The sequence below is a fragment of the Pipistrellus kuhlii genome, unplaced genomic scaffold (assembly GCF_014108245.1).
Source record: "Pipistrellus kuhlii isolate mPipKuh1 unplaced genomic scaffold, mPipKuh1.p scaffold_m20_p_3, whole genome shotgun sequence".
NCBI lineage: Eukaryota > Metazoa > Chordata > Mammalia > Chiroptera > Vespertilionidae > Pipistrellus > Pipistrellus kuhlii.
The window spans coordinates 89088924-89233102 of NW_023425529.1; the positions used below are offsets into that span (position 1 = coordinate 89088924).

The window sequence follows — 144179 nt, forward strand, 5'->3', positions numbered from 1 at the left end:
AGGGTGCTAGAAGGAGAAGAGAGAAAGAAAGATTGAAAATCTATTAATGACAGAAAACTTTTCTAACCTGGTGAAGGAAATAGACTTACAAGTCCAGGAAGCACAGAGAGTTGCAAACAAGATGAATCCAAAGAGACCCACATAAACACAACATCATAATTAAAATGTCAAAGGATCAAGATAAAGAGAGAAACTTAAAAGCAGCAAGAGAAAAACAGTTAGTTACCTACAAGGGAACTCCCTTAAGACTGTCAACTGATTTATCAACAGAAACATTTTAAGCCAAAAGGGAGTGGTAAGAAATATTCAAAGTGATAATCTTGTACCCATCTGAGAAGCAAGAATCTACAACCAAGAACACTCTACCCAGCAAAGCTGTCAATTAGAATTGAAGGACATAGAAAGAGCTTCCTTAGAAAAAGCTAAAGAAGTTCACCACCATCAAACCAGTATTACATTAAATTTTAAAGGGTTTGAAGAAGGAGAAAAAGAAAAAAAGACCAGAAATGTGAACAATAAAATGGCAAGAAATACTTATCAACAACCAAATCTAAAAAACAAAATAAACAAACAAGCAGAACAGAAAGAGACTCATAGATACAGAAAATAATCTGATGGTCACAAAATGGGAAGGGGATTAAGTGATAGGTGAAAATGATGAAGGGATTAAGAAATACAGATTGGTAATTACAGAATAGTTATGTACAACATAGGGAATACAATCAATAATATTCTAATTACTATGTATGGTGTCTGATGGATACAAGATTTATCAGGATGATCACTTAGTAAGTCATATAATGTCTAATCACTGGGGTATACACATGAAACTAATATAATATTGCATGTCAACTATAATTGTAAAATAAGAATGGTTTAAAAATAAAAAATGGGCAGGAAAAAATGAATAAAAGGAAACTTCTCTCATCTCAATTTTTAAGATGAATGAATTCAACTAAAATAAAATCATGATTTTAAAATCTTAGAATCTTAATAAATTATTTTAACTCCTATAATCTGTGCCTCAGAGAAAAGGGGGGTAACTTACAGCATTATATGAATACTGGAGTTCAGTGTCAGACTTAACTCAAAATTAAATAGTTCTTAGTAGGAAAAAAAATTCAAGATACTTAGGTTTTTTTAAAAGTGTCTAATGAGTTATATTATTTTTAATTTTAAATCAGCAGGTGCTCTCCAAAATTGAGAACTCGGAATATTAACAAATACGAATTTTAAAAGCTTGATCATCAAAGCATAGATTGCCCAATCAAAACAGGATAAATGCAATTTTTAAAAATTTTAATTTTGAACCAGGAAACTCAATCCACTGATGATTAGATATATGCATCTACTTTTTCTGGCCTCCTTCTGTCTAATTCCTGCTAAGCTGAATGAGCATGACAAAGTTTCCATCTTAATCTTCTTATCATGTGTTCTCAACCTTGACAAAGAACAATTTAAAATTTTTCAAATAAACACCCTTCATTATGTATGAAGTTATTTTATTAAGCTCTCTGTAAAACTATAGATTTTGTTTTGTTTGTTTTGTATTAGCTCAAGATAGTGGTCTTGTTCAGAATACAAAAGTCAAATTCAACAAAAATCAAACAGTGTAGGACCTGAAAAAAATAATGAGTTTACCTGTTTGACTACATTGAAAGAAAAGTGAAAACGGAAAAGTCTAGAATGAAGAAGTACATTGTATCATAATATTCTCCCCATCCTTTCAATATGAAATCTGAGAAGCATCAGCAAAAAATACTAAAGACCAGAGAAACAACCTGGTAAAATGGTTCAAAAACCACAAAGCATTAGGATATCCTTGCATGGAGCTCAACAAATGACTAAATAGCTAATAGGAAAAACAAAAATGGTGGGGGAAGGAAGGGTAAAAGTTCAAACCATATGATAGACTCCAACAGTGAGTACCTGAATTCTAGAGGTTTAACTAACAAATTCATTATTTAATCCAAAACTATCATTCTTAACAACAAATAATGAATCTGATACAAAGTCAGTTTTAATGTTAAAAGTCAACATATGTAGGTCCTTCATGTTTAGAGAAAAGAATAGAAACACACACACACAAAGAAAAAAGACAACTGCCCAGCTAGTGTGGCTCAATGGTTGAGTATCGACCCACAAACTAATAGGTCACAGTTCTATTCCTGGTCAGGGCACATGCCCAGGTTGTGGACTTGATCCCCAGTAGGGGGTGTGCAGATGGCAGCCAATCAATAATGTTTTTCTCTCATCAATGTTTCTGTCTCTCTATCCCTCTCCCTTTCTTTCTCTCTAAAAATTGATTAAAATGTTTTGTTTTTGTTTTTTGAAAAGACAACGAATTCAAGTGAGAAACAGAGGTCCTTCTAAATATTTTGTAAACAAGTTTCCACAATAGCACGCTGATCCCTCTCTTCTGCCGCCCTGATACCCTGCTTGACGGGTGCAATATTAATGCATCAGGCTCTTTACGTAAGCTTTTCTCAATTTTCAGCTACATTTATACTCTGTGGTTTTAGATTATTTGCCTTTAAGTGAAAATCTCTCCAATGAAAAATTCCAAACCTATTCTTTTTAAATGAAGAAATTTCTTCACATTTTATAAACAAAAATACCAGAAATGGAAGAGCCGACAGAAATTCAAGCAGATCCAAATTCAACCATCCATTTTTCATACTTCTCCAAGTCTGCAGCAGAGACAGACTTGGCAATTTTTTTAAGAGCCAACTCAAAGTCTCCTTTGGTAACAGGCATCTGAAGCTCCTCCTTAGAAAGTGCACGGATCTCTTCTGGACTTAAGCCATTGATGCGCCGTCTCATTGCCATTAAGGATGCATCCCTAAAAATGTACCAAAGTCAGTGAATATTTATTAGTGCAAATGCAACAAACAATTCCATTTGTAACAAAGTTAAGGGAAAACATTCAAAAGATCATGTCATATGATTTTATGATGCTGTGTAGAATTTTCTACCTCAGAGACATCTTGATAGTTCAGGAAAGGTTAAAAAAGAATGGAAAGGACTTAAACATAAAATATATTGTTAATGAACCCTAAAAGTCCATACTGGACTCAGATAATCTATACTAATAAAATGGTAACATGCAAATTGGTCAGAATACCCTCATAGTAACAACCCAACAGCAGGCTGCATAGGGCGATGAGGCCAGCAGGGGAGTTAGTGAGGGATGACCAAATGACTGAACAGCAGGCTACATGGGCAACCAGGCAGGTAGGAAGGGCAGTGAGGGGCAACCAGGCTGGCAGAGAGGGGCAGTGAGGGAAAAGCAGGCTGGCAGGGGAGAAGTTGGCAACAACCAGGCCAGCAGGGTGGGGCAGTGAGGGGTGACCAGGCCAGTAGGGTGGGCAGTTGGGAGCAACTAGGTTAACAGGGGGCAGCTGGGGGCGACCAGGCCAGCAGGGAGTCAGTTAGGGGCAACCAGGCCAACAGTGGGGGCAGTAAGGGGTGACTAGGCTGGCAGGAAGGGGAAGTTAGGGGCAACCAGGCCAACAGGGGGCTCAGTTGGGGGTGACCAGGCTGGCAGGGAGGAGCAATAAAGGGCGACCAGGTTGGTGGGGGCTGGGGGCAGTTAGGGGTGACCAGGCCAGCAGAGGGGATCAGTTGGGGCAACCAGGATGGCAGAGGGGTCAGTTAAGGGCTACCGGCTTGGGGGGGGGGCAGTTAGGAGTAACCAGGCTGGCAGGAATGGGGATGTTGGGGACAACCAGGCTGGTAAGGGTGGGGGGCAATTGGGGGGTAACCAAGCCAGTGGGGGGAAAGTTAGGGATGATCAGGCCAGCAGGCAGAGGCAGTTAGGGGTGAGCAGGCTGGCAGTGGGGGAGTTAGGGGCAATCAGGCAGGCAGACAGGTAAGCAGTTAGGAGCCAGTGGTCCCAGATTGTGAGAGGGATGTCCAACTGCGGGTTTAGGCCTGATCCCTGGGATCGAGCCTAAACCATCAGTTGGACATCCCCAGATTCTCCTGGATTGGAGAGGGTGCAGGCTAAGCTGAGGAGACCACCCCCACCCCCACCCCGTGCACAAATTTCATGCACTGGGCCTCTAGTATTAGAGGGAATAATTCAAATCTATACAAGTTTGTTTACAATCTAATTAATGGATGTAAAGCCAGGAACCTCTCTTTAGAACATGAATTTATTTGCAAATCTGACTTCTCCAGATCCTATTTTCAGTGCCACTTTGAAGACTTGTAAATCACTATGAAGGTTTAGAAAAAAAATGGACAATTAGTGCTCATGAGAAAGCTATTAGGTTGCCAAGCCAACCAAAACTTCAGATTCTTACATACTTTACTATAGTGATAATAGAAACTACTATGAGTTTACCATGTGCCACTAAACTTAGATGCACACAGGAAAAATACTGGTAGAAAAAGTCAGAAACATGGATGTTGTAGTTTTAAAGAAAGGCCACTGATGCTGAAACTGGTTTGGCTCAGTGGTAGAGCATCGGTCTGCGGACTGAAAGGTCCCAGGTTCGATTCCAGTCAAGGGCATGTACATTGGTTGTGGGCACATCCCCGGTAGGGGGTGTGCAGGAGGCAGCTGGCCAATGTTTCTCTCTCATCGACGTTTCTAGCTCTCTCTCTCTTTCCCTTCCTCTCTGTAAAAAATCAATAAAACATATATATTTTAAAAAAAGAAAAAAGAAAAAAAAGAAAGGCCACTGAAGTCAAATTAAGTACCATTAGAAAAATAAGAAAAGAACAAAAATCCTCTTCATTGAGTGAGGTAGATTATCTAAAAATTATAATATCACTAAATTAAAAGGAAATTTTAATATATATGTATCTTTCACAGCTTTAATTGGTCAACTTTAATCATCTGCAAATGTCAAAATAATGCCAACCAAAATTAAGGGATGTGATTTTACACGTTGATGCAATTAGGCTCCAATTTAGGGCTAAATTAACCTTAGGTTGTGGAAGTCATAATTAGGTCATCAATGTCATTATAAAGATAGAGACAACAATTTCTTAAAAATCACAGGATAGAAAAGGTGACCATAGTGTTATGTAATTATTCATCTAACAATGAACAATGAAATTATGTAGAGAGGAAAAAACAAACAAACAAACAAAAACAAGAAAAAAAACAAGAAAAATTGAGAGATCATTTCAAGGAAATGGGTGGCTGTTTTCATGCCAAGGACTAATAACTACACTATCTCTGAGACCAGTCCTCCTGCCAAATATATAACTAATCTCTAAGGTCACAGATCATTTAAAAAATACCTGCAAACATTAGTTATGTCAGCACCAGAATAGCCCTCTATCTTCTCTGCTATATCTTCCAGTTGAATATCAGGATCCAATTCAACCTCACGAAGATTGATCTTTAGAAGCTCGGTTCTTCCTCTGGCTGTTAGAAGATTTTTGTTATTGTTAGATGTTTTTCTATGTTGTTTTAATGAGAAATCACATATTAATGTTCAGGAGAAGAAACAGAGTCAGTAACTGTGAGTCTACTAAGTATTATAAATTCATTGCATGACTCCTGGAATTTAACTTCCTATGTGCTTGGTTAAAATAACTAAAATTTGAAAAAAATGACACCTGCTATGAGAACAATGGGTCTTATATCCTTTTATGTGAAATAAAAACATTAGTATCCAAGCACCAGAAATGCTTTCAATAAAAAAACAAAAAATAAAAACATTTGGCCTAAGTTTTATGAAACTAGATTACATGGAGTATAACTTCTATAAATTACTTTGCTCACCTTTTTAATATGATATAGAAAAAGAGTTCTGCAAATCTAATCAATAGTTTTGTAAAAATCCAATTTTATTTTCCTAGAACGCAACAATTAGCACAAAATTATTATTAATGTATGTTTCACTTGGAGAGCCAACCCACAGACATTTGCTATACCAGTATGATTAAAATGTCTAAACTCAAACAAATCAGTTTAAACAATATTTTAAAAAACAATCATGGTTACAGTTTTATCATCTGTTTTAGTAGCAACTCTGCTTAATACAGCACAGTGGGATAATGCATAAAGAGTTGGATCTAACTCTTTGCTATTTCCTGACATAGAAAAATGAAATTTAATTTTTCCCAACTTCTATTTTGAAAGAAATTTAAATCTACAAGTAAAACACTCAATGAACACTTACTTACCTTTCATCTAGATTCACCAATTGTCAACACACTGACATTATCATTCCCTTCTCTTCTCCTCCCCACCCATTTTAGAATTGAGTGTTAGCTGTAGGCATCACAACACTTCATTTTAAATTCTTCACTACTTATCTCCTAAGAACAGAGTTATCTCTGCAATTATCACACTTACCAGGAAATTTTTTTTAACCCTAGCCCACGGATATGTTTAGAAAGAAGAACAAGAGAGGAAGGGAGAAAGGGAAGGAGAAAAAGAGATAAACATCAATTAACTGCCTTCTGTACACGCCCCAACCAGGGATGGAACCCACAACCTAATTAAGTGCCCTGACCAGGAATCGAACCTGCCACCTTTTGGCTTACATGACGACACTCCACTCCAACCAAATGAGCCACCTGGCCATGATAACTGAGTATTTTAATCTATATTTCTGTGTCTGTGTAATAGTTTACACACACACACACACACACACACACACACACACACACGTGCACACACAGAACAAAGCAAAGCAAAGTGTAACAACGGTGGGAAAAGAAGCAAACAGGTATTATCTGGTATTGGGGGGGGTGGTGGTAAGATGTGACTAGAAAACCTTTATTTTATTTCTAGAATTCCTTAACCTTGGGAGCTCCCAATCCTTGGCCATCCCTAGCCAGTAAGCCTACCTTGCAGTTCACCAGGGTACACTGCATGTGGTGTAGGGCCAAAGAACTCCTCCACTCAGGTGGTCAGCAGGGATGTGGGAAGAAAGAGGGAAGGCAAGGAAGCTCTTGGGTCCCTGGCTTCAGAATGTGGCTGTGCTCCTGAGGGCCCCATAAGGAACTCTGAATTTAACAGAGAAACTCATTTCACAGTGCCCCACATGAAGCCGATGAGTGTCAGTAAACAAATATCACTTTGCTCCTTTAGTCCAAGTAGCAAACCACCACTGTATTTCTAAAGCAAATATTTTACTGTGACTGCCCTAAGAACTTAAACACCAAATTGAATGAAATGTATTCTCCTCCAGAAAGGAAGTTCTACACAGTCAACTTAAATGAACCTGTTCATAAATGAGAGCCTGGTGGTCTGAAGCTTAGTTGGAAGTGTGCTTTTTCCCTGATAACTATGATTTAGGGAATATTAACTTTTAATACTGGTTGTATCAGTGATTTGCTAGAAAGTTCTAAGTGGGATTTATCAGCTCCATAAAACTGAATCAATGACCTTTTAAAAGGATTTAACGAGGGGTTAATGTGTTAATAGCATAAAGACCTGCCATAGCGACACAGCCAAGTTAACACATATTCTAAATATAAATAAATATGTGATAACAATTCTCTTTAAGCACACTAGGCAACTCAGTGAAGTGAGTAACTAGTTTGTGTGCTGGGGCTAGACTGTGCTCATATCCCTGCTCTGCTACCCTGAGCAAGATATTTAACCTCTCAGTGACTCAGCTTCCTCATCCTATCTAATAAAGAGGGGATATGCAAATTGATCATTATGCCATAACAAAAATGGCTGTGCCCACAACTGAAGCAGAGATTCCGTAACAAGATGGCTGCACCACAGCGGAGGTCACGCTCTTGTAAAAAGCCTTAAGAAGCAATCAGCAGGACCTGAGGCTGTGTGGCACTGGGCTGGAGCAGGGACCTGAGGCTGCACCCCACTCTGCCCGGTGGGGCTTGACAGGGAATCTCAGGCCACTCTCCCCACCCCAGCGGGGCTGGATGACCTCAGGTCATGCCCTTACCCCCCCACCCCGGCGCCAGGCTGGAAGACCTGAGGCTGTGCCCTGCCCCGGCCAGTGTTGGGCCAGGGGACCTCAGACTGCTCCCACCACCCTGGCCAGGGGAACCCCCCACCCCAGCATCAGGGAACCTCAGGCCGCACCCAGCACCAGGCCAGGAAACCACAGGCTGTGCCCCTCGCCCAGCAGGGCTTGAAGGGGGAACTCAGGCCGTGCCACCCATCTGGTGAGGCTTGACAGGGGACATCAGGCCACATCCCTGCCCTGGGACCAGGCTGGGGGACCTCAGGATGCTCCCCCCACCCCAGGCTGGGGAACCTGAGGCTGTGGCCCCCCTGCCCGGTGCCAGGCTGGGGGATCTAGGCTATGCCCCTGACCCAGTGGGGATTGAAAAGGGTGGGGCCAGCTGGGTCTGGATCTCACCCAGAGAGGATGGGGCGGGTTGGGTCTGGGTTGTGAACAATTTTGAGGCACTGCAAGTGGGTGGAGACTTGACTCCAGGTCCCACGGCATGCCCCAGACTCTGACAGGAGGAATATTTTCATATACATTTTACTAATTTTCTTTCATCTCTGATACTTCTATTATAGAGAAAGGGTAAATAGCAATATTAAAATGTTTCCTTTAATTAATCACCTTTTAATGTGCACAAATTTCAGGCACCAGGCCACTAAAAAGTAAAATAAAGAACAAAAATCTACCTCATAAGATTGTTGAGAGAGTTAAATAAGCTACTACATTGAAAGCCTGGCCCACAGTTAGCACTCAGTAAGTGTTTGTTGTTCTATCACCAGCAAATAGGAGTAGAGAGAAATGGAAAAAACCCAGATCCCTTTTATGAAGGATAATCTGTGAGACAGATAATGTAGATGAAACACCCAGGGAAGTAGAGTTCACATTGAGAGATAGTCCAGGGCAAAGAAGATTTCAGAATTAAAAGTTTTAATGTTGACTTTGAGAAATAATAAAATTTAAATGGAAGGGAAGAACATGAACTATCTAGGAAATGGGAGCATCATAAATAATGACGTGGAAATAAAAAGCAGCACACATGTACCAGAGTGAAAAAAGGTCAGGAGGAAAAGGACAACAGATCACTTAACGAAAGCCAAGTGACACACACACACAGGAGAAAATGTGAGAGAAAATGGCTGCAGACTGGAAGGCAGACTGCAAGATTCTGTATGAGTGAGAGAACAAGGAGAGTGTGTGGACGTACAGGGACTGTCTATTTGTGAGTGAGGGATAGCGATATTCCAAGGGACTCTTGGGGACTGCCGGACCAGGCTCCCCTGACTGGGCAGTCTCCATGGCTGCTGAAATCTCTCCCAGCAGCTAGCTCTACTGCAGAGATGGTGCCATCTTGAAGGGGAGAGAGGCTGTGATTGAAAGTCTAGCCCTATCTTCAACCAGGAAGAACTCGGATATCTCCCAGGACTCTGCAACCATAATACCCAGGGACCAGCTGAGAATCCATGAATACCAGGTCTTAAACAGCACAAATTGGCAGACTCAGATGAGCCCTGCATCTTTTCACGGAAGTCAGGTAACACCTAAAGAAAGGTGAGGTCTGCGATCCAGGCTGGAGGGAGAAATGCAGGCAGCAGGATCTAGAGTTTCAGAAGTCTGCACCACACAAAATCCACGTTGGGGTCAGCATAGCTCATGAATGTGGAAGGAGGTCTACAGGGCTGCTGACAGGAAAGAACTCTAGAAACCAAACGATGGCTGGGCTGGGCACAGAAAGGCAGCCTGGAGTTCTACCAGTATACAGGCTGTGCAGTGCCAGGAGGAAAAGATGTGCACAGAAATGTGCGCATAGTCATGCACAGTGCCGGAGGAAAAAGTAATGAGTTCGTGCCCTTGCTTTTGATGCATAAGTCCAGTACAAAGAATCTCCCAATTAAAAACACTCTCTGAGACTGCAGGGAAAAGTTGATTTTGTGGAGCCTGGGGATCAGAGTGGGGAGAAAAGATCTGAAATCAGCTCTGGGGAAGTCAATTTCCCCAACCCAGTATTAAGGGTGGCAGGAAAAACAACATCTAAATACTGGGTAGAGATACCAGATGTCAATACAGAAACACTGCCACCCAGGGGTTGAATCACAAATTGTCTCTTGTGTAAATACCACTAGAGGCAGGCTGAGAAACAAAGAAATATCGCCGGCTTGAAAACAGGATTGTGGCTTAAGAAACAGAGGAGTGGTGGAACGCAGGGAACTTTAAAACTGTCTTGATCACCTGACAAGAAACAGGCCTGCAGAGCAGAACAGTAGAGGAAGTGAGTGACCTTCACTACTGCACATTTTTATTTTTTATCTTTTACTTAAGAAACTAAATTTTTTCTTTTTATCTCACTTGATTTTACTTTTTAATTATTATATTATTTTTTAATTAGTATTATTACTAGTATTATTTTACATTTTTTAAAAGTTTCATTTTATTTTTTCTTTATTTTATTTTGGGATTAGTGTTCTACATTCTATTTTCATTTTTCCTTTAGCATCATTTTACTCTATCTCAACTTTACTTTTATGCAGACACTCTCTTCCTCACTTTTCCCATTTGTTGTTCTGTGTCTCTTACCCTATTACTGCTTTAGATTTTCCCTATCTTTCTTTTTATCCTGTTAAAAGTTTATCCTACTTTCATATCTAATTTCTGCTTCCCTGCTCCAAGTCCATACAAACTTCTCTCTTCTCTTTCTTCACTAACCAAATTTTTTTCTCTCTTCACTTTTTTCTTTAAGTTTTTTGTTTTATTTTGCCCTTATTTCTCTCTGTCCTATTGTTGTTGATTATTTGATTGTTGATTAATTTGTTTTGTTGTTTGTGTGATTGTTTCTTTTTTTTTTTTTTTTTTTTTTTTTGCTTCTGTTTTCCTTTCCTTGCTTGTTATCAGTTATTTATAGTTTGCTTTCATCTCTAGGTGTTGGTTGTTTGCATTTTTTTTGGATTAGTTGTTAATCTATTGGGGTTTTCTCCCCGTATATTTTTATTCCCCTTCTTTTTTTTTCCTCTCTCTCTTTTCTCTCTTACCTTTTTTCCCTTTTCTCAATATTATATCATTTTTGCACTCTTTCTATATCTCCTAATTCTCTTTTCTCTGGTGATCACTTTCATTTGGGGTTATTAGCATCATGAATACATTTGTGTTCAGTACCTTGTGCATTGTGCTTTGTTGTGTTGTATTTCATGCCTTTAGGTCAATGCAGGAGAGCGAGAGCTACATAACCACACACCAGGAAAGAAGCGATCATGAAGAGACAAAGAAACAGCCCACATACGAAAGAAAAGGAGGCAACACCAGAAAAGGAAGTGAGTGAAACAGACATGAGCAATATGTCGGAGAAAGAATTCAGAGAAAGGCTCATAAGGTCGCTGAAAGGTTGGAAGACATATTCAACAATATGTATGTAAGAACCAAGAAAAAAATGAAAAATGACATTGCTGCAATAAAGAACTCAATAGAAAGCACCAACTGTAGACTAGAAGAAGCAGAGGACCACATCTGTGAACTAGAAGACAAGGTAGGAAAAAATACCCAAGCAGAGCAGCATCTAGGAAAAAAAAAAAAGAACTTAAAATACAGGAGGAGAGCCTAAGGGAACTTTAGAACAGCAGGAAACAAAACAAGATTAACATAATAGGGGTGCCAAAAGGAGAAGAAACTGAGCAAGGAATAGAAAACCAGTTTGAAGAAATGACAGAAAACTTCCCTAATATGAAGAAGAAAAAACCCACACAAATCCAAGAAGCTCACAGAGTTCCAAACAAAATGAACCCCAAAAGACCAATGCAAAGGCACATTATAATTAAGTTGGCAAACAACAATGACAAAGTAAGAATCTTAAAAGAAGCCAGAGAGAGAAAGTAAGTTACCTACAAAGGATCCCCCATCAGACTAGCAACTAATTTCTCAACAGAAACACATAAGGCCAGAAAGGAATGGAATATACAAAGTCATGCAAAGCCAGGGTCTGAAACCAAGAATATTGTACACAGCAAGGTTATAAATCAAAATTGAGGGTGAAATCAGGGAGGTACACAGACAAAAAAGAACTATGGGAGTTTACTATGACCAAACCAGCAATATAAGAAATGCTAAAGGGTCTGCTGTAAAAAGAAGAAATAGAAAGCAAAGAAGGAACACAGGCATAAAGAATAAAAATGGTGACAAACAAGTACCTATCAATAATAACTTTAAATGTAAATGGATTAAATGCCCCAATCAAAAGACATAGGGGCCGAAACTGGTTTGGCTCAGTGGATAGAGCATCGGCCTGCGGACTGAAAGGTCCCTGGTTCAATTCCAGTCAACGGCATGTACCTTGGTTGCGGGCACATCCCCGGTAGGGGGTGTGCAGGAGGCAGCTGATCGATGTTTCTCTCTAATCGATGTTTCTAGTTTTTTATCCCTCTCTCTTCCTCTCTGTAAAAAAATCAATAAAAATATATTAAAAAAAAAAAAAGACATAGGGTAGCTGAGTGGATGAGAAAATATGACCCCTATATCTGCTTTTATAGGAAACCCACTTCAGAACAAAGGACTCACACAGACTGACGGTGAAGGGATGAAAAAAGGTTTTTCAGGGTAATGGAAATGAAAAAAAAAAAAAAAAAAGTGGGGTAGCAATACTTATATCTGACAAAGTAAAGGTCATAATAAGAGATAAGAAAGGCTACTTCTTAATACTAAAGGGAGAAATTCAACAAGAAGATAAAATTCTGGTAAACATACTGTATATACACCCAATACAGGAGTATCCAAATACATAAAAAAAAATTCTTGAAGATATTAAGGGAGAGATATACAGTAATAGAGTCATAGTAGGGGACTTTCATACCCAACTAACACCAATGGACAAATCCAAAAATAAAAAATCAGCAAAGAAACATCAATCCTAAATGACTCAATAGATCAAATGGAATTAATTGACATCTTCAGAACATTTCAACCCAAAGCCACATAATATACATTCTTCTCAAGTGCAGAGAAAAGAATGTATATTCTCAAGTGCATGGGTCATTTTCAAAGATAGACCAATATTAGGACATAGGCAGTCTCCCCAAATTCAAGAAGACAGAAACCATACCAAGCATCTTCTCAGATCACAATGGCATAAAACTTGAAATCAACCATAATAAAAACAATACCAAAAAAACCCCAAACACCTGGAGGCAAAAATAGCATGCTATTGAACAATGACTGGGTTACCAAAGAGATCAATGAAGAACTAAAAAGCATCATGGCAACAAACAACAATGAGAACACAACAAATCAAAATCGATGGGACACAGTGAAAGCAGTTTTGAGAGGGTAGTTCATAGCTCTACAGGCCTACCTCAAAAAAACAAGAAACAATGGTAATAAAGTATATAACCCTACGACTCAAAGAGTTAGAAAGAGAGCAACAAGAAAAGCCCAGGGTAAGCTGAAGGAAGGAAATAATAAAGAGCAGAGCAGAGATAAATGACACAGAGACAAAAACAAAAAACAAAAAAACAAAAACAAAAACAAAACAAAACAAAAAAAAACCCACAAACCAAAATATCAACAAAACCAAGAGCTGGTTCTTTAAAAGGATAAACAAAATAAGCAAAATCAGAAATGAAAGAGGTGAAGTAACAACCGATCCCACAGAAATACAAACAAGTATGAAAATATACTATGAACAACTCTATTCCAACAAAATGGACAACCTAGATGAAATATTCTTAGAAAAATACAAGCTCCCAAAATTCAACCAAGAAGAATAAAAAACCTGAATAGGCCTATAACTTTCCAAAGAAATTGAAACAGCGATAAAAATCTTCTAGCAAACTAAAGCCCTGGTCCAGAAGGCTTTACATGAAAGTTCTCCCAAGCATTCAAAGAACTAAAACCTATCCTCCTCACACTATTCCAAAAAATTCAAGAGGAAGGCACACTTCCAAACTCTTCCTATGAAGTCAATATTACCCTAATCCAAAAACCAGATAAAGACAACACAAAACAGAGAACTAAAGGTCAATATCCTTTTTGAACATAGATGCTAAAATCCTCAACAAAATTCTAAAAAATCGGACTCATACACCATGACCAAGTGGGATTTATTCTGGGGATGCAAAGATGGTACAATATTCACAAATCAATAAATGTGATACATCACATAAACAAACTGAGAGACAAAAATCACATAATCATATCAATTTCTGCAGAAAAAGCATTAGACAAAATCCAACAACCTTTCTTGATAAAAACTCTCAGCAAAGTGGGAATAGAGGGATAATAACTCAACATAATAAAAGCCCTATATGAGAAACCTACAGCCAACATCATACTCAGTGGGGAAAAAACTAAACTCATTTCCCCTAAGAACAGGAACAAGACAAGGATGTCCACTTTCACCACTCCTGTTCGACACAGTACTAGATGGACTAGCCATAGTGACCAGTCAAGAAGAAATAAAAGGCATCCAAATTGGAAAAGAAGTAAAACTGTCCTTATTCACAGATGACATAATACTATACATAGAAAACCCTAAAGACTCCATAAAAAAACTACTAGACCTAATAAATGAATTTGGCAATGTAGCAGGATACAAAATTAACATCCAGAAATATATGGCCTTTTTATATGCCAATAATGAACTCACAGAAAGAGAAATGAAAAAAAAAATCCCATTTATCATTGCACCAAAAAAATTAAGATATCTAGGAATAAACTTAACTAAGAACATAAAAGACCTGTACTCAGAAAACTACAGGACATTGGAAAAGGACAGAGAGGAAGACATAAACAAATGGAAGAACATACCATGTTCATGGTTTGGTAAAATCAACATCATTAAAATGTCCATACTACTTAATGCAATCTATAGATTCAATGCAATACCTATTAAAATGCCAATGGCATATTTCAAAGATATAGAACAAACTCTCCAAAAATTCATCTGGAATAAAAAAAAAAAAAGACCCCAAATAGTCACTGCTATCCTGAGAAAGAAGAACAAAATTGGAGGGATCACAATACCAGATATAAAGCTATATTACCAAACCACAGTTCTCAAAACTGCCTGATACTGGCACAAGAACAGAAATATACAACAATGTAACAGAATAGAGAACCCAGAAATTGACCCAAGCCATTATACTCAATTAATATTTGGCAAAGGAGGCAAGATCATACAATGGGGTCAAAACAGTCTCTTCAATAAATGGTGCTGGGAAATTTGGTCAGATACATGCAAAAAAAAAAAAAATGAAACTAGATCACCAACTTACACCATACACAAAAACAAACTCAAAATTACTAAAGGACTTGAATGTAAGATGGGAAACCATAAAAATCCTACAAGACTCCAAAGGCAGCAAAATTGCAGGCAAATGTTGTAGCAATATCTTTACAGAAAGAGATCCTAAGGCAAGAGAGACTAAGGGAAAATAAACAAATGGACTGCATCAAAATAAAAAGTTTCTGCAAGGCAAAAGAAACCATCAACAAAACAACAAGAAAGCCCACTGCATTGGAGAACATATTTGCCAATGTTATCTCTGATAAGGGTTTAATCTCCAACATTTACAGGAAACTCATACAACTTAACAAGGGAAGATAAACAATCCAATAAAAAAAAAAAATGGGCAAAGCACCTAAAGACATTTTCGAAGGAGGACTTTCAGAAAGCCAAGAGACATATGAAAACATGCTCAAAATCACTAATTATCTGAGAGATGCAAATCAAAGCAATTATGAGGTACCACCTCACACCTGTCAGAATGGCTATCATCAACACAATAACAAACAATAAGTGCTGAAGAGGATACTGAGAAAAAGGAACCCTCCTTCACTGCTGGTGGGAATGCAGACTGGTGCAGCCACTGTGGAGAACAGTATGGCACTTCCTCAAAAATTTAAAAATGGAACTCCCATTTGACCCAGTAATCCCACTTCTAAGAATATATCCCAAGAAAACAGAAACACCAATCAGAAAGGATATATGTACCACTATATTCATAGTAGCACAGTTTACAATAACTAATATTTGCCAACAGTCTAAATGCTCATCAGCAGATGAGTAGATTAAAAAACTATAGAACATCTACCCAATGGAACACTACGCTGCTATAAAAAAGAAAGAATTCTTACCATTTGCATCAGCATGGATGCAACTGGAGAGCATTATGCTAAGTGAAATAAGCCAGTCAGTAAAAGAAAAATACTACATGACCTCACACATTTATGGATAAAAAAGAACATTATAACCTGATGAACCAAAAGATAAATACAGAGGCAGAGAAGCATCAAATAGACTGTTAAATTACAGTGGGAAGGCTGGGGAGGGTTAGAGGGGCAGGAGGTAAGAAATCAACCAAAGGATTGTATGCATATATATAAGCATAACCAATGGACGCAAAACACTAGCATGGTGGAGTGATGGCATGTTTCAGGGGTAAAGGAAGCTGGGGGAAGGTCAATCGGGGGGGAAAAGGAGACATATGTGCTACTATTTGTGATACTTTAAATAAAATAAAAATTTAAAAACTAAATGTATGGCACAAAAACAAAACATAGAATAGTGCCTAGTACATGGTAAGTACTCAGAAAAAGAAAGAAAGAAACTTGCAGTAAAAACAAGCAAACACACACACACACACACACACACACACACACACACTCTTAGCAAAACAAAACCAAAACCTTAAAAAAAAAAATAAATAAATAAAGGAGATGAGAGTTACTGAGAGTGCAGGGGAAATGATACCTTGATGATTAAGGAGGTCTAAAGAAAATAGAATTAGAGGGGCCTGGAGAAAGGAGTCCACTAGGCTGGGACACTGCCATTTTTATTTTACTTTATTTTATTTTATTTTATTTTATTTTATTTTATTTTATTTTATTTTATTTTATTTTATTTTATTTTATTTTATTTTATATTTTATTGATTTTCCACAGAAGGAAGGAAGAGGGATAGAAAGTCAGAAACATCGATGAGAGAGAAACATCGATCAGCTGCCTCTTGCACACCCCCTACTGGGGATGTGCCCGCAACCAACGTACATGCCCTTGACCAGAATCGAACCGGGGACCCTTCAGTCCGCAGGCCGACGCTCTATCCACTGAGCCAAACCGGTTTTGGCAACACTGCCATTTTTAGATGCAAGAACTAAGAGGAGATTTATTATAAGACCAAGCTCCACCCATCCTGTTACTTGACTTCTTTCCTTTCCTGATCATGGAAAATTGAATTTAACAAGATGAGCGCAGAGTTTCTTTCATCTCACACATGATCCAACAATGGGGCCTTGCCTCTCTCTCACCCAAAGGCAGTCTAATTCCCTTCCTCCTGAAAATAGCTGGGCTTGTAAATACTTCCACCAGAATAAGGCAGAAATAGCAATCATGACCTCAAGTCTAGGTCCTAATAATTCACCTTGCAACTTTTCCACTGTAATAATCACACCTGGAGCTCTGAGCTACCATGTATGAAATCTGACTGTCCACAGGTAACATGGAGGTACTCAAGCTGAGGCCCTAGGCCTCAACCACCAGGCATGTGGGTAACAGCATTCCAGATGATGCCAGGCTCCAGATGAGGGGTCACCTCAGCCACTAAATGTTCTCATTCCTGACCTTAGACATCATGAAGAAGAAAACCTTTGACCCTTAGGTAAGCAAAGACTCTTAAGACACAAAAAGCACTATGGAAAAAGAAAAACTTGCCAAAACCGGTTTGGCTCAGTGGATAGAGCATTGGTCTGCGGATTGAAAGGTCCCAGGTTCAATTCCGGTCAAGAGCATGTACACTGGTTGCAGGCACATCCCCAGTATGGGGTGTGCAGGAGGCAGCTGATTGATGTTTCTCTCTCATCAACGTTTCTAGCTCTCTATCCCTCTCCCTTCCTCTCTGTGGAAAATCAATAAAATATATTTTAAAAATAAAAATAAAAACTTGACAAGAAGACTTAATAAAAATTAAAGTTTCTGCTTATCAAAGACACCATAGGAAAACTAAAAGGGAAACCACAAAGTAGAAGAAAATATTATCTATGCATGTCTATGATTAGAACTATACTTCGTTAATAAGACAAATAAACCAATTAAAAACTGCACAAAAATACTTGAAAAGACACTATACAAAATATATACCAATGATCGACAGGAACATAGAAAGGTAACATCATTAGTCACCAGAGAAATGCAAATTTAAAACCATAATAAAATGACATTTCACACTTAACTAAAATGACTAAAATTAAAATACCAGCAATACTAAATGTTGACAAGGATGTGAAAGTATTGGAATCTCATTTATTGATGATTAAAGTATAAAATGGTACAACCACTGAGGAAAATAGTCTGGGTGTTACAAAATCAAGCACATACCTACACTCTGATCCACCTATTCCATTCTTATCTACGTTGCCAAACGAAATAAAAACATTCATACATTAAAATGTTTGTATGAGAATATTTATAGATTCATTCATAATAGTCAAAATAATTCAAGTGTCCATCAAAAAGAAAATAAACAAATTTTAGTATAATAATATCATAGATAAACTACTGATACATATAACCACATGGATAAATTTCAAAAACATTATATTGAGTAGTAATCACATATGCAAGTACATATGTCATGATTCCATTTATGCTGAGTGACCAGATTATTATGATCTCTGAATGCATAATTATCTGGCCACTCAATGAGTGTGTGTGTGTGTGTGTGTGTGTGTGTGTGTGTGTGTGTGTATTAGAGGCCCAGTGCATGAGTTCGTGGATGGGTGGGGTCCAGCCAGCCTGGCCAGGGGGAGGGGACATGGGAGGTTGGCCAGTCTGCCTGCTGGTCGAACTCCTGGTTGAGGGGACAATTTGCATATTAGCCTTTTATTATATAGGATATACACTGAGTGGCCAGATTATTATGCATTTAGAGATCATAATAATCTGGCCTCTCAGTGCATATGGAGATTAATAATAGGTAAAACTAATATATGGTGATAAAAATTAGGAAATTAAAAGGGTTTTTATTAATTAGTAGGAGGTACAAAGAAACTTTCTGGGATAAAAGAAATGTCCTACATCTTGAGTAGGATAATAATTAAACAGGTATATTCACTTGGCAAAACTCATCAAACTTACACTAAAGATTTATACATTTCACTGAATATATAAATCTAAAAGAAAAAAAATCACTTAAGAAAATTTCAGTATTCATCAATAGGATAAAATGCAATTTTTCTAAAGCAGAATATTTTTTAAATTTTTAAAAATATATATATTTTATTGATTTTTTTACAGAGAGGAAGGGAGAGGGATAGAGAGTTAAAAACATCAAAGAGAGAGAAATATCTATCAGCTGCATTCTGCACACCTTCTGTTGGGGATGTGTCTGCAAGCAACGTACATGCCCTTGACCAGAATTGAACCTTTCAGTCTGCAGGCCGATGCTCTATTCACTGAGCCAAACCAACTAAGACTAAAGCAGAATATTTTAAAAACTATCTCAAGGAAACTTTATTTTTAAACACTTAAAGTTTAATGAAGACTCTTAAAGTTTAAAAGTAAAAACTAAGATGTCCTACCCAATTTATTAATATGAATACTGCTCTAAGTGTAAGAGCTGCTCTGAAATGTACTACAAATAGGTTTTGTAATGCTATAAACTTCTTTTAGTAAAATGTCAATGGAATAAAGACAAGAGGAAAAAAGATAACAGGAAGCAAAACAAAAAAATGAAACATTGTAAAGGGAATACATTGTACCTGTTGGGAGAGGTATATAAATCCTCTTCTCTAATCTTCTTCGCAAAGCTTCATCAATATCCCATGGGAAATTAGTAGCAGCCAATACCATAACCATTTTGGAAGGATCATCATTCTCTAAAGCTCCTCCAACACCTACATACAGTAAGAGGAAAAAGTCCATTATTTCTTCATTCAATTAACACTCTAAGCATCAGTCCCAGGCTGGTGATAGGCTCAATGATAAAAATAACACATCCTGACTTCTGGATTGTGGCAGACCACGCACTTCAACAGACAACTATAAAAAAGGAAACTGAAGAGTTCACATAATCTATTATAGGATTCTAATCCAATAAGAAAAACCTTTTTTTCCTGTAAGAAAATATATACACATTCCTCTGAAAAGGCATGAAAGATTATGCTGTTTTATTCCTCTCTGATTTTTTTAAATCACGAAGTTTCTCAAAAATTCTAATTTACTTAAATGTTATTTTTCAATTAGTTTACATTCAATATAATTTTATATTAGCTTAAAGTGTACAGCATAGTGGTTAGTTAATCATTTACTTTACAAAGTGATTTCCCCAATATTTCAAGTACCTACCTGGCACTGTATATAGAGTTATTGCAATACTAGAGGCCTGGAAAACAGATTCGTGCACTGGTGGGGTCCCTCAGTCTGGCCTGTAGAGTTGGGCTGGAACCGGCTTTCCAACATCCCTCACAGAGTTCTGGATTGTGAGAGGGCGCTTCTCGGGTGACGTACCCCAGAATAGGGCTCCCTCCTCTCTGGTTCCAAGTGTGTTACCTGGAACATGGTCAGTGTGCATCATAGCTACCAGTTGGAGCATCTGCCCCCTAGTGGTCATTGTGCGTCATAGATACTGGTAGGACAGTCCCTTAGCCATATATTAATATATATACACCCTGTTTCCCCAAAAATAAGACAGTGTCTTATATTAATTTTTTCTCCCAAAGTTGTGCTAGGTCTTATTTTCAGGGGATGTTTTATCTTTCCATGCACTAGGTCTTATTTTCGGAGGATGTCTTATTTTCGGGGAAACACAGTGTGTGTGTGTGTGTGTGTGTGTGTGTGTGTGTGTATATATATATATATATATATATATATATATATATATATATATATATAAAGTTATTGACTATAGTCCCTATGCTGTGGACTATTTTGTGAATACCAATATGCACATTTTTCACCCAGCACCCCCAACCTCCCAATCCTCTGACAACCATCAGTCTGATCTCTGTATCTATGAGGCTGTTTCTACTTTTGTTCATTTATTTTGGTCTTTAATTTCCACCTATAAGTAAAATAATCTAATATTTATCTTCCTCTGTCTGACATTTCATTTAGCATAAGACCCTCTAGGTCCATTTATATTGTTGCAAACAGTAAAATTAGATTCTTTTTATGACCATGTAATATGTCATTGTATACATGTATATATGAATATGTGTGAATACACATTCTATATAATAAAAGGCTAATATGCAAATCAACCGAACGGCAGAACAACCAGTTGCTATGATGTATACTGACCACTAGCGGGCAGACGCTCAATGCAGGAGCTGCACCCTGGTGGTAAGTGCATGATTTCATGCAACGGGCCTCTAGTATATACATATTTATACCACCACTTTGTATCTCCTCCTGCCCCCTCCCCCCCCACTTCATAGCTTGATGCCCTGTTCCCTCTTGTAGCTCTCTGCCTCCCACCTGCTTGCTATCCTGCCCAGCCTATAGCTCTCTGCCACCCATTTGTAGTTCGCTGCCCCATCCTCCTATAAATCCATGATCCGGTTATTATGTGGTTGGTCGTTACACCTCAGGGCATAATGGATAATTAGCATATTCCTCTCATTATATAGGATACCCTTGCTGGGTAGAGTTTTCTTGGTTGTAGGTCCTTGCCTTTCATTATTCCTGACAGTCTTATTGCAGCTCCCTTGTAGATAACTGTCTTTCTCTTTTTGCTTTAAGATTTTTTGTCTTTAACATTTGCCATTTTAATTATGATGTGTCTTGGTGGGGGTCCCTTTGTTTCATCTTGTTTTCCAAATTGCTGATTTGATACTCTGATTCATCTAGTCTGCTGTTGATTCCTTCTAGTGTATTCTTCATTTTTGACTGCTTCTTTTTTATGGTTTCTGTGTCCTTTTTCATATTTGCTATCTCTTTGTTGAAGAGCATCCTTATAACCATAACTTTAAACTTTATATCTGGTATAATACATTGCCTGCCTCCATTTAATTTAGCTCTTTTTCTTGGGATTTCTATTGTTCATTCGTCTCCCCATTTTAAATATATATTTTATTGATTTTTTTACAGATAGGAAGGGAGAGAGATAGAGTTAGAAACATAAATGAGAGAGAAACATTGATCAGCTGCCTCTTGCACATCCCCCACTGGGGATGTGCCTGCAACCAATATACATGCCCTTGACTGGAATCAAACCCAGGACCCTTCCATCCGCAGGCTGATGCTCTATCCACTGAGCCAAATCAGTTTCGGCTGTCTCCCCATTTTAAATGACTCTCTGTATTTGTTTCTGGGTACTAGGTAGATTGCTATTTCTCAGTCTTGGTAAGGTGGCCTTATGTAGTAGATGCCTAGTGGTACAATCTCCCCAATAAACTAAGCTAGGTGCTCCAAGAATGTCCCTTGTGTGGGATATGTAAGCTCATCTGATGTAGTTTAGTTGTGATTGCAGTTGGCCATCCACTGGCCCAGAGGTTCACTGATTGTGAAGACTGCCCCGACAACAGTGTATAAGCTGCTGTGTAGAGGCTGACTCACAAAGGGGAATTGTCTCAGCATGTCTTCTGCCTGCCAAGATCTCCCTTTGGGTGTGCCACTTATGGAACTAATCAGATCATTCTCTGGTTTGGTCCAAAGTCAGCCACCGTGTGTGTTGATTCTGGGACCTCTTGGATGGGCTCTGGTGCAGGTCAATGTGAGACACTGTGACCAGGCTGGGCTACTTCCTTAATAACCTTTCAAAAAAAGAGTGCAATGCAGGTGCAAGCTAGTCACAGCCAGCAGAATTTCCCTGCTTGGTGCAGGCTTCACAGGGTGTAACCAAACTGACTTGGGAGAATAGAGCTAGTGCTTCTATTCAGGCTGATGCCAGCAGGGGGAGGGGAGTAGGAGGAAGGGAATAAGGGGTGTTGCCAGCCAAACACATGGAAAAATTGGCCCTTGCTCTGAAGCCACTACACTCAAGACTCTCCCTATGCAAAATGTCTATGACAGCCCAAGTCTACCTAAATCTCCGCAAGAGCCTCCCAAGAAAGTCTGCAACTCAAGCCCACGCTGGGTGCAGCTAGCTGATTCTTCCAGAGAGTGGGAGCTTGGCAGGGTTGGACAACAGGGAGTCACGAGTGTGTAGCTAGTGCATTCACCCAGGCTGAAGCATTATGCAGGGAAGTACTCAACTCAGGAATGATGACATCTGAAAGCAGCATGGGAGAAGGATTCAATAAAGGAATGCTGGCAGATGTCCCTCCAGCCTTCTCCCAAAACCACAGAACCCAATCTCTCCCTGTATGACTTCAGTCTACTCTGAGCTGCCATTCCTCTGCTGGTGCCCAGGATAAGTGCCTGAGGATGAGGTCACCTGGGTTTCTAGCAGCCTACCACCTCACTCTGCTGGACAGAATCCCCATTAATTTTCACAGCCAGATGTTATGTAGGTTCTTCTTCCCAGCACTTGTGCTCTAGGCTGGGAAGCCAGCCACAGGGTTGAGAGCTCTCACTCCTCAAGAGGAACTTATGCAGCTAAGATAGCCCTCCATATTCTCACCTGCATATGGGTTCAGGGTCAGCCCATTTTGAGTCTATACATTTCCTAAAAGTCTCAGTATATTTTCTTATATAGAACTGTAGTTATAAGACTTCTATTCAGTTAGTCTTCAGTCTGTTATTCAGGTTTATTGGTCTATAGTTTAGTTATAATTTTGATTTGGTCCTGGGAGGAGGTGAGTATAACTTCTATCTACTTTGTTGACATCTTGGATTTTTCACTTCAAATACTTTATTTTAGTTGTTAATCTAATTTATTTAATATTTTTCAAGAAAGGAGAACAGCCGAGACTGGTTTGGCTCAGTGGATAGAGCGTTGACCTGCGGACTGAAGGCTCCCGGGTTCAATTCCGGTCAGGGGCATGTGCCTTGATTGCGGGCACATCCCCGATGGTGGGTGTGTAGGAGGCAGCTAATCGATGATTCTCTCCCATCGATGTTTCTAACTCTCTATCCCTCTCTCTTCCTCTCTGTAAAAAAATCAACAAAATATATGAAAGAAAGAAAGAAAGAAAGAAGAACAGAATAGGATTCATATTTACTTAATATACTATAATAATTTTGAAAGGCAGATTATATTAGAATAGTTTTGTCCTTCAAACTTCTAAGTAACTCAGAAAAAAATAAACAATAAATTTAAGAATCAACTAATAATTAGTCACTACTGAAAATACCGTTTCTTTTTTATGGCAAACTAAACATATGAGAGAGTCTACTTTTTCTAGAATTAAAATCACAGCTAGTAGTTGAACAGCCTTAGCATATCATTAGCATATTATGCTTTGATTGGTTGTTCATTTGTTCTGCTGTTTGGTCTATTTGCATATTCCCCTTTTATTTTATAGGATTATAATATAGGACTAGAGGCCCGGTGCATGAAATTTGTCCCTCAGCCCAGCCAGTACCCTCTCCAATCTGAGACCCCTTGGGGGATGTCCAACTGTGGGTTTAGGCCCAATCCCTGCCTAAACCGGCAGTCAGACATCTCTCACAATCCAGGACTGCTGGCTAACCATTTGCCTGCCTGCCTGCCTGCCTGCCTGCCTGATTGCCCTTAACTGCTTCTGCCTGCCGGCCTGATCGCCCCCTAATTACTCCCCTGCTGGTCTGATTGATACCTAACTGCTCCCCTGCCAGCCCGATTGCCCCCAACTGCCCTCCCCTGCCAGCCATCTTGTGACAATGTGGGGGTGGCCATCTTGTGGTGGCCATCTTGTGACGATGTAGGGATGGACATATTGTGGTGGCCATATATATATATATTTTTTTTAATGTATTTTATCAATGAGAGAGAATCATTGACCAGTTGCCTCCTGCACACTCCCTACTGGGGATGTGCCCGCAACCAAGGCACATGCCCTTGACCGGAATTGAACCCAGGATCCTTCAGTCCACAGGCCAACGCTCCATCCACTGAGCCAAACCATTTTCAGCTATGGTGGCCATCTTGTGATGGTGTGAGGACAACCATCTTGTGATGACGTGGGGTGATCATCTTGTGATGACATTGGGCGGCCATCTTGTGATGACATGGGGATAGCCATCTTGTGACATAATGGGGCCAGCCATCTTGTGACAATATAGGGGTGGCCATATTGTGACATGAGGGCTTGAGGGTCCATTTGCATATTACCTCTTTATTATATAGGACTAGAGGCCTGCACCCTCTCACAATACGGAACCACTGGCTCAGAAAGGAAATATAACAGTTTTGAGACAGTAATTAAACATCAGTTACCATCCATCTGAATGAGTAGCTCAGACTTGACTCTGCGACTTGCTTCGTGCTCATCAGAGGTCCCTCTTCGACTGCAGATAGAATCTATCTCATCAATGAAGATAGTAGTGGGGGCATAAAATCTAGCCTTTGTGAAAATATTTTAAAGAAATCATTTGATTATCTCATAAAACAATCTGAATTTTTAAAAATGCCATTTCCTCCTAAAATCCTAGTTAAAAAAGAGAAGTTTCTCACTGCTTTAATGCCACCATTTCATTATTGACAGGGTTAAATCAATCATTCATATTAAAAAAAGGTAAATTTCTAAAAATAAAAGGTAATATATAATATATGGTTGGTGAATTTCAGTGACCAATATATGGGGATTTATAGCACTATTCTTCCTACTATTCTGTTTGAAACTTTCCATAATATAAAACACTTTTAAAAGACAAATCATCAATCTCTTTCCTCAAATATACATTTTTAAGTAACTATTGCAAACACCTTATGAAAAGAAACTAACTTTAATGCTAAATCAATATCTAACTCATTTTTAAAATATATATTAAAATACACTTCTGCTCAACCAGCTCATTAGAGATCCAGAAATGTCAGTCACACCACACACACTTCCAAAATCTCTTCTACTCGCACTGGACAGGATGCCAAAGGGCCTTCTTTTATCTCAGGGAGGAAGCTACATCAAAGACACATTGACAATGCCAGAAACCCCACCACACCATATCTTATTAGTCTGCCAAGAACTATTTATTAAACTATAATGACACCTGCCCTAAATGAGTGGATCTAATCTAGATTTATAGGGATACCATTGCTTATACCAAAAATACTTTGAAATCCAAATACATCATCACTCACCATTTCAAACAACAGACGGACTAATTTCTCAGATTCACCTCTATATTTGGATGTCAATGTAGAGGAGGAAACGTTGAAGAACGTTGTGCCACATTCAGTGGCAACAGCTTTAGCTAGCATGGTCTTACCAGTTCCTGGGGGTCCAACCATCAGTACACCCTGAAATTTCAAAAGATCTAAATGATTTATCAGATTAAAAACTTTCTTATAAAATATCAGCTATTAAGTACAAGGAAATTTTTCCAAATGATTTTACAGATAGAAAAAAATGAAGAGGATTTCACAAAATGTCTCAAATCAGAGATAATCAGAGATGGATTAACAAAGGGCCTAGAGAACAAGTAATCTTCTTATAAATTCAGAAAGAACCTACCCAATTTCCCTAAGCCTGGCAGAAGATAAATATGCATAGTCTTAAATACCACTCAAGAGTAACTGCTCTGTGTAAGCAAAATAAAAATAAGACAGGAAGCCTATCTTCCACAGCACATTATAATATACAGCTTTTAATCAAAAAGAAGAATCCATTCTCAATTAATTTAGTAGTGATTCAAACATAATCAAATCAGCTAACACTTTATCAGTTTAATGTGCTAGATAATAGTTTACAAATACTGTTACTAATAAAAAGAGCTACTAAGTATGGACCAAAAGCGAAACTGTAGTTATTCCTCACTTTGGAAAATAAATAAGCAGAAAGGTATTTTATAAAAATAAATCAATGAGGAGTAAAGATTATTTGAGAGCACTATTTTCTAGTCTTGAAGACTAATAGATTAACACTTCACTACCCACTTCTAATGGAAGCTCAGATCATAGTTAACACCACGTTTCTTTTGCATAATAATTGGTGATCTCAAAAGGAATTCTGATCCATTTGTTAATTTAGTTTAATAAGCTAGGGATTTCAACTTTGAAGGCTATATGTACATTAAAGTTTTATAACTACATTCAGAAACCAGCTGTAGAATCTTGATACCCAGAGCAACCAGGGATCACCAGGATTTAAAACACTAGTTTTATTGAAAACTTTGTGCTTCGCAAGGAGCCTTTAACTGCGCATGAGATTGCTATTTTGAAAACTACCAAAACAACTAAAGGTACAGGAACAGCTATAACCAAGTTCATATTTCTCTTTCTAATGGCCCCTCCCTTTTCTAACATTAGCTGTGGTACAATATTTATATTTCTGAACTCATCATGATATTTCTCTTTTGATTACTCCATCTATTTCCTGTATTTCCTCCTCTATTGGCTCTTTCCCCTGACTATATAAACATATTTAAATCTGACCCATTTTTTAAATAATCATTTGCTTAATATTCAAATCCTCTAGCTACTGTGTACCTCTCCTTCCCTCTCAGCTAGCCTTCTTAAAGAAATGGCTTAAGCATACTACTGCTTCTTCATGAGCTACAATCTGGCTTTTGCCTCCACTACTTCACTAAAAATACCTAATTTACTAACCCACCAGTCACTTTTCAACTCACGTGTTCTTTCTCTCTGACCTCAATGTTGCAGATACTTGGTATTCATTCCCCCCTTCCTGAAACCCATCTTTTCTGGGTTGGTTCTAGGACCCTGCTCTTTCCTAATACTTCTCCATCAAGACTGTCTTCAGTGTCTTCAGATCTCCTCTTCATGTTCACATTCCCAAAGCAATCCCATATCTTTTGTGTTCTTTTATAAACTCCTACAACAATTTCATCCACATGCATATTATAAACCACCGCTTATATCTTACAATTTTAACTCACTCTATTCTAAGCTCCAGACCTCTATTTCCAATTACCTGATGAGTAATTACCTAAACATATTTTGTTCCTATTTAAATCTGTTCCTTTTCTCAATTTCCAACATCATTTCATTGTACCCTATATAATAAATAATTTAACTGGCCTTTTACCCCAATTCCTGGGAGGAAGACTCTAAATTCTTGGAATTTCCCAACTGACAGGAGTGTCTTTGTTATCCACGTTGAGCCCTGAAATTTTATGCTTCTGTATTTTCCGGCGTATAAGACAACTTTTGAAACAAAAAAAAGTCAACTGAAAATCGGGGGTCGTCTTATACGCCGAGTATATCCTGAAAAACGTCTCGATAAGCCACTAAACGAATTTTCCAACTCGATCCTGCACCAATCACTGCAAGGCTGCTCAGACCGCCTCTCTAACTCAGCCAATCCAAGCAGGCTTTTTATGCATGTAAATTATACATGTTCTGTACCCGAAGCTACACTGTGTTCTAGTAAAAAGCCTGCTCAGATTGGCCAGAGTCAGAGAGGCGGTATATTATAACCTTTGAACCTTTGCTTTTTGTGATTGGCTCACTGTGGTACATACAGTTGCAGCACAGGAATGTTCTGTGTAGCCAAAGCTGCAGTATCAGGACACATACAGTGAGTTAAAAAGTACTGTAATAAACATTCTGTGTGTAACTGAAGCTACAGTACTGTATAACCTCGGCCTAAAAGATTAGTGGGTGTATAACAAATGGCGGGTAGAAAAGAACCCATCATGGCTCCAGCAAGAAGAAGGAAATTTGAAGCCAGTTTCAAACTGAAAGTTGTAAACTTTGCCAAGGAACACAATAACTGTGCTGCGGCAAGACAATAAGGAGTAACAGAAAAGATGGTCCGAGACTGGAAAGCAAATGAAGATGCTTTAAAGAGTATGCCAAGGAATAAGTGTGCATTAAGAATAGGCACCCCTTTTTGACCAGAACTCGAAAAGCATGTAGCAGACATGGTTCTTGAGCATCGTCAAAATGGTTATGTAGTGACACGAAACAAAATACATATGTTTGCACTTTAGTGGGCCAAATCTAACCCAGATAACAGCAAAGGATTTAAGGCCACTACATTCTGGAGTACTAGGTTCTTGGAAAGGCACAATCTGGTACTGAGGCAAAAGACCAAAATTGCACAAAAATTACCTGCAGATCTTGACAGCAAAGTAAGTCTTTTCCATCAATATGTAATACAACAGTGCAAGAAACATGGCTATGCATTAAGTCAGATCGGAAATATGGATGAAACTCCTATGAATTTCGATATGGTTGGAAATAAAACTGTTAATCCAAAAGGTGCAAAAACAGTGATAAATAAAACAACAGGACATGAGAAGTCCAGTTTTACTAGCATGTACAGCTGATGGTGCGAAACTAAAACCAATGATTATTTTTAAAAGAAAAACAATGCCGAAAATCAAGTTCCCTGTTGGAGTTTTTGTACATGTGAATGAAAAAGGATGGATGGATGAAGAGGTAAAGCTATGGCTTGATAATGTATGGAGTAGGCGACCAGGTGGACTTCGTCAAGAACGTAGCCTACTGGTGTGGGATATGTTCAGGGCTCATTTAACTACCAACACAAAGAACAGGCTGGCAAGAATAAACACAGATGTGGCAGTTATTCCTGGAGGATTGACATCATTGGTACAGCCACTGGATGTGTGCCTAAACAAGCCATTTAAAGATCGCATTAGAGAACAGTGGAATGAGTGGATGGTTAGCGGCGAAAAGTTATTCACAAAAGGAGGAAACATGTGTGAGCCACAATTGGATGTTTTGTGTAACTTTGTCATAAAAGCCTGGAATGATATTACTGAAGAAACAGTAATCGGGTCTTTCAAGAAGTGTGGCATATCAAATTCTTTGGATGGTATGGAGGATGACTTCTTGTGGCAAGATGAAGGGGAAGCCGAAGCTGAAGCGACACCATCTGATTCGGAATTTGATCCATATGATGACTGTCTTACAAATGTATCACAAGAGGTCATTGATGAACTTATGATATCAGAAGAAGAACATGATGAGGATTTTGAAGGATTTTAAGCTCACAATGCTCCTCTGCCTAAAAAACCTTATCATCCCAGTCAGTCACAAACAAGCATTTTCTGCAAGTTCTTCATGTAATTTTCTTTCCAGATGATGCCATCATTGTTAATGTTCTCTTTTGGATTTCTTGTTTCTCGGTCAAGTTCATGGCATTGCCATTTGTGAAGAGGCCTTCCATTTATGGTATCAATGTACAGTATATTACGGTATGTTCGAAAAATATCATTCATTAAAATTTAATTAAAAAAAGAACTGGTGTTGCCTCGGAAGTGGGGGGTAGTCTTATACAGCGACTATAGGCCTAAACCTATGTTTTAACTGTAAAATTAGGGGGTCGTCTTATACGCCGGAAAATACGGTAATGAGGTGGCTCATGGTGGGCCCCTATATAGTTTATGCTAATTACAATAGATGACTCAGGATGGGTTCTGGGCTAGCTAAAAAAACAACAACCATGTGATTTAGAGGGTTGGGGTACTGGATAGAGGAAGGTAGGCCTGGAGATGAGACATATGGACAATGATTTAATCTATCATGACCATGTAATGAAACCCCAATAAAAACTGGACACTGAATCCTGTGTGAGCTTCCCTGCTGGAAACACTCTATGCATTGTCACACATCCACATGCTATGAGGGTAAAGCATCCTAATTCCACAGGGAGAGAACATAGAAGCTTTACTTTCAGCAGAGTCCCAAATCTTGCCCTATGTATTTCTTCCCTTGGCTAACTCTGAATAACTTCCTTTTGCTATATTAAAGATGTAATCTTAAGTATAATGCTTTCCTAAATTCTGTGAGTCTTTCTAGAGAACTATTGAACCTGAAGAGGTAGTGAGAAGCCCAACATTTATAGCCAGCTTGTCAGAAGTGAGGGTGACCTGAGGACCCTCAAGTTTGCAGCAACATCCTAAGTAGGGCAGTCTTGTGGAAAACTGCCCTTAACTTGTTAAGTTTGGACCAATTTGGATAGTGGGTGTCAGAAGTAACTGCATGCTCCTTCAATTCAAGCCTGGAATTGGCAAGTCATAAAACGTGCCCCTCTCCCTTGGTCCTATAAACTATCAGCCATAATGTTATCACAGACCTCTTAAACATCTCGCATAAACCCACCCATTTGTTCACTAGCCAAATAACACATGCCTTAATGCAGGTCCTCATCATTTGGCTAGACTACTGCAATAGCCTACTGATCAGACTCCTCATCTATATGCAATCTATGCCATCTGCAATCTACAATCTATCTTCCATACTGCTGCCACAGTAATCTTTCACATTTGCAAATCACCCTTCTGCTGAAAACTTACAGGTCTCCTTATGAAGGTAGGTTGCAGTTACTTTAAAACTCTTTTAAATACCTGTTTTAAGACCTTGTTTTCTCTTTTAAATATTGTTTTAGGAATTATAATAAAGGGAAAATGTATGGTAATATGTTCCACAAATTAGGTAAATCTGTGTCTATAGAAGTATTTAAGTTGTGAGAAGCAATCAAAATGTCATAGTGCCCCAGCTACTTGTGTAAACAAACAGAAGAAAGGATTGAGAAAAGAAACAGACCTTCTCAGCTAATTCAGGAGGGCAAAGAAAGACAACTCTTTTACTGCACTCTACCAGTAAGAATAAAGAAAGGCTTTGCCTATGTTAAGACCTATGTTTCAGACTGCAGCTAATGGAAGGGTTTTTCAATATGTTAACAGGAAAACACTAGACTTAGGAGGAACTAGTTCTAGGCAGGCTTTAAATTCTAAAGCAGAGTGCAAGCTGAAAGGAAACACACAATCCTGGCTGGTTTGGCTCAGTGGTTAGAGGGTTGGCCTGTGGACCAAAGGGTCACGGGTTTGATCCTGGGTCAAGAGCACATATATCGATTGCAGGATCGGCCCTGGTTGGGGCACATCTAGGAGGCAACTAATCAATGTATCTTTCTCACATCGATATTTCTCTCCCCGCTCCCTTCTCTCTAAAAAGTCAATGGGGGGGGGGGGGGAATCCCTGAGTGAGGATTAAAAATAATAATAAAAGAAACACACATTCTGATAATATCTGAGATGAAGTGATCAAAATAATTAGTGAAAAATATGCCAACCTTTAGAAAGCTATTCAAACTACTTATAAAAGACTACTTGTATGTATGAGTACTGTTTACTTTGCTTGTTAACTTCTTATTTACATCTAGAAAATCCTTAAAACTAATCTCTAGCTGAGCAACCCTGAGTAAAGTGACATAACTAAAGACTATAGTTTCCACACTCCAAGCTCCTCTCCTGCCATGCAGAGGTTACACAACTACAGATTCAAATCCAGGAAATAGGGAAAAAATACAAACTTCTCCCATCCTTTACAAACTGAGTTAATAAACACTAGAAACTACAATGCTATCTTTCATTATCATGCAAGCAGCATTTTCACACCCATGTCATTTTAATAAATTCTCACCTTCCAGGGCCTTCTAATCCCTTTGAAGAAGTCAGGCATCCACATGGGAAGAACAACAGCTTCCCTCAGCAACTTCTTAGCTTCTTCCAAATCTGCTATGTCATCCCTTTGTAGGAACAGCAAAGTTTCATGTTTATTTAAAGATGATTTTGATTAATGATCAATTACTAATTCTTTTTTTTTTTTAACTTATGACATTGCTGGAGGTCAGTGCATGAATTCGTGTAAAGGTGGGGTCCCTCAGCCTGGTCATCACTCAGGGTTGATAGGGGCCTTGGGAGGTTGGCCAGCCAGCCAGGGTGAGGAACTGCGGGAGTTTGACTGGCAGACTCGATGGGGGCCATCGGGGCCAGCCAGCTGAGGGGAGGGGCTGTGTGAGATTGGCTGGGCATGGGAGGTTGGCTGAAGGAGCTCACTGACATTAAGCATCTGGCCCCTGGTGGTCAGTACATGTCATAGTGACTGGTCCGACTGGTTGCAAAGTCGTTTGGTCACTTAGTCTTTTATATATATATATAAATATATAAATATATAAATATATAAATATATAAATAAATAGATAGATAGATAGATAGATAGATAGATAGATAGATAGATAGATTCTTATATTAAGAACATTATTCTAGCAGAAACTGGTTTGGCTCAATGGATAGAGCATCGGCTTGGGGACTGAAGGGTCCCGGGTTTGATTCCGGTCAAGGGCACGTATCTTGGTTGCGGGCATATCCTCAGTAAGGGGTGTGCAAGAGGCAGCTGATCGATGACTCTTTCCCATCGATGTTTCTAACTCTCTATCTCTCTCCCTTCTTCTCTGTACAAAATCAATAAAAAATATATTTTAAAAAAAGAATATTATTCTAATTCTTACTGCATAAAATTTGGCCAGTGATCAGATAACATTCCAATTATTAATTAAAACATGTTATTCAATTAACAATCTCTCAGTTATATCATCAAATTAACATGTTAAAGTGTCTTGGTTATAGTCTGAAAAAAGGACTGTTCTGTCAATTCTATATAGTCATATTATGGATGACATCATAAACAGAAGATTAAAAGTTAAAAGAGAAGATTCACACCAAACCAACCCTATAACTTGTCTTCTCCACTACTTTAACTCAAGAACTGAAAACACTAACCAATGAATGCTAAGATTCCTGGACACAATATCTCTCTCAAGGGCTTCTACCAGATCTTTATCATATCCAGCAGCATCAAATTTTGGAATTTCACCATCACTCACACCATCTTGCATATTTTTTCTTCCCTGGAGACAGACATAAAAAAAAGTACTGGTCAATAACAACATAATTTTAACTGGCATCATTAAGCTATAAAAAGTATAACAACCATTTTAAAATAACTTTTGGTTATTTTAAGATAGTGTTTTCTTATTACCCATATGCCATCCTCTCCTTTTTAATTCATTAGAAACAGATGAACTGGCCTCCTTTACTACACATTTCTTTAAATTTATATTCTTGGGGGGAGAGCTATAGGTAAGACTAAAATGATCCTTTCAAAATACCCCTGAATTAGTGACTACAGGAGATATCCAGCAGAAAATGTTGAGAATACTAACACAGAGGAAGAAAGAAAATTCATTTACTGAAAACCTACTATATGCCAAGTTATCTCATATATATTACCTCATTTAATGCAACTACAAGGTAGGTATTACTATCCTTATTTTTACAGATGAACTAGGACTCAAAAAGATTAAGTAATTTAATCAGGTTCACAATTATTAAATGTCAGAGTAGAGATTTTAGCTCAGGTCTTCCTGACTCCTCAAACACGTGTCTTTTCCACAGCATCAGACCACTTCATGCCTGGCTGAGCTAGCTTAAAGCTTAAGAGAGGGTTGTGTATGGCCAAAAGAACTGGCCTGAATTTCATCTCACAAAGCCATTTTTCCCTGATGCTGTAAGTACTCCCTCAGGATTCAGTTTCTTCCTAGTAAAGTCCCTGGGCCACATCATAAAGTCACTGTAATGACAATGGTAAAAGAACCTTTTATAAATAGTACTATTAAGACCACTAAAGCAATATACCTACCCAAATTTTTTATCTAATAATATGGTGGCTTTTTAAAAGTATTATATTGTATGTTATAGTTTCTATGGGGTTCTGCCAAGATTGACTGAACTGTGAAGAACTTTAAGTGAAATATGCTCAGCCTAACTGGTGTGTTTCCATTGATTGGGCAACGTCCTTTGCACCAAAAGGTTGCCAGTTCAATTCCTGGCCAGGGCACATGCCTCTCATCTCTCTCTCTCTCTCTCTCTCTCTCTCTCTCTCTCTCTCTCTCTCTCTCTCTCTCTCTCTCTCCCTCTCTCTCAAGCAATAAAAATATTTTTAAAAGAAACTTTGCCAGAAACAGTTCAGCCCCTGGAACTGCTTCAGTATACAGACCAAGTACCTCCATAGAGCTTCAGCCTCACTGTTACTGTCTGATATAAAAATAAAAGGGGAAATGGTAAAACAAAAATAAGTCAATTTTCTAAACTTAATCTGAAGAGAGAGAATAGGATGAACATCTTCTACCATGTATACTTCATCAGAGATAAACCATAGTTGAGAGGGGACTAAATGGCTCCTTTTGGCAAATGCTCTAATTCTTTATGCAATCTGGTAAATCACTAAATATTGTAGTACTACAGTGACTTGACCAAAAAAATGAATAATTTACTGTTTCTGGGTAGAATCATGGCTATAGTATTAAACCAAATTTTCAGAAAGATTCTTCTATTTCAGTTGATAGACACCAATATTGATATCATTTAAAGTAATAACTTTCTGGCATACTTATACAACAAATAAAACATCAACAATTTCAAAAAATCTTAGCCTAGTATCATATTTTATAATACATATAGGCCAAGGCTAAAAGGTCATATTCAAACTAATCAGTGGGAACACTCTGTAATCACTTTCTAGAAATAAACTAAAGAATGCAACAGAAACTAATATACCTGGAACTTAACCAGCCTTCATATGGCACTATAATTTGAGACTAACCAAAAGTAAGTATTAAAAAAATGTTAGCACACAGCCATTTTGATATAAATATTCAAGTGGTAGGTAGGACTTGTAAACACTGCCATGGGAAGGAACTGCTGGACTCATACCTGAAAGTAGGAGGAATCATTGGATTTTAAGAACAATAAATACATGAGCATCTATCCCCAGCACGTTTTGTTGATCATTAAGTTTTAAATCAGTGAGTGAAAACACCTTATCTGCTTTCATCAAGCATCTATCTAATGGGAGAAACAAGTAATAAGTAAACAAAAGCAAACTACATAGGATTATAAGCTGAAGTGCTATTAAAGGCTGAGTGATCAGTGAGGCTAAAAGGAATAGGTTGGAAAGACAGGCAGAGGCAGCTCACCTGGGCCCCCATAGGCCACGGGACAGGGTGTGGATCTACTCTGAGTGCATGGGGAAATTTTTGAAACATGATGAGCAGGGGAATGATAGAATATGCTTTACATTTTTACATGACCCTCTGGCAGCTATGTAGAAAGATGGGTGGGAGGAAAAACAGAAGTACATAAATAAAAGCTGTTGTACCCCAGGCCGGCCACTCCATCCACAGAAGGAAGTGAAGGAATAAGCCAGTCCACAGACTGGCCCTAGAATCCAAAGTTTCTCAGAGGTAGAGATAAGACATTAATACAAATTAAGTCCAAAGAAGATTCAAAAGACTTTTTCAAATCAAAATGATGAGGTTATTTAAATAAACGAATTTAGGAAAACTGAAAATAAATAATTTGTTTACATTGGGAAATCAACAAAATGGGTAACAGTTATCCATCATAACAAATGGATAAACTGGAACAGGGATTTCTAATATAAGGAACCAAGGTTGCAATTACCCAGCTAGAGTAAACATAATTCCTAAAAGAAACATTTTTCAGGCCATAAAGCTAACCTCACTCAAGATATTATATTACCTGTACAGATTATACTAACAATACTAATCGCAATGTCACTGAAATGATCTTAGAATTATTTGTTTAGGTTTTCACATTAATTGAAAATAAAGTCAACATTGACAAGAATTTTATATTTAGCATGAAGACTAGTATACTTTTGTTCTCATTAAAGCAAAATATTTTATTTATTTTTATTTACTTATTTTTATTGTTTTCAGAGAGGAAGAAAGAGAAACATCAATGATGAGAGAGAATCACTGATTGGCTGCCTCCTCCACTCTCCACATTGGAGATCTAGCTCACAACTCAGGCATGTGCCCTGACCAGGAATCGAACCATGACACAACCACTAAGCAAAATACTTTAGATTCTTTTTAGTAATTTTATCTAAATTACTTGTGTCAAGAAAGATTTGTTAATGATCATCCTTTAGTATTTTAATCATTCCGTTTGAGAAAAATGACACTAAAGTTAATGAGAAACACAATATATTATAGATCAATGATACAGCTGGCCTAAAATGCAAGTAATTTTTGCATTTTATTGTATGCTTTTTATTGTGTGCTTTCATTGGCAGATGAAGTGCAATGTGGTCAGTTACTAGCTCAAATCTTGCAGTTTAATACCCAAAATTATACCCAGAGAAGGATGGAGAATGAGAAATACCCAAAATTATACCCAGAGAAGGATGGAGAATGAGAAAGGGTTCAAAGCCATGTCATATGCAGAAGGACCAGAGATACCAGAATCATTTAAGCTGAAGAAAATGCTGATGAAGCAAAACAACCAACTAATCTATTTTCCTCTATTTATTCTACCCTAGAGGCCTGGTGCATGAATTCTTGCATGGGTTGGGTCCTGCTGGCCCTTCCCCTGATAGGGGTGTGGGGTGCTGATCAGGGCGGGGCTGGCCAAGAGGGAGGTTGGCTAGCCAATCAGGGGGCAAAGGGAAGGCGGGGCCAATTGGGGCCGCAGTGCCCATCAAAGCAACCAGTCACTTCAATAGTTCCTGTATTCTGTTTGCTTGGCTTTTATATATATAGATTCATCTAAAGGAAATAACTAGGCCAATATAAAGCAATAGATGAAGTAAAATTCATATCAGCAAAAGAAAGAATTTTCTAACAATGAATTCTATTCAACAAAAGTCACCTCTTTTGATGCATAGTGAGCTACCCAACATCAGAATTTCAGGCTAGTTAGTAATAAAACTATGACCCACAGTGGTTTTTATTACTAACTAGAGGCCCAGTGCATGGGATTTGTACACAGGGGTGGGGGGATGTCCCTCAGCCCAACCTGCACCCTCTCTAATCTGGGACCCCTCAAGGGATATAAATATTCAAGTGGTAGGGAAGACTTGTAAACATCCCTCTCACAATCCAGGACTGCTGGCTCCCAACCGCTTGCCTGCCTTCCTGCTTGCATGAATGCCTCTAACTGCTTCTGCCTGCCAGCCTGATCACACTCTAATCACTCCCTTGCCAGCTTGATCCATGCCTAACTGCTCCCCTGCCAGCCCAATTCCCCCTAACTCCCCTCTGCTGCCGACTTGGTCACCCCTAACTGCCTTCTCCTGCTGGCCTGGTCGCCCCCAACTGCCCTCCCCTACAGTCTTGCCCCCCCCCACAACTGCCCTCCCCTGCAGGCCTGGTCATCCCTAACTGCCCTCCTCTGCTGGCCTGGTTGCTCCCAACTGCCCTCTTCTGCTGGCCCAGTCACCCCTAATTGACTTCCCCTGCAGGCCTGAGCATCCCCAACTGCTCTCCCTTGCAGGCCTGGTCCCTCCCAACTGCCTTCCCCTGCTGGACTGATCGCCCACAACTTCCCTCCCCTGCTGGCCATCTTGTGTCCACATGAGGGCAGCCATCTTGTGTGCTGGGGTGATCAATTTGCATATCACTCTTTTATTAGATAGGACTAGCGAAGTATAGCCATAATTATAGATGACCTTTAGTTCTTTCCATAAATCCACTGCCTTCACTTGCCCACTTACTCATCTGTTTTTTTAATTCAATAGCCCAAAGCACGTACAAAATTTTTTTTAATCTCATTAAAAAAAGAAAAATAAGTGGTGTGTATTCGTATCATGTCTGAGTTAGTTCCCCACATAGCTAATACTTGTACATTGCCTACTCTTTGCCAGACATTATTCTCAACAACTCACATAACTTTCTTAAAGGCGGGTACTCATCTCATAGCTGAGAAAACTTAGGTACAGAAAGGATAAGTAAATTGCTCTAGGACACACAGCTAGATCCTAGGCAGCCTGTCCCCAGAATCAGTGCATTTAACCACCTGGTACACAATGACATTCTGTTGCACACTGTGAGCTACTCCTACTCCAGCATGAGAAACACACACATGAAAAGTCAGGCAAAATCTCTAAACTGCATCCTACTCTAATACTTCATTATTTTACAAAAAAACAAACAAAAACACAATAGGTTGATAAATGCAGAATGGTGCTTCTTAATTTCAGTGTTGTGCCCTGCACTGAAGTGTTAATACAAAATACATTTATGCTGAAATAATTAATTCATAGCATTTTGCATACTTATCAATATATGTGGTCTTTCAGCAATATTTACAAATGCTTTCTATGTGCCAGGCACTATTCTAAGTACTGGGGAAGAACTATGACCCAGACAGACAAAAACCCCATAAGGCACACATTCATGTTAGGGAGCACAATACATAAATAAGTAAAATAATTAGGGACAAAACAGCAAGTAACTACTACTGTAATCTAATACAATAAGGTTAAAAACAAAAACAAAAACAAAAAAAAACAAGTAAAGCAAAAACCAACACTATAAATTAAGTGTCCTCAGAGAAAGAATTTTGTGGAGTAATTTAATATCCAAAGGACAGAACAAAGTATTTCTTAAAAATGAGTCACTGAAAATACAAATGGCCAATCCTATATAATAAGAACCTAACATGCAAATCAACCAAACAGCACAAGGACTGGTGGAATGACCAATCACTATGACATGCACTGACCATGAGGGGGCAGACGCTCAATACAGGAGCTGTCCCCAGCCCGCAGGCATCAGGCCCCCCAAGGTGGGTGCCGGCAGGGGCCCCCCAAAAGCTCCCACAGGTTGCCCCACAGAGGGAGGTGACCAGCAGCAGCAGCAGGGGTGAGGCTGGCCAGTAGGTGGCATCAGGCCAGTCAAGGCAGGTGCCAGCAGGGCATCCCCTCCCCAATCACCCACCAGTAACTCCACAAATCAACCTTGATCGCTGGCCAAGCCTAGGGACCCTACCCATGCATGAATTTCATGCACTGGGCCTCTAGTAGTCATATAAAAGAACTTTCAACTCATAAATTATCATTTAATATGCTGGTAAAATCACAATGAAATATGATTACACTCACAAGAAACAGACATTATCAAGTGTTGGTGAGAATGTAGAGCAACTAGGAATTTCATATTCTGCAAATAGGAGTATAAATTTTTAAGGACGTTTTGGAAAACTATCTGGTATTATCTACCAAAGTTTAACATATACATATCCTATGAGCCATCTATTGCACTTGTACATATATGCTCACTATAAATGTTCACACATGTATAAAACTACCCAAAACAACATCACTAATAATAGTTCTAAACTAAAAGCAATCCAAATATCTACTAACAGTAAGACAAATTTAACTGTGGCATAATACTGTATATTAATGAAAATAAACAAATTTCAAATACAACAATATGGAAGAATCTCATCAATATATGTTGAACAAAAGCCATACCAAAAAGTAATACTTAACTGAACTGTATACCAAGTTTCAAAATAGGAACAACTAACTTATGGTATCAGAAATCAGAACAGTGGTTTCCTTTGGAAAGAAGTGGCAGAATAGTGGTTTCTTTGGAGAGAAAAGTGGCAGGGATCCGAAAGATCATAAATATGGTTTCTGAGGAGCTAAGTGCTCTGTTCTTGACCTCTGAGGGACAGTTACATAGATTACACAATAGTTACAGGTGGTTACATGCACTGCTGTGCTCAAGCTGATTCTTACTGGTTTGTAAGAACTATCATTAAATTTTCAGGAATTTTGTGAGCCAGCTGTAAATTTAATAAAAATTAAATTACACCAACTTGGAATAAATTATATTAAAAACAAAGGTAATAGCCCTAGCCAGTTTGGCTCAGTGGATAAAGCGTAGGCCTATGGACTGAGGGTCCTAGGTTTGATTCTGCTCAAGGGCACATGCCCAGGTTACAGGGTTAATTCCCAGCAGGGGGCGTGCAGGAGGCAGCCAATCAATGATTCTCTCTCATCATTGATGTTTCTTTCCCTCCCTCTTCCTTCCTCTCTGAAATCAAATAAATAAATAAATAAATAAATAAATAAATAAAATAAAAACAATGGTAATAAATAGTCAAAACTCTCCACTTTTAATTATTTAACAATTACTTTGGTCTATTGCATCATTATGGTGTTTACACTACAGAATGGTAGGCTTCTGCCATCTCATCTCTATCAAGTTCAGTGACATCATGTGGCCAACCTGTAATGAGTCATAGCAGAAGTATTTATACTATAGAAAACAGAAAATGCTACAAATCAAGGTTTGATTCCTTGTTAACTGACTAGTCTCAAGAAAGCAACTGAGAAAAATGTTAACACAGATGAAAAAGTGTCTCATTTCTATAGTTGTTACACTGTAAATATCACAAAAAAATAAGGAATTATTTTTCCAGTATTTGAAAATTATCTGATTCATCAAAATTGTTAAAGTGATGAATGTATGAGTGAAGTTCCAAAATGTTTCTGTTTTACTTTCATCTTACTCATTAACAAAAACCAATTATCAACCAACATTCATGTCAAACTACATTCCTATTCATCTTTCCATTGTATCCACAAGCTGGCTAGATACAAGAGTTGAGCAAAGACACTCTCTGAGTCCACTGACTATATAGCACTTACAATAAAGAATATTCTACATTTTATTATTTGTAAATTACATACTGCACATCCTTGGTATCAGTCCAATTTATAATACAATTGTGTGTGAATATGTATTTTTGTGTGTATACACATACATATTTTATTTTTTTAAAGCTATTATTAAACACTAGAGGCCCAGTGCATGAATTCGTGCATGGGTGGGGTCCAACCTACCGACCCCAATTGGGGCTGATCAGGGCTGGGACTGTCAGGAGGAGGAGACCGCAGGAAGTTGGCTGGCTGACCTTCCCTGATTGGGACCTGATCAGAGCTGAGCCAGCTGGGGGAGGGGCCTTGGGCAATTGGCCAGTGGGCCCTGCCACAGATTAGGGTGAGCCAATTGGGGGTGGGGCCAACTATGGCGAGGGGCTGTGGGTGGTGGGCCTGCCAGTCCTACCCCCAAGTTGGGTAGAGGGCCAATTAAGGGCCTTCAGCTGGGGAGAGGGGCCATGGGTGGTTAGCTAATGGCCCTGCCCCTGATTGGAGTGGGGGAGAGGGGCTGATTGAGGGTGGAGCTGACTGGGGAGAAAGGCCATGGGCCAATTGGGGTGGTGGGGGCCCATTAGGGGCAGGGCCAACAGGGGGTAGGGGCTGCAGGGGGTTGACCCACTGGCCCCACCCCCTATTGGGGTGGGGGGGGAAAGGGAGCCAGCCAGGGGGAGGGGATGCAAGAGGTTGGCCAGCCAGCCCTATAGCCTATAGGGGTTGCGGAGCAATCAGGGGTGAGGCTGGCCAAGGGGGAGGAGCTGTGGGCTAATTGGGGTGGGGGGAAGGCGAGCCAATCAGGGATAGGACTGGCTGGGGTAAGGGCTGTGAGGGGCTTGGCCAGTCACTCCGCCCTCAATCAGGGTGGGAGAGGCCAATCAGAGGTGGGCCCAGCTTGGGGGAGGGGCCAAGGGAGGTTGGCCAACTGGCCCCACCCCCTCATCGGATGGTTCACTGGCCACAGAGGCCGTCATAGCGACCAATCGTTCTGGTCATTTCAGCATCCCAGTTACCGGATTTTTATATATATAGATTTCTCAGTATAGTGATGGTTGGATGATCATTCATCAAATAGTACCCTTATCATTTGTAAACTTTGCTTTAATAATAATAAAAAGTTTTAAAGTCACTATGTGTATAATTACCAAACAACTGCACTTAAAGAATACTTTAATAAGTCTACAACACCCTTCCATTTCACACATCCCTACCCTTAATCATGAGAAAAAAGTATTCAAAAATGGATGTTTGTTATATGTAATTCAATAAAATGAAGTCCTTTCATTTGATACTTTTAAATTAAATCTCTGAATACAATTTATCAAACTTTAATTTGAATTCCATTTAAAAATATATACAGCTTTAATCATAAGATCATAAAAGCATAGTTCATTTCATTTCACTAAGAGTTAATTAGCCATAAAGCCATAGTCTTAAAAATATTCAAGAATCAGAGTTGAATGAATTAAATTTATTTTTAGTAACAATACAAAAAAAACCACATTTTTTCTGACAGCTAATATCTCATAGACTATCCTTTTTAAATTAAAAAATGCATGTTAGAAAGAAGAGAAATGGCAGTACTTGCATCCTCCAAAGTCACATCAAAATTACAACTACAGTACAGAACCATCATTCAGAACCACCTGAAATTTGGCTGAATGTAAGTCCTATAAATAAAGAAGTAAAGAAGAAAGCACGTCGAGATTGGTAAAAGGGGTAGAGGCACAGAACAAACTGGTATGAAACCCATGTGTAGCATGTTTTTAATGAAGAGAAATATTGGCTGAAGAGGCCTCTGTGAAGAGCAAGGGGGTTCTATTCCACACCAAACCCATCAGTCCAAGATTTCAGGGCCAGGAAGATAATTCCCATAACTTAGGACTGTAACAACCAACAGGCAGTGTGGCTGAGTGACATGGAGGCTGATAGAGTATCAGACAGTCCCTTTTAAAGAGGCAGTGCATGGACTTACTCTCTCTGAGCTCCAGCACTGGGGCAGCAGCATGAAAGGATCCGGGGACATACCAGGAGAAATGGTTTTTGCCTGGGTGGAAGGCAGTTGCCCCACCCTATTGCTGCATCCTGTGATGTTTCTGAAGCCCATTAAGAGACTGAAAATAACAATCAACCTCCAGGAAGAAACAACTGACCCACCCTGTTAAAAAATCTCTGCCACCACATGGGGACATAGCCTGAGGCTACTCAAGGCTGAATACAATCAGTCTGCAGTCAGAGGACAGTCTCTGGAGCCATAGAGTCTCTGTATAATCTAATTAGTCAGAAACAGCATTAGACACTGTCTTGCACTAGAGATTGGGAGGCATAGCAGATCTACCTAATACAGGAAGCCAAAATGGGGAGACATAAAAACCAACCTCCAAATGAAAGAACAAGAGAATTCTCCAGAAGAGATAAATGAAATGGAGATAAGAAATTTATCAGACATTAAGTTCAGAATAATGATGGTAAATATGCTCAAAGGCAAGAAAAAAAGATATAATAACTATGAAAAATGACAGAGCCCTAATAAAGAACACAGTGGAAGGAATGCACAGAAGATTAGGAAAAGTTGAGGATCAGATAAGTGAATTAGGAAACAGAGGGGAGGGGGGAATCACTTAATCAGAGAACCAAAAAGAAAAAAGAAAAATTGAAAAAACAGGAAGACAGCTTAAAGGAGTTGTGGGACAACATAAAATGTAACAGTCCTATATAACACAAATTCAGTGACAGAATGGCAGAATGACCCATCGACCAGTCACTATGATGCACACTGACCACCAGAGGGAAGACACTCAACGCAAGAGCTGCCCCTTGGTGTTCAGTGCCCTACCACAGTGGGAGTGCTGCTCGGATAACCAGGATGAGTGGCTGCTCCTGCTACAAACCCCAGGCTGATGGGCAGGAACCTAAGCTGCCATCCTTGCCTCTTTACCCTGGGCTCCTCTTCCTCACTACCTGCCACCTCCTCCGAACCATGCAGTACCACCACTGGCTCACAGAGCTGATCCTGGAGGCTGGGAGATGGTTCATGGCCACCGCCCTCGGGACTGAGGTCTACTCCGCCGCCTCTCAGTGCTATTGTCCCTGGGCCTGCCCCGAACAGGTCCCTGGAGAGGAGAGTTCTCTAGCTCTGCAGAAGATGCAGGGCCAGGGAGTAGTCACTCAGAGGGCAGGTCTAGAGTTGCTTGGCAGAGCAGGATGAGTGGTGATCCCACAGCTGGCTGATCCATGCAGGCTATGCTCCCTACCAGTGCATTAATCCTGTGCACCGGACCCCTAGTATCCACAAAATAAGGGTGACTGAAGGAGAAGAAAGTGAGCAAGGGATTGAGAACGTGGTTAAAGAAATAATGGCATAAAACTTCCCTAACTAGGTGAAGGAAAAAGTCACACAAGTATAGGAGACAAGGAGAATCCCAAGCAAAAAGAAGGCAAACAGGTTTACCCATGCCAGAATATGTCACAATTAAAATGACAAAAATTAAAGAGAGAGACTCTTAAAGGCAGAAAAAAAAATTACCTTCAAAAGAACTCCCATAAGGCTGTCAACTGATCTCTCATTAGAAACTTTACAAGCCAGATGGAATGGCCTTAAGTATTCAAAGAAATGAGAAGCAGGAATCTGAAACCAAGATGACTATATCCAGCAAGGAAATCATTGAAAATAGATGGTAAACTAAAGAGCTTCCCAGAAACAAAAAAGGCTGAAGGAGTTTATAACCATATAACTAACACTGCAAGAAAAGCTAAAGGGATTGCTATCATGAGAAGAAGAGAGTGAGACAACGAGAGAGAGAGAGAGAGAGAGAGAGAGAGAGAGAGAGGGGGGGGGGGGAGAGAGAGAGAGAGAAACATAGGTAAACAGAATTAAAATGGCAATAAATAAATACTTACTCATAATAACCTCAAATGTAAAATGAATTAAATGTAAAATGGATTAAATGCGCCAGTCAAAAGACATAGTGTAGCTGAATGGATACAAAAACACAACCCAATTATATGCTACCTTCAAGAGACCCACCTCAGAACAAAAGACACACACAGGATGAGAGTGAAGGGATAGAAAAAAAAATCTTCTATGCAAATGAAAAAGAAATAAAAGCTGGAATAGCAATACTCATATCCAACAAAATAAACTTCAAAATGAAAGCCATCACAAGAGACAACAAAAGTCACTACGTAATACTAAAGGGATCAATACAAAAAGATATAACCCTGATAAGCATATATGCACCCAATATAGGAGCACTTAAATATATATATGTATATATATTTTAAACTTCTAGAGAGCTTTAAGGGAGGGATCAACAACAACGCAGTCAGAGTAGGGGATTTTAATACCCCACTGACTTCACTGGATAGATCTTCCAGACAAAAAATTGACAAGAAAATAGTGACTTTAAAGGATACACTAGATCAGATGGATTTAGTTGACATTTATAAAACATCATTCCAAAGCTCCAGGATATACATTCTTCTCAAATGCACACGGGTCATTCACAAAGAGAGACCACATGTTAGGACACAAAACAAGTCTCTACAAGTTCAAGATTAAAATCATATCAAGCATTTTCTCAGATCATGATGCCATGAAATTAGAAATCAACTACATTAAAACACTCAAAAACATTCAAACACATGGAAGCTAAATAGCATGTCATTAAACAATGAATGGGTAACCAAGAGATTAAGAAATAAATGGGTAACCAAGAGATCAAGAAATAAATAAGAAAACTTCCTGGAAACAAATGAAAATTGCTATTTCCCAAAATCTCTAGGAAATAGCAAAGGCAGTTTTAAGAGGAAAGTTCATAATACTACATGCATATCTAAAAAAAACAAAAAAAAACAAAACAAAGAAAAAACAAGAAAAGTTAATAATAAACTATTTACTCTATAACTTAAAGAATTAGAAAGAGAACAACAAGAAAATCCAAGAGTGAGTAGAAGGAAGGAAATAACAAAGATTAGAGAAGAAGTAAATAACATAGAGACAGAAAAAAAAAATCAATGAAACCAAGAGCTGGTTCTTTGAAAAGATAAGATCGATTCATCATTAGCCAGACTCATCAAGAAACAAAGAGAGATGACCCAAATATATAAAATCAAAAATGAAAGCAGAGAAGTAATAACTTATACCATAGAAATAAAAAGGATTATAAGAAAATACTATGAACAAACAACTATATGCCAACAAGTTGGACGACGTGGATGAAACTGACAAATTCCAACAAAAATACAATCTCCCAAAACTCAATCAGGAAGAATCAGAAAATCTGAATAGAACAACAACAGAGTATATACCAATAGTAATAAAAATTAAAAAAATCCTCCCAGAAAACAAAAGCCCGGGTCCAGACAGCTTCACAGAGGAGTTTTACATTCAAAGAAGAGCTAACACATATCCTCTTCAAATGACTCAAAATTATTCAAAGAGGAAGGAACACTTCCAATTTCTTTTTAAGAGGTCAGCATTATCCTAATTCCAAAACCAGATAAAGACACTACAAAGAAAGAGAATTTCAGGCCAATATCTCTGATAAACATAGATGCTAAAGTCCTCAACCAAACATTAACAAATTAAGGCCAAGAGATATATTAGGTCATCCTGGCTTGCTCCTTACCCCATAGGGTTATCTTCAGCCCATTTTTTTAAATATATATATTTTATTGATTTTTCAGAGAGAGGAAGGGAGAGGGATAGATAGCCAAAAACATCGATGAGAGAGAATCATCGACCAGCTGCCTCCTGCACACCCCCTTACCGGGGATGTGCCCACAACCAAGGTACATGCCCTTGACCAGAATCGAACCTGAGACCTTTCAGTCTGCAGACCAACGCTCTATCCACTGAGCCAAACCGGTTTCAGCTTCAGCCCATGTTCTGAAGTCCATTTTAAGGGCAATACAGAATTTCCACCCAATATTATGTTTATTCACTGATCAATTTTCCAGATAAAGTAAATGTATACAGTGAACCGTAATCAAGGGGAATTTTCTTCTTTAAAACAAATTTACAGTTATATTTTCTTTTAAGCTGTAGTAAATTATATCCATCATCTTATTCTGTGACTACAGGATGGAATAAAAGTAGTTTTACAGTTGTAAGTACAGAAAACAGTTTGTTTTTGTATTATTATTTATCAATATTGTATTATTTTCCATACGAGCAAATGTAAACCTACTTTTGCTACACCCTGTATGTACACTTTCTTCCTTATAAGTCTGTTCCCTACAATTGCTTTCATTTATTCTTCATTTTTAATTCAGAATAATTGTTTAAATATACTTTTGAAATTTTAAAACTTTATTTTCAATATTTCTACAAAAGACCCATTTTCCTTAATATTTGTGTGTGTGTTTTAAATATACCTCTGAGGTTATTGGCATTGCAGAACAGGGTTTTAATTTACACCTTTTTTAATCTCTTCTTATCAAAACCACGGTACTTTGAAAAACTAACAAAAATTATACTATGGACCAAAAGTCATGGGCTTCACGTGAATGAGTTCCAAAGAGAGAGCCTTGCCTTGTCCTCTCTCCCTCTTGCTCTGTAATCCTTGTCCCTACTTGCAGAAGGCTTCTCGCTCTTTGATATAGGATGTGCTCGGCCTACAGGTCCCCGGGCTCCGGCTCCTGGCATTTCTTTCCTCAGAGGTTTTACTTCTCGATTAGGACGCCTTATCTGAGGTGGAGCTCTGACAAAAAATAAATAAAATAAAAGTTAGTCAAAGGCAAAAGTATTTCAGTACTGCCTTAGTCAATAAAACTATTAAATCAAGAAGGCCAAGATCTCAAATTTTCTCCTGTTTGTCAAGTAGGTCATTTTCTAAAAGTGCTTTTCTTTAAAATGCACTGGTTGATACAATTATTAAATACATATAAATAAAATCTATAGCAGCAATTATTTTGCCAAAAATAAATATCAATCACCAACAGATGGCAATACAGACTAATCTCATCTAATAATCTTAATAGTGTAATGGAAAATCTATTACTTTATTCATTACTGTCCTAAACCAAGAATAAGTAACATAAAAAAAATTTTAAAAAAAGCTGAAAGGAAAAGAATTCAAAATGTGCTTATTTGCAGTTTACTAATTTATTTAATTTTTAAAAAATATACTTTTATTGATTTCAGAGAGAAAGGCAGTGAGACAGAAACATCAGATATGTGAGAGAATCACTGATTGGTTGCCACCTGCATGACCCCCACATCGAGCCCACAATCTGGGCATGTGCCCAGGCTGGGAATCAGTCCATGACCTCCTAGTTCATAAGTCAATGCTCAACCAAATGAGATACACTGGCTGGGCTACTAATTTAGTTATTACAACAAAATGATTTTCTCTGATTCTGTATTGGAAAATTCAACATTTCTTTCATAAATTACAAATGGCAGGACTCAAAAATTAAATCTCATAAAGTAATTTATATTTTTAAACATTATTCACATTTCTGGAGGGTCAAAAATCATAGGATCCTTCAGATTATACAAGTCCCCAAATATGAATCAAGAATTTTCATAACTATGAATGTGATGGATGTTAATGAAACTTACTATGATCATTTTGCAATATAAATACTGAATCATTATGTTGTACACCTGAAGCCAATATAAGTTAATGTTCATTTTTTAAGAACATAATTTTGATAGCTATAGAAATGTAACAATGCACACAAAGTGGCATATTTTGTTTCATGTAATGTGAAACATGTCTTCTTCAAATAGCAAAATGTTGACATTACTCAGAACAGTATTTACTGCTCTCTCTGGGTGTTGTGGGGGCTCTGTCATATGTGTGTAATCTCTTACTTCTTCTTTGTATTGTCTCTGCCTCTATTTCCCTACCTTTTCTACCTATAGTTCTGCCTGTACTGGTGTAGCCCTTCAGATTCTATATGTGTATTCCTTTTTCACCAATATACTATATATATCTACTATTATTCCCTTTCCAGCTTCATGCTTTTAATTCATCTAACTCATTGTGGAGCATCTCTTCCTGGATTCAGAAAAAGTGGCACATGTATGTGTATATAACTCAATGAACCCAGCAAAACAGGAAATTGGATGAAAAGCCAGGTAGGTGGCAAACTTCAAGGAAAAAAAAAAAGGTAAAAGAAATGGCAACATCTCATCTTGCAGATCTAACAGTATCTTCACCTTGTTGGAATTAGAGGACTACATGAACCTGTTAAGGATAGAGAGGATGGTGGAAACTGGCTATTAGGTTCCCACACAATGACAGCTGAAGCCCTTAAAGTTCAGTTAAATGATTGTGTATTGAACATCCATGAGGAGGCAAGTGGCCTTTGCTGTGCTAGACCCTTGGCAGAGACAAAGATGAATATACAATCATGTAAAAGAAATCCATAAAGAAGAAAACTGGGAAATGGTATACAGTAAACTGGTCATAAAACATTTTCAAATTTAAGTATTTTATATTATTTGTTCTAGTACATTATTAGTATTGTAAGCATTCTGCCAATAATAGAAAAATGTGTTGAGACTGGTAAAGAATAGAAAACTAAAAATGTTACATTGCTCTATATTTTACTTATTTCTTTACTTAAACCCTCACCTAGGGAAATATTTATTGCTTTTGGTGAGAGGAGGGGACAGGGAGAGAAGGGGGAGTCAGAGAGAGAGAAAGAGATTGAGAGAGAGAGAGAAAGAGAGAGAGAGAGAGAGAGAGAGAGAGAGAGAGAGAGAGAGAGAGAGAGAGAACTGAGAAACATTGATTGGTTGCCTCCCAAATGTCCCCCAACCGGAGCTCAAACCTGCAACCTAGATATATGCTTTGACCAGGAATCGAACCCACAACCTTTTTGGTGTATGGGAAAATGCTCTAACCAACTAAATCAACAGGCTGGGATGGTTGTTCTATTCTTAGTATTTCATTGTGACCACTGTTTCCTAACTGAAGTTTGTTTTTATGAGGGGCAGACTATCCTATATAGAAAAAGGCTAATATGCAAATTGTCCCCTTGGGAGTTTGACCAACTAGGATGACCACTCGCTATGATATGTGCTGGCCACCAGGAGGTGGCGCATAACAAAGGAAGGCCCTGGTCGGCAGCTGGCAGCCAGCAGCCAGGGTAAGGAAGGCCCCGGTCAGCCCTGATTGCTGGCCAGGCTTAGGGACCCTAGCCATGCATGAATTTCATGCAGTGGTCTTCTAGTCTATATTAAAAAAAAAAAAAAAAAAAAGTGGCCCTAATGCCCTAACGACCGGCCATCAGGAGGCTGCGCGAGCAGTGGGGCATTTGCGGATGGGTGGGCTGCATGCATGGTGAAGCACGTGCAGGTGCTTGACTCTGGGTCCTATGGTGGTGCGGCGGGGTCTGGGGTCCCGGGTCTCGCGCAATTTCCTGCTGGTCTGGATCTCACAATTTCACACACTGGGTCACTAGTTTATATATATTTGCAAATGTATAAATGCCTTTCCAGAACCCAATTCATGGGTCTGGTCAAGGACAATGAAGAAACCATCCCCTCCACACAGAACACATGGCTAATTTGCTCTATCAGCAACCAGACCCCTGTTAAACAGACTCATTGTTTAGGGTCCTGCTCTTCAGACACACAGCCAGTCTGAAGCCTAAACACTTGGCTGCATCCTCCCTCAGGGATGATGGTAGTGGATCCTGAAGTATGGCCACCCCCTCTCTAGACCATGTTCCCCTTGGCGTGCTCTATTAGGGTACACCCACTACTTGGGGCTGTGTTGTCCCAAGTTTTGTGCCCAGGCTGCATGCCCAGGGTTTGCAGCTGCTGACCTGCCCTGCCATTCAATACTCTCATGGGCTCATGCACAGTCTGAGTGAAACTGCTCAAGAAGACACATGTACCATGTGTGGCCAGTCCCCTGTCTCACAGAAAGTGGGCCTGTGTCTGGTGAGTCTTCAGTTCCATCTCACTGCAGCTGGGTGTTACACTTTTAACAGACTGTTGATTCTGTTTTGTACTTTCCCTCCAGGAACACACTACTGTACAATGTCATGCTTCAAATTGAGGACTCAGTGACAGCTTCCAGGCTGTGTAACACATAAGTCTCAAGGCCTCTTTTATACTGGTTTCTATTTAAAGAGACTTTAGTATGACTACAGAACATCATCTTTGCCTGAATGGTCAAACAAAGACTGACATTGTATAGCTTACACTATTTCAATATAGAGAATAACTCCTACTAGTAAATCTGCAGAAAAAAGACTAGGTTTGTTTACACTGTGCTTAGTTCTCCTACTTGAGGACATTTCCTTGTAAGAATAGGAAGAAATATGCCCTATCCTATCATAAGCATGATTTCCTCGAAAATCCAATACTCTTCTTAAGCTGTACAATTAAATGTCAATATTATAGGTAAATGTTCTTATCAGCATTGCTTGTATTAACAAGCACCTGGAAACAACCCAAATGTCCAGTATCAGAATAGATACATAAATTACTGCATATTCACATAATGGGATCCTATGTTCACACAAACATGGATTAGAGCTACATACAATAACAGAGCACTAATCTTAGGACCATCACATTGAGTGAACATGTTGGTTCAAAGAACACTCAGTGTATTTCCAAGTAAAACAGGACGCTGTTTGGGATATAAATGTACATATTAAAGTATAAAGAAAGGCAAGGGAATGATAAACCCCAAATTCACGGAAGTGTCCAATTGTGAAAAGGGAGGGAAGAAATATCATAGGATGCAGAGGAGCCATAGGGGGGCTTCAAAGGTATATCAGCAAAGTCCTTTACCTTAAACGCCATGGTGAGTGTATAGATGCTACTGTGTTGTGATTCCTTATACCTTACATACATTGTAATTGTTCATATTATCTATTGAGGAGTTAATAAAACTGAAGAATTATTATGCTACAACACGAATTAAGACATCAGAGCAGCATGTTGAAGTGATGTGGGGCTCAGAGGACCCAGCCTCAGTTGAACCTATTGCACCACCATCTGGCAAATCTCCAGAAACAGAACTATCTCACAGCACCGCCCACCACAATTCCTGAAGTCAAAGCTAAATGGATCTTTGTGAAGATGTCTTCATTCTACGCCATGTTAATAAATACGTCCTTGCTGGCCAGTTTAACTCATTGGGTAGAGCACTACCTTGGATCAAAGGCTTGAGGTTTTGATTCCTAGTCAAGGGCATATACCTTAGTTGCAGGTTCAATCCCAGGTCCCTGGTGAGCAAGTGGGAGGCAACCAATCGATGTTTTTTTTCTCTCTTTCTCTCACTCTTCCTCTCTTCTCTCTCTCTTTCTCTCCCTCCCCTTCCTTCCACTCTCTCTAAAAATCTATGGGGAAAATATATTCACTCCTCCTTCCCTCTCTCTCCCTTTATCTCTAAAAAACCAATTTTTAAAAAATGTTGTAAACACTATTCCTACTTTCACAGAGAAAGAGCATGGAGACCTGGAGTCAGCATTAGATTTATAAACCTTAGACCTGGGTGACTTTTTATTCTCAGGGCACCAATTACCTACTACACAAGCATATTATATATCATCTACAATTTACTAGGCTCAGATCCATAAGAAGAGTCACTATCAATGCCAGCTATAGCCTTATAAAATGCATCCTCTGTAAATGGAGATATTTCATAATATTAAAAACTTTTTTTCTTACATCATCTGTATATTGTATTGTGTGTTCACCACCCTAAGTCAAGCCTCCTTTCATCACCATTTATTCCCCCTTTACTCTCCTCTACCTTCCTCCACCCTCCTTTCCCTCTTGTAATCACTATACTGTTGCCTGTGTTGTTGTATTGTGTGGTTTTTTGGTTTTTTTTTTTGCTCAATCCCTTCACCTTTTTTTGCTCAATCCCTTCACCTTTTTTACTCAGCCCCAAACCTCCTTTCTTATTTTTCATTTAAATATAACATATATAGAGTAAAATGCACATATATTAAAGACACAACTTAATAAAAGTACATACCACATAACCACAAGTAGATCAAGATGGGATATTTCCCAAAATTCCAGAAGGCTTTTCATGGCCCCTCTTAGGCAATTATCAGCCCCTAAGATAATCACTGCATTGGCCGTGTTATCACAGATTAGGTTTTCCTGTTTAGTTTCATGTAAGTGTAATTCTATAGTACATTAACTCTATGTTTGCCTTCTTTCTTACAACATTTCCTGTGAAATTCATCCATGTGCCTGCAGATAGTATTAGATGATCTTTCTCCATTGCTGTGTATCATAGTATTCTATTGAATGAATAGTATACTACAACTTATCTAGTCTACTTTTAAAAGACACTTTGTTTTCTGTTTGAGGTTGTTATTAAAGTTTCTATGAATATTGGTAAACACAAACATTCTTTTTTTTTTTTTTTTTTTTGGGGGGGGGTATGTACCCAGGACTGGAATTGTTGAATCATAGGATATATGGAAGATTAGATTTCACATATACAGCCAGTTTTCCTAAGTGGTGATGCCAGTTTACACTTCCATCAACAATGTCTGACTGCCACCTGTTCCATCTTAGCCATTTTGTAGAGAGGGTAATGGTATTTCATTGTGGTGTTACTTTGCCTTTTCAGAATAACTATGAAGGTTGAGCACCTTTCCAACAATATGCTTATTGGCCATGTACATGTCTTCTTTTGTACAGGACCTATCCTAGTCTTTAGTCCATTCTTTTTCAATCAGGTTGTCTGATTTTTTATTAATTTATTGATTATCATTCCTTTAAGGCTCATCTCAGAGATATTGCCAGTTTGATTCCAGACCACTGCAGTAAAGTGAATACCACAATAAAGCAAGTCACAAGATTTTTTTTTATTTTCCAGTGCATATAAAAGTTATGTTTAGACTTATCGTAATCTATTAAGTATACATTATGTCTAAAAAACTATGTACATAACACATCTTACTTATGAAATACTTTATTACTAAAACATGCCAACCATCATCTGAGCCTTCAGTGAGTCATAATCTTTTTGCTGGTGGAAGCTCTTCCCTTGATACTGATGGCTGCTGATGGATTGAGGTAGTGGATGCTGAAGATTGCAGTAGGAGTGAAGATATCTTAAAATAAGACAATAAAGTTTACCACTTTGACTGACTCTTCCTTTCATGAATAATTTCCCTGTAGCATACAATGCTGTTTGATGGCGTTTTACCCACAGGCAATCCATTCAGGCCCTGCTGCTATTTCATCAACTAAATTTGTGTAATATTCCAAGTCTTTTGTTATAATTTCCACAATCCTCACAGCATCTTCACCAGTAGTTTCCATCTCAAGAAATCACTCTTTGCTCATCCTTAAGAAGCAACTCCCCATCCATTAAAGTTTTAGCATGAAATTGCAGCAATTTAGTCACATCTTAAGACATACTTCTAATTCTAGGTCTCTTGCTATTTCCACATCTGCAGTTACTTCCTCCACTGAAGTCTGGAACCCCTTGAAGTCATCCATGATGGTTGGAAACAAGTTCATCCGAACTCCTGCTAATGTTATCTTGGCCTGTTCTCATGAATCACAAATATTTGTAATGACATCAGCCCCATTCGGCTAAAATGGTGAATCCTTTCCACAAGGTTTTCAATTTACGAGGCTCAGATCCATAAGGAGAGTCATTATCAATGCTAGCTATAGCCTTACAAAATGTATTTTTTAAAGTAATAAGACTTTAAAGTCAAAACTATCCCTGATCATGGACAGAATGAATTCTGAGTTGGCAGGCTTTAAAGCTACATTACTCCCATGTACATCTCTATCAAAGCTTTAGAATGACCAGGTACATTGTCAATGAGCAGTAATGTTTTAAAAGGATTTTTTTTTTTTTTCTGAGCAGTAGGTCTCAATAGTGGGCTTAAAATATTCAGTAGACCATATTACAAACAGCTGTGTTATCATCGCCCATGCTCTGCTGTTCCATTTATAGAACACAAGCAGAATAAATTTAGCATAATTCTTAAGGACCCCAGGATTGTCAGGATGGAAAATGAGGATTGGCTTCAACTTAAAGTCACCAGATGCATTAGCTCCTAACTGAAGAGTCCGCATAGCCTTTGAAGCTTTGACCCGTCTTGCTTATGCTCAGATTGTTTTTAGTATGTATCTTTTTATTGTTGACAGTATTACATGCTTCATATTTTCCCAAAATCTCTCACACAAGCAGCATCTGGTCTCAGTGAGCCCTATATGACTCTCTAAATGGCCCCAGGCCTGGCACTAGCAGCAACCAGCCTTGGTTGATAGGTAGGAACCTCCAGGCCCGGCACAAGAGGTAGCCATCTGCAGATTGCTTTGTATCTTAGGCCAGGTGGCACTGGAGCAGAACACAGGTGGTAGCTGACCTTGGCTTGCATCTCCCTGGAGGCTCCAGAGCCAGTGCACCCAGTAGACAGCTTCAGATAACGTTGAAGTATCACCACCCAATCACCTCCAAAAGCTAAATACTCAAGGGGTGGACTCAGCAGGCACCAGAGCCCTAATAATATAAGACATGCTCTGGATGGTGAGCCTCTGCACAGGTGATCCTCCTTGGTGATCAAGATAAGTGGTCAGAGACCACAGCCAATCCTTGCAGCTGATAGGCCTGGGTAAACCCCTCCCATGATGTACCAACAGCTCAACTACAAAAGTGTACATAGCCCACACATGAAGAGGCAGCACGCCTTGAGTACCCAGCTTGGATAATAGAGGAGAATATGCCACTAGACCCTATAGGACTCCTACTATATTAGGCTACTCTACTAAGCCTGAGAGATGAGACAGCTATGCTTAATACAGAGAAACAAATACAGGAAGGCTGCCTAAATGAGGAGATAAAGAAACATATCCCAAATGAAAGAATAGGAAAAAACTCCAGAAAAAGACTAAGCAAAATGAAGACAAGCAATCTATTAGATGCAGAGTTCATAACACTGGTTATTAGGATGCTCAATGAACTTAGTGAGAACCTCAATAGCATATAAAAAGGACTAATCAATAATAAAAGATACACTAATTGAAATGCAGGATAATTTACAGGAAATCAATACAGAGTAGATGAAGCTGAGAATAAAGTCAGCAATTTGGAATAAAAGAAAGCAAAAAATACCTAATCAGAACAGCAAAAAGAAAAAGAAATTTTAAAAAATGTGTATAGTGTAGGTAGGGGGTGGGGCTGGTGTGCCAACCACCCATGGCCAGCCCTGCCCCTGATAGACCCCTTCCACCTCAACTGGGGGGCGGGGCCAGCCATCCAACCTCCCATGTCTCCTCTTGCTGACCAGCCTGATCTGCCCCAATTGGGATGGGCCAGCTGGACCCCACCTGTGCATGAATTCATGCACCAGGTGTCTAGTAAAACTATAAAAATAATGAGAGAGATTAAAGAAGTTATCTATAAACAAATAACTAGAAGACTAATAATGTAAGCCAGAGGCAAAATAATATTATTACTAATATTTTCACAGCACAGTGGATAAATAACTCCCAATCTAGTATTCTATATTCTAAACTATCATTTAAAAATGATAGGAAAATTAAGATATTTTGAGAACAAAACTGGGGTTCTACCACTAATAGAGACCTTTGTAGGAACAATTAAAGAATATGCCTTAGCAAAGAAGAAACTGAATTTAGAAAAAGTGAAATACAAGAAATGGTGAACAAAACAACTGGTAAATACACAGATAAATCTAAATAAGCATTTTATTTATTCATTCACTCAACAAACATTAATTGAGTGCCACACTGTGTTAGGCACTATTCTTGGTGCTGAAGAGACAGCAGTGAAAAATTCAAAGGCTCTAACCTTACAGAACTTACAGTATAGTGGGGGCAATAAACAATAAACACAATAGAATGTAAGGCAGCAATAAGGTAATCAGGGTAAAACTCTCCAGGTGACATGTGAACAAAGACCTAAATGAGGTGAGGGCATTAGCCATCTGAATATCAACTGGAATAGGGGTGAGGGGGCAGAGGAATTGATAATAAAAACTACAAGTATTTCTTGAGCACTTCTTATGTGCCAGACTGTTCTTTACATGTTTCTTGGTGTATTTAATCATTTTCTTCTCAAAATAACCCCATGAGGTAACTGTAGTACTGATCCCTAATTCATAAAAGAGGAAAAGAGGGAAAGGTTGAATGGGTAGTTCACAGACACTAAAGGGCAGAGTTAGGATGAAATCCTCAAAGCCTGTTTATTAACTTAGCTCTGGGCAAAGGAAACAGCCTTCCTAGAACCTGCACTCCTATAGGGCAGGAACCAGCTTCCTGTTCTTTGCATCCATTCTGCCTAGTAGATGCTGAATATGTTGAGCTGAACTGAATACAGGAAGAGCAGTAGGATGAGCATTAGGGAACAAGAAGAGGAGATAAGACAGAAGAGGCCACAGTCAGAGACAGAAAAACAGGAGAAAAACAAAAAAGTGTAATATCACAGAAGCCATAAGAGCAGCATTCCAAAGAAGAAAGATAGTAAATTTATCAAGTGATACAAAAGTTAAACACTTGTCTTGAGAAGAGGCATTCCACTATTATACTATGATGTTATCCTCAAGAATTCAGCCCGGTTTGGCTCATTGAATAGTGCTTCATCTTATAAAACATATAGGAATTTGTTTTGGTTTGGCTCAGTGAATAGGGTGTTGGCCTGTGGACTGAAAGGTCCCAGGTTCAATTCTGGTCAAGGGCATGTACCTTTGTTGTGGGCATGACCCCAGTGTGTGTGTGTGTGGGCGGGGGGGGGGGGGTGTTTGCAGGAGGCAGCTGGTCGATGTTTCTCTCTCAATGATGTTTCTATTGTAACTCTCTATCACTCTCTCTTCCTCTCTGTAAAAAATCAATAAAATATATGTATATATTAAAAAAAAAAGAATTAAGCCCCAAAACTGCAATGATCCAGGATTTTCTGTTGTTAAGGGAAAAGGGACAGTGGAAGGCAATAGATGTACAGTGTACAGTTTAGCAGACACCAAAAGAACAAAGAAAGAAACTGACAGTGGATAACATGCAACAAGGCAAAGGTTTTTTTGAATAAATATGTTTAAGTGATGTGTTATGATTTCATTCCGACATACCACTATCTTGTTCCATTTCTTACTTCACCTCTAATTAATTAAAATTTCTACCTTTCAGTTGTGCTTTCTGTAACATAAAAAATGACAGAAATACCAAGTACTTAGGCACTTACTGTAATAAATACTTAGAATTCCCAAAATGAAGATTTTATACGAGTACTGAATCCTATAAAATAAGGATTTCCCTAGAGAAAATATAAAAGAAATAAAACAGCCAAATGGAATGACTTCACACTCTTGGCATACTTCAGATCAGAATCTACACCATCAGAAACATCTATCTCCTGTCCTCACTCTCAGACAACCTGGCTTGCTTTATCTCCCTCACTGAAGTAATAAGAAGAGACCTTCCACAAGTGCTCATCTGCAAATGTATAATACCTACTTCTCTGCATCCACACTCATATAACTAACCGTCTTCCCTCCCGTTACTCTGAATCAGCTGTCTATGCCCCTCTCCACTGGACCACCAGGTTCCATCTCCTCTCATCTATTCAAGGACATTGCTCATAGTTGTCCATTGGCTCCCACACATTTTCCATGCTCTCCATCCTTCTGTAGCATTCTCATCAGCTTACAAGCATCCTTCCCTTCCAAAACAATAAATCTTGACTCATGTCTTCCCCAACTACCACTCAATTTCTCTGCTCCCCTTTTCAGCATGACTAATTGAGGAATTGCATATATTCATTGTTTTCAATCCGCCTGGTTCCACTCTCTGAACCCACTCTGTTTTTCTCCACCATGCCATTCAAAATACTCATCAAAGTCACCAATAAGCTCCGTATTGCTAAACCCATTTCCATTATCAATCCTACTTTATTTGACCTACACACAGAATTTGATAAAGTTGCTTAGAATCTTTAAACCTCAATGTCTTAAAAAAAAAAAAAAAAAAAAAAAAACAAAAAAAACAAAAAAAACAAAAACCAGGGATAAAAAAATGGTTCTTCTTTTAGAGTAGGGATGTCGAACTCAATCAGAGAAGGGGCCAAAATCTAAAATCCAGCCTAAATCGTGGGCCAAATGGTTTACTGAACAGTCATAAAAACTGTCATTGTGATGGAAACGCAGCGGAGTGCAGTGATGACAGCGCAGTGCGGGCCACATTGCAAGGCCTGGTGGGACGGATTTGGCCCTCGGGCCTTGTGTTTGACACGTGTTTTAGAGGGTGGTTGTGACAATTAAGAAATAAACCATGTAAAGAGCTTATTAGTACAGTACCTGGTTCACAGTCAAGAATACAATGTCAGTTATTGCAGTTCATTAGCACTGCTACCTACAGCTATCAAGAGTCTAAAAATAGAGTCCATTCCTTTCTCCATAAAAAGGATTTTGGGAGAGAATATTACTCCAGAATGTTAAGAAAATGAGTTTAATCTCAACCTGTGAATCATATTAAGCAAATAAAGTATTCCATCATACAAAGAATGACCTTAAATATTTTCTTTCTTAAAATTCATTCCCTTGTTGGTGATTTCTAAATAACCACCACTAATCTCAATCTCTCTTAAATTCTGGTTCTCATTTCCAATTCTTATTCAATAGCTTGATCTAGAAATTTCATTATCTGTTTCAATTTTGCTGTCATTCTCTATATCTCATTAATCACCAAATCTAGTACATTCTATCTCAGTACTGGCTCTCACACCTATTTTACTCTAAGACTGTATGCTTAAGAGGGCAGGGACAGAGTGTTTCTCCATCATAGCATAGTACTAGCACAATACTTGACATACAATAGGTTCCAGCATCCCACTCAGATTTCCCAGGATGTCTGGATTATTTTCTCTTATTGGTTTCTTAAGGCAAGGGGTATGTGTGTGTGTGTGTGTGTGTGTGTGTGTGTGTGTGTTAGGGAGAGGATTATTACCTTTATACTTTACACAGGGCTAGAGATAATGGCTAGCATATTATGAATGTTCATAAAATATGTTGGATAGATCAATAAGACATCAAAATAATTTTACAAAACAATTTCATCACAACATACATTTTACAGAGGAGAAAAATGAGATGCAGAAAAGCAAACTTAATTTGGAGGACCACTCAATTAGTGGTGGAACTGATAGAAAAATTTGCTCTCTTATCTCCTAAACCCCAGAAAATAACTGAGCCAGAGCTTAGGTGAAATACGTATAAGGATGAGATGGTAGTTTACTGTCTATTGATACTTGACCTTGGTCTTAACTGATCTTTTTCCACCACGAATTGGAATTTTAAATGCTAGCAGCTACTTAACCTATTTGGATACCCTAAGAACAGAAACCAATAGCTTTAATACTAAGTCAGTAAGAATTTCCCCTTGGCTAACATTCTACGGAATAACACAAATTTGATACAAAGCATTCTTCCTATCTATATGTGCACAGAAACACATTATGCTATTTCCCCTGATTCCAGATGAAATAACATTAGAAGGCATATCAGAGTTCTAGTTTACCTACATAGGATAAGCCAAAGATTAACTTCAGTCTTGTGTGTCCTATTTTTACTGTCATCTCTCCGAAAATATGCAACTTATTTATTTTTTAAGTTAAGTAAAGAATAGTTTATTGAATATATACTAGTATGTCAAATACTGCTCCAGTACAGAAAATCCTAGTTTTGTGGCTTCAGGTTTCAATGGGAAACACCATTTCAAAATGTTCTCATCCTCCTCTGGCAGGTCTGCTTTCTGGTTAGAGCATCAACCCTACATTGAAAGGTCTTAGGTTTGATTCTAAGTCAAGGGCACGTACCTGGGTGCAGGTTCAATCCCGCCGTGGTCAGGGTGCAAGCAGGAGGCAACCAATTGATGTATTTCATGCATATCAATGGTTCTCTCTAACTCTCTCCTTCCCTCCTCTCCACTCTCTCTAAAAATCAAAGGAAAAAATACCCTCAGGAATTTCGGAAGATCAATGAAAAAATAAAATAAAATGGTCTCATCTGAGCTGGGTAGATCAGTTGCTTAGAGCATCCTCCCAATAAACCAAGGTTGCAGGTTCAATCCTCAGTCAGGGCAGATATGAGAACCCAGCAATGAATGCATAAATAAGTGGAACAACAAATCGATGCCTCTCTCCCCTTTCCTCTCTTCCTCTAAAAACAAATTTTTTAATAAAAAATAAATAAATGGTCTCATTAAAGAGAATAAACTTATTATAACATAAAGTATAACATAATTTAATAATACAAGATAGATTTTAACTTAGGACACTAAGAATGACCTGTAGACTTCCTCTCTTAGGCATTTAATGCTAATATTGCCACTACCTCCCATCATAATCCTACTTTTGTAGTTCAATTTCCTCAGGTTTAAGACAACGAATCTAACTCATTTTAAAAAGTTGTTTTGCTTTATCCAAACAGCTGCTGGTGATTGAAAAGGATCATGACTGAGCTCAGCAGAAACATGACACATAAGATATAACTTCCAACACCACTGCTGGAACTCACAGTATACCAAGTACCATAGTGTCCAGTAACAAGGATAAGAGACAAGCTGTGAGTTAAAAGTCTATGAAGTGAAAAGGACAAAGGCATGAACCGGCTACCAAAATCATGCCTAATGCCAAACACATCAGATGCATCCAGGAAACATTTTGTGCAAAATAAGGTCAATTCTATTTTCCTGTGGACTTCCACTGTAATTTCTTAAGTTATACTTACAATATAAAAATTTATTAAATTTAACATTTTCAGCATCTTTATTTTCCTATCACCTCTAATAAGAATTTAATCAAGTGGATACTAGAATACAGAAATGATATAAGAACACTAGTAGCCCATCGCGCAATATCGCATGTAGTAGGCCACCCGGCATTTTCGCAGGAGCCGGCAGGAACCACAGCACTGCTTCCCGGGGGGCAGGAGGGACCCACGCTGCTTCCGCGGGAGGCGGGCCCACTATCTCTTCTCTGGGCCTGTGCTCAGCCACGGAGGCTGCGGGCTGGCCCCCCTGTCCCTGTCCATGTCCACTCCGGCTCTGGGGGACCGGCCTGAGCTGGGCACGGCGACAAAGCAAGCATTCCACCAGGCCACTCACGCTGCCCACTCTCAGCGGTCCCCCCCACAAGCCCTCCCAGGACTGGGAGACTCTGGTGGGGCTGAGAGGACTGGGCGCTTTACATCTTGTGGGTATGGGTGCCGCCATCTTTGTAATGGAGTGATGGTTAATTTGCATATTACCCTTTTATTAGATAGGATACCAACAGATATCACTGATGTGTATAATTAAGTATCACAACAGAATGGATATAAATAAGACTCCTGAACTTGAGGTGATCTGGGTTCAAATCCTAACTGTCCCCCTTTCTTGTTCAGATAACTGGGAAAATTACAAACCCTACAGCTTCAATTTCCTCAGTTATAACTGGGGTTTATAATAGTAAATTAGCAATAGTAATACTTATACACAATAACACTAGCCACTTCATAGGATCATTGGGGTTTTAAACAAGATAATAGTTGTAAAACATTCAGTAAATGACCAATAATTAGTTATCATTCTTTCCCTGAAAATGATCATCAACTTCATGACACTTGGATATATAAAAAACCGTATCTTCTCTGCCAAAGTTATTCAAAATGTTTCAGAGAACTAAAGATTTATGTAAATTATTCAGGAAGGAAAGTAATTTCCTTGAGGAATTTTGTGAATGATGCTATCATTTTTTTAATTGTTAGTTGCTTATTTATCTGAAAGAACATTGTGGTATTTTTTTTCAAAATTGGCCATTCTAATTACTTATTACTTGACAGATACTGTCTTAGATAGTAAATTCTCTTAATTAATCCATGAGGTAGAGATCCCAGTTTTACAGATAGAGAAGTTATAGACTAATATCCCTAATGAGCACAGAGACAAAAACTCTCAACAAAATATTAGCAAGCCAAATTCAACAACGTATTAAAAATGACCAAGTGAGATTTATCCCTGGCATGCCAGGGTGGTTCAACATATGCAAATAAATATGTGCATCCAAACATAATAATAGAATGAAAGATAACAAATTATATGATCATCCAACTAGATGCAGGGAAAGCAGTTGGCAAAATACAACATTCTTTCATGAGTAAAAACCCTCAACAAATTGGATACAGAAAGAATAAACCTCAACATAATAAAGACCATGTATAACAAGCCCACAACTAACACATTCAACAATGAAAAACTAAAAGCTTCTCCTCTAATATCAGGAACAGCACAAAGGTGCTCTCTTTCACCACTTTTATTCAACATTAGAGGCCCAGTGCACAAAATTTGTGCACTCAGTGGGGGTTCCCTCAGCTCCGACTGTGCCCTCTCACAGCCCAGAAGCCTTCTGGGGATGTCCAACTGACAGCTTAGGACATCAGTCCTAAGACAGCACCTGTGAGCCCAGCTTCTGGCTGAGCGGCACTCCCCCTGTGGGAGCACACTGACCACCAGGGGACAGCTCCTATATTGAGCATCTGCCCCCTGGTGGTCAGTGTGTGTCATAGCAACCAGTTGTTATGCTGTTTGGTCAATTTGCATATTAGCCTTTTATTATATAGAATATGATTTTTATCTTTCAATTTGTTTGCAATGTATTTATTGATTTATTGATTTCTGAATATTGTACCAGCCTTTCATCTCTGGAATAAATTCCATTTGTTCATGGTGTATGATCTTTTTGCTGGATCAGATTTGCTAATGTTTTTTGAGTTTTAGCATCTATGGTTATCAGGGATATTGGCCTGTAATTCTCTTTCTTTGAAGTATCTTTAACAAAAGGAATATAATCCAAATAAAAAATGGGCAAAGGATCTAAATAGATACTTCTCCAAAGTGGACATGCAGATGACCAAGAGATACATGAAAAAATGCTCAAAGTCACTGATTATCTGAGATGCAAATTAAAATGACAATGAGGTATCACCTCACACCTTCAGAATGGCTATCATCAACAAACCAATAAATGACAAGGGCGGGTGAGGATGTGAATGCAGACTGGTGCAGCCATTATGAAAAACAGTATGGATTTTCCTGAAAAAATTAAATATGGAACTGTCATTTGACCCAGTGACCCCACTTCTAGGAATATATCCTAAGATCCCAAAACATCAATTAAAAAGAATATATGCACCCCTATGTTCATAGCAACACTATTTACAACAGCTAAGATCTGGTAATAGCCCAAGTGCTCATCAGCAGATGAGTGGATAAAAAGCTGTGGTACATTTACACAATGGAATACTATGCAGCAGTTAAAAAAAAATAAGAAGAAAGAAAAAGGATCTCTTTTCATTTGAGACAGCATGGAGGGACCTGGAAGAGTATTATGTTAAGTGAAATATGATAGTCAGAGAAAGATAAGTACCTCATGATCTCACCCATTTGTGGAATCTAATGAACAAAATAAACTGACAAACAAACAAAATAGATCCAGAGACATAGAAGCATGGAACAAAGTGACAAATCTCAGAGGGAAAGTGGGGGTATGGAGTGGGAGTAGGGAGATATTAACTAAAGAACCTATATGCATATACACATAACCCACAGACACAGACAATAATGTGGTGAAGCCCTAGGGAGAGTGGGTGCAGTATGGAGGGGGCCAATGGGGGGAAAAGAAAGAGATCTGTATTACTTACAACAATAAAGATAAATTTGAAAGTAAATAAATAAATAAGCAGCCAAACTCATAAAAACAGATATTAGCTGTTCCCACCAGGAGAAATATTAAAATAATAATTATGTGATGTGATAAAGGTGTTTGCTATGATATAGAAGTAATCATAATGCAAAATACATTCTACACCTTAAATTTCCACATTTATATCAATTGTTGCCATCTTTTGGCTTTAAACAAAGCATATTTCTAAATTAATGACTTTCAGGAAAAAAAAAACAAGGTATTTTGTTATATATATTGTATATACACATAGACAAATTTTCAAACTTTGATAAATAAAAGTGAAATTATTTCTTTTTTTTCAGTATGTACTTTGGCACTTCCATAGTAACAATCCTATGGCTCTTGAAACATTGCCTTTTGAGGGATAATGGTTTACCTTAATCCAAAACACCTGGAGGTAGTTACGTCTGAGGAAAGCACTATATTGTTGTAGACCTTAAAAAGGGATCATCATTTAGTGTTTATATAGTGGAAATCATAAATCTATCCCTAACTCAGTGGGTAAAAACCTGAAGGAATAAATTAACCACTTTTCACAGTGTTTTTAAATACTTTTAGGAAACTTCAGCAAGTTGAACACAGGATTATAGCTACAGACCAAAGGGAAACTTATTTACAACACTCTGGCCACAATACCACTTTCACAATCTAGGGAAATGAAAGCTAGAAAGACCTAAACTCAAATCCTAATCTAGCCTAATTTACTGGTCAGAGTCCCTCAGGCCTCACTTTCTCATCTGTGGAATTAATAGAGTTATTCATTCAATGTTGGCTGAATGCCTAAGTACCAAATCCTCTGTTGACCATGGAAGTTTGATATTTTGTTTTGAGTAAATAAAAAGCATAGTCCTGACTTTGCAAAGCTTCTAATCTTGTGATGCAAAAAATGCAAACCTAACTCTATGACAAATACCAAAAAATGCAACCCAACTCTATGACAAGCCATCATGCCTGGACAAATTTTTTAAAAAGCTACAGAGCTAAAACCCATTTGGCTCAGTGGATAGAGCGTCAGTCTGCGGACTGAAAGGTCCCAGGTTCGATTCCGGTCAAGGGCATGTGCCTTGGTTGCGGGCACATCCCCAGTAGGGGGTGTGCAGGAGGCAGCTGATCAGTGTTTCTCTCTCATTGATGTTTCTAACTCTCTATCCCTCTCTCTTCCCCTCTGTAAAAAATCAATAAAATAGATTTTTTTTTAAAAAGGCTACAGAGAGGAGGAAATATACTTGAGCTGAGACTTAATGAATATAAGTTGCTTAGATTGGGACTATTAGTATTCCTTAAAGAACTGTTCAAAGACAAGATGACAGGAAAGAATGAGAAGAGAGAGGTTTATGTAGATGATGCACAGACTGAGCATCTGATGCCCAGTCTGTGCATCTCTTAAGGGCTTTATATGCCACATTAGGAAATCTGACCTTTAACCTTTAAGAAGTAGTAAACACTAGGATTCTGGAAATTGGCTGTAAACCCAACCAGATGAATCCAATTTGTCTATCATTTCATCTGAAGTTGTTAAATGTCTTTCAAAGCAAAAATGTTTTAAAGCAAAAATGCCATCCAAGTTTTGATGCTGATATTATGAAGTCTAAAATATTTCATTTAACTGAAAATTTTTAGGACTAGTAGATTTCTATTGTTATATAAGTACAGTAGCAAAACATTGTAAAAGCAAGATATAGGGCTTATGTTCTTTATCAAATACAAATTCTGTAAATCCCTAAGTGTAAAAAATATACACAGATATTATATTTATATGCCTCCCAAGAGACTTTTCATCCTTTGTTCAAATAAAGCTTCACTCTCTTTGCTGTGAATATTAATTAGCTACAAAAGTACCTAAAGAGAACATGAAGTCCCATTTACCTGTGCTCTGCAGGTACAGGGGGCGGCCAAACAGCAGGATCTCTAAATGGTTCATCTTGACAAGACACAGGGAAATCTGGGGGCTTGTCAATTTTAAAACTTTCCAAAGTGTTGACAATACTTTTAACTTGTTCATATTCTTCCAATAATTCCTGCCGAACCTTAAAAAAAATAATAATATGCCAGAAATTATTTCAAGTTTATATCAATTGCTATAGAATGCAAGTTTCCTTAAATGTTTTTCAAAGTACACAACATGAGTCATTAATATATATATATGTATATATCCAAAAACAAATAACTAAAGTGATATAGACAGAGGGGTAGGAATTAGTTTGAAAAACGACATAATTAAATACCTTTTCACAGGGGAACTACTAATACACCTTCATAATGAAACTTTATTTCTACCAAGGAATATAATGACCATAAACATAATTTAAAACAAGCAACTAATTCAGTAATAAGTTAGCCAGTCCAGAGAGCTATAATATTAATACTAAATCATTTTTATATACTTGGAAATAACTTTAAAAAAACAGTTTTTAAAAATTTTATTAGTAATCTTAGAGAAAGGAAGAGAGAGAGAATCATCAATTTGCTGTTCCATATATTTACGCATTCATTGGTTAATTCTTGTAGATGCCCTGACCAGGGATCAAACCCAGAACCTTGTATATTGGGACGATGCTCTAACCAACTGAGCTACTTGACAGAGCTAGCTTCCGAAAACTTATCAACCAAATTTTTGACCAGCATTTCCTGTCCCCAATCTCACTAAATATGAAATGCCTGCTTATCATGGGCATATGAACGCCTGAAGTGGTAAAATACTATACGAATAACACACTACTAATTTTTATTTAAATTCTCCTTCATCTAAAATCTGAATTCTTTGGGCCTTGTTAAATTCTTTCAAGTCCTGGGCAAAGTTTATTTTGGGCTCAAAGGCCAGACTTTTCCTATATTTAAAAAATCTCATTGAGCACCTAGTGTATGGAAATTCTTGTGTTTTGAAACTCTGAGCCAAAATTAATTTTCAAATGCAAATAACTAATAGATTGAAAATTAGAGTTATAAATTCAGTTTAACAATTCTAATTTTTTTTTTTTTTAATCAGAATGCACACTTTACTGTAAAAGCAGAGCATAAGAAATGTGCCTTAGCCAAAACCGGTTTGGCTCAGTGGATAGAGCACCAGTCTGCAGGCTGAAAGGTCAAGGGCATGTACCTTGGTTGTGGGCACATCCCTGGTATGGGTGTGCAGGAGGCAGTTGGTTGATGTTTCTCTCTCATCAATGTTTCTAACTCTACCTCCTCTCTGTGGAAAATCAATAAAAATATATTTTTTAAAAAAGAAATGTACCTTGAACTTTACCTTGAATAATATGTAATATTGTTCAAGAAAAGAGAGAGGAAGGAAGAGAGAATCATCACCTTAAATTAAGTCATCAATTTAATATATATAGAAAGGAACATATTAAGGAGATGCAGAATCAAAGAAAAACTAGGAAAAGTTCATATATGCAATTACAAGATATACTTGAAGCAATGAAATTTCAGGAACTTAATGGAAACAATAGAAATATCTGAATAAAAATGGCAACTATTGTACTTAATATAATTAAGAACGTGTCAAGAATATTTCCATGCTAGATTACTAAACCACTCTTATCTGTGGATAGTGTGCAGGATAGAGGAAAACAACTAAAAATTTAAACTTGAGTTTGAGCAAGTATATTGTTCTCACTCAACATAATCTGGTAACACTTAAGTCAGAAAATAAGCCAAATTTACCCTACAAATTTAAAAACATCAATTTCTGAATAGTGGAAAAATTATAAGAAACACTTAAAAGACCTTAGTACGTAAAATGGAACCTTCAAAGAAATACTTGACTTTGTACTTATAATTTTAAAAGGATTTTAAGTTTTAAGAATAAGTGGAAAAATTATAATTCAATGTCTTATTAACTGTACTATTATAAAATCAAGTTGTATAGTCAAGAGAAAGCAAATATTGATATATTAGTGTTTTTTATTAGATTACTGACTTTTGTATTTGTAAGGAATCTTTCAAAAGAAGAATAAACTTTCTTAAAAGAAAAGTTTTATGAAATAGGTCAAAATACATGTAGAACTTAAAGGGGAAAGGGCAAGTAGCAATAATTTATTTCAAAAGTTTGTACTCATAATTAGGCAACTGATCATGAAATTTTTTAAAAAATAAAATAGGTTTAGTTAGGATTATGTGTCTTTGAAGTATGTATCATGAAATAAAAAAAATATATGTAAAATATTATCTGGGCAAGAGAGAAAACTATTCAGAGTGCATTTTAAATATACCTCAGTATTCAGACAAGTAAGAACTATTTACATCTCAAGCTCCAATCTTTCAAGAATAGACTGCTGCCCTGACTCACTGAATAATGTGACCTTACCTGTTGCCATTTGCCTCTGATAGCCGGGTCTCTAACTGACTGGCAATGTCTCTGAATCTGCTGGATCACCCCTTGGTAATATACCATTGATGAGTCATAATTTCCAAGAAGTGCATATTCTCTGCCTTTCTTTGCATTGTCACAAATCTCAGCCAAGTTCATCTTCTTTCAGAGACCTAAAAATTAAATATAATGACTTTTTATTAAGTTTTCAGCACTGACTTCAAGGTATTTTTTATTATTCTTTAAAATATCAGCTTAAAACTACATGGAAAGTCAAAATGGTTTTCTCTTTGTTTGAGGTTATCTGAATGCATCTTATAATACTGAACAAAGTTTCTAATTTTGACAGCACAAAGGAGTTCAGAAAAGAACACCTAAGACAATAATGAGAAATTACATAGCTCTGAACTACTGATTCATGTTACAGGTACTGATTTTCCTTGCTCATTTGTAATGACAACAAGCTGCAATAATAGTACTAAAGATGATCTTGTTTAATTTCTTTCAATTTATTCTTGATAATGTAGGAATATATGAATATCACATATTTTCCAATTATGTCAATTAAAACCGCAAAAATTCTCACTAAAACTTTTGGCCTAAAAACAAAAAGTCATACTGAAGAAACTCATTTTAACAGATCAGCCTATAGTGTCCACGCATCATTTATGTGCATTTAATGTGCCATATAACTTAAATCTGATCAAAATTCTATGAATTAAACTACCTGAGTTCTTTTTGTTCAACTGTAATCACCCATGATCCTGCTATTCTCTATCATTTTTTCTTTTTTGTCTGTGCAAATAACTATCACTAATATTTTCCATTCTACAAGATGCTATAAGACCATCATCTGAAACTATGGTTTCCACCAAAGCTCCCCAGCCCATCATTCCAGCTTTTCTAAACATCTCCCAGAATCTTTCCAGACTTCCATGCAGAAATACTTTCCACTCAAGACTACTGGCTGGTTTTGCTCAGTGGATAGAGCGTCAGTCCGGGTACTGAAGGATCCCAGGTTTGATTCCAGTCAGGGGCACATGCCTGGGTTGTGGGCTCGATCCCCAGTGTGGGGTGTACAGGAGGCAGCCAATGAATGATTCTCTTTCATTATTGATGTTTTTCCCTCTCCCTTTCCCTTCCTCTCTGAAATAAATAAAAATATATTATTTAAATAAATAAATAAAAAGACTACAGAGTAGGAACTACAGAGATACAGAAGAATGACATCCCGGGAAGAAGTCCAAATTGCCTGTTCTTATTTCCTCAAACAGTAGACCAATGAATACCCTTAGAGGAGAAAATCAAATAGCAGTATTTTTCCATGCCTCCCTGAGGGAATTCGAGTTTGGCTCTTCCTTTGTCCCTTATCTGTTCTTAAGGGGCTCTAACACTCTGCCTCAAAATTAACCACATCTAGTTCTAGGCATTGTAAGTGACTACAGTACTTTCTTGAAAATAAAGATGTTTCCTTTATGTGTTTTTGGATGTTTATTTGCCCCTTCACCAAGCATAGGTTCACTGAAGGCATCATCTATGTTACTTGAGAATTACATTGCAGCCAATTGTACACTATTTCTACACAATAAGAAATTCCAATATTCTGTAGATTAATAACAGAATATAGAACCGTAGAAAGCCTCTTCTCAAATTAAATATTAACACAAAGCAGGGAGGTCTTTTTACAGTGAACAATCTGCAATTAATAAATCCAATAGAAACAAAACTGTTCTATATTTTCTTTTAAAGTCACTGTGAGACTAAGCATTAATTCTGCTATTATGTGCAGGTACATAACTTTGCAGAATAAAAATACCTTGATGTAAAGCAACAGTCAGCAAACTTTATCAAGGATCAAACAGCAAATATTTTAGGTTTTAAGGACTGACGGGCAATACTGAGGGCATTGTTTAAGTGAGTGACACAATGAGACAAAATTTGCACAATTTTTATTGATGAAATTCAAAATATTATACTGATAATAGCTGAGCACAACTTTTTGTAAAACAGGTCTTCTAATGAAAATTAAACTCTGTGGGGGAGGAGGAATATTTCACTTAGTTGGGATGCAAAATTACTGATCCTGAACATCAAAATCAAATGCAACCCTGGCCAGTATGGCTCAATTGTTTGCAGTGTCGTCCTGTACACCAAAAGGTTGTGGGTTCAGTTCCCAGTTGGGGGTACATACGTCCGTTTTAGGTTTGATCCCCGTCTGTGCACAAATGGGAGGCAACCAATCCATGTTTCCCTTTCTTTCTTACTCTCTAAAATCAGTAAACATATCCTCAGGTGAGGATGTTTTAAAAAATCAAATGCAAATGTTCATACATTAATGATTACTTTAATGAAATTTTATGTATTTCATGTTTGACAACGTCTTTTTACCCAGATAGATACTGTCGCATACTGATATCAAATCATAAGAATATGATTTCGTTCAGCATAACCACTGTGTGGAATCTCTTCTTCTGATAGTGTCTTTGCATGTCATTATACATGGCAGATTAACCTCTTCCAACCGAGAGAGGAGGAAATGCCTCACCTGCACAGTAAAACGTAATTTGTAATATGAAAATATTCTTTGCACTTGCATCAAAGTCTGAAAAATTATGTTAAGACTGTAATGTGAGCACAGAAAATACATGTACTGCAAATCCAGTGGAGTGGGGGAGTAATGAAGATCTCACTTCTTTAACTTTTGACTGCGTGGAAAGCTACATAAAACAGTTTCGTATCACTTCAAACATTAGTCGGCACTGAAATGGCCAGGCCCCTCCCCCCTGCCCTGAGTGCATGGATTTAATCAAATGCAAATGTTCACTCTAGTGAGAATATAACAGAAGTCTCTGTCACAACTACTGAATTCTGTCATTCTAGTACAAAACTACTCATGGACAATATGTAAACGAATGTGGTTGTGTTGCGATAAAACTTTATTTATGGACACTGATTAATGAATTTCAGTTAATTTTTACATGTTGCAAAAACAGTATTCTTCTTCTGACTTTTTAACCATTAAAAAAAATGCAAAAACCATTCTTAGTTCATGGGTGATACAAAAACAAGTGGCAGGCTGGATTTGGCCCCAAACTGTAGTTCGCCAACTCCTGCTTTCAGTTTGTCATAAGAATCTAGGAAAAACAAAAGTAAATTAAAACCCAAAAAGAGTAGAAGAAATAATATAATATAGTTAAGAGCAGAAATCAATAAAACAGAAACAAACAACAAAAAATTTCAACACAGCCAAAAGCTAGTTCTTTGGAAAAATCATTAAAATTGATAAACCTCTAGTGACACTGACCACAAAAGGGAGAAAGAAAACCTAAGTTACCAAAACCAGAATAAAGGAAGAGCTACTACTACAAACTTCAGCAAAATTAAAAGGTAAAAGGTGATTTAATGAAATTAACAAATTTTATGGTCACAACATACCAAACTTACTCCAGAAAAAATACAGTAATTAATTAGAATAGTCCTACAGCAATCAATGAAATTCAATTTGTAATATAAGATCTATCGGAAAAAAAAGAAAACAAAAAAAACAAACTCCAGTTCCAATGCTTCACTAGTGAATTCTCCCAAGCATTTAAGGGAAAAATAAAACCAATTCTACACAAATTCTCTCAAAAAAGAAGAGGTGGAAAAACATCCAACTCATACTTTAAGACCAAGCTTAACTTGATACAAAACCAGATATTATAATAAATTGATATACCAATATCCTTTGGGTACATAGATACAAAAATTTTTAAATTTAGCTAATCAAATCCAGTAATGTATATAAAAGATAATGCATTATGCCCAACTGGAGTTTATACCAAAAATGTAAGGTGTTTTATTATGTTTAAAACCAATCATATAATTTTTAAATTTTTTAATTACAGTTTACATTCACTATTACTTTGTATTCATTTTAAGAATAGAACATAGTGATGAGACAATCATATACTTTATAAAGTGGTATTTCCAGTACACATCTGGCATCAGAGATAGTTATTACAATTTTATTGACTACTATATTCACTATGCTGTACTTTACTTCCCCGTGATTATTTCGTAACTACCAACTTAACTTCTCAATCCCTTCACCTTTTTTCACCCAGTCCTCACAATTCCCCACCAGCAACCATTAGTCTGTTCTCTGTATCTATGAGTCTATTTATTATTCACTTATGTTGTTCTTTAGATTCCACATATAAGTGAAATCATAGGATATTTGTCTTTCTCTGACTGATCCATTTCACCCAGCACAATATTTCACCTCCAAGTCCATCCAAGCTATCGCAAATGGTAAGATTTCATTCTTTTTTATAGCCAAGTAATATTCATTGTATATATGACCACCACTTTTTATCCCTTGTCTATGGGTACTTGGGTTACCTCTACACCTGGGCCACTGTAAACAACACTGCAATGAACATAGGGATGCATATTCTCCGAATTAGTGATTTTTGTTTCCTGGATACATACCCAAAAGTGGAATTGTTTGGTCACAAGGCAGTTCCCTTTTTAATTTTTTGAAGACCCTCTGTATTGTTTTCCATATTGATTGCACCAATCTACGTTCCCACCAACAGTTGATGAGAGCTCCCTGCTCTCCACATCCTCACCAACACTTGTTTGCTGATTTATTGATAGCTATTCTGACAGATGTGAGATGTTATCTCACTGCAGTCTCAATTAGAAATTCTCTGATAACAAGTCACATTGAGAACCCAACCCCCTCATGTCTGCTGGCTAACTGTCCTTTTGGAGAAGAGTCTACTCAGGTCCTTTGCCCATTTTTTAATTGGACTGTTGTGTGTGTGTGTGTGTGTGTGTGTGTGTGTGTGTGTGTTGGGGGGATGAGTTGTATGAGTTCCTTACAAATTTTGAATATCAACACTTTATTGGATGTATCACTGGCAAGTATCTTCTCCCATTCATAAGGTTGTCTTTTTATTTGTTGATGGTTTCCTTTCATACTTTCACTAGGCCTACCATATATAACTATGGTTACCTAGGAAAGTATTTAAGATAATGCTGAATATATTAAAATATACATGTATTTTAATTTACAAATAGATGCTTAAATATTAGTGAGATCATAATATAAATCAGCCCAGAAATGAGATGTCATCAGAGAATGGAAAGAATTTTAGAGCTATTAGGATCTCAAATCACATAGTGGAACTTTGTTTCTTTGAAGATGAAACCAAGTCAAAGACATTACTACTACTGATGGAATATAAAATAACATTTTATAGTGTTTAAGGAAGACTCATTAAAAAGAATAATTGATGAATCCTTTTATAGATCATCTTATAATGTAACTACTATCTGTTCTACCTGACTCATATAGTAAGGTAAAGTCCTAGAACATGATCTTTTGCCAACAGAAATGACAATCCTGCCATGTTGTTAAGGAGGGGAAGATGGGGAAGAGAAAGATATTCAGTTATTGAGCACTGAGGGTTTACCTTCATGAAACTGTCTAGTCTTCTCAACAAATTTGTAAAATATAAAGTATTTATATCTTTTTTAGTATGGGTACAGGTTTGGAAACTTGCCCATGATAACAGAAAACAAGCCGTAGTTCCAGAACTTGACAACAGATCTACCTGACCCCTTCCACTGCACCCTGGAGAATATTCTGTGTAAAAGAATTCAATTATGCATGCTGAGAAAACAGTGCAAAGTAGTAATTCAAACTATCTGCAAGGGTCTATCTAGTTTTACTCTGATATTTACACAAAATAGACAATAATGATGTTAAATGAATAAACCCAAATTTGTTGAGGAATGGTCCAATCATAAGTTCTTGGTCTGGATTCTCTTCTCAGTAGACAACAGGTTTCTGGTTTCTTCAATATGTTAAGCTCTCCTTTAGTAAATCAATCAATCAAAATTTAAAGAAAACAATCACACAACCTCGTGTTTTGCTGTCACTGAAAATTACTGACTTCTAATCTCAGCTCAGTGAAACAATTCTTACTGTGCTAACTCAGTCCCTTTTCCACAATGGTTATGCCAAATTCCCACCATTATCCTTTCCTAACCCCAATCTCTTCCCTCACCAGTTAACCTTTATTCCTATCCACCTCTTAGAAACCAGAAGCTTTGAACTAGCTCACCTTTCACCACCCAACCTATAAATGTCCTATCTGCTAGTATCCTCACCTCTTCTTCCTTCTCAGTGCAATTCACTCCTACAGACACCAGCATTCCACCTAGGAACACAGCCAGCACTTAGTTGGCACTTATATTGATACAATGCAACAAATTAATTGTCTCACCCTGCTCATCCTGTCCTTTCCTATATTTTGGGGGACCTCTCTCTATCAGCTCTCTCCTCTCTTTTCATCCTTTACATCAGTGTTTCCCAAACTTCTCTCATGATTAGAATCACCTGGTGGAGTTGTTAAAATACAGATTCCCGAATCCCAACTACGAAGCGCTAAACTAGAATTTTTGGGAACATATAAGTAAAACTGTATACTTAACTTAGTGCTCTGTCTTAGAGCACTGCTCTACATCTTCAAACTTCCTTTTCATTGGTTTTTCCCCCCTAATAGCATGTTCTACATCTTCAAACATTTCCTTTTCATTGGTTTTTCCTTCCTAATAGCATGTTATCAATCTTAAAGCAAACAAACAAAATAAAACAACCTACAAACCTTTTTTGTTACTGCCTCATCTCTTTCTTTTCTACATAACCATGCTTCATTAAAATAAAGGTTTGGGTAGAACACTCCCTCCCAGGAGCACACCCAGGCCTTTCTTCCCTCTCAGGCAGGGATCGCCTAAACCCGTGGTCGGCCAACTGCGGCTCTTTGGCCCATTGAGTGTGGCTCTTCCACAAAATACCACGGCCTGGGCGAGTCTATTCTGAAGAAGTGGAGTTAGGAGAAGTTTAAGTTTAAAAAATTTGGCTCCAGGGGAGCAATAGGCAGCAGCAACTCATTCTGGACTAACCCGCTGAAATCTGTCTCCAAGGCTCCCTTTTCTCAGAAAGCTCACAGGAGCCCTATCGTGGCTCTGACCTGTTGCATCCTCTATTCTAAGCCCTTCCTTGTTTCGCTGTCCCCAGCTGCAATAAATGTACTCTCAAAATCAAACAAGTAGTGTGACTGATAATTTTATATTAAGGAAGTACTGTCAATTTTTTGAGTAGAATATTATACTTACATATTTTTAAGTAATCCTTAACTTTTAAAGATATGTATTTAAATAATTACAGATAAAAAGGATATGATATTTGAGTTTAGCTATAAAATAATCCAGTTGGGGGGCAGGAGTTATAGATGAAACAAAATTGATTATGTGTTCATTCTTCCAGATAGGTGATGGACTCATGGGCGCTCATTTATTTCCTTTTCCTTTTGATATATATTATTATGCAAAATTTTAAACTTTTTTTTTCAAGTAACCTATGCTCAGATTCCTCTTCTTAATTACTGCAAAGCTTAGAAATTATTTGAAGCCACCAAATTCATTGGACACACTTCTATCTTTAACCTTACTTGCACTCTCCAAGGCACCTGATACTCTGGCCCACTCTGTGCTTACTTTCCTTCTCCTTTGTCATTTGTTATGCGTGCTCTCTGGGGTTCTTCCTCTCTGTCTCTTAATCTCAGTATACTGTGTCAGCTTTACTCACACTTCCTCTCAAAAATGCCCAACATACACCACAAATGCTGCTGCTTTGCAAGAGTTCTATATACAAACTTCTCCCTTCTTCATTTCTACACATTCCTTCTCTGTGAACTGGTCCATTCCCTTCTATAACTTCACTATGAGCAAGCAAAGCTCGACCTCTAGCCCTGGGCTCTCTCCAGAATTCCAGATCCAAATGCATCCTTACCTGAATGCCCCACAGGAACCTTAATCAAAACTGAACTGATTTATCTTTATCTTTCACCGCCACAAAAACCTGCTCCTTCTCACCTCCACCAATGGTTTCATGATCCTGTCAGTCATTGTAGCCAGGAAACTAGGAATCAGTTGTCTTACAGTTCCAAATTTTTCTAGCCCCAACACCCAGACTCTTAAGTCAGATCAATTATATCTCTTAAACTAGAGGGTAGGGTCCCTAGGCCTGGCCAGCAGTCAGAGCTAATCGGAGTCTTCCGTAGTTCCTCCCCCTCCTATCCCTCCTCCATTGCCGCCCCCCCCCCCCGGCCTCCCTTCCCCAACTGCTGGTCAGGGTACTGGTCAGGGCCTTCCTTCATTCCACGCCACCCCATGGTAGTCAGCACACCTCATAGCAAGCAATTGAACTCCCGGTCTCCCAAACTCCCAAGGGGATAATTTGCATGTTAGGCTTTTATATATATAAGAAGATAGATATTTCTACAATCCATCTCTTTTTATACTTTCAACTACTTAGTTCAGATTCTCTTCATTTCTCCACTGGATGTTGTTGTTATTGTTTCTCTAAAATTGGTTTCCTTACCACCACTCTAAATCTATCCTCTCCAAGGTTCATTCTCCACAATGAAGCTGGAGTTTTTCTTTCTAAAACACAAATCCAATAACACTACTTCACTTGAAATTCTTCAGTGCTCACTCTAGGTTGGAGAAAATGTTAAACTCTTTATCATGGTACTTGAGCACTTTTAGATCTGGCCTCACCCACTATACTACTGTATTCTGGGATTCAGTCATCAGAATGGCCTAGTTTTCCCTCAAACACAAAGCACTGAAATATATCCAAAAAGCATGTTGTTCCATTTACCTAGAATGACTTTCCTCATCCTCTCTCCAGTGAAAAAGTTTACAGTCAGAATCTTCTATAAATGTGTACAAAGAATGGCACTATTAAATGAATTCCTGACTCAGATGAGTTAGACACATGCAGATTGAAATCCCAGGTTCAAATCTTATTAGCTATGACTTTGGCCAAGATCTCTATGTCTGTTTTCTCATTTCTAAATGACAGTTGCTATTTCACAAAACTGTGAGGATTCTCTAAGGGGCTAAAGAGTAAGTATTCAATACCATGTTTCCCCTAAAATAAGACATCCTCCAAAAATAAGACCTAGCGCATGGAAAGATAAGACATCCCCTGAAAATAAGATCTAGCGCAACTTTGGGAGAAAAAATTAATATAAGACACTGTCTTATTTTCAGGGAAACAGGGTACATGTTAGTGTTATATTACTTTTAATTCCTACTCTGGGCTCCTATAGCAACTTGTACCCATCTCCAGACCACTACTGGTACTGTGATGACATGACTCTTCCCCATGCAGGACACCCACCATCTTCTACAGTATCATCTCTATACTCCCACCACCTGGCATAATGCCTAGCACATAATACATTCTTAATAAATCCTAAATGAATAAATAAAATACTTCAAGTCCCTATCTATCTATCTATGTATCTATGTGTGTGTGTGTGTGTGTGTGTGTGTGTATATATATATATATATATATATATATATATATATATATAAAGATAGCAACCAGAACACTGGAACAACCGGAATGACTGGTCACCATGACGCCCACTGTAGCCAGTGAACTGGCTGATCATGGGGTGGGGCCAGTAGCCAACCTCCTGACACCCCTCTTCCTAGTCAACCCCGGCCACCAGCCAACCTCCTGCAGTCCTTCTCCCTGGCTGGTCCCACCGATTGGCCCAAAGCCCCTCCCCCCCCCCACAGGACCCACTCCTGATCAGTCCCCACCACCCCAATTGGCCCACAGGCCTCCCCCAGCCAGTTCTACCTGCAATAAACCCCCACCCCAATCGGAGGTGGGGCCCACCAGCCAATCACCCACAGCCCCTCCCCCCAGCCTGTCTGGCCCTAATCTGCTGACAGACCCCACCTGTGCATGAATTCATGCACTGAGCCTCTACTACTATATAACAGAAGGCTTTAATTTTTTGCTTTAATTTTTTTCTAATGGTCTTACCAAACCTACTTTCCATATCCTTGTACAAAATTGCTATTTTAAGAAAAATTTACAGAGGCTAGCTTCATTTTAATTGACAAAAGGAATTGGATACCGGCCTTGAATTGTTTTATTGTTTAAATACACACAAAGCCGAAACCGGATTGGCTCAGTGGATAGAGCATCGGCCTGTGGACTGAAAGGTCCTGGGTTCAATTCCAGTCAAGGGCATGTGCCTTGGCTGCAGGCACATCCTCAGTAGGGGGTATGCAAGAGGCAGCTGATAGATGTTCTCTCTCATCGGTGTTTCTAACTCTCTATCCCTCTCTCTTCCTCTCTGAAAAATCAATAAAATATATTAAAAATAATAAAAAGTAAATACACACACAAAAAAAGCACACTATAATACCAACAATTTTCCAACACCCTATATAAAACACAAAATTTCTAGAATGGTTATCTATTAAAGAAAAAAATTCTAAGGATCGTCAAGGCAGGTTTGCCCAAGTCTGTGCCAGCTTCCTTACCACCAAAACCTAAGCCAACTCTGGGGACTAAGGGTACTCCAAAGCACTGATTAAAAATAGCAGTAGTAGTAATATAATAGAATACGGCATTTTTCATCCTGAAAGCATGCTCCTGAGAAATTCTAAAAAACAGCTGACTAATAAAAAATAAAAATAAAAATACTACTCACTGCTAAAAAAAAAAAAAAAAAAAAAAAAAAAGTCTTCCATTTTTAGAGTTGACCTAATCTTCAAAATTGAATCAAAATATGTGTAGGCACTGTTTAAGCTGGGGGAGGAGGATAACTCATTTTGCAATCCTAACCCTCAAGAAGTAAAATGCAAAAATGCAAAACGGCAAAAACTCCAGGTACTACCATATAATAGCAAGGTATCTTTTACCATGTCTAGACTTAACCCTTAAACGTCAATGAATTATTAATCAATGGGTTTAGTATGCAAACACCTCTGGGCTACTGCAGAATAAACATAATTAAATATGTAGAAATAAACGTATCAGGGAAAGGAGAGTCTGATAAAATTGAGCTCCTCGGGTCTCACATCAAACGTGTGCCATACCTATGGTTCTGCACCGAGAGGCAGCAACCTGGGGGTCAGAGGCTCCGCAGGCCCAGGGGTGGCTGGCGGCTCCTCCCTGAGACAACGCCAGGCGCTGGCCCCGCCCGGGAGGGCCAAGCCCGGCAACCAGGGCGGGCCCACGGCTGGGCGGAAAGTCAAGTCTCACCTCCACTTCCCTTTCCTAGCTCCACAGAGTCACGTTCCGCGACCACCCAAGAACCCCTCACCACAAAGAGAGATTATTCACTCCTGCGGTCCGCTTAAGGTTTATCGGTCTCTCCCAGCCGTCGGGGCCGCTGGGCTTTGTAGTCAGTCACCCGTCCAGGCCGCCCATCCAAAACCATGAGCCAGAGAAGCCACTGCACTACAATCCCCACAATGACCCGCGCCTCTCCCGCTCCCGGCGCGAAGGCTGGCGCTCAGGGGCCAGCGACAGGGGACCGAGTATGGCTGTCACCCTGGGCGCCCCACCGCCTGCTCTCCCGCTCACGCCGGTTTCTCCTGGACTCATTACCCCGATGCCGGAGGCAGGCCGACTGATGGCTATGCGGTCCAGGTCAGGTGGGGCGGGGGTGGAGCCCTGGCCACCGCTCCGCCGCTACGGAATCCGTTAGTTCACGACGTGCGTGAAGGGGCGGCGGCGCGGCGTACGGTTGCCATGGCAGCGCGGGCTGCGGGGTGGTGTCAGGGAGGGAGTTCTGGGAGTCAGCGAAGGGAGGAGCCTGGGAATCCCGCCGCCTGCGGGGGAAACGAGGTGCGTGGGTATGTGAGGGAGGGAGACGGTGGCTTTGAGGAGGAGGAGGACGGTGACTAATTGCGCTCTAGGGCTGTTTGATGAGCCTGCCAGCAGCCATCCCGCTGGCGGCGTGCCCCGTTCCGAGGCTGAGCGCGTGAGTGCGGCTGTATCATCAGAGGAGCGCATCCCGGAAGGCTGGTCCTTCCGCCGCTTTGCAGTCTGAGCCACCGCCGTTTGTGGGCTCTCACCAATGAAATCACGTTTGCAACCCTTCATACCTCCGTCCTGCCATTTTCTGAGCAGTGGGAGAGAAGGGACTCCTTAGTAAGATGTAATGCATACGGCTTTTAGGCTGTTTCAGGAGTTTTGACAAGTTGCAAGTGAAATATGGTAGCACTCATACTTGGGTAAAAACTGCTGTTTGAATTTTAACCTTGCTATCTGACTTCGACCTTCGACCTTCGATTACTTGCTTGAACAATAGGGTAGTTGCAGGAGATTGACACCCACTGACTCAGTAGCTTCAGGGGTAGAAACTGTAGATAACCTTTAGCTCTGCTTTTGTATTATGGGCAAGATAGGGCCACATCCAATGTCAAGCAGGGTGTGACTGGGAACCGACCCTGCCGGCTGTCCCCAGTCTTTAGAATTTAGTCCTGAGGGGCCAATCAGGGTTAGGCAGTGACATCACCGACCTGAGTAGAACCCCTGGACTGTGCGAAATTCGCTCTCTTCCGCCATGCTGCCGGCATGAGTGGGATAGCCCATGCTAGCATGGAGATGGCTCTTTTGTTTATTGCATCGGACTCGGCTCCCTGGTGGTCCTTGGGGATCACGAATTCGTCTGGAATCCCCAGCCAGGACCATGAGGGACCCCCATTCCGAAGAGCCTGACTGGCCACGGTAGGTGTGTGTTTGTCTGTGTTTTTGTGTGAGCGCTCTGGAGAGACTGCCCCTCCATCAGGGCTCTTACCTGGGTGTTTACCGGCTGCTGCGTCAGCCATGGTTTGAGTCCAGATTCGAATCTGTAATAAATTCTAGCATGCTTAATCAAATTGGCTCCGGTGGTCCATCTCTTGGGGACTCGCTCCGTAACAGCAAGTAGCATGGGTTTTCCTTGCATTTTTTTTAAATATGTTATTGATTTTAGAGAGAGAAGAAGGGAGAGAGAGATAGAAACATTGATAAGAGAGAAATTTCAATTGGCTACCTCCTGCGTGCCCTCTACTGGGGATCCTGCCAGCAACTCAGGTGTGTGCCCTGAGGGGGAATCATACAGAGATGGACCAAAGGGGCCACAGGCTAACTCAGGGGCCGGCAACCTTTAAGACATAAAGAGCCACTTGGACCCGTTTCCGAAGGAAAAAAAAAAAAACCTGGGAGCCGCAAAACCATTGCGACATTTAAAACAAATATAACACTGCATATATTGTTTCTTACTTTAATGCTATATACCAGATCATGCAGTTAGCTGTCAATCTGAAGAAAAAAAAAGACTTTTTCACTTAACAATGTAAAATATATTTTTGCAAATTAATAGCTAATTAAAATATTTAATTTACCTGGTTAATGGGATTTTTGCTCCTGAACCTCAGTGCACAGTGTCTGCACATCAGGGCTGTAAGACATTACCTTCATTTTTACACAGGCTTGCAAGTTGTCATCTGTGAGGCGTGACCGATGTTTGTTTTTAATATAGTTCATGTTGGAGAAGACCTGCTCACATACATATGTGGAGCCGAAGATCGACAGGACTCCAAATGCATACTTTTTCATGTTTATATTGTATAAGTGTTGGGGATGGCATTCCATGTTTCGAACACAAGTTTGTCCTGTTTGGGAAGGTTTTCAATATCACTCCATTTATGATTCTGAGCCAGAATGGCCTTCTGAAGGGCAACATCCTCAAGAGTAGTGGCCAAGCATTTGAACTTGGACACCCATATACCTTTGTCGGCTTATATCGGACAGTTCCATCTCAAGATCAGGTTGACTGACACCTGCAAATGCAGTCATATTCAATAGGAGTGGATCGATCGCCAGGGGAGTGACAGGAAAGGATAATGTGGTTTTTTCCTCTCTGAACTCACAGAATCGTTTCCCAAACAAACTTTGCATTGTGGTGATTGCAGACTTCAAATATTCCAAATTTATCGTATAATGACTTTGTTTGAACTCTCTCAAAGAGGGAAAGTGAGACAGTGTACCTCTCTGTAAATCTTTGACAAACACTGTCAACTTGCGCTCCAATGCCAAAACCTCCTCCAGCATGTCAGGGCTGTGCCTCCTTTCCCCTGAAGGGTTGTATTTAGTGTGTTTAGATGTGCTGTCATGTCTACCATAAAATGTAACTTTTCCAGCCACTCTGGTTGTTCCAGCTCAGCAAAGGTGAGCTCTTTGCTGGACAGGAAAGTTTTTACTTCTTCCAAACATACGACAAAGCGTTTTAGCACCTCACCTCTGAACAGCCACCGGACCTTGTTGTGGAGCAGGAGGTCAGAATATATGCTTTCCACTTAGTGTACAGGCTCGACTCCCAGTGACAGTCACACTGCAAGCCCTCTCTTTCTCTTTCTCCAGTCCTCTCTGTCCTCTCTGTCTTCTTCTTTTAACTTCTCCCTTTTTTCTCGTTATTGTTTTTTTATTATTATTATTTTTCAGTGTCCCCTCTATCAGTACCTCTCTTTCCCCTCATGCTGTGATGTGAGGGAGGAGGCTGGGCCAGGACAGGGACGCTGTGGTTGCCTAGCGACGCTAAGTTGCCAGCAACCTGCCACACAGAGCACTGGGAGAACTGGAGGCGGTGGAGGTAAGGGATACAGCTCCGCGCCCCGCCCCTGCTATTGGCCCTGCTGTTGGGAGCCGCAGCAATGCTTCAAAAGAGCCGCCTGCAGCTCCGGAGCCGCAGGTTGCCGACACCTGGGCTAACTTGACAAGCTGCATGGAGGTCTTGAAAAAAAATAATAATAATAAAATAAAAAGACCTAAAGTAACCACAAAGGATAATCTGAAATATGCTCTGGCTGGTTTGGCTCTGTAGATAGAGAGCTGGCCTGTGGACTGAAGAGGGGAGGGGAGGTTTGATTCTTCTCAAGGGCACAAGCCCAGGTATTGGGCTTAATCCCCAGTGGGGGGGGGAAGGGTGTTTAGAGGCAGCCAATTAACGATTCTCTAATCACTAATGTATCTATCTCTCCCTTTCTCTCTGAAATCAACAAAAATATATTTTTAAGTAAAAAAATAAATAAAATTTAACTAAAAGCATTTATGGTGGGTAGTTACGTCCTAGGCTGGTATCTTCACTGACAAGATCAACCTTTACCTTAACTGCTTCGCCTGTCTGTCTTTTTGCATCTATGATAACATATCCTTGAAATGTCCGGGTAACTTGTAACTTCCATTTTTCAGGACTCCTTGGGGCCCAACCAGGACAGATACCACAAATTCCTTCATTGTTATTGTTATCATGTTAATTGTTGACCGTTAACTATCCTGCACTCACCTAAGTGCACGTCTCTCATTTTACTTTTTAGCCAATTCCAGATGTTCTCCTCCCCCCATCTTTTTTTTTTTTTTTTTTTTTTGCTTTCTCCCGCCTCTCTATTACCAATGGATTTCATGTAACCCACTAAGTCCCCTCCTTTTATTACATTATATTTTAAAAACGTCATTCTTTGTAGCATTATCCCAATCCATTGAGATACTTCTTCCCTCAATTGTCTACAATATGGCTCAAACAAACTCACAAAAATTCTTTACAGGTTTGAATGCTTTTATTTAACACAGAGCCCTCGTTATGTGTGGATTGATGCTGAGCCACACCTGCCAGGCTTCCCTTGTATTTTGATCTGTTTGTTGGTTCCATATCATCTCAGAGATGCTGTGGGGGAGGAACAAACTTTACTCTCAAGGTGCTTTCCACTGGTCTAATAATACATGAGAAGATTAGCAAGAAAGTGACCAAATTTAATACCTGAGAATCAGTGACCCCACCTGCTGGAGAGGTTCAGAGACAGAAAGGGGGAAATGGATGTATAAGACATCCTATGCTAGTTTCAAAGGGCCATTGCAAGAGGATAAGAAAAGCATATGTTCAGTAAATAAAAGTTTGTCCTACACCCATGGTCAGCAAGCTGTGGCTCTCAAGCCACATGTGGCGCTTTGGCCCTTTGAGTGTGGCTCATCCACAAAATACCAAGGCCTGGGCAAGTCTATTTTGAAGAAGTGGCCATTAGAAGAAGTTTAAGTTTTAAAAATTTGGCTTTTAAAAGAAATTTCAATCGCTGTACTGTTGATATTTGGCTCTGTTAACTAATGAGTTTGCCAACCATTGTCCTACCCTATCGATAGGTCAAAAGTGATAAAATAATCTCTTATTATAGGCAAGGCCCCTAATTCAAGTTCTAGATAGTTAAGGGAGGGGCAATTTTTCTTGAGCGGGTGGCTAAGTTACCTTTAGCTCAAAAAAAATCTGCATACCAGAGGCACATTTTGGGGTGGCTTGTTCTAAACCCCCACAATGCAGTGTGGCACAAACTGAAATTAGAAGCCCAAGCTTCTGCCACTTTGTCCTTCCCATCCTGATACTACACTAGGTAGCTGATAAGCCACCAGGGCTGTTGCTCACCTTTTAATCAATAATATCCATCTCCCAGTGCTTGTGAGAAATAAAAGCAATGCTGCCGATGAAGCATTATGAAACGAAGCCTGAATTTAACAATAACTTTTACTTATTATTTAATCCGTTATGGTAAGAGTCAGAAAGGGGTAACCTGGAGACCAGGGTGGGTTTGACTTAAGAGGGAATTTTCTGTAGGTTTGGAAAAGCTCTCTAACTCACTTAGAGTTTGGGTTACAGAGGTATATGCATTTTTCAAAACTCATCATATGGTAAGATGTGTACATTTCACTATGTAAATTTACATAAAAAACAAAAATATTGATTTTTTTAAAAAGATCTACTCTCAGCAACTTTCAAATATGCAGTACTAGTGACTCAATGCACGGATTAGTGCACATTGAAAGGAAATTAATTAGAAGGTGGCCAGCAGGGTGGGACTGGGTGAGCCAGGTCTAAAATGCCCTGGAGCCAGCCTCCTTTGGTCCCTCCCTGGCCAACTGCACCTGGGGTGGCACTGCTGTGGCTCAAATGGCGTCTAAGGAGTAAAAAGGGTCTCTCTGGCCGAAACTGATTCTCTGACATCCCCTAGGGGTCCCGGAATGCCAGAGGGCACTCTGCAAAGTTGATGTAGTACAAGGTATGGACTGTAAACGCAACTGTGCAGTAAACCAGATTGGGGGTTGGCCATGCCCCAGCAACAGCATAACCCATGGCCAAAGGTGGAATTGTGGGGCCCCAGGAAGAAGTGGCTAATTCCTCTCTGGTTTCCCAGTGCGTCACCGAGAACTGCCGCTGACAATTCACTGCAGCTTGGCAGCTTGTGCATTGAGCATCTGTCCCCTGGTGGTCAGTGTGCATCATAGCTACCAGTCAGACTGACAGCATCTTAGCCTTTTAAATATATATATAGACTAAAGGCCCAGTGGACAAAATTCATGCAGGGGAGAGGGTCCCCTCAGCCCAGCCTGAACCCTGTCCAATCTGGGACCCCTCGGGGGATGTCCAACTCACAATCCTGGACCACTGGCTCCTAATCACTCACCTGCCTGCCTGCCCAGTCGCCCCTAACTGCCCCCCTTCGCTGGTCACCCATAACTGCCCCCCTGACAGCCTGGTTGCCCCCAACTGGCCTAGTCATCCCTCACTACCCCTCCTGCCAGCCTAATCACCCTAACTGTCCCCCCTCTGGCCTGGTCGCTCTTTATGTCCCTCCCCCACCCCTGCCGGCCAGTCACCCCAAACAGCCTGCTATTCAGTCATTTGGTAGTTCCTCGGGCCAGCTCTGGGTGGCTGGGCAGCCACCATCTAAGGTTTACTTGCACCTTGGGTCAGTCCAAGGCGGCTGGGGGCTGAGAGGACTGGGGGACACCGGAGGTAGGCTGAAGGGACTAGGCGCTGCCATCTTGTGGCTGAGGGCACCACCATCTTTGTGAGGGTGTGATAGTCAATTAGCATATTCCCTCTTTATTAGATAGGATAATATTAACTATGGTCACCATGCTGTACTTACATCCCTAGGATTTATTTACCTTAAAACTTGAAGTTTGTACTTTTGATCCCCTTTACCCATTTCAGCCACCCTCTATTCCCACCCCTAGCAACCACCAATCTGTTCTTTGTATTGTATCATCCAAGATTATTATTAGATCTGTAGACTCTCATAAAAACCATAGAGATAGTTTAGGTCTAATTTCCAGATTTTGAGGAAAATGAGGCCTGAGATTTAATAAATGGGTAAGGGAGATGGAGTTACCCTGTCATTTTTTAGTATAAATGGCTCTTGAGAAAGTATGGTTGGAAATAGCAAGCTAATGTGTATGTCATCCCATTCCAGTCAAGGTCACCTTGTCCACAGAGGTTTCCTTGAGATTGACTTAAGTTTCTTTTTCACCACCTGTGTGATCTCCGAGATCACACAACTCCTGGGGCTTAAGGTTCTCAGGCTCCAAGTTATGCTTTCTCTGAACAGGTAGTCTCCCTCACATCTTTTTTTTTTTTTTTTTTTAATATATTTTATTGATATTTTACAGAGAGGAGGAAGGGAGAGAGATAGAGAGCTAGAAATGTCGATGAGAGAGAAACATCAACCAGCTGCCTCTTGCACACACCCTACCGGGGATATGCCCACAACCAATGTATATGCCCTTGACCGGAATCGAACCCGGGACCTTTCAGTCCGCAGACTGATGCTCTACCACTGAGCCAAACCGGTTTCGGCGTCCCTCACATTTCACCTCCTGCAATTTTTCTCTCCTGCTGACACACAATTTGGAAATCAAACCCTTTTCTTTGTTTTTATTTTATTTATTGTTGTTGTTTTTTGTATAGCAGATTCTTCTGAAGGTGTGGAGCAACTGAGGTTTTAAATGAAAAACACATATAACCTAAAATTATAACTCCCACTCTTGAAGTTCTTCTGTATCCTAATGACATTAGTATCCATTGGCCCCATCCTTTCCTATGTAATAAAAACCTAAAGTGCTAAGTGTCTTGACTGTTCTACCATTTGACCAGTTGCTATGGTATGAGTACACTGACCACAAGGGGAAGATGCACTGACCAGTAGGTTAGCTTGCTGCTGGGGTCTAGCTGATTGGAACTGGGTGAGAATAGGCCGGACATGCCCTGGAGCCCTCCCGCAATCCCTCCTCAGCCCCAGTTGTGCATCATGGGGTCCCTCAGCCTGGCCTGCACCCTCTCACAGAATGTCGGAGAGCGGTTTCAGTCCAATTTCTGCAGGCCAGGCCAAGGAACCCCACTGGTGCACAAATGCACCAGGCAGGCCTCAAGTTTCAATATAAACTGGAACTTCCCACACTCCACCATCTTTCTGGTCTATCTCCTCCCTTTCTTTATATAGTACTTTTAGTGATCTCTATCTCCTAATCCTACCTTTCAGGGCCACCTCCCATTCCTAAACTGTTTATCAAAATATTTTTCTGTACAAAGAAAACTTGCCTCAACATGAACTCTGATGCCAGCTATTAAAATAACATTCCTCAGGCCAGTATATATATATCTGATTCATCCTATAGAATAGGTAATAAATATTAAGCCAGCCCAGCCAATATGGCTTAGTGATTGAGTGTGACCCATGAACCAGGAGGTCATGGTTGGACTCCAGGTCAGGGCACATGCCAGGTTTGGAGCCTGATCCCTGATGAACTGCATGTAGGAGACAGCCGAGCAATGTTCTCCTTTTCACATCAATGTTGCTCTTCCTTCCTCTCTCTCTTTAAGAAAAAAAAACAAAAAAAACAAAAAAAAAACACAAATATATATATTAAACAGCCACCTAGAGAAAGAAAAGAAACCAAAGTCTACATCATCATAGCTTATATTGTGCAGAAGAAATGAAACATTCAAGTAATAAAATCTAGAACAAAATCTGAGTATTATGCAATAATGACATCCTTATAGAAGCAATACCCAGACCTGTTACCTCTAACACTTTGGTCACAGCTGTGCATATATAATAAGCATTTCAATAGATTCTTCTACTCCTGGAGATGATATTAATCTGCTATCAGCTGAACACATGTTTTGTAGTTGGGGTGATTTAATCACCTAATCTACCCATCCCTCATCTGGTTTCCCTTATGACCAGTCATTTGCATTGCAAGGCAGCTGGCCACAGTTACAGTGCAATCTCCCAATGCAAGATCCCAACACATCACCCTCCTTGTGTTTTGAAATTGGGATCCCAAAGAATCAGTTCAGTAGGACAAGCCACTTAAGGAGAATGGATGACAGCAGTGAAAGGAAATAGCTGCTTTGCAATGAGCAGAAGGAGGGCAGTCACGGAAGGAAGACCTTAAAAACCTCACATGGCTCTGGACATATGGAAAATAGTGAGGACTGACTATGAACTTTATTGTTATCACTGGATACTTTAGACTAGTTCATATGATAGTTAAACACAATGTGCAAACCCAAAAGATGGAGCTGAAAGTGATAACAGATTGGTCCTCATAGGCAATATGGTCAACAGCCATCCTTGGTAAAGAGACAGCACATTTGGTTCAAAGCCAGAGATTTTCCTCACTGCTCAGTTGTGTGGGCCTCTGTAGCATTCTACTTTGCTGACCACCCTCCTTAATGTTCCATGACTTTGGTCTTTGTCAAAGCGTGCTCCATTGTGTTATTCAGAGCTCTTTGACCTGCTCCTTAAATGTGGGACTGGTTCCCTATGTTCTGTCTATACACTCTCTCCATACCCAAGATTCCATATCTCAGCTCCGGTTGGTTGGTGCTCAGGTTTTCCTTGCCAGTTCTGATGCCCAAGTTTCAGGACTGCACTGAGCATCCCATGTGCTCCTTACTTGTTCTACTGCTCTTGGTGTTCTCTTCACTGGGAATGCACAATCTATGCTAAATCCTACCTATTCTGCAAGGACTAATCCAGGCCTTTACATGAAAACTTCCAGATTGTTCTTGCTCACAACCATAACACCCTGCTCAGTACTCTGTGTTTCCTGCTGTTACCCACTCAACAACTAACCATCCTGCTTAGTGAAAGTTCATGTGTTTATTCATTGGCTTTTGTCTTCTCATTGGATTTTAAGCTCCTCTGATGTAGATTCCCCAAAATATCTTTATAATCCTATATAATAAAAGGCTAATATGCAAATTGTCCCCTTGAAGTTTGACTGCTCACCATAGTGTGCGCTAATCATGAGGGGATGGCACAGAACAAAGGAAGCCCCAGCTCTGGTGCAATACAGGACATTTGCAGCTTCTTTTTTTTCTTTTCTTTATTGATTAAGGTATTACATATGTGTCCTTATCCCCTCGTTGCCTCCCACCCCTCACTCATGCCCTCATCCTCCTGGTGTCTGTGTCCATTGGTTAGGCTTATATGCATGCATACAAGCCCTTTGGTTGATCTCTCTCCTTTATCCCCACACTCCCCTATCTTCCCTCTGAGGTCTGATGGTCTTATCTATGCTTCTCTGTCTCTGGATCTGTTTTTGTTCACCAGTTTATGTTGTTCATTATATTCCACAAATGAGTGAGATCATATGTTATTTATCTTTCTCTGACTGGCTTATTTCATTTAGCATAATGTTCTCCAGTTCCACCCTTTTGCAGCCTTTTAATAGAAGTGCTTTTGCAGCCTTTTATTAGAAATATTTTGAAGCCTGTGGAAGAGAGTGAGCTTCCATATGTATTCAGTGGATGGCTACCTTGGGAGGCAATTACTTTAAGTCATTTTGGGTATGGAAGGAGGTTTAGAGGTAAATGGCACTGAATTCCAATAATGAAAGTCACCACTATCCTTGAAAATGTTCTGGAGTGACATTTAGTGGGTTATGAAATCAATTTGATGGATCCCACCCAACTGTTTAATATTTAAAATGGGATAGGGTAAGGTAGAGTAAGGTAAAGTAACTTAGAACACAAAGCAATAGAAAGTTAAATGCAGAGTGTGTGCTCATAGTTCTGGAAAAGTAATGTATGGCAATGTCAATATAGAGAAGTTTGTAAGAGTTTATTTGAGCCAAACTGACAACATATGCTGGGGAGCAAGATCTCAAATACTCCAGAGAATAACAGTATTGCAGCTGCTTTTATGCATTTGAAATTAAGCGGGGAACAGAAGATTACATGGAGGTGGGAGAAAGTGAGAGGGGATTGGATTACAAGATAATTAAGATTATGGGCTCGCTTGAAGGATGTTAAATTTGTTTCAAAGACAGAAACAGTGGACAGGGCTTGCTTAAGGCAAAGATAAACCTTTTACTAAAAGTTATATGCCTGGGACATGACTACCCACCATGTCCTGCCCAGTTAGGAATTTATGATCAGATCAGCCTATGAGGTTACTTTCTATAGAATCCCTCTTTTCCTCCACACTCCGTATTGGTCTATTGTCTTTCTATTTCAGACCTACCCTCTATCTACTGCTTTGTGTTGGTGGAGCTGGAACTATGCAAAGCATGTTTCTCGATTGTCATCTGGCTGCCAGGGGGCCCACAGGAAGAGCACAAGGCTAGCGGAGGGAAAGCAGCTTGCATATGTGGTTGCTCCCTCTTGGTGTACTATGCCTATCAACATCACCTAAGCAATGTCCTTTTTAGCCCGTGTTCATAAAATTTCCCCAATCAAGAGTTTTATTTTGTTTTTAATATATTTTTATTGATTTCAGAGAGAAAGGGAGAGATAAAGAGGGATAAAAACATCAATGATGAGAGGGAATTATTGTTTTGAGATCAGGCCCACAACTTGAGCATGTGCCCTGACCAAGAATCAAACTGTGATCTCCTGGTTCATAGCTCGACCTTCAACCATGGAACCGTGCTGGCTGAGCCCTGACAAGAGTTGTGTGTTTTTTGTTTGTTTGTTTGTTTGTTTGTTTTGGGTTTTTTGTTTGTTTGGTTTTTTTGTGGAAATCTTCCAAGCTATATGACAGGTGCTCAGAATTACACAGAACAGGGCAGGAGAGATGGGGATACTGGCATGTAACCCACCCTAGAAAATGGGGAAGCTACTTGTATGCTTGTCCAGGGCATGGCAACCAGCATGCCTGAGCATAGGGGAGGGATCGATCAGACAGTCTCTGAGGCTATACAGGAAGCCCCTGTTCTGGCCAGGATCTAGCTTGTGGATCTGGCAGCTGTCACACACTGGGACAGTCTCTACGCTACAACCTGGTAACGGTATTTCCTGTCTCCACTTCTTATTGCACTTCCAGAACCACAGTGTGTCAGCCAGAGAGGCTGTGCCGCTCTTCCGAAGTCTGGGTGCCAGCTCCATGGCACTGCTCCTGGGAGCCCCTGGGTTCTGATAACTGAACCTCCTCTCTTTGATTTCAGGCCCAGTAGCTGCTTCTTGCAATTATTATTTATGTGTTCCTCCAATGTTTCTTTTTAACATTTTCAGTCCTCATTAGTTTCCTATGCTAAATTCTCTCTGTTGAAATATTCTGGTTTCTTTTTTCTCTGACTAGTGGACCCTAACAAAGATGAATTGTAAAATAAAATACATTTCCCACCATGAATGGCCCGCAACAGGTTTAAGAAACACTACCTGAGAAGCGACCAGGCAGATGCCCTCGGTGCTATGGCCCAGTGCTAGCATGTAGAAGGGCTCTGCATTTTAGGTCTGTGGAGAGTGAGGGCCCAATTCCACAATAGCCCTGTCTCCATGGATCCCAGGCCTAACCTTGCCTGCCCATGAGCCTGCCATGACCTCCCAGAGCATGGCCCAAACCACAAGCTACATTTGCAACATGACCTCTTTCAGACAGGTGGAAACTCAGCTTCTTAACCTGTTATCTGAGCGGGACCTATAAATACGTCAAACGTAAACGATATCGAGAACGGGTAGGACGTATGAATACGTCCTTGAAATATATGTTGCGCCCTGAGAGGGACAGTATATATTTTTTGTAATCTTTTTTTTATATATATTTTATTGATTTTTTACAGAGAGGAAGGAAAGGGGAGGGATAGAGGGTTAGAAATATCAATGAGATGAGAGAGAAACATCAATCAGCTGCCTCTTGCACACCCCCCACTGGGGACGTGCCGGCAACCAAGGTACATGCCCTTGACCGGAATCGAACCCGGGACCTTTAGGTCTGAAGGCCGACGCTTTATCCACTGAGCTAAACCAGTTTCGGCTATTTTTTGTAATCTTTATAATTGTTTGTAAAATTTATAATTTTTTAATTCGACGTGTCCTTTTTTTTTTGTCGGTATTCTTTTCTATTTTTTTTGTAATTTTGTATTTTCCTTTGTGCTTTATATATATAAATAAACGAAAAAATATATATATATATTTCATTTATTTTCATTAAGTATAAATAAAAAAAAATAATATGAAATCACGTCCTCCAGGTGTGACGGACTGACATGTCCTAGTGAAAGAGTACTCGCCTGTTAAGGTTGCATCATTAAAAAGGGAACTCCCCGGTTAACAGGTTAATTTACCATCCATCCACCCCTTATTGGCAAGTGGGAGGAAACAAAAAGATAGAAGATGACAAAAGCCAGGAAGTGGTACCAGTGACCTCATAAAATGAAGTGGAAGAAAAGGATTAAAAAGATAAATTTTTGCTCGACCGGCGTGGCTCAGTGGTTGAGCATCAGCCTATAAACCAGGAGGTCACGGTTCAATTTCCAATCAGGGCAAATGCCTAGGTTGCAGGCTTGAACCCCAGTGTGGGGTGTGCAGGAGGCAGCAGATCAATGATTCTCTCTCATCATTCATGTTCCCATCTTTCTCTCCCTCTCCCTTTCTCCCTGAAATCAATGGGCGGGAAAATGTTTTTAAAAAGATAAATTTTTAATGGTGGAATTTTTGTCTCTGATGCTGCCTTTTCTTACAGGTAATATGAGAAGATAATAGAAAAGAGAAGAAAATGAAGAGCCTTATACGTAATGCCCTATTCAGTAAAAATAAGAGTTGTACTGTTTTATTTATGAACTACTATACTTTAGCTTCATTGCTCCCATGAGGAGAGACTTTCCTTAAAGACCAGAACTATGAGGCCAGCCTCTCCTAATCACATACATAGTCTTAATGAAAAGAACTGGTCTTTTTCTTTGTAGGTATTCAAAACATTTCTTGTGTATGCTAAAATTAACACAAAACTCTTACAGTAGCCTATGGGGATTCTTCTTGCTTGTGATTTTTGTATTTCTTGATGCTGATTTAGAAATATGAAGAGAAAACCCAGGATTTAAAGCTGTTAAATGTATTTGTACACCGGGGCATTGTGTGTATGTAACTCAGTGATGAGTCGTCAGTGATAGCAGGAGTCATAGCGTTTTCAGGATCCTGCAGTAAGTCAGTGTATATACTCTGCAAGAGGCTAATATTAATACATTAGCAACATGTCTTTCTCCTATTTGGGATCTTACATTTAATGGAGGAATATATAACCAATGTGAATTACTCAGGGAAATACTGGCAGGATTTGCTCCACTTGTGACATGCAGAGTCTCTTCTAGTGAATTGAAAAGCACATCACTTTATGATCTTAAGGCATTTTACAATGTAGGTAGCACATCGCAAAGGAAAAGCAGCTTGTGATCAGGTTTCCTATTCGTAGAAGGCAGTGTTGTGCCAAGCAACCTCAACCACAAAACATTTAAAGTCTGAATGAAAAAAGAGCCAGCCAGCTGGAATCACAGTTCCCTTCTAAGAAGAAATGAGCCACTCTGCATGGCCCTTCCCAATCCTGGAATTCTTTCTTTTCCTGTTTGTGACTCTTCTACTTCAGCTACAGACAATGGAGAGTGATGGCTTTGGGGAAATAAATTCCATTTCCTTCCTTCTTGTTTTTTTTTTTGTTTGTTTGTTTTTTCTACATTTTAGCTATTTGTGAGTCATGTGCATGAGGGACACCAAATCATAAATGTTGGCTTATACGAATCTTTCCTAAATGTTTACTCAAGCAAACAGTTCTTATCATCCCATTCTCTTTGGTATTTTCTCCTTGTGTTCACTAGCCTGCCTAACTCCTTTCTCAAATCACACCTCAAATTTCATGTTTCCCAAACCCTCACTGACAACTGTAATAGTTCTAAAAGCCCTTACTCAACCTCATCTTTGTTTCTTTTTCCCAACTCACTAATTACCAATTCTCACTATCTGTAAGTGAAGTTATGATGAAATAAAATAATGACAGCAATTACCTAAGTTTTATAATGTTTCATTCTTCTTGATCTGTGCCAGGATTTATGCTTTCATGATAGATAAGGATTTCAGTTTTTGTAATCTTTAAAACATACAAGAAAATTACAGAAGTGCATCTAAAAAAACAAACACAAGCAAATCTGGTACCCATCACATCTTAATTTTTATCTTATTTATTTATTTATTTATATTTTTTTTTCTTCCCCCCCCCCCCCCCCCCCCACAGCCATTGCAACATGATTTTGCTGCTTAAAGGGACAGGTACACCTGCTGTCACTCATGCAACAGACAAGGAGGGTGGTTCCGGTACAGTGCAGAAGCATCCAAGCAGTGTGGAGGGCTGTGGGGAATGGGTCCCAATTCCCTGGGGGTGGGTCAGAAACAGAGTCTTGACTTGAGCCCAGACCCAGAAGTACATTACCCAGAGCGGAGGGCCTTTTGTTAATTGGCATGGTTGCTTAGCTAGAATATATGCATTTCTATCTATGTTACTTTTTAGATGCATGCTTTTTTACTATTGTTATGTACCTATCTTATGAGCTTGATATATTGCTTTTAATGCTTTCAAGCTTTATATAAATGTTACTATACTATATTTTTACTTATATTGATTTGAGAGAGAAACATTGATTTGTTGTTTCACTTTTTTATGCATTCATTGATTGGTTCTTGTATGTGCCCTAACCAGGGATCAAACCAGGATGTTAGGTTGACACTCCAACCAACTGAGCTACCCAGCCAGGCTATACTTTCTTGAAATTGCCTTTTTCTGTTCAAGTTTGTGTTTCTGAGACTTATCCATATTTATAAGTGTAGAGTTAGTGCATTCATTTTAACTGCTGCAACTCATCCATTTCCTATTGATGGGTAGTTAGTTTGTTCCCAAACTTCACATTTTAGTGCATTTGGGCTACTATCAGAAAAAATACTACTGGTGGCTTATAAGCAATGGAAATTTTTTTCTCATATTTTTGGAGTCTGGAAAGTCCAAGATCAAGGTGCTAGTAGGTTTGGTGTCTGTGAGGACCCTTTTCCTAGTTCCCAGCAGTTTCCTTGATGTGTCTTCACATAGCAGAAGGAGTGAGGGAGCTCCATCCTCATGACCAAATCACTTCCCAAAAGCTTCACCTGCAAACATCATCACATGGGGAGAGGGATATAGGATATCAGCATATGAATTTAGGAGAAGACACAATCTATAACACTCCACTCTTAGCACCCACACCCCAAATTAATGTCCTTCTCACATGCCTCAACTCAAAAGTCCGAAGTCCAATATCTCATCCAAATATCATCTAAATCCCATATAAGTAAGACTCAAAATAAGATTCATCCTGAGGCAAATTCCTCTCCTGCTGTGAGCCTGTGATACCGAACTTGCCAGGTGCTTCCCAAATATAAAATGGTGGGACAGGCCTTCTCATTCCAAAAGGGAGAAATAGAGAAGATAAAAGAAGTGACAGGTCTCAAGAAAGTCCCAAATCCAGTGGGGCAAATTCCATTAGACCTTAGGGATCCCGTTTTCCAACATTGGCGTGGTGGTCCTGCCCTCATAGCTTTGCTGTACCTGGGTCGGGCTCCCAATCTCCTGAGGCCCTACTTCCATGGCTTTGAATGGTCTCTCCCCCATGGCTCTACTGCGTATTGCCCTAGATGCCCCTGCCCTCTCAGTAGCACCGCTCCATGGCTCCATGAGGTGTTGGTGTATTCTTTGAAAGCTAGATGGGTTTGCTGCCTGTGCCCTATGGAGGAGGCATCCACTGCAGCCCATGCTGCACCTGGGGCAGCCAAGGAGTGTGGTGCCAGTGAGGGGAGCCACCTGCAAAGTAAAGCTGTCCTCCCCAGCTCCCACTGAGGTCCTGCAAGCCAGCAGCTTCTGCTTGGAAACATCTCTCCCTGCCCTTGTGCTATGGGTCTGTGATGGGCGTGGGGCATCTGAGGACCTCTGAGTCACCTTGCTAAGCAGCAGGGGTGCCTGTCTTTCATTGTCTTGGAGAATAACTCCTGGCTTCTGCCAAGCTGCCTAATCCAGTATTAATCTCCTTGTCAAATAGTCACTGGGCCATACCCTCAGTGTTAGCTCCTGAACAGACTTTCTCATTCTTTTCATATGGATAGACTGAGCATTCCCCACATCTTTAGGTGAAAATTTCAGTCTTTAAGTTACTTCTCTTTTTGCATTTTACCCTAAGGCAGAGGAACAAGGCTGCTCTTGAAACACTTCATTTAGAAACTGCTTCAGTCAAATATCCAATGTCATTGCTTGCAAGTTCTAACTTCATGAAATTCTAGAACATGAACACAATATAAAAAGGATGGACATTCTTCCATTGTCCAGTAAAACGTTCTGCATTTCCAAGGCCTCATCAGAATGGCCTTTACTGTCCCTGTTCCTACCAACATTCTGATCAGGATCGCTCAAGAATATTGAAGCTAAGCTCATTCTGAGCTCTCACGAGAATCTCCCATAATGGTCTGTCCCTAGCAATGTCAGCTTTTCCCAGAAGCATCATTATGAGGGACCCATGCTCCTTTTCACAATATGTGACTCCTGCCATTTACAATATGTGGCTCCTATCATTGCAAAAGATTGCTGCTCCAACATTGCCACCATGCTGCATTCCCTTGTACTTACCATGGCCAGAATTATGTTAAAATGCAAATCTAATCATGTCTGGGTAAAAACCTTTCAATGGCACTTCCAAGCCTAGAGCAGAGTATCTCAAACATATAGTACCATGTTTAATGGTAAAATACAGGGTGAGGTAAAAGTAGGTTTACAATTGTGAGTACTCAAACCACAATTTAATCTTGTATTATTATTTATTAATTATTTGTTATTTTTCCATGTGGACTTTAAACTATTTTGCCCCACCCTCTACTTTACCATTAAACATTGTACTAGTACATACATACATGTATGTGTATAAACATACACTCAAACATATACCACCTATGCTGAAATGTAAGTTTCATGAAACAAAACTCACCCTTACTAAATTCTATTTCATTGGCATTTAATTCACAAACTGCTGATGAATGTGGGAGACACTGGCTTGCAGGACACGTTGCAGAGGACACGATGGGCTGGTTATGCGTGCTCTCTCTACTCCAGGACCCTCGTGCTCCCAGCCCGCCTTGCCTATATACCTGCTCCTTCTGCCCAAATCCTGTTCTCAGCTCCCCTTTGCTCTTCAAGAATCAGCTCCAACATTCCCTTTGGAAGCTTTTCCCAGGACCCTGTCTCCTTCCCTGTACCCCATTGAACTCTGTGTCTCCTCCCTCACAGCGCCTATGCTAACTCTAATCATTAGTCACACTCTGTTCCCCAACTAAATAAACAGTTCCTCGAGAATGGGCCTGTGTGTCTCTACAGTTGTGTGTCCCCAGCCCTTGCATAGTGTCTGACATAGAGTCAACAAGATAATAACTATTTCTTATATGAATAAATAAGTGAATGAATGTCATAGAGTAAGAAGCTGCTGACAACACTTATGAAAATCCATTGTATATAAGGCCTTGTGAAAAAGAATTATGAAAAAATTAGTGGGAACTCGACAGTGATAAATTTTAAAAATGGTATAAAATTACCTGCTTTTAAAAATAAGGAGTCTCTTGATATTGACAACTAAGTACTATCAGATGTCTCACTGAGAGTGGATTGAATGATGAATATGGAATTGAAAGAACTCATTTCTCTCATCCCTTCTCTGAACCCATCCCCTGTTTTCATCTTTTAGGAGAGAAACCTCAGAGATTTCTCTTCTAGCCCAGGTCTGCTTTCCAACAGGGAGGCCCAATGTTGAGCCAAAGAACAGAGCTATCAGTAATTTTTTATTAAATACCCCACACGAGTAATTTGAGGCCTTCCAAAATAGGCCCAGTGAGCCAAAATGAGATACTATGATGCTTAGACTTTGAGAGTGGTTAAGGACACCTGTGTAGCTGCTCTAGATTCTATCATGGCCAGAAATTTTGGGAACGCAGCAGGAAGAGAAGTCTGATTCCAAAATTATTCAGGGTCTTTCTTTCAGACACATCTTTGACCCCAGGAAGCCCAGCCTACTCAGGTCAATTCTGTGATCCTGGCTGGTAAATTAGTGACTAAACCAGGCCCCAAAAACATGCAAACTATATTAAAAAGAATAGAATATTGTAAGGTAACAGCTCAGATTTGGGGGTTAATTTAAAATTCTAGGCTCAGGGAGAATCCAAGATGGCTGCACAGGTAAACACCTAGCTGCAGCTGCTCACAACAATTTCAATAAAATACAACTAAAATATAAAATAGACATTACCCAGAACTAAAAGAAAGTCGACTGACTGGAAATTCTACAACGAAAAGCAAGGAGAAAGCCAGAAGGAAGCGCAGAGGAGCTGGAAAAGCCTGAGGTATGGAGACACGCGGCACGCTCAGAGGACGGAGCCGGAGAGGAGGGGGGCTGAGTGCCTGGCTGGCGTTCCCTAGCAGGAAGGAGATAAAAGCTCCGACTGTGCTGGGCCCCAGTTCCAACTGCTCTGAACCCCAGTTCTAGGCCAGACCCCGGGGACCAAGGCTCATCCATAGGGAGCTGGGCTGTAAGGCACCCCGGGGGAGCGGCGAAAGGAGGTTCCGGAGGTGTGCACAGTGTGTGCAGAGAAGGGACGGTTGGCTGTGCTGCAGGATTGCCCTGGTGGGAAGGAGACAAAAGCTCCAAACTGCTCTGAACACCACTTCCAACTCCACTTCCAACTGAGCTGAACCCCAGTTCCGGGCTCATTGGGGAAGAGCCTAGACTGTTTGGTAGCAGGCAAAAATCGAGGGCACCTTTCTCTCAGAGGTGCTTGAAGCGAGTACTGAAGGACCCTGGGGAATACTGAGACTCAGGAGCCACATAGGGTGGGGCTGATGGAAGCCAAGGCTGTAGGCTCCACCCTGAAACCCCACCCCATCCAAGCAGAACACAGAGACTTTTAAGGCTACCAACTCAGGGAAGCTGCAAAAATGCTGAGACAAGAAAATAGATCACAAACGAAAGAAATAGAGGACAAAAAGCGACTGGATATAGAGTTCAAATCTACACTTATAAGGTTTTTCAAGAATTTCCTAGAAAAGGTCAATAAGACCTATGAGGATATGAAAAGGGATCAACTAGAATTAATAAGAAATCAACAAGAAATAATAAGGGATCAACAAGAAATAAAGAATATATTGTCTGAAATAAAAAATATTATACAGAGTCCTAAAAACAGAATGGAAGATCGCAAGAATCAAGTCAAAGATTTGGAGCATAAAGAAGACACTTCTCTGCAGAAGCAAGAAGGCAAGAGAAACCAGAAAATTGAAGATAATGTAAGAAACCTCTGGGACAACTTCAAGCGAACCAATATCAGAATTATGGGGGTCCCAGAAGATGAGAGAGAGCAAGATATCGAAAACATACTGAAAGAAGTAGTGACAGAAAACTTCCCCCACCTGGTGAAAGAATTAGACTTACAGGTCCAGGAAGCACACAGAACTCCAAACAAAAGGAATCCAAAGAAGACCACACCAAGACAAATCGTAATTAAAATTCCAAGAGCAAAAGACAAAGAGAGAATATTAAAAGCAGCAAGAGCAAAGCAGGTAGTTACCTATAAAGGAGCACCTATACGATTGTCAGCTGATTTCTCAACAGAAACCACGCAGGCCAGACAGGAATGGCAAGAAATATTCAAAGTGATGAATAGTAAGAACCTACAGCCAAAGATAATCTACCCAGCAAAGCTATCACTCAGAATCGAAGGTCAGATAAAGAGCTTCACTAATAAAAAAAAAAAAGCTAAAGGAGTTCATCACTGCCAAACCAGAATTATATGAATTGCTGAAGTGGGGTTCTTTAGGAAGAGAAAGTAAATAAAGATAAAAATTATGAACAACAAATACTTAACTATCAACAAGTGAATCTAAAAACCAAGGAAATTAAAAAAAAAAAAAAAACGAACAATATTAACTGTTGAATATAATATATAATAGAATCAGAGATATGGAAGGGGAGTGAAATGGCGATTCTTGGGGAAAAGGGGAGAAGGGGATGTGGGAAGAGACTGAACATAAACTGTGCACCTATGGATGAGGACAATGGGGGATGGGGAAAGGGCAGAGGGTGGGGTGGGAACCTGATAGAGGAGAGCAATGGTGGGGGGGTGAGGGGAGAAGAGGAACATTTTTAATAATATGAACAATAAAGATTTATTTTTAAAAAAATTAAATTAAATTCTAGGCTCAGGAAAGCAGCATTAAAATTCCTAATTTCATTCAAACCACTGCTTTCTCCCTCTACTCAGTAATAATAGCAACAACTTATATTTGTACTGAGTTTTATAGTATCCAAGAAACTTTATTTCATGCAATCCCAAGTAGTCCTGTAAGGTAGTTCCAAGTATTATCCCAATTTTATAAAAGTTACTAGAGGCCCAGTGCATGAAATTTGTGCACAGGGTAGGGGGGTGTCCTTCAGCCCAGTTCGAACCCTCTCCAAACTGGAACACCCCGAGGAATACCCAACTACCTGTATAGACCCGGTGGGATCAGGTCTAAATGAGCAGTCAGACATCCCTCTCACAATCCAGGACTGCTGTCTGGCTCCCAACTTCTAGACTGTCTGCCTTCCTGATTGCCCCTAACCACTTCTGCTTGTCAGCCTGATTACCCCCTAACTACTCCCATGCCAGCCTGATTGATGTCTAACTGCTCCCTGCCAGCCTGTTTGCCCCAACTTCCCTCCTCTGCCAGCCTGGTCACCCCTAACTGCCCTCCCATGCAGGGTTGATTGCCTCCAACTGCCCTCCTTGCAGACCTGGTGCCTTCCAACTGCCCTCCCCTGCTGGCCATCTTGTGTCCACATGGGGGCAGGATCTTTGACCACATGGGGGCAGCCATATTGTGTGTTGGAGTGATGGTCAATCTGCATATTACTCTTTTATTAGATAGGATAGAGGCCTGGTGCACAGGTTGGGGCCAGCTGGTTTGCCCTGAAGGGTGTCCTGGATCAGGGTGGGGGTTCCCTTGGGGTGTGGGGAGGCCAGGGTGAGGGGTCTGGGGTGGTTTGCAGGCCGGGCACACCCCCTGGCGACCCAAGTGGAGGCCCTGGTATCTGGGATATACATTTACCTTCTACAACTGAAACTTTGTAGCTTGGAGCGAAGCCAAGCCTCCTGGTTGCTTCATGGTGGCAGCCGTTTCTGTTTGGATTTGTTTACCTTCTATAATTAAAACATTGTAGCCTGTAGTGGAGGCTTAGGCCTGCTAGGGCAGGCAGTAAGCTTGGCTTCTTCTGTTGCCAGAAAAACCCAAGTCTCTGTGGCTGCAGCCATCTTGGTTAGGGTTAATTTGCATACTTTCTCTGATTGGCTAATGGGCGTGGCATATGGGTGTGGTTTGTGGAACAGAATGATGGTTAATTTACATATTACTCTTTTATTAGGTAGGATGTCACCCCAATCTTTTTTTTTTTATGTCACCCCAATCTTATATAATAAAGAGGGAATATACTACTTGACCCTCACACGATTGCAAAGATGGCGGTGCCCACAGCCAATAAGGAGGAAATATACTAATTAACTGCCATGCCCCCAAAGGTGGCGGCACTCACAGCCAATAGGAGGGAATATGCTAATTGGCTGTCACACCCTCAAAAATGGCAGCGGCCAGTCCCCTCAGCCCCGCCAGGGTGGTGGGCGCACAGCAAGGTGGGTCTGGCCACTCTGTGTGCCTGCCTTTGGAGTCCCCCAGTCCCCTCAGCCTCCCAGCCACCCAGGGCCAGCCTGAGGCACAGGGAAGCCTCAGATGGCAGCTGTCTAGATGCACACGGCTGCCCGAAGCTCAGGTAACCAGGGCCAACTGAGGCTTAAGATGCTGGCAGTGGTAGCAGCCGAGGCATCTCCTTCCCCTGATCACCAAGTCACTTCCCACCCCTGAGGGCTCCCAGACTGTGAGAGGAGGCAGGCTGGGCTGAGGGACCCCCCCCCCCCCCCTTCCAGTGCATAAATTTTCATGCACTGGGCCTCTAGTAAATTCAATAAATATGCAGGTTTCTAGACCCCATTGTGGCCAATTAAAATTCAAATATGGAATAGAAGAACTTGGCATCGATATTTTTTAAAGTTCCCACACATGTTTCTGATTGACAACTAAGGTTGGGAACACCTACTATATCCATCTACTATTCTAAAGATGGAAGTCCATGAGCTAAGTATATCTGAAGTCACTTAGGAAAGAGATCCAGGACCTGGACCTTGAATCACAGATCCTCAAATACCATGGGCAATGTGTGAATGCTAGAAAAGATGGTGCACCCAGAGGAGAAAGAAGTCTGAGCTGTGCCTAGCCCCTTCCCACTTCCTATCCTTGGTATTGTTTTCCAATAAGTTCTGCATTTCAAAAACATTCCACAGTAACTTCCCTAAGTCATATGGATTTGAAAATTGAACACCTTTATTTTATTTTTAAAATCTCAGAAAACAGCCCTATCTTATTTGTCTCAGTGGGTAGAGCATCAGCTGTGGACTAAAGGATTCCAGGTTCTATTCTGATCAAAAGCACATGCCCAGATTACAGGCTCGATTTCCAATAGGGGGCGTGCAGGAGGCAGCTGATAGATGATTCTCATTATTGATGTTTCTATCTCCCTCTCCCTTCCTCTCTGAAATCAATAAGAAAATGTATTTTTTTAATCTCAGAAAATAAGCATATAATGTAAAAGAAGCCAATTCTACAATTTTCTCCACAGGTAATAAGAAAATAATCATGCATCATTCAATACTAGAGGCCCAGTGCATGAAATTCATGCACTGAGGGGTTGTCCCTCAGCCCAGCCTGCACCCTCTCCAATCTGGTACCCCTCATGGATGTTTGACATTAAACAGGCAGTCAAACATCCCTCTCACAATCCAGGACTGTTGGCTTCTAATCACTCATCTGCCTGGCTGCATGATTGCCCCTAACCAGCTATTGCCTGCAAGCCTGATAGTCCCCTAAGTGCCTGATTACCCACAATTGCCCTCCCCTATAGGCCTGGTTGCCCCCAACTGCCCTCCCCTTCTGGCCATCTTGTGACAATGTAAGGGTGGCCATCTTGTGCCAGCCATATTGTGACTACGTGGGGGCAGCTATCTTATAACATGAAGGTATGAGGTTCAATTTGCATATTACCTCTTTATTATATAGTATTAGCTTCTTCCATTCAATTCCAATGCACTTGGGAATTAATTACCACATTCTATATGTTTCATTTTAGGGTTAACTAAATAAGCATAAATTTATTTTAAAAATGCAATATATTTTGTATCTATTAAAACTATTCAGTTCCTAGTAAAAACATAGCTTTAGCTATTTGGCTCAAATTTCTTAAAGGAGCCATTATTGAAGAAAATATCCAGCAAAAGTCCACAGTATAGCTATAATTAGAAATTTGACTTTGTAGGAAATAAAGTAATACTTCCTCAACTTCTCACCCCAAAAAATCCTTTTCAAACTACTAATGAAGAAATAAAATAAATTAAATGAACCCCTTTACTTGGAAAGAGACCTTAAACTGGTCTCATTAGAAATTATCTCAAGATGAATTCCATAGTCTCATTTGACCACTTCTTTCACAAGACTGGAGGCTATTTGGTTGGAGTAAACTCGGGTTACAAGTCCCAGAGATTTAAATAATAAAGAGGTTTGTCTCACATCTGAGAAGAGTTTATAGTCTGCAGACAAATACACCTCTGGGACCCCCCAAAAGCAATAATTAGGCAGCATTTTATTGTGCTGCAGTGACTGTGCAGAGAATAGAGCTGGGCTATTCTTAGGGGCTTAGGGTCAAAATAGGCTTTCCAGAGAGCCAACGGAAGTGTGGCAACCTTAAACTATTTAAAGAGCATAGGACTCCCATGGGAGAATTCCCAACTAGTGTGGTAGAAAAGGTTAAGAGTTTGCTAAAACCAAAAATAAAAAACTCAGCAACATGCTTAGACATTAAGTCGGGTATCTTTAAAATAATTTAAATTATACCTAACATATTGTTATACAGAGTATATAAAATTGGAGACTATATTTTCTTTATAAAGACAATAGAGGCCCAGTGCATGAAAATTCATGGATTGGAGGCAGGGTCCCTCAGCCCGGCCTGCCCCCTCTCACAGTCTGGGAGCCCTCAGGGGCATGAGGCAACCCGGCAATCAGGGGAAGGCAATGCCCCATCACACCTCTGCTGCTGCCACTGCCAACAGCACAAGCCTCTGTCAGCCCTGGTTACCTACGCTTCGGGTGGCCTTGGGCAGCTAGGCATCCACTATCTGAGCACAAGCCTTGCCTGCCCCTCAGGCCAGCCCTGGGTGGCAGGGCAGCAGGCATCTGTGGCTTGCCTGCACCTCAGGCTGGCCCTGGGCAGCTAGGAGGCTGAAGAGACTGAGAGACTCCAAAGGCAGGTGTGCAGAGCAGCCGGGCCTGCCGCATGCTTGACACCCCAGCAGGGCTGAGGGGACTGGGCACTGCCATCTTTGAGGGCAGGGCAGTTGATTAGTATATTTCCTCCTTATTGGCTGTGGGTGCCGCCATCTTTGAAGGCATGGCAGTCAATTAGCATTTTCCCTCTTTATTAGATAAGAAAAAGGATCCAAAAATAGGGTCTACCAATAGAATATAACACTTCCATTATATAGAAGTTATGTTCCATCTTACTATCTTTTGGGTATAAATCTGGATATGATAATCAAGATCTTTTTCTCTGGCCTCAGAATACAATTCTGCTACTTATGCTTCAATTCAGCCTACATTTCATACTTTGCTTATATGAATGAGATACAGTATGTGCTGTGGTTAAGCTCTTGGACACGGGCCCAGTTTCCTGGCCCAAGCTTCTGACCTTGGCAATGGCCTCACTTATGCAGGCCTTGGTTGCTATGGCAGTATAATGGGAATAACAATAGTATCAGCCTCATAAGGTTTTTGGAAGAATTAAAGCAGTTATTCCATGGGAAACACTTGGAAAAGAACCCAATACACAGTAAGAATTCAATAAATATTTACTATTATCACTGCACTTTACATTTCCCTCAGTGACTATAAAAATACTTAGCATATTTTAAAAATAAGACACATGGTCTAACAAAGGATTATTTCCAGATTTATGATATATTTATATGGAAAGTCTCAATAAGTCATGGAACCATTTTTTATTACATAGGATCTTAAATTTCAAGAAGCATTCCATAACGTGGCCCCTGATTTCAACCAGTTTATTCTGCATTTGATAGAATATACTCATGAGACTTTAATAAAAAATCCCGAGCCCTTCATTATTGTGTATAAGTAAATACTTCAACCATAGAGCTACAGAAACGTGGGAGAGAAATATGGAAGAGAAAGAATTCTAAGGGAATCTGTATAGAGAACAACTGAAAGAGAACTACATGTAGACTGTGGAGTACAGCTAAGGAAAATGAAGGGTGTCCAGCGGGAGGGATGACATGAAGCTAAGACAAGGAGAACCCCCAGTGCCGCGTTTGAAATTAGGTGAGAGAGATTGACAAAGCCACTTAGGGCACAGGCTGCAGGGCCAGCGCTTCCACTGCTGGACTGGAGACTTTGATTTTACCCTGAAAGTCTCTGAGGTTTTGTTAGCTGGAAAGTGGTATGAACATGGATATATGCAGGATGGATTTGTGTGGGGAGAGCCCAGAAGCAACAGGTATGAGGTGATGAGGTCCTGGCTGAAGATGGGGACATTGGAGACAGTTTGAAAATGCAGATGCTGGGGCCCTGCCCAATGCCTTGCACCTCAGGGTGTGAGGCCCAGGAACCCAGCAGTCGTGTTTACACCAGGAGGGAGGAAGCTGTGTGTGTGTGCACATCATGGTCCATGCAGTGCTGGGAAGCAGACACATAATGAAGAGCCACACTGCTAAAAATATAATACATTTAGCTCTTTGATACATATGTATTTTATATCCTATATAATAAAAGTCAAATATGCAAATTGACCGAACAGCAGAACAACTGGTGGAATGACCAGTCACTATAGCATGCACTGACCATCAGGGGGCAGATGCTCAATGCAGGAGCTGCTCCCAGCCTGCAGGCCCCAGGCCAGCCAAGGCAGGTGCCAGCAGGGCCCCAAACCCCCTGCCCCATCCATCACCCTGCTGGTCATCCTGCAGAGGGTGGCAACCGGCAGTGGCAGCAGGGGGTGGGGTCAGCCAGCGAGCAGGCCTGCGCCACCCCCATCACCCAGCAGGTCACCTCCCACAGAGGGGTTGGGGGGTGGCAAGCAGGTGGCGCCAGGCTGGCCAAGGCAGGTGCCAGTGGGGGCCCCCTGATTGCCCTGCTGGTTGCCCCACATGTCAGCCCTGATCGCTGGCCAGCCCTAGGGACTCTACCTGCACACAAATTTAATGCACCAGGCCACAAGTAGTTATATAAAAAGATAAAGATACATTTTATAGTGACATATCTCTGTAGATATAGAATATTGCTCTAATTATTTTTAAATTTTAGAACTTACTATTTCCAGTAAGCTCCTAAAATACAACAATACATTCAGAGATAGAGAGATTTAATGTTTTCTATACTCACCAATACACAAAAGAGGAAAATTTCACAATTCTGACAATGTCTCTTTTTCAGAGACTCTCTGAGTTTTTCTTAAATCCTTAGCATGTTTTTTAGCCACAAGTGGATTCATTACTGCTTCAACCATGTCATTCAACTTGTGTGCCCATCAAACTGCCTGTCACTGCACAAACAGAATCTCTTCCAAGACTGTGTGCTGGGGACGACAGGCAAGTGGTTGGTTTTTTATTTCTTTGGAAGAAGGACTGTGATGAGTTTCAGTCCTCTGAAAATTAGTCCAAAACAATAAAACAGGCCAAATGTATTTCTCCAGTAGGAAAAAAAAGAAAGCAAATCTACTACAGGTAAATGAAATCTTCTAATAGATCCATATCACATTGCTGAGATGTTCTTGAGATAATGGCTTTCGTTAGACTGGAACCACAAATCTTGACATTTCTTCATTCACCTGCCAGGACTACTGAGACTTTATGGTGGCCAAGCTGTTTATCCCTTGGGTGACAGTGGAAAGAACAACTGTACCTTTATCCATCGAGAGTGCTCTGCACCGCAGCGTTCTCCCCACACAGGACTGCCCCCACCTTCATCACAATATTTACAACCGGTAAGAACCTCATTTCCTCATATAAATACTCCACCCATCCCCTCTGTTTTCTAGGTCTATTAATTCTTTCCTAAGGTCACAGTATTCCACAGAAAGGGCTGGCCGAAGAAGCGATGAAAGAAAAGAGGTGAAAAGAAGGTTTCATAGGGACTTGCAGAGATGCAGGGCTGGCAGCTCCCTACCAGAGTGCTGTGTGTGCCCGCTGGCCATTAGGAAGGGAGCTGCAGACCGGCTGCTGCCTGCGGGGCCGCAGTTGCTGGGCAGGTAAAGGAGGCTCATTAGGGGTGGCTGGGAATAAGAACATGGTAACCACCACTTCAGTCTTGGACAAGGCCTTGGCCCCTCCTCGAGGTGTTCATAGTGCCTATAATAGCCAGCATTGTCTTTTGAACACTTATTTAGACTCATACACAAACAAATAAATAAACTCACTTACTTGACAATGGTCATCTTAAACTCCTATGGTGACATGCCCATTCTAACTTTGTAACTAAAAAAGGGCCCCAGTTCTCAGCCCAAGGGGATGTTAGAAAAATGGTTCAGCAAAAGCAAATGAGCGGGTTCTGGTTCTGGCGAAGTCGCAGTAAGCATCTCCCCTATCTCCCAGTGAAACAGCAATAACACCTAGACAGAATGCATGAGCCATTATCCGAGAACTCTTTAAAAAGTAGAGTAGCAGGTCAATTGGGGAAGAAAACGAGAATTCAAAGTACCATCAAGCTGGCTGTGGATATACCTTTGGTGTTTCTGGACAGGCCTCGAGGTAGCCTGCAACTCTGAAGTGAGCATCAGTGTGGACAGAGAGAGACCGGACACTCAAACTATAAGGAAGGAGTCTTCTGGAAGTGACAGCAGCAACATGGAAGGCTCACAGGGGAATCTTCCTGTCTAAAGGAGGGGTGGCCCTGAAAGCAGGCTTTTTTCTCTCTCTGTGCTCCTACCACTTGACCAGAGTCATGCGCATAGTAATTGGAATTGTACAGAAGAGCAGGATAAATAAAACCCCAGATTTCTGGATGGTTGAACAAAAAGGAGAACCCCCAGGAAACTGAAAATACCTGGGAGGTCATGGAAAGAAAGGAGTTAGGAAAACAAATCCATAAAGGTATTTGCTAACTTTTGGGCTCAACTCTAAGTTATGCATGCATGGATTTGATCATGAAAGCATAACAAAGACTTTGAGAACTAAATTAACAGTTATATCACCACCTGGGTCCCCTTCTGACCATGAGATGGTGAGCATTCAGGAGAAATCCGAATAGCACTGCAAAGACTCTATGAATGGAACTGACATAGGAAGAAAAGGGAATCCCTATGTCCCTGGGGAGGGAATGAGATAAAATCAAGCTTTTTAGTACCACCCCAACTAATACTGTGGTATTGTTTCAAAGGTCCTGCACTGTTTCAAAGTCGTGTTTGTCTGATTCTCCCACTAAGGCAGGAATTGGACTTACTCAGTTTTGTGTCTCCAGAGAATTACAGTGACAGACACATAGAGGCTCTTACACAAATGTAGGCTGTAAACCAGTGAATGGAGGCAAATGTGACTAAATAAATAAATAAACTGTATGACTGATATAGGCAAAGCCCTGTTAACACGAAGATGGACATGCCCCCCCCCCCAACCTTGTCTCTTGCCACCGGAAGCAGTATGCATTGGTGAGTGACCAGTGGTCCAGCAGAAATGAGGGTGCCAACAGAAGGACTCAGTCTGGCAATAAGAAGGCAGTTGCATTGGGCCACATCCATTGATGGACATGAGCATGAATATGTTCAGCAGGAGAGACAAGACACAGTGAAATGCACAGGGCCAATGTGCGAACTGCGACATCCTCTAAAGTGTTTTCTGTTCCCTGGTGCTCCTTCAAAGAGTAGTCTGTCTTCAAATGTGTCATGTCTTTTTTTTTTTTTATTTAATTTATTGATTTCAAAGAGAGAGAGAGAGAGAGAGAGAGAGAGAGAGAGAGAGAGAGAGAGAGAGAAACACCTATTTGTTGCTCCACTTATTTTGCATTCATTATGTCCTCTGACCAGGGATCAAACCTGCAACCATGGCATAGCAGGACAACCTCTAACCAGCTGAGCTACCTGAGTCTCCTTCTTAAGGATGGATAATGCATATCTGCTTGGTTAACACCTATGGAAAGTCCCATAGTAAAGAAATAGGTTTAACTTTTAATTAAAGTATATTCATGTAGACAGTATAATTAATGCAGTGCTATTAAGTGTTCAGTTCTGTGAGTTTTGAGAGATGAATGCAGTACTTCATATACCACCTTCAAAAACAAGATATAGAATGTTTCCATCACACCAGAAAGTTTCCAAGTTCCAATCCCCTACCCCTGTCCAGCAGTGACCAGTGTCTGTCTTTTCACCACCGTAGTCTGCTTTTACTACTTCTTAGACTTCAAAAAAGAACATCATGCTGCCTGGATATGTAAGGATAAGGGTTGCTGGATGCAAGGGTCTACCTCATTTTGCTCAGTGTGTGAGTTTTTATTTCATTAATACTGTTGTGTATATAAGTGATTTATTATTTTCTTTTTTAAATTGCTGAGTTGTATTCATTGTGTGTATGTATATACATATAAATACCATTATTTGTTTACCCATTCTCCTTTTGATAGACATTTGGATTATTTCCAGGTTTTTACTATTATGAATAAGGTAGGCATGAATATTCTTGTGCCAGTCCTTTTGTGGACATATGTTTTCATTTCTCTTGGGGAAATATTTAAGAGGACTTGGTGAGCCATAGGGTAGATATATTCTCCAAAGTAGTTGTGAATGTTTAACTTTTTAAACATATTGTAGGATTTCCTGCATTCGTTTGACCACAGAGCCCCACACATCTGTGACATGAGCAGGTAGGATTAGACAGTGTTTCAGATTCCTCCCAGCTTTATGCAATACAAAAAAAGCCAAGGTGTTCAGAAGCAGAGTTGTTTTGTCATATATCTTTTAGGCAAAAGCAAATAAAGTGAAACCAAGAATGACCAGAAAGAGTTAGGAAGGTTAGGAGTGAAGATAGCACTGACCCCAGGGAGTGGGAAGGAGGTGCCAAAAGACAGTTGATTGGATGGGAGCATGAAAAGAGCATTTGTAAGCCAGAGGGAATCAGAGTTCACAAAGCTAGAACCAATTAAAGCAGAGACAATAGTGTAAGAGGTTCCCACAGTTTTTAAGGTGCTTCTCTAATCCAGGGGTATCAATAATTACAAGATACTAAGAAAACTCCTCAACATTACTTTTATTCAAAGGAGGGAGTTGTATGAACAAATTTGGATAAATGTAAAAATAAAGTACCTAACTTCATTTATTAAAATTTTCTGATTAAAAAATAAATGTTATGGGGATATAATGTATAACATAAGGATTATAGTCAATAATATTATAATAACCTAATATAGACAGTCTATTCAATAAATGGTGTTGGAAAAATTGCACACATACATGTAAAAAAAATGAAAATAGACTTCCTTCTTACACCACATATAAGAATTAACTCAAAATGAATTTAAGACTTAAATGTAAGAATAAAAACCATAAAACTCCTAGAAGAAAATATAGGTAGCAAAATCTTGAACATTGCTCTTAGTAATATTTTTTCTGATATATCGCCTCAGGTAAGGGAAGCAAAAAAAAAAATAATAAATAAACAAACAAACAAATGGGACTACATCAAACTAAAAAGTTTTTGCACAGCAAAGGAAACATTTAATAAAATGAAAACGCAAAGGGAACTTATTGCATGGAAGAACATATTTGCCAATGATATATCCAATAAAGGATTAAGATACAAAATTTGTAAAGAATTCATATAATTCAACACCAAAAAAGATAAACAATCCAACTAAAAATGAGTAAAGGACCAGAATAGACACTTCTCCAAAGAGGACATACATATGGCCAATAGACATATGAAAAGATATTCAATATCACGAATCAGCTGGGACCAGTTTGGCTCAGTGGATAAAGCGTAGGTCCCGGGTTCGATTCCGGTCAAGGTCATGTACCTTGGTTGCGGGCACATCCCCAGTAGGGGGTGTTCAAGAGGCAGCTGATCGATGATTCTCTCTCATCGATGTTTCTCTCTGTCCCTCTCTCTTCCTCTCTGTGAAAAATCAATAAAATATATATTAAAAAAATATATCACGAATCATCAGAGAAATGCAAATTGAAACCACAATAAGATATCACCAAACACCAGTCAGAATGGCTATAAAATAAGTCAATAAACAAGTGTTGGCAAGGATGTGTAGAAAAGGGAACCCTCATACACTGTTGGTGGAAATGCAGATTGGTGCAGCCACTATGGAAAATAGTATGGAGGTTCTTCAAAAAATTAAAAATGGAACCAACCTATGACCTAGCAAGTCCACTTTTGTGTATACATCCAAAGAAACCCAAAACACTGATTCAAAAGTATACACCACTCTGTTCGCTGCAGCATTATTTACAATAGCCAAGGTATGGAAGCAACCCAAGTGCCCATCAATAGAAGAGTGGGTCAAAAGTGGTAGTACATATATTCATGGAATATTACTTGACCATAAAAAATAATGAAATCTTACCATTTGTGACAACATGGGTGAACCTAGAGGGTATTATGGTAAGTGAAATAAGTCAGTCTGAGAAAGACAAATACCATTTTATTTCACTTATATGGGGAATCTAAAGAACAATATAAACAAACAAACAAAACAGAAACTGACTAATTGATAGAGATGAAATTGATGGTTGAGAGGAGCTGGGTGAAACAAGTGAAGAGATTGAGAAGTACAGATTGGTACTTACAAAATATTAATAGCCATAGGGATCTAAAGTACAGTATAGGAAATATAGTCAATAATATTATAATAACTATTTGGTGCCAGATGGGCGGTGGAAATGTCAGGGGAAACACTTTAAAAAGTATATGATTGGCTACCTCTATGCTGTACAATGGAAACTAATTAAAAATAAGATTGAATGTAAAATGTAATTGAATAAAAGAAAATAATAATAATAATAATGTAATAACCTTGTCCAATAACAGATGTTTACTAGACTGTGTGGTGGTCACTTTGTTAGATTTTTAATATTGAGTGACTATGTTGTACACCTGAAAACAATATAATATTGTATATTAACTATATTTTAATTTTAAAAAGGAATTTAATAATAAAAGAGGTGTCATAAAATGATACAGATGATGTGTGTTGTGTTCCCTCTGGGAGCACAGAGGAGAAGGAATTGACCTGCTGGGGCAAGTGGGGAAGGACTTTAACCCAAACACTGACCTTTTCCATCTGAAATAGAATATTATTTCCAGGTTACATGTTGACCTCCCCTGTGGTCTTCCTATTGTAAACCATCCTATCCACTCTTCTCTGCTGTGTATATTGGGCCAAAGATCTCACAGCCAGATTTATGACTCCTTCTTGGTTACATGCCACTCTGTGTTATGACCACAAGTTACATCTTTCCAACCATGAATAAGGGGGAAGTGATGAACCATGATTCCTTGCGGGAAGTACAGAAAGAAGGAGATTGGTTGCATGTCTTTTCTGTGCTGGGCATAGAGCTGGGCACATTCATGTGTTGTTTCATCTACACCTCTCACAGCAATGCTTCTATTGAATAGTTACTTACCCAAATCTACAGTTACCTTCTTTCTTTCTGGCAGAATCCCAGACCGCTCAGGCTCCCGCACAGCTGAGTGATGTAAATGGATGCTGACCAATAGTTCCAGCTAGAAGCTGGCCAGGGATCTCTAGGAATGTTTTTGGGGTTTTCCTTTCTTCCTTTCCCTCCTTCACCTTTCTACATGAAATGTAGAGTTTAGTGGAAGGTGGAACAGCCATGTTGTGACTACAAAGAAATTAACATGGAGACAGAAGCCTCACACTGAGGACACGCAGCAGGAAGAAAAAAGCAACCTCCATATCACCAACTCTCCCCCAAATCTCTACCACTAGAATTTCTGAGAAATGTGAAGAAAAAAAACAAAAACAACAACAACAAAAAAAACCACAAAGCCTTACATTGATAAACCTCTATAGTCAGCTTTCAGTTATATACAACCTATGTGTAATTTATCTGGTGATTGTTATGATAATACTACTACTTAAGAATTAAGATACTAAAGTTCAGAGAAGAAACTCAGCCAAGTTTATAAAGCCAGAACAGGGCACAGCTGGTATCCAACACTTATACCCAAGCCCTGCCACCTGATTTTAAAACACAAGAACCTTTTGCAATTCCAGGATACTTCTCGATGAGCTAAGCAGAGGTTGTTCCTCAGCATTGGGAAGTCACGTGGGATGGGCATTTTCCCCTTCTGGGGTCTGTCATTCTTCTCTCCAGTACTGAGCCATCCTGTTCTTGTGCCAGTCAGAGCCTAGGCCGCTGGTAATGAGCACGTTGTCCCTTCCTTTTCAGTCTTCCTGGAAATAGACCAGTGGCTGTTGCTGAAAATCTCTTCTCCCCTCAAATGCTTCCTCTGCACTCGTTCTACCACATCATGTATCTTCTGCCATTGGAGTATACCAAAACACCCCTATTAAAATAAATCTATACCTTGCCTACTGGTTTCCCAGTGGTTGCAAAAAACCCTGGTCTCAAAGGAAGTTATTGTGTATCAGTGGATTTAATTAAGACTAAGAAGCACAATCTTTTGCACTTTAACATCTCTGAAATCTGGATGTTGGTTACCATCAGTGTATCTTATAATCATAACTGGTAATTTTCTCTTGCTTTAACATCTCTGAAATAATAATACATTGTATAGGCACTGGACTTTTCATTTTATTGAAATATGGTGCTTGAAAATAAAAGGGTTCCATGGACAAATACATTTGGGAAACTTTTTTGTAATGGAATAAACTGAATTAAACAAAAGTGTTTAACACAGGCCTTCCCAGAGCCTTTAACAAGCTAAAGTGAAACTCAACAGATTTATTTGGCCATTTAATTCCTCTTTTTATTAGCACCTTATCGTACTAGTGTTATATGAAGCACTGGAGGACATGCTGAGAGAGAGAGAATGTAAAAGAGAAACATCAATCAGTTCCTTCCATATGTGCCCCAACCAAAGATCGAACCTGCAACCCAGGGATGTGCTCTGACCGGGAATCGAATCGGCAACCTTTCAGTGCACAGGACAACTCTCAACCAAGTGAGGCACTTCACCTGGGCTGAGACACGAGTTTTAATGAACACTACATGAGGCTGTTACATTCTGGATTATTTTATCAGATTTGCCAACCAACTCTCTTCTACATGAGAATTCTGAGAAAGATGATCACAAAACACAAAAACTGTGAAACTGGCTACTCTGAAGCATAGCCTTCTGTGGGAGGATCAAAGACTCCATTGTGTCAACATTCCACTGAGTATGTCACTGGAAAACAGAGCAGATACCTTCAAGGGGGAATACTGGAAAGTGGAAGGTGCAAGAATGCTAAATTTTACTACTTGACTCTTTTTATTGGCAGTCAAGCTGTCTTGCCTTCTTCATGTAGGCCAAAGGGACAAGAGTATGGCTAGAGTCACACTTTCTAATGCCTATAGACTGTGTCTGATCCATAGCACCTAAGACAACATCACTGATTTCAGAGATACAAATAATGCTGATATGGCCCTTGAAATGCTGAAGAGAGAAAACCCAAGACTTTAGATAATCCTTGGTATTTTTTAAATTTCTCAAGTGATACCAATATGCAGATAAAATTGAGGACCATAATTTGAAGAATCTGACTTGATTAAGCAGTGTTTCAACTCTGACAGCTTCATGAGACATGTATTTAACTGCGGCAGTAATCTAAGCTCTAGGCGTGGTGGAAATAAAAAATAAGAGATGGAAGTAGGAAATAGTTTAGAGAAAGAATCCCCAGGGGGAAAGGGGTAAGTTAACTCAGACTAGGAGATTTGAAGATGTACTACTGAAAACACAGGGCAGTAACAGGAGGCATGGGCAAGGTCCTCGGTTTTGGATGCTTGAGCTCACATGTTGAGCTATAGTTTTGAGAAGGATGTCCAAGTGGAAATGTCCAGGAGGCAGGAGGAGATGATGATTGGGTCTTTAAGATCATAATTACAAATTTTGAAGTCATTTGTACCCACCCAAGTGATGTTTGAAGCCTTTGATATTTAAAACTAGTCTTTCTCACAATGTGATACTGTTGAGATATCACATTTATAACTGCTGAGAATCCATGTGAAAGACTTGAAATTCAAGTTTTATTTCTGCCACTCACCAGCTCTGTGACCTTGTTCAAGGTCCTCTGTACCTTCTGAGCCTCAGTTTCCTTAAATGGAAAACCATAAAGACAATACCAACCTCTCTTGGAGGTTGTGAATATTAAATGAGCATACTTGTAAAATGCCTGGCATACTGCCCCATGTAAAGCGTGACCAGGAACCTAGGTAGGTCTCTCTGGGTTCCCTTGCCCTGCCCCATGCAACTTCCAAGCAGGCACACTGCAAGTCCACTTTTTTTTTTTACTGTCAGGAGTGAATCTAGCAACAACAAGCAATCAATTTGCACTCATCTCAATGGTATATGAAAATCAAATTTGGCAGAATAAAATGTTCTTCAATGATATATATTCCACATAGATAAGGAATGAGCAAGAGATGTAATCTCTCTGTGCTAGAGTATGATCTGAGATTTTATCACTAATGACTTTTCATTAGTAAGATAGAAAGATCCCTTTCTTTCTTAAGATGCAGGAGTATTATGCTGTGGTAAAAAAGGAGTTCTTACCATTTGCAATAGCATGGATGGAACTGGAGAGCATTATGCTAAGTTAAATAAGCCAGTCAGAGAAAGATAAATATCTCATAATCTCACTCATTTGTGGAATATAATGAACAACATAAACTGATGAATGAAAACAGATCCAGAGGCAGAGAAGCATCGATCAGACCGTCAAACTTCAGAGGGAAGGTAGGGAAGAGTGGGGGTGAGGGGGAGAGATCAACAAAATGATTTATATGCATATAAACCTAACCAGTGAACACAGACACCAGTGGGGTGAGGACATGAGTCGGGCAGGGGGCGGTAGGAGGGCAATGGGAGGGTTAATGCAATACCTTTATCAACGAAGAAGAAAAAAAAGATGCAGGGACAAGGAGCTGAATCATATCCAAAAAGTGACTTGTCGATGACTCAGCCCCAGCCTGGGAGCATCCAGCATGTTCACAACCATGGCAGAGCTGGACTGGTGTGGAACATATCTGTCTTTATCTCACTAAGATAACTTGAGAACTTCCTAATTAAGATCACAGATGACACCAAGTTGTGAGGCATTCGTAAGAAGCTAGGTGTAGAAATCCAAATGTCATATAACATTAACAGACGAAAGAAATAGTTCTTGTGCTCGCTTCTGCAGCACATATACTAAAGAAATAGTTCTTATAAAGGGTTAGGTTCAACAGGAAAAAGTGTGGCATATTTTAAAGCATCATATAGAGACAAAAGGCTGGATATCTCTTAGCTAGTTCACTGAATAATCCACTGGCTCCACCCAGAGTTACAGCCCAATTAGCAATGCTCAAGCATAGTCAGGGTGCTTGGGTGCCCTGACAGGTTTGACATATAACAGAGAAGAAGAGAAGAGGAAGGGAAGAAAAGGCAAAATTAAAAAGAGTAAGAGAAAGGAAGATGAGATAGGAAAGTATGCTGCTGGAATTGTGAAATGTGTTCAGAGTGGAAGATTCTAGTTAATTGGAATTTGAGTTCACTTATACAGTCAATAAATAATTTATTGAGCAAGTAATGTGTGCCAGGCTAGGGATCTATCAATAAACAAAACATTTAGAATTCTGTCCTTATAGATTCTTCCTCCGCATGGCTTCGAAGTCCTAATGGGCCTATTGCAGCCCTCAGACCTATTCACTCCTAGAGTAGTCATCCACTATCAAGGCTTTCCATCCCATCCATCTGCTGATGACACAAACTCAGACTTGCACCCCAGGCTGGAGTGGCCACTTGTCTGCCTGTCTTCTCAATGAATCGCAAGTCTGATATTCCCTTTCCCTGCCCAAACCTTTCCCATCTCCATACGCAGCATCAAACATGTCAAAAGAGAGGTGTCCTTGGTTCCTACATCCCACATCCTATCGGTTCTAATTCTCCAGAGTGAGAATTAGACCCCACAGCTGGAACCGTCTCACATTCTAAAGATAACTGTAAACAACTGGAGCCAGAGCAAACACCTCCCTCCTTCTGGTCCCATGCTCTGGTCTCCTCCTCACCCCTGACTCCCGAATATGACCTTAGCTGAATCAGCCCTACCACAATCGACCCAACAAGAAGGCTGGGAGAGGCTGTTTGGGGGCATTTCTTGCCTGAGGAATGAGGATTGTGGTGTTCATGAGGTGAGGAACTGCTCTCCCTGTAGGGAAAGCAGGAAGATTTATTCCAAGGTAAGGGGAGGCTCTGAGAGAGAGGTCAGGAAACTTTCTGTGTGAAAGGTCCGATGTCAATACTGTAGGATGTGCTGTCCATGCAGTCACAGCACAACTGCTCAACACAGCCATTGCAGCATGAAAGCTGCCATACACCACAATGAATTGAGACAAATATGAAGGAGCAAGGCTGTGTCTCAATAAAAATGTATTTATGGTTACTTACATTTGAATTTCATATGATTTTCATGTGTCACAAAAAGATATTCCTTTTTTTCATATTTTCCAGCCACTTACAAAGGTAAAAAAGAAACATACATGACTCCCAGGCTATACAACTGAAAGCAGGGCACCTGGTCCGTAGGTTGCCTGCCTTAATCCAAGACAGTCACTGTCAGACATTGGGGGGCTAGCCAGAGGGCACAGTGACACCTCGCTCCTCATCCTGGAGCAGAGCGAAGTAGGACAAGAGCACAGGGAGAGTGCTTGTCTTCCGGAGGCTGGGACTGTGAGAGTAAGGCCAGGGCCTGCTTCTGAGCTGGAGCTCCCGCAGGCAGAGCCCTTGGTGAGGCAGCCCCTGTCCCCGGAGGGACAGGACTAGTTTGTTCTTGTAACCAGCTCTCAACAACACTGTATTTCTATAAAACTGTGCCTCCCAGACTCCAGCTCTCTCTGTAGTAATGTAAACTGTAGCAACAGGGTTATGGCAATATTTGGGACGGAGGGAGCCTTTTCATGTGGTTTTCTTGGGGTGTTCATTTAGAATTTCCATTATTGTTGGTATAAATTTTTAAAAAGAGATTACTCAGATGAAAAACAATTAAGCGCTGATAACAAGGGAGACTGCAGCATGTCTGTCCTGGGATCTTTAAAACTATGATCCACACCATCTGGTTTGGAGGTTTGAAGGAGTGCCCTGCCTGCCCCAAGAGCCCCGGTGGGTTTACTGGGCTCCATAATTCCAGGGAACAAAAGGAGACAGATGCCACAGGGATGTCTGGCTCTTCTTTCCTTTCCTCCCACAACAGAGAGAGTAGAGATTAACTCCAAAATCCCCATGTAACATGGACTCCGCAGTCGAAGAAGCATCCTTTGGAATGGCATCTCCCTGGATAAGGGACCACCAAACCTGCACACTCATGCTGCAATAATGCCAGTTGTTTGAGCTGTTGTCACTGCTACTAGTAAAAGGTATTTGAAGAGAAAAAAAGTTTCTCAATAAGACAAGGAATTTGATGGAAAAGACTTGTGATAAACAAGGTGGTAATTTTTTTCCCCCTAAAAAAAAAAGGGGGGTGTATATAGTTGATAAATTGTCCTGGGCTTCTGACCTGTGGTCAAAGAGACACCCTGCCAACTTCTGCAGGTCACAGCTCTCTTTGCATTGGGTGGCTATTGGGTGTCTCAGCTGAGTATAAGTTGGGCCATTTTCCCTTCACCCTCTGCGTTTTCCCTGTCACAGGGATTCTAGAAATCATAACGTAATGGCAAATTGTGTTGATGTCAAAGAGCAAAATTCAGTGTGGTTTGCTCTTCCGGGCTGACTTCAACTACTGCTTAAAAAGAGGCAACAACTCTTGTCTTCCAAATTAGATTATATAACTGATTTTTACAAAAAACACAGAGATCGATCTTATGGAAGAGTCTCTGTATTCCGAAATTTTTTTTCTGGCCATCATCTTTTCATGAATAACTTTTCTCCTGTGGCACCCAGTAGAAGAGTGTGGTTCTGTGACGCTTTTCAGGTGCACAGAGAAGTTACTAACAGAGTGGCAGTAGAGGTGCTGCGAGGCCTGCTCAGTGACTGGCCAGCCGAGAACGGAGTTTTCATTCCCTCACTCCCTTCTATCTTGGCAGAATGTGTGCTTTACATTTGCCAGAAATAGACTGGCCAATATTTCAGCTTCCCCGGATTTCCTTCTCTCCAGTGTAGTATCGATAATGAAGAAAAGATGATAGAAAAATAACAGCATCACTTTTTACAGTCATCAGCATACAAGAGCACTTACTGCACACCTGGTTCCTTGCATTCCTGTCCCCTTCCCCCAACAACAGCCCAAGGAGGCCTTATTCAATCAGGTTTGCAGCCCTGTAAACTAAGCTGCAGGAAGTGGGCTCAGACTTCTGGGATAAGTGGAGCCTGGCCCCAAGCCCAGGCCTCTTGGCCTCCAGCGCCTCACTCACTCTCTCCAACGTTCAGCCAGGCCACCCTACGTAACAGGCCAACCACGAATTTTCCATGGCCCACCCTCTAGCACATCCACTTGCCTCTTTATACAAACCTCTTCACCCTCTTTCAAAATTGTTACTCTTTATTGTGATGGCATGATGACCTTTAAGAAAAAATTTCAAATATAGGTGTCTACTTCGTTTTTAGTTTTTAGTTTCTACTTCCTTCCAGTCTTCATCTATGTGGATTTAACCAGCATATCATTTTAAATGCTAAAAATTCTATATCTTTCTTTTTGCACTTACCATTATATTATGAACATTCAGATGTTTCTACATAATCTTTATAATTACTAATTTAACAATTGAATAAAATTCCATCAAATTTATCTAGCCCAATTTTTAAAATAATTTCCCATATGTTGAATTGTTTATAACGTTTTCCTAATATAAAAAATGGTACAATAAATTTTCTTCATGTGTATATGTGTTTTCCCTTCACTGAAAGTTTTCTTTAGGCTAAGTTCCCAAAAGTATAATTACTGGACCAAAGGGCTTGAATATAAGTATTTTTATTTGAGAGAGGGAAAGAGAAAGAAACATCAATAGGTTGCTTCCCGCACATACCCCAACCGGTCTGGAACTTGAAACTTGGGTGTGTACCGGATTTGTGCCTGACCTTGAAGGCAACCTGCAACCTTTTGGCGTATGGGGCAATGCTCCAATCAACGGAACCACACCAACCCGGGTATGAATATTTTATGTATGACCATCTTTGTTACATCCTGATCACATACATACGACTTCAACATTCTTCTTCTCATCTTCTGAGCATAACTGGGGTGAGACCAATTCAATTAATCTCTTCAATTCTCTTACAACTGAGTGATCATTGGGTTAGCGTGACTTCTTCAAAAGTCCTTGTGTTTCCTATTTAAATACCAAATCAGAAAGAGAAAGGATAACTTCTCAGTGATGGCAAGAGTGTGAGGATATACACTCACTAATAAATAGGACCTCTCTGGAAGGTAATTTGTAGGAAAAGCTCAAAAATATATATGTGTTCCATTCGACTTTAATAATTTATCCTAAAGGAGGAGAGCCAATGATAGGTACAAAGATTTCGCTACAAACATATTCTGTATAGCATTTTTATAATAGCAAAAACAAAAATAAACTTATGTCCAAGGAATTGGCTTAGAAATTATGACATCTTTTTAATGGGAAACTATGCAACCCTTTAAAATTATAATTGTAGGTAATATAACATATTGACATAAACAGGCTCACAATATATTTAACAAAGAAGCAAGTCCAGTTTGATGGGTAGTAGGAGCAGAGAGCGGACGCCAGAGAGCCCTGAGCAGCCCCACAACCCGGAGGAGCCACAACGCCCCAGGCACCATCACTGCAACCAGGAGAGCGAGGCCTGGACCAGCAGCCGCCGCAGCCCCGCCCTCAGCGCTGCCCACACCAGGCCGGCCCCGCAGCGGCGCAGGGAGCAGCGGTTGCAGGAGCAGCGGCCTCACCTGCCGGCAGGGACAAGAAGGTCATCGCAAGGAAGGTTTGGGGGACAGTAAAATGGTTCCATGTAAGAAACGGATATGGCTTCATCAACAGGAATGACACCAAGGTAGGTATATCTGCTCACCAGACTGCCATAAAGAAAAATAACCCCAGGAAGTCCCTTCGCAGTGCAGGAGATGGAGAGACTGGAAGGTGATGTTGTTAAGGAGAAAAGGGTGCGGAGGCAGCAAATGTTACAGGCCGCGGGGGAGTTCCAGAACAAGCAGTGACTGCAGCAGACGGAGTCATTATAGACGCTCTTCACATGGCAGGGGTCCTCCACGCAATTACCTGCGGAATTACAAAATGGTGAGGTGGAGGAAAGAATGAGGGATCCTAGAGGGCTCCTGAAGGCCAGGCCCACAGCACCGGCCCTATTGCAGGCATCCGTCCCCACCTTCCTACATGCAGAGACCTATGGGCGTGGACCACAGCATCCCAACCCTCTTGTGCAAGGATAAGGGATGGAGGTGCTGACAACCAGGGTGCGGAGAACAAGGCAGACTGAGTCAGAATATGTTTCGGGGCTATAGGCCACGATTCCGCAGGGGCCCTCCCCGCCAAAGATAGCGTAGAGAGGACGGCAGGGAAGAAGATAAGGAAAATCAAGGAGATGAGACCCAAGATCTGCAGCCACCTCAAGGTAGGTATGTGGCAACTTTGATTACTGACGCAGACACCCAGGAAACCATAACCACAAGACGGCAAAGACATAAAAGCCAATCCACCAGCAGAAAATTCATCAGCTCCCCAAGCTGAGCAGGGCAGGGCTGAGGGGGGGAAAAAGCCAGTTTACCATCTCTACCATCATCTGGTTTAGTCATCTAACAAGAATATGAAATCCCAGCAGTAAAAAATGAACAAAAAGATTGGAGGTGTTTGCTTTTTGCCCGTTGATCAGATAGCTAGAACTATCTGCATTATGTACGCAGCATGGGGTTTTTATTATTTTATCTAAAGACATCTCTTTTTGGTAATGACAAACTGTGTTTTTAAAGGGGGGGGGGGAGCCCGTTTTTTCTCAATTCAGCTTTAAAGGTTTTTAAATTGTTTCAGGTCAAGTTGAGATTTTTAAGAATCTTATTTTTAATTTGTAATGAAAGTTTATAATTTGATTTTTTCAAAAAGTCAACAAAGTGTAAGCACCTGTTAATAAAGGTCTTAAATAATGTCTTTTTTTTGTATAAAACAACAACAACACAAAAAAAAGAAACAAGTCACAAAATAGCACTTATTACATTACCTACTTTTGAAAATAGATAGAAATATGGAGACACTCCACTTGTTAACAGTATTTCTATTACTTTTAGTTTTTTAAATATATTTTATTGAATTTTTTTTACAGAGAGGAAGAGAGTTAGAAACATCGATGAAAGAGAATCATCGATTAGCTGCCTCTTGCACACCCTGTACTGGGGACGTGCTCACAACCAAGGTACATGCCCTTGACCAGAATCGAACCTCGGACCTTTCAGTCTGCAGGCCGACTCTCTATCCATCAAGCCAAACTGGTTTCAGCTATTACTTTTCATTTTTTACACCACAGACATCATTGCTTTTGTAATAAGTAAACACAAAGTTGGTGTTTTGCTTTTTTATTTTTGTTTTTTCTTATTTAGGCCAGTTTCTAAAATAGGTACAAAAATAGTTTTCTACAATCCATCCAGTTTGGACATGGACAAAATGAGCTGTCTGCACCCTCTACTAGATTTTATGTGTACTTATCACCCTATATCCAATAACATGTGTACAGCAAAAGAAGTGACAATGTCCCTGTCCTTAATCAGGAAACTGGACATCCCCTCCTGCAGAAGTAATGAGAGGGAATGTAAGGCTGGCAGGCAACAGAGATGGTTTTCTCTCAGTGCATCAGTTACCTAGTGCTGCATAACAAACATCCCTCAGGCTTAGTAGCTTAAAACAATAAGCATGCATGATCAAACACAGTTTCTGTCAGTTGGAAATATTGGAGCAATTTCACTGAATGGCTCTGGCTCGGGCCTCTTGTGAGATTGTAGTCAAGCAGTTATCTGGAGACTAAACGAAGGCAGAAGGATTCCTCCCCAGGTGCACTCACATCATTGTTGTGGCCTCACTCAATTATTGGCTAAAGACTTCAGTATCTTGTCTCAGGAGCCTCTTCATCAACTGTCTGAGTATCCTTGCAACATGACAGCTGGCTTCCTGAATGAGTGATTCAAGAGAAAGGTAAAGGTAAAGTACCTGACCTGAAAACCAGTGTTTTGGGGTTTTTTTTGTTTTGTTTTGCTTTTGTTTTTTACTTTCAATAATATAAATAAAGAGCTACCAATGACATTCAATTAAAGGTACCAGGTCCTATACAATGAACTTCCATTTCATTATGCTTTGCTTTACTAGAAGCTTTTTCAGATTTTCTTGCCAACTATTTCAAAAAAGATTATCAATTTATTGTGCTTAGATGCAGATACTACACACCTCAAAAGGTGTTGTTTTTCCCATGTCTGAGCCTATGTGCATTTCTTTTTTTTTTTTTTTAATTGATTTTTTACAGAGAGGAAGGGAGAGAGATAGAGAGCTAGAAACATCGATGAGAGAGAAACATCGACCAGCTGCCTCCTGCACACCCCCCAACGGGGATGTGCCCGCAACCAATGTACATGCCCTTGACCGGAATCAAACCCGGGACCTTTTAGTCCGCAGACCGACGCTCTACCACTGAGCCAAACCGGCTTCGGCCCTATGTGCATTTCTTATCTGTCTGAGCCCATGTGTAATGTGAGTGCCTCTGTCACTGACTTGCTCTGAGTCTTACTCTGGTTATAATTCTCAAGGCACCTTTGACCAAATATAGTTTACTACTCAGTTGCCTGGAGGTAAGAGGAATTGTGGTCCCTCAAACCTAACGTCAGGGTGATAAACCCTCAAAACCACCTTCACCTGTTTCATTCCAAAACATGTCATACCACAACTTCTCGGGTTCTGGCCCCTACAGTGCAGGCCATGCCATCTGCCTGCCCAATTCCCCACACCTGCCCCAACACCACACTGCTTTTCCCTTCCTTGCCTCCAACTCACTTTTAAATTATTGACAATAAGTATGACTGACTATCTATATATACTCTCCCCTAAATTCTGGAAATTCATCAAAAATATCAGTGTAATGAAGAGAGTAGAATTTTAGGAAGAAGAATTAGTGTGCTCTTTTATAGTCTTCTAGTGACTTTACTGTAAGAATGTTTTATATCCTCAAGGCTTATAGAAGTATATTTACTAAATTTGTGAATAAATGAATGAAGAGTTGGAGGAGGATGATTGTAAGCCTACTAGCCCAGTTGGGCAAAACAAAAAATTTACAACTCTATGATGTTGCACTCAACCCTTGCCACATCAAAAGTAATAATAATAAAATTCTAGCCTGTGAAATTATGCAGGCTGGGGACCCACAATAGTTTCATTGTGTTGTTTGTATTTCTAGGACCATGACTTTTCTCCTGCCTCTTGAGGTCAGAAGACCAACTAATGCATATCAATCCTAAGATGATCACATAACCACAACCTACTACTATATTTGCATTGGGAAACTTGAGTCACGTAACAAGAGATAGAGAACTTTACAGATGAGATACAGCATGTGTTTAGAAGTAGAAGTCTTATATTGTGGGGAAACTTTACCTGCTTACAGATTTGACATAGATCAGGATAAATCCAGGGGTCCAATGGTGGGCTCTCTATCCTGATAACTATGGTAATGTCCACTAGCAGGATAGCATGGTGTATCAACTCTGTATTGACTGGAACTCTCCCAGTGGCCCCAACCTAGCTTAAATAAGGGACTTAGAGGTGAGGCTTTGAATTCTTTCTCTCCATCTTTGTCTCTGCTTTTCTCTCTGTGTGTATCTCATTTTCTCCTCCTATGGAGAGCTTTCTCATACAACAGTGGACCTTGGAACTTACCTTGCTGGGTTCACAGTTGAGTGACTGTGACCAGAAAAGAAAGGGTTCTTCTGGGGATATCCTAAGTTAGGGCTCTGTTGGGTGGCAGGTCTAACTCTAATCTCTAGCCAAGAGGCCAGCTGTGTTTACTGTGACTCTCTAAGCTTCACTCCTCAGTTGTAAAATAGGGATAATATTAGATCAACTGCAAAATGTTGTGAGTTAAATAATTGTAATGAGATAATGCATATAAAGCACTAAATTTCATATCTGGCATATATTCAATGTTCAGAAAGACTATTATCTGTTTTGGCAATGATTAATGCTCTATGATCTGGTCAACATAGAGGCCAAATCACAGTATCTGGTATTCTATTTGTATCTGAATGGTACAATCTTCTGCTCTTGTCAACACTTCCCTATTCCTACAGTCAGACTGGAATTGTGTTGAATTAATGTAAATAAAATACTATTAAATTATGCTTACAAAAAGGTGTGGAAGGGTCAACAATGATCAAAACCAGAATCATACAATTTAGGACTTAAAAGAACTCCTTGGTATTTCAGATAATAAAACTGCACATTTACCCAGCTAGATAGAAGCAAAATATGAATTAGTGCCTAAGATCCTATTGTCACAAAGAGAAAACACACTGGATTTGCTGGCTGACAGCAAGCTAGGCTCAGCTCTTATTGACATGCTTCAGGGCCTCTGCTTCTTCCATAAATAAAATGGGAGAATGCTCTTTCCCTCCTTCTCCCACACTGAGGTGTGACAAGGCTTCCTGAGGCACTGCTGCCCAAATGCTTTGAGCTGGGCTAATAAAAGGCTCTGTGGAGGCTCAACTTCAGCACTTAGCCCTTCATAGCATGTGTTTGAAAAGAGATTGGCTGGCACTTCAGAGAACTACTGAGAGAAACAGAGACACTAAATCCGTGGTCGGGCAAACTGTGGCTTGTGAACCACATTTGGCACTTTGGCCCCTTGAGTGTGGTGCTTCCACAAAATACCACGGCCTGAGCAAGTCTACTTTGAAGAAGTGGTGTTAGAAGATGTTTAAGTTTAAAAAATTTGGCTCTCAAAAGAAATTTCAATCGCAGTACTGTTGATATTTGGCTCTGTTGACTAATGGGTTTGCCGACCACTGCACTAAATCATCTTCTTAAAAACAGATTAAATCAGAACAGAAACGTTTGCCCAGTTACAGCCTTGTCTTAGTAAAACCTCAGGCCCAATCACTTTTTTCCAAGGACTACCCGTGGTAACTGATTACCTACCCACACCACATTTTCTTTTAACTTTTCTATCAACTCTTCAAAACAAGCATCGCCTCATTCCACTGAGGTATCATCCTTTTGTCACCACAGTTTGAAAGTTAATAGTTAGAAAATGCAAATGGGGATAGATTAGCATTGTGATAACAATATATGAGTAATATGTCAATTATATCTGAATAAAACTGCAGGAAAAAATATCTCAATATATGAAGAAAGGTAGTTGTAGATGCTATAGAGCAGCAAGTTAAAAATAAGTTTTTAAAAATATATATATATATATATACTAAGATGACAAATAATTAAAAGGCATTAACTTAAAGGTATACTAGGACCAGCTTTTCTAAGCTTATGAGAAATTATTGTTAAATTTTAGGAACTGTTCAAGTCAGCTGTTAAATATAATTATTTCAAAAACTAAATTATATAAGCTTACAATTATAAAAATTATATTACAAACAAAGATAATCAATTCTTAAAACTTGTCACTTCATAATATTCTTTTTTAAAATAAATCTGTAGACAGTTTATTTTATTTTTTAAATATTTGTATTGATTTCAGAGAGGAAGGGAGAGTGAGAGAGAGATAGAAACATCAATGATGAGAGAGAATCACTGATTGGCTGCCTCCTGCACACCCCTCACTGGGGACTGAGCCCACATCCAGGCATATGCCCTTGACTGGAAAAGAACCCAGGACCCTTCGGTCCACAAGCCAACACCCTACCACTGACCCAAATCAACTAGGGATATAATATTCTTTTGAGGTTATTTATGTTTAATGCTTATATTTTTACTATCTCCGGGTGGAAATATTATTTAATGATGTGCTTCTCATTTGTATGTTCAGTAATGTCCTTCTGGTAGCTTGAAATTAGCCAAAGTAGGAATATTTGCACCACAGAAATTGGACTGCTATAGATCAAGTCTCCCTCCTTCCTACAAAACCTGCTTGTCAAACATTTATCAGCACACCACAGTCTGGAACTATAAGGACAAAAAGAAAACAGGAACAAAGACAATAGCAGACAAAAAAAAAAAAAAAAAAAAAAAAAAAAAAAAAAAAAAAAAAAAAGTCAATGTTATTCTGGAGTCTACAAAAGCAGGTGAATGAGAGGTAATTAATTTAACAGAGAAGATAAAGCCAAAATGTGAGCCCATAGGAATGGGGTGAGAGAAGCCTGTAAGAGGCAAACCAGCCACACCACAGAACCTTAGGAACAAATAGAAATTGGTTCCCTCTGTGCAGAGATGCAGGTGTATTGAATATTTGTACCAGAAACAATAAGACTCCCACTCTTCTTTCTACACCTGTGCAGCCAGGCCACTGCCCCTGCCCCGCCCTAGGAGAGAGAGTCAAATCAGAGCTGATCTGGACAATTGAAAACTGGTATGTGACAAGCTGCCAAAACAGGATTAAGTGACAGTATGCAGTTTGGACTGAGACATTGTCTCCTTCACCCTCTTGGCTCCCAGAATGCCAGCAGTGAGGCTTAAGATGAAATGATTTCCTCTCTAGATAAGCTGACTGGTCCAAAGGAAAAGACATACAGATACTGGCTTAAGCAGCATCCCCCAATGAAACATCTAGATCACTTCAGAATTACCAACAGTGGGTTCCCATTGATCAACAAGTGTGTCACACACACATCACTCTAAGCCAGCCGTAAATCACCAGATATTGGAGGGAAGCCTCTAACATAAAAAGAAATTATTCTCAAAGTTCTCAATCCATAATAACTATCGCGTGCAAGAGCAGAATAAAGATGTTTACAAGGTCTCCAAACATGGACCTGCCATGAGCCCTTTCAAAGAAAGCTACTGGAGGATGTGCTCAACAAAACCAGGAATTAGCCCTGGCAGGTGTGGCTCAGTTGTTGGGCATTCTCCCATGCACCGAAGCATTTCCAGTTTGATTCCTGTCAGGACATCTGCCCAGGTTGCAAGCTCGATCCCCAGTAGGAGGCAGCCATCAATGTCTAGCACATGGATGTTTCTTTCTCTCCCTCCTTCTTCCTTACTCTCTCTAAAAAAAAAAAAAATCAATTACAAAAACAAAACAGGAATTAAGCTAGAGAAAGATAGCAGCTCCAACATAGGAGAATCCAGCACAGGAGAGAAGGAATGAGAATTCCCAGGGGATGCTGAAAGGAAACTGAGATGGTGACTGCAGCGGGCTATGGACAAACCAACCCCGAGGTCCAGCAAGAAAAAAGCTCCTGGAGGACATCCCCATGGGAGGAACACAACTGAGAGAGTGCCAATGTGTTCCTCACACTGAGGAGAACTTGGGCAAATTACTCACAAATACCCAAAAACTACACAATGAAATAAGCAAGGCAATTATTAACTCCAAAGAAGGAGATGTACAAGAGCAGAAATGTCATTATAGTACATTGTGAGCAATACTAACATAGTCAAAATAATGTGCATATTGATCTGATCAGGGATTCAATCAGAATTCACGATGTCTGAAAGTTTTCAATTCTGCTCTTTCCATGAGAGATTCACAGTGAATGAGAATATACATATAACCATTAATATATTTTACTGGTCACAGCAGATGCCTTCTTGCCTCAGTGGAAGTCATTTTTCAGAAGTAATTCCCAAGCTTTAAGAGGTGGAGAGTAGTGCTCAGGGTCAGAAGGTAATGGCCAGAGGGCCAAATTGGCAGGAGAGTGGGTTTGTGGTCCACCATCTGAGATGGTAGTGGAGAGAGAGAAACATCAATTTGCTGCTCCATTCATCCATTAACTCATTGGTTGCTTTTTGCATGTGCCCTGACCAGAGACTGAACTCATTCAGACCATGCTCCAACTAACCCTATCCAGCAAGGGCCTCCAGAGAATATTATAAACACTGTACACCCATTATCCAAAATAGACTATTGACATCATGATTTATTTGCTTCCTCATTTTTAAAAAAGATAAAATAATAGAGATAAAAGTTGAACTTATCTGTCTTCTACTCTCACACCCATTACTTTTTTAGCTTCCCCAAAGGTAACTAGTATAATTAGCTGTTTTCTTATTCTCTAAGTCCATTAAAAAATGAGTATTCACAAACTAAAAGTATTGAATAACTTCATTTTGTTTTTTCAAATGAACATAAGTGGCTTTATGCTTTTCAGAAGGTTGGAGGATGAAGCCCCATTATTTCTGCTCTGACTGTTGAAGTCCTAACTGCTGGTTCTTGTGAGTGTGACATCTAAGAGGCAGATGTTATCACCCCATTTACTGATGAAAAATGGAGGCTCAGGGGAGTTGAGTGGATTGCCCAATGTTAGGGGTGAAGCCACCTATAAAAATAAAAGCATAATATGCTAATTAGGCCAGACGTCCTTCCGGACTACCTTTTGGACGAAGCTGGGGCTGTGAGGGAAGCCCGGGTTTCAGGTGCCAGTGGGAAGCCGGTGTTGGCAGCTGGGAGAAGGAAGGCCTACTCTTGCACAAATTTCATTCATCGGGCCTCTCGTATAATGATAATGCTGTAACAGATGCCAGTATCCCACTTACATAGTTTAGTCCTTCTCCGAGATGTTATTGTCCCCTCCCCCATGCTGCAAGCAGCCCCCACCCAGGGACTAATACCTCCACTGTCTCGCCCTCAGGTGGGACAATTGGTAGTCCCTGAGTGCCCCCCATGGGATTAAGTTCTTGTTGCCCACAATGGTCACTGGCTTGATTACTGACCCTCTATTGCAAGCATATCAGTTATTTAAACGAGGTATGCAGCCCACTGACCGCAAGTTGGACATGCTTGCTCTATTAGCATCTTTCCTTCCATTTCTCACTTTCTCTCTCCTTAACCAGTGTTTCCTAGGATCGCTTTCCAAATAAACCATTTGTTCTCTAACCCTGGTCTCAAAAGCTGCCTCTGGAGGAACCCAAGCTAAGTCAAATACTACTACTAATAACAGTATCAACATAATTATCACTGATGTTTACAGAGCAGCTCTTATGTCCCAGGTGCTGTACTAACATGTTTAGATGGATTTTGTCACTCATTGCTCAATAACAAACCTATGATGTAGGTACTAGATCAAACTAAAAAGTTTCTGCACAGCAAAAGAAACCATGCTCAAAATGAAAAGGGAACCCACTGTATGGGAGAACATATTCTCTCTCCAATGATACATCTGATGAGGTTTTAGTTTCCAAAATATGTAAAGAACTTATACAACTCAACAAAAACACACACAAATGATCCAATTTAAAAATGGGCAAAAGACCTAAATAATGATGTGCTTTGGTGTGGGTCTCTTTGGGTTCATTTTGTTTGGAATATAGACAGTGTGTTTTAATTACTGTGACTTTGCAATTCTTTTCAAAGAGGTTGAACCCCACTTCTTTAACCTTTCTAGAATTGTCTTAGCAACTAGTGGCTCTTTGATTGATGAGTTTCTCATGTTTGCCAGAAACTTCTGCTGAAATTCTGATTTGAATTTTATTGACTTAATAAATTATTCTATTCAATGGCAAAAAACAAAAACGAAATCATGTGTCCCCTAATTCATATATTGTAAAATGCATGTATTTTCTACACATTGAAAATCAGACTGCATCTTACAGTTAACATGGTAAAGTATTGGGTCACAGTTTCATCAGGAGCACTTTTGTTCTTTTGTAGTGACTCATAATTAATGGTACATGTTATAAAGAATGGCATCTTGTATAGGAAGAAATATAGGAATTCTGCTGGGAAATAAGGGAGTAAGTGAATAGCTGTGCCACAGTAATAAATCAGTAGATGGTTTTTAAAATTTTAAAGTAAACATACAGCTTTATAAACATATTATTTTATGCCAAAAGAAGCACAACTAAAATCATAGATGGTGGTTGGTTCTGGGAGCAGTTACTGGAGGTAAGAATGGGTGGGCTGTGATTTTTCTATAAGCCTCAAAATATCAAATTTTTAAATTATATGTACATATTAGTTGTAAAAATAATATGTATAGAAATCAAAATTATAAAATGAAGTGCCTTATTTCAAGCCTCCCTAGAACAGGATTCTCAGACTGTGAAGATGGAAAGGGATCTACGTACACGGCCTCCTGTTTCAGGACAAGGCAGATAACTGTCCCTTGTCATTCTGGGACATCGCCTCGCGTGCCACCTCTTGCCTCTCATCTTAGGAAACTCTGATTGTTCACTTGCAAAAGATGAGATAACTGATCTTCCAGGAAAGTGGAAGCCACAGTGCACACCGCACCTCTATCAGATGCTTGTGTTACCCAGAGCCTGGAGGACGAGAAAGGAAGCTGGCAGGATGGCAGGTGTGGAAGCCCTTCCAGCAGAAATCTGTTAGTGTTGGGAGCCTAGTCCTTCCTCTTCCAGAGGAAGAGGCTGGATTCTGGAGGAGATGAGGCTGTTCCAGCTGCCCGGATCCTGAAAGGAGGGTGAGAAGGGAGAGAAGGGTCCTTCTGTGAAAGCTGCTGGCTTCTCAGATGTCAGACCAGGCATGAGTTCTGCAACACAGAGGCATCCAGCTGTGCCCCAGGACAAACATCTGCAATTCTGCCCCTAGTCTGTGAGGCTGTGGGCATTTGTAATAAGCACTTAGAAAGAACCAAGCAGTCAGAGGTGATCAAGACCACCAGGTCTTACCCCTCCCGGGACTTCTGGCCACTGTGAAATGCTATGTGTTCATGTGGAAACTTTTCCACTTGTGAGTAAACAGCCACAGCCCAGGGCCCTCCCCTGGATTCCCCGCCTCCTACCAGCCTACTAGCAAAGCAGAACATAGGGCCCAGCAGGGGGCCTCTGGGAGCTGGCCCGGGTGACAGTCCTTCCCCCCCCCCCCCACACCCCTCACCGCTGTTAAATATTTTAAGTACTATCCTTCCTTGTATTCAACAGTGAAAGACCAGAAAGCCAACTTCCTACAGAACCCTCACCACCCACCTTTCTCTCCTGTCCCTTTTCTTTCTAGTCGTGCCCCTTTTCTCTCTAGCCCAGCACTGGCCAGTTTACAATGACAGGGAGTTTTTCATGTAAAATGTCTTTTTCTATGAGCAGGAAGATCGGCCCTTTTCTCATTCTGATTCTCCAGGTCACAAGGAAATTGTCCTAGTTGCCTCTCCCTTCTGACTCTCTAGTTTGTTTATCCTGATGAAATAAGGTGAAGGTGGCCGCCAGAGCTTCTAAAGGGGGAGGTGTGGCCTCAGGGCCTGGCGCGGACTGCAGGAAAGGGGGGGGGGGGGGAATCACACAGCGGGTGCCTGGAGGCCTCTGGAGCCCCACATTCTTGAATCCTTGCTGCCAGGTGACTTGCCCCCCACCCCCACACCCCCTCTGCTGCCACCTGACAAAAGAGGGATCCCCTAGGCCCTGTGTGGGGCCCAGGGCACAGACCTGAGGAAATCCCTAAAAACTTGAAGCCATGGGAAAAGGGATTATCTTTCCCCAAAGTGGGAAGTTCAGCTGGTCTCTCCACCCTCCGTGGAGTCAGGCTTAGGTCTGGACTTTGGAGTCAAGGAAGAGGCCCCAGCTTTCTGGCTCTGTGAGGCCCTTTCCAAGGCCATCCCGCAGACAGCCTTTGTACGCAGGGGTGTGCATTGTGATCTGGGGACTAGTTCAGTCTATAAACAATATTCTCAACCTGTCAAAACTATAAGACTTGGAACAATTTAGCAAATGGTGTTTGTTTGTTTGTTTGAGTTGTTTTTTGTTTCTTTTCATGTGAAATCAAAGGCAGGCTACAGAGTGGAAAGGGTCCAGCCAGGAAATACCCAAAATATGGAGCCAATCCTTAATCTCTGGCTGAGGCCCGCTCTTTATGAAGTGAGAAAAACAGTTGCTGACGGCCTGCCTTAAAGAGTTGTGTAAAAGCAAATTTTATCCAGTTTGCAAAATGCCTTAAGACAAGTAAAGTAACCATGCATTTTAAGGGATTCTGGCTTTCTGTTTTAGTCCAGCCAACTCGTGACCATGTGCAGGGACAGTCATGGCATGGCATCGCACAGTTTAGCAAAGCCTGCCTCTGCAAACCCACCTCCGTTCCCTCCTGGTCCACACCGCACTCTGAGTCCTTCCCTCCTCAGACGCCCCGTGTCCACGAGCTGCTCGGTCAGGGTCTCCCTGGGTGAGGGTGCCTCCGGGAGCACTCCTCTCCCATGATGTGGGCATCAGTGCTCCAAGGACGCTCGCAGTCCTACGGCAGCGCCGAAGGTCTGGACCTGCGGGGTGTGGACACCAGACGGCCAGCGGGAGAAGGTGCCATGTGAAGAAGAGGGCCTGTTTAACTTGGAGAAGAGGCAGCCCGTTTAAGGGCCGTGGTAGAAACCTTCAAATGCATGCTGTTGTTAAAAAAAGATTAAGGTGACCTGCCACCCTCGTAGGCCTGCTGGACTTCCACCCCCAGATGCATGCCGCCACTGTAGCTGCCTGGATTCCTCCAACTGCAGCCACTGCCAGTGACTGGACTTCGTGCTGGAAGCTTGCTCTACTGGCTTCTATCACTTAAGCTCTCCTTCTCTGTGGTTAACCCGTGTGTGACTCTATTGGCTTATTGGGGAGGTCTCCCTTAATAAACCTGGAATTGTCGAGAGAAAAAAAAACAAATCAAACTGAAAGATTAAGGTGTTCAGTACACCTTTAAGAGGTAGAACTTGGCAGGTCCTGTGCTATAATTTAAAAGGTAAGTCCTTTGTTTTGTTTTTTTGTTTTTACCATGTAAGCATTTTTTAAGTGTATAGTTCTGTAATGTTAAGTATATTCACATTGTTGTACAACAGATCTCCAGAACGTTTTTATTTTGCAAGACTGAAACTACACCAATAAACACTAATTTCCCTCCCACCTACACATCCCAGCTCTGGGCAGCCACCTTTCAATTTTCTGTCTCTATGATTTTGCCTATTTTAGGTACTTCATGGGAGTGAAATCATATAATGTTTGTCCTTTTGTGACTGGGTTATTTTACTTAGCATAATGTCCTTGAAGTTTGTCCATATTATAGTGTGTGACAGGATTTCCTTCTTTTTTGTTGTTGTTAATCCTCACCAGAAGATATTTTTTCATTAACTTTAAAAAAATTTTTTTTTCAGAGAGGAAGGAAGAGAGAGGGAGATAGAAACATCAATGATGAGAGAAAATCATTGATTGGCTCCCTCCTGCATGCCCCACATTGAGGATCGAGCCCGAAACCCAGGCATGTGCCTTGGCTGGAATCGAACTCAGGCCCCTTCAGTCCACAGACTGACACTCTATCCACTGAGCCAACCTGGCTAGGCTTTCCATAGACTTTTTAGAGAGAGTAGAAGAAATGGGGAGAGACAGAGAAACACTGATGTGAGAGGACATATTGTTTGCCTCCTGCATATGCCCCAACCAGGGTCTGGGATCAAGCCTGCCCTTGACCTGAATCAAACCCACAACCCTTCAGTCCAAGGGCTGCTGCTTTAACCACTGAGTGAACTGGCTAATATAGGATTTCCTTCTTTTTTAAGACTTCATAATATTTCCTTGTCCGTGTATACCACATTTTCCTTACCCATTCATCCACTGATGATTGACATCTTGGTTATAATGCATAATGTTACAGTGAACCTAGATGTGCGATTATCTCTTCAAGATCCTGATTTAAATTCTTTTGAATAAATACCCAGAAGTGGGATTGCTAGATCATATAATTTAATTTTCTATTTTTTTTAGAAACCTTCATCCTGTTTTCTATAGTAGCAGTGCACTATGTTTACATTCCTACCAGTAGTACTATAATTTCTCCGCATCCTTGCTAACACTCATTATTTGTGTTAATGATAATAACCACAATGACTGGTTTGAAGGAGTATCTCACTATGGTTTTGATTTGCATTTCCCTCAGGATTAGTGATGTTGAGCATCTTTTTATATTGGCCATTTGTATATCTTCTTTGGTGAATTGTCTATTCAAGTCCTTTGTCCATTTTTAATAGGGTTATTTGTCTTTTGTTGTTGATCTGTAGAAGTTCTTTATACATATATTCTGGTACTAATCTTTTGTCAGATATACAATTTGTAAATATTTTCATCCATTCTGTAGGTTGCTTTTTCACTCTGTTGATTGTTTCCTTTGATGTACAGAGGTTTTTTTAAAAAAAATTATATATATTTGCATTTCTCTATTTTTGCTTTTGTGGCCTAAGAGGGCAGATTTTTAAAAAAGTTTTTTAGAGTAATACATGCACACAGTAAAATAATTCAAAAGTATAAAGAGAGGTAAATATAAATATATGTGTAGGTCTACATATACAAATGGCTCAGTGGATAGAACATCTGCCTGTAGACCAAAGCATCCCGGGTTTGATTCTGTTCAAGGGAACATACCACAGTTGCAGGCTCCTCCCAGCCAAGGTCCCGGTCAGGGTGTGTGCAGGAGGCAACCAATCAATGTGTTTCTCTCATATCGATGTTGCTCTCTGTCTTCTCCTCTCTCTTCCACTCTCTCTAAAAGATCAATGGAAAAATATCTTCAGATGAGGATTTTTTTTAAAAGAAAGAAATTTTTAAAAGTTTTGGAAGCTCTTGTGCCATGAACCAGAGATAAAGACCAAATCACTATTTTTTTATTATATCACAGATCTCACAGTTGCTGCCATTAAATCCCATGCCCTCCAGTTCTGTACTTAGAGAGAGAGCTGATCTGGACAAAAACACCCTTTGAGGGTGTTTGCTCCCTCCCATCAATTTAAAGATAACTGATTGCCTGCTGGTGTGACTATCTCACTCTCAGTGTCCATTCAAGTCATTGGAAAAATGTTAAGCAGCTCATTATAGCTCGTGAAGATACTTACCTATGCTGTGCCACCCTTGAGGCAAGAAAATCTGTGCTCACAGAGGTTAGAAAGTGATGGACCTGAGCTGCAAACCTATGTGACAGACCTATTGCCAGGGGAAAATCAGATTCCCTTAGGATTCACAGCCACAAATGACTTAAGGGAGAAGTTACATCTTCAGCTATTCCTGAGGAGCTAGAAGAGGTACACAGAGCCAGTGCCAGGCTGCAAACGGCCCAGACTCAGATTCTGCACACTGAGTAACAAAGTAGGATGGCTAGAAACTGAAGTCCCCGAGTATTGAGGTGTCCAGTAGACAAAAACCTGGTAAGGAGGACTCCTCCCACCTGTGCTGCTTTTAGCACCTGAGCACTGGCACCCACGTATTGGTGCATGTGTCTCCCCTGCATGCATGTGTTGGCATCTCATGGCACCCTCTTTTGGACTCAGAGCTCACAGGTATCTTATGACCCTCTGAACCCCACATCCTCTCCCCAACTTCCTGCCTTGTTCCAATAAGGGGAGCCCTTGAGTCAGCTCCAATTCCTGGTGATCCTATGAATGAGAGATGTCCACAGTGTCCTGTCCTCAACAGCCCTGCTCCACTCCTATAGACTCATGCCGATGGCTTCTTTCATAGAGTCTATCCATCTCCTATATGATCTTCTTCTGTTCCTGCTGCCTTCTTTTCCCCCAGCATTGCTGCCTTTTCCAAAGAATGGCCTTCTCATGATGCGCCTGAAGGAGGAGCAGCAGTGTTTGCCACTGCCCTGTGCTGCACGGTGCATGGGTCAGATCACATGTGCTTGGGTCCTGGTGTCGTCACCAAATGCCCAAGAGACAGAAGTGCCTGTACAGGAGGTCAGCTTTTAGAGGGGAACAATAGAGGTCTGGCATGCCCAGAGAAAAGGCAAACATGGGGAGGGGAGCCTTAAGTTAGGATAATCTTAGATGTCTCTTTTACTGAAGTTAGTTTTTTCTTTCTCTCTCAGATTTGTTAGTTTAAGACCCTAAGTTTACAACCTTAGTCACTCGGAGAGCCTCCACTGATTCCCATCACTCTGAATGGCCTCTCTATAATCACAGCATTTCGAGTGCATTTCCTTTTCTTTTGCAATATTTCATCATTCTTGGCAGAAATATCTAGCAGAAAGCACCAACATTTTTATAATGAGGATAATATAAAAATTTCACACATCAGATTTCTCTCTTAGGTTATTTCTAATCCTGTTAAATCTTTCTCTAATCCTATTTTAACTTTCTCTTCACGGCTAACAATTTAAAATTTGACTTCAGCCTTGTTCATTCATGTTATAAGATTTTATTGCCAAAGGACATTTGCTATTGCTCGGACTGTAAAGTTCTTAAATTGAAAGTCTTTGCCAGTGTCATCACTCTCAAGTGTGGTGGTGTTCAAGCCGTTGTCACCTCCCACTCGAATTCCTCGGGTGAACTCCGGAATGGCCTTCCCCTTGTCTAGTCTTCGTTTAACTCAGTTCATCTCTAAGATTTTTCAGTTTTAAATGTGTACTGTGCTTTTGATTCTAATGTAAAGGTTGTTAGTGACTGACGTTAGGAGTAAAGATCAAGTTCAAACCTGAACTAACATGAGAGGCACTGAAGGAGCCTCAGGGACAATCTTTCACTTCATTACCAGACAGACTAGGAGGCCAGAGTGGCCTCTGCCACTTCCAGCTGAGTCACTGTGGTCCCCAAACCATTTGCTTTTGCCCCTGAAAATGCTTTTCAGTCTCTTCTCAGTAACTAACTCCATCACGACTGTGACCTAGTTTGTTTGGCAAGATGTGATTTTTTTTTTTTTTTTAATTCACACTGTTCCTATTGGTCACGACTCTCTAGACTCTCTCACAAGCATTTATCTGGTGACTCCCTCCCAGCCTCCATCTGGCCCTGCAGCCACTGGATTGACGGCTTTCTCCCCAGCTGTTCCCTTCTAGCCCGCCCTCCTCTCCCCAGCAAATCCATATCCCATTTGCTTTTTGGCAGCATTTTGGTATCTCCAGAATCTCCTTAAAATAGACAGATAAACACTAATCTCCCAGGGAAGTTGCAAGGCAGAGCCCACAGATTTGTACCAGCACAATAATCTGCTCTAGGAGGCAGCTGGATGAGAAGCACAGCAACATGTAGAGGGCTTTTTATAATCTACAAAGCACTTTTGGCTAACATGGTCCCATTTAATGTCAGCACAGGTACAAGTGGTCCTGCCGTTTTATAGGCAGGAAACCAAGGCTCAAATAGGTGAGGCATTGTTCTATACAGTAAGAGAGAAGGCTGGAACTTGAACTTACCCTTTTAAAAAGTGCTGTATACATCCGGCTGGTTGTAGCTCAGTTGTTGAGCATTGACCTTATGAGGTCACAGTTTGATTCCTGGTCAGGGGACACGCCCAGGTGGCAGGCTCAATTCCCAGTTGAGGGCATGCAGGAGGCAGCCCATCAATGATTCTCTATCATCATTGAAGTTTCTCTCTCTCTCTCCCTTCCTTTCTGAAATCAATAAAAATATATTTTTAAAGTGGTATATAATTTACATTCAATAAAACACAGATCTTCAGTGTTGTTTGATGCATTTTGACAAATGTATATACTTGTGTAACTATCACCTGAAAAGAATACAGAACATTTTCATCACCCAGAGAACGTTCCTGCGCCCTTTTCTAGTAAACCCTCAACCACTTTCTGTCTTCCATGCCGTGGAATAGTGTGCCTTTAACCTGCCCCTGACCCCAAACTCCATATTTCACATTTTGTTCTTTTTCCTGTTATAGCATGCTGGGTCTCTGAAGTTAACTCAACAAGTACCCAAGGTCCCACCAGCTGGAGTGGGACTTTAGGAAACCCAGCCCTAATCTTTCAACCACAGAAGTAGGTCAACCAGTGGCTTGAGATTTTGGGTCTGTATGGAGAGCAATTCCAAAGCTGCACAAAGGCCTATGTCTGAAACACACCAAGAGGTTGCATTCTCTGCACCCAGGCCTCAGCAGCACTCCTGGCACCGAGGATCACTGAAGGAAACCTGCCATAAGGTTAAAAGAGATGGGTCAAAATTCAGTTTGGAGATAAACACCAGCCTCCGGCCCACCCTTCTTGGACCACCTCACGCACCCTGAATGGCCACGGCAGTCTCTGGGGCCACCAGCTGCAGGCAACACTTTGACTTACTATACTGGGCACTGGTGGATTTTCCACGCCCACCAGGCATGCGTCATCTGTAAACAGGAAGTTTTGCATGGGAGGCCTCCATTTTAGGGGAAATATAAATGAAAGAATGAAAATAAATACGAGAAGCCCATTCTATAACTTCCAAGGCTATTCAGTAAATGGAACTAACTCCGGTTCACTTGTGTGGCACTCCTGTCAAGCTTCGTTGATGATGGGTACACAATACACTGGCCTTATCTGCTGTCTGCCCTCAGCGTCTGTGAAGTCTTTGTTCTCTCTAGCAGGTTAACTGGTTCTTCCTGGGTCTTCTTTGTACACAGTGGCAAGCTGGTAAATGTAACAGCTGGTTCTCGGGGAGGAAAAAAGCCCTGACTTGGAACATTTGCAGATTTCTGCCTGTCCCTGACCGGGGTTCTCTGAGGGCCTGTGTGACAGCTCCTGCGTGAGTCCTATGTACATTGACACCTGCATCTGAATTAGCACCCTCCCCGTGGGCAGCAGGGGCAGGGGGTGGCCTTGCCTGGAACACCAGCCATCTAAGCATGAGTAGCCTGTGGATGGCCCTGTCCCTTCTGCCTGCTCCCCAGGCTCTACCAAACAGTTTTCTCTCCCCAACAGATACATTGTACAGGTGAGAGTTTGCCAGGGACTCCTCTTTGAGGCTAGAATGTCCGAATAAACTTTAAAAGGCATTTTGAAGTGCAGAATAAACACCAGACAGCCAAAGATGAATCCCCTCCAACCCCCAGCCCAGAGAATCTGAATGAGGGCCCTTCCCCTTTCTGTCCTTGCCTCAATTGATAGCTACTCTTTAAATGTTTTTAGAATATCCCTAAACACCCGCTTTCTTGTTGGGCTTAGAAGACTAACTGCAGAAAAGCACTGGCATGCCATCCCTTCCTGCTCCTGGTTGAGCAAGTACTAGTACATGACTCAGAGAGGACGGAGCGGCAAGGAAGAGGCTTGGCCTCCACAGGAGCCAGGAGTGGGCTCTAAGGCTAAGATGTGTCTAGAGGCGGCCACTCTGTCATCATATCTATACAGCCATGACAGCAGGAGAAAAGATCCATGGACATGTGGCAGGCTCATAAAACGATGTGTGCTGGGAAGACTGCTCCTTTTGAATAAATGCATGTGAGGTCAGCCTAGGGGTCGGCTCTTGGCTCGGCTGACATTTACTGCGCCACCCCATCCTCCTTCACCGCTTTAATTAGTGCTCTATCCTTGTGTGTCTCTGCTCCTTCTTCCCCCAGAACGTGACCCAATGCTGCGTGACCTTCCCCAGGATTTCTCCACTTCCTGGTCCAACTAGTCCTTGCTCTTGGCATCCTGCTCCGGGTTCTGCTTTCTGTTCTGCACGTTTCTTTCGCCAAAGCGTTGGCATTACATACCTAAGCCCTCTGGTGGCTTTAGATGCTTCAAATAATTGTCTCAGCTCCAAATAATTGTCTCTTGTTCGGCCCAGTCTCTTTCCTGTTGTATGCTCATTAAATTCCTCATACAAGCATGTTACTGACTGCTATGGAGAGATTCAAAGATAGTCAAGAAGAGGTCCCTGTCCTCGGTGATTTTGTCATCCAGGAGAAGGGAGAATAATAATAACTAAGCTAACTGACAGCTTTCTCTCTGTCAGACAGTTTTCATCCATTATGTTAGGCCTCATAAGAATCCTTGAAATCCACACTAAAGTTATTCTCATTTTACATATGTGACAACTAGGGCTCAGAGAGGTTTAACTTGCCAAAGTCACATAGCAGGTAAGGTTCTGGCCCAAATGATTCAAAACCTGAGCCCTTAGCACTGTTGGGGCACAATAGGTAACCAAACAACAGGCTGTTAGCTTAAGTATTATTACTCTCCCCTCTCCTAGGTGGCAAAATCACTGAGGTGTTCTTGACTATCTTTGAAGTAGTGAGCTCGCTGGCCATGAAGGTACTTCAACAGAAACTGGAGCGATCTGAGGTGCTCTAGGCTAGTGCCTAGATCTGGTGCCTCTGTAAGTCCTTCAACCCTTACTTAGTTGGTGACTTGGGCAACTGGCCTGGGATCTGAGCCTGGAAGGAAGGCTTCCTGTCAATGTGGATTGAGGGGTGAAGATGTTCATGCTAGAAAGAAGCCAGGGGACAAATCTCCAGAGCAAGAACACACAGGGACACCTTTCATGCGGACTGGAGTCCTCATATGCCTCAGAGCTCGCCCACTACTCAGATCAAGAATATACATACACGAGAGGCCCAGTGCATGAAATTCGTGCCCAGGTAGGGTCCCTAGGCCTGGCCAGCAATCAGGGTCAATCTGTGGGGCAACTGGCGGGGTGATCTAGGTCCCCGCTCACACTCGCCTTGGCCTGGCACCGCCTGCTCACCTCTTCCACCATCCCACCGAGGTCCCGCTCTTATTGGGGCTCATCGGAGCTGGAAGTACCTCCACTGCCAACCGCTGCCAGCACCCACCATGTTCCTTGCCATCCCTGCTGGTGGTCAGCACATGTCTAACTCCCGGTCCGTCGAACTCCGCCCTTGGGGACAATTTGCATATTAGCCTTTTATTATATAGGATATGTAAATACAGTTGCTGTTTGACAGTTAAAGAAGCAGTAAATGTGATTATAAAAAGCAGGTAGTTCTCAAACTATGTTCCCGAATTTATTCCATAGCTGGATTCATGGTTCTATAGCTAAAATTATATAATTGCAGTTATTACCAATTTTGGGGTAGTAGAATCATTCAAGTGTCCCAAAGGCAACTCAACTTCAATATTTTCAGTTGAAATTTGTCTCTTAAATTTTTCTTAAAACTTTTGCAACTGCTACCGCTTGTCTGCCATCGAACATTGATACAATAAAACAAATAAATGAGTGTGGTTAACAAAAATCAGCAGGAAAACACACACACACAGAAATAACCAATTAGGCTTGGTGTGACAGCCTGCTCTGTGGTGTGTTTTTCAGACAGTCGGTGGTAATTCTAGATTGTATCCATATATTACAGTCATAATTTCCACCCATAACACTGTTCTCAGAGCACCGTGGCTTCAGGTATTCCCCCTCACCTTCCTGATATGCTGCATGATTAAGTGAAGATGCTATAATTATTTTGCTGCACTCTTGAGTAAAAGTGTAGAAATTCTAACCAGTAGCTTGTACCACTGTTAGGCTGGTGGGGAGCATTTTGAACTGTTGGTGGAAAATGGTTTGGTTCAGTGGTACAGTATCCAAGGAGGGTCCCAAGCCTTCGCTCTCATTAGTCCTGTTTCCCTGTGGCAAGGTCCTCCACCAGGGAGGATGGATCAGAATCACCGGGGAGCTTTTCCAACATGGATGCACAGTGCCATTTCCCCTGAGGACAGCACCCACGCCTGCCTTCAGCCCATGGCTTGTGAGACTCTCAGAGCATGCACAATTTGAAAGGCCTGACAGGTGATTTCCGCCCCTTCACCTACTTAGGAACCCCTGCCTACACCCAGTGACCTGGACCTTTAATGGTGTTTCACCAATGGCTCAAAATGTTCCCATTTTTATTTTTTGTTAATCCTCACCAATTTGATTTTTAGGGAGAGTGG

The 144179-nt window shown here is 40.3% G+C and overlaps 1 protein-coding gene and 1 pseudogene across 3 annotated transcripts; one reads left to right on the forward strand and one right to left on the reverse strand.

Moving 5' to 3' along the window:
• Positions 1 to 2579: 2579 nt before the first annotated feature.
• KATNAL1 (katanin catalytic subunit A1 like 1) lies at positions 2580 to 80900 on the reverse strand. 3 transcript variants are annotated; one of them, XM_036458159.2, is made up of 11 exons: positions 80687 to 80900; positions 69202 to 69377; positions 66762 to 66922; positions 47735 to 47903; positions 33447 to 33574; positions 32308 to 32413; positions 26035 to 26193; positions 25171 to 25297; positions 19631 to 19765; positions 5257 to 5383; positions 2580 to 2842 (listed from the first exon to the last, which is right to left on the reverse strand). In XM_036458159.2, the coding sequence occupies exons 2-11, from the start codon at positions 69361 to 69363 to the stop codon at positions 2644 to 2646; spliced, it is 1473 nt and encodes a 490-aa protein (XP_036314052.1). In that variant the 5' UTR covers positions 69364 to 69377; positions 80687 to 80900; the 3' UTR covers positions 2580 to 2643. The 3 variants fall into 3 exon arrangements, with proteins under 3 accessions (XP_036314052.1, XP_045444439.1, XP_036314050.1); XM_045588483.1 differs by lacking the exon at positions 80687 to 80900 and adding an exon at positions 80420 to 80652; XM_036458157.2 differs by lacking the exon at positions 80687 to 80900 and adding an exon at positions 80339 to 80651.
• Positions 80901 to 121627: 40727 nt separating this feature from the next.
• On the forward strand, positions 121628 to 123305 carry LOC118729574 (annotated as a pseudogene).
• Positions 123306 to 144179: the final 20874 nt, after the last annotated feature.

Coding starts and splice junctions, on each gene's coding strand:
- KATNAL1 (XM_036458159.2), bottom strand. CDS start 69,363: ATGAACTTGGCTGAGATTTGTGACAATGCAAAGAAAGGCAGAGAATAT. Junction 66,923..69,201: donor TCAGAGGCAAATGGCAACAG/GTAAGGTCACAT, acceptor ATTTTTTTTAAG/GTTCGGCAGGAATTATTGGA. Junction 5,384..19,630: donor TTATATACCTCTCCCAACAG/GTACAATGTATT, acceptor ATCTTCTAACAG/CCAGAGGAAGAACCGAGCTT.